The 144179-nt window shown below is 39.9% G+C and overlaps 3 protein-coding genes and 1 pseudogene across 4 annotated transcripts; 1 reads left to right on the top strand and 3 right to left on the bottom strand.

The window, feature by feature from the left end:
* Positions 1-35624: 35624 nt before the first annotated feature.
* LOC126166312 (proteasome subunit alpha type-2) lies at positions 35625-64164 on the bottom strand. Its single transcript, XM_049920392.1, has 6 exons — positions 64015-64164; positions 63763-63839; positions 56488-56601; positions 47033-47174; positions 36348-36503; positions 35625-35892 (listed from the first exon to the last, which is right to left on the bottom strand). Exons 1-6 carry the CDS (start codon positions 64053-64055, stop codon positions 35718-35720), a joined length of 705 nt encoding a protein of 234 aa, XP_049776349.1. The 5' UTR covers positions 64056-64164; the 3' UTR covers positions 35625-35717.
* A 233-nt stretch (positions 64165-64397) lies between these two features.
* On the top strand, positions 64398-66791 carry LOC126166296 (beta-sarcoglycan). Its single transcript, XM_049920391.1, has 2 exons — positions 64398-64648; positions 64731-66791. The coding sequence occupies exons 1-2, from the start codon at positions 64512-64514 to the stop codon at positions 65599-65601; spliced, it is 1008 nt and encodes a 335-aa protein (XP_049776348.1). The 5' UTR covers positions 64398-64511; the 3' UTR covers positions 65602-66791.
* Positions 66792-78392: 11601 nt separating this feature from the next.
* On the bottom strand, positions 78393-100008 carry LOC126166270 (interleukin enhancer-binding factor 2 homolog). Of its 2 annotated transcripts, none has more exons than XM_049920388.1 (8): positions 99856-100008; positions 99458-99640; positions 98477-98774; positions 97977-98139; positions 94190-94310; positions 86559-86670; positions 78798-78950; positions 78393-78721 (listed from the first exon to the last, which is right to left on the bottom strand). In XM_049920388.1, the coding sequence occupies exons 2-8, from the start codon at positions 99623-99625 to the stop codon at positions 78570-78572; spliced, it is 1167 nt and encodes a 388-aa protein (XP_049776345.1). In that variant the 5' UTR covers positions 99626-99640; positions 99856-100008; the 3' UTR covers positions 78393-78569. The 2 variants fall into 2 exon arrangements, with proteins under 2 accessions (XP_049776345.1, XP_049776347.1); XM_049920390.1 differs by having other exon boundaries at positions 99852-99982.
* A 29813-nt stretch (positions 100009-129821) lies between these two features.
* LOC126105308 (5S ribosomal RNA) lies at positions 129822-129939 on the bottom strand (annotated as a pseudogene).
* Positions 129940-144179: the final 14240 nt, after the last annotated feature.

The following is a 144179-nucleotide window of genomic DNA, read 5'->3' as shown; positions in this document are numbered from 1 at the left end:
AAAACACTCAGAATGGAAAGTACACTTACTACTGACACCAATCTATAGCCAGAACAGAACTGAACTGAAATCCTTGATGGAGATTGCAGCTATTTATATACACCTCAAATACTGAAAAATGCTAGCATTTAAATATACATAAAATATTACAGATATACAGCCATAAGGTCTTACAAGAACATTCCAGAAATGCCAAATACAAAATAACAAGTATTTGCTAGTGAGGACCCTAGCAGTCCAGCCAGTGATGCCAACCATTACACCGTGCAGCATGTACTACAGCTTGCAACATTGCTCCATTTCCTGCAGAAACAGCCACCTGCCGTTTCAGAAGTCCTCACAGGAGGCGACTACAGTACTGTAAAGCTAGATCTCATCAATGGTCCTATGTGTTGCTGGCAGATACTTGAATTCCAATCATGTTGTTACATCTTCTGCTTCAGAAACTTTTCCAATAGTCCCACTTTCCACATAGGGGTAAAACTACATACAAGTCTCCCAGGCTGTACTTCATCAGCCAGTGCTTGGTGTTATGGAACTCAGGGTCTTTCTTATGTGTGCCAGCTGTCTTGCTTCTTAAGTTCTGGTGATGAGGAATTTCATGTAGTCATCCTGAATATTGTCTGGTTGAAATGAAAACACTGTATCCATTGTTGTTTTGCTCTTGTGAGTGTGGAGCAGAAATAACAGTGTGGAGCTTGGGGTGTTGTGGTTCACTGTGTTGTATGCCAATATCTCTATAAATGTACATCAAGATAATATCTGTCGACATCTTATGAAAGCATTCTGTGAAGCTATTTGTCTGTGACAGGTAAGCAGTTGTCATCCTGTGGGTGGTGTTGCAATGTGAAATTACTTCTGATACTAGACTAGTAAAATTTTCCACTGTTAGAGGTCATCACACAGGATGCTTTATGCTTCAAAACAATTTCTTAACAAGGAACTTCACAATTTGTGAAGCTTCAGCAGTGAGCACAGCTTTGGAGACAGCATAGTGGATGAGGTAGTCAGTGCAGACTATTATCCATCAATTCCCATTTCTTGACTTCAGTAATATCCCCCAAGAGGCTGATTCCAATTAGCTGGAATGATGTTATTGTAGGCAGGATTGGTACTAGATATCCCACAGGTAACTGCAGCATGGGCTTCCACAATTGGCATTCCTTACAGTCACTCACACGTAGTGTCTAACAGATTGGTAGAGGCATGGCCAGTGGTAACTGTGTCCGATTCTATTTAGTGTCTTCACAAATTGCAGGTTAACCAGATGTTGGAACATTATGGAAATACTTCTGGATAGCCAGTCATATGTGAACTAGGATGACAAGCAACTATTTCTGCCCCACTGCATCTTAGTTACAACTGGTCTGTTTATTAATTGGAATTCAACTATGACCAGTTACTTCTCCTCTCAGGCTTCTATGGTTTTCAGCAGTGCTGGACCTTTCCTCTGCTCAAAGGCAAGTCATTTAATTTAGTGAAGACTGAAATTTTATCCATGCTGCTGTGTTCCACAAAAGTATTCTTTTAAAGAGTCAGTGTCATTGTGTATGTGTCTGCTTATGCATGGTACCGTGATGTACTCCCAGTGTGTCAATGCCCATCTTGTCAGTCAGCCTGACGTATCCTTCAGGCTTGTAAGGTGGCATAGAAAATGGACACAGCCACTGATAGTTATTCTTGCAATACATGTTCCTGCCAGGTGGACTTATTTCCCATTTGTAACTTCTAATACAATCGCTTTAGTATCATGGAACAACACCTACCGTCTCTCTTCTATGATCTAGCATTTGAGAGACATCAGCTCATAATGGTCTTCCACAACTATTATAAGGACCACATTCATCAGTGAGTCATACTTCTTTCATCTGATTCTTTTATGCTGCATTGCCTTACTTCACAGACATCATGTGTTGAATTCCTCTGTTTCTGGGACACACTTTACCATATGTCTTCTGCCAGTCTCTCATCAAGTGTGAGATTTTGTTGGCTTCTGTCATGTTCGGGTTCACGATGTGTCTTGGAACCAAAACACCCTTTATGTTCAACTGAGTGATTTCGCCATGGTGTTGCGCAGCATTTTTCAGTTGTTCTCCAGCTAGAAAGACTTGCTGCTGGTTCTCACCAGATGTTTCCCTCAGTTCAGCCTGGTGTTTGCCTCAGCAATTGCTGGGTTGTGCCAGCAGCCATGTAAAACCAAACATTTGCCAAACACATCATCATTCTACCTGTTATATTTGGTGACTCAGTTGAATCCTTTCAGCCATTTCACCAGATCCTGACCAGTGTGTCTGGAAAATACACAAAGTTCTGAGTAAAATGTTCACGACATACAGAACCACAAAGGTGCAAACGTCGACTCGGATCACTATCTTGTCCACATAAAAGCAAAATTTGCCTCTAAAGAGCACACCTTCAGAAAATTGACAAAAAAGGATTCAATAAACTAATGTCAAAGAGGACAGAGGGGAAAAAATGGTGGTCACCTGGGAACAGTTCCAAACCAAGATTATACAGAAATCCAAAAAGCTCGCCTGCAGAAGAACATGAAACAAAATATGAAGCAGACTTGGTGGGACTAAGTAGGTGAAGACTGGAAGAACAAAAGAGAGCTTTCCACAAATTTAACACAAAAAATGACTAAACAACACTTTTCCAAGATTCTGCTTGGACGAACAAAGGTGTCATTAATATCTCCTGCTTAGCTTTTACAGACCATTTAGCGATATCAGCAGGCTAAGAAATCACAGCATTAAGGCACATTAAGGCACAGAGGATCTCCGCCCCCTCCCCCCCCTCCCCCCCCCCCCCCACGCACACACATATTTTAGAAGCATATTTTCTCAACACAACTGAGAAAAAAGAAGTATGCTACTGCTGCTATTCTAATGAATTCTTGAAATATGGATTCTTCCCCTTGCCTTTGAATGGACAATTACTGCTATGCCTCATTTGTCTACAGGCAGTTTTAGTTGATTAGATTAGATTAGATTAGATTAGATTAGATTAATACTAGTTCCATGGATCATGAATACGATATTTCGTAATGATGTGGAACGAGTCGAATTTTCCAATACATGACATAATTAGGTTAATTTAACAACATACTTAAGTTAATATAACAACTTTATTTTTTTGTGTGTTTTTTTATTTTTATTTATTTTTTTATTTTTTTTATTTTTTTTAATAATTTTTTTTCTTAATTTATATCTAAAAATTCCTCTATGGAGTAGAAGGAGTTGTCATTCAGAAATTATTTTAATTTCTTCTTAAATACTTGTTGGTTATCTGTCAGACTTTTGATACTATTTGGTAAGTGACCAAAGACTTTAGTGCCAGTATAATTCACCCCTTTCTGTGCCAAAGTTAGATTTAATCTTGAATAGTGAAGATCGTCCTTTCTCCTAGTATTGTAGTTATGCACACTGCTATTACTTTTGAATTGGGTTTGGTTGTTGATAACAAATTTCATAAGAGAGTATATATACTGAGAAGCTACTGTGAATATCCCTAGATCCTTAAATAAATGTCTGCAGGATGATCTTGGGTGGACTCCAGCTATTATTCTGATTACACGCTTTTGTGCAATAAATACTTTATTCCTCAGTGATGAATTACCCCAAAATATGATGCCATATGAAAGCAATGAGTGAAAATAGGCGTAGTAAGCTAATTTACTAAGATGTTTATCACCAAAATTTGCAATGACCCTTATTGCATAAGTAGCTGAACTCAAACGTTTCAGCAGATCATCAATGTGTTTCTTCCAATTTAATCTCTCATCAATGGACATACCTAAAAATTTGGAATATTCTACCTTAGCTATATGCTTCTGATTAAGGTCTATATTTATTAATGGCGTCATACCATTCACTGTACGGAACTGTATGTACTGTGTCTTATCAAAATTCAGTGAGAGTCCGTTTACAAGGAACCACTTAGTAATTTTCTGAAAGACAGTATTGACAATTTCATCAGATAATTCTTGTTTCTCAGGTGTGATTACTATACTTGTATCATCAGCAAAGAGAACTAACTTTGCCTCTTCATGAATATAGAACGGCAAGTCATTAATATATAATAAGAACAACAAAGGACCCAAGACTGACCCTTGTGGAACCCCATTCTTGATAGTTCCCCAGTTTGAGGAATGTGCTGATCTTTGCATGTTACGAGAACTACTTATTTCAACTTTCTGCACTCTTCCAGTTAGGTACGAATTAAACCATTTGTGCACTGTCCCACTCATGCCACAATACTTGAGCTTGTCTAGCAGAATTTCATGATTTACACAATCAAAAGCCTTTGAGAGATCACAAAAAATCCCAATGGGTGGTTTTCGGTTATTCAGATCATTCAAAATTTGACTGGTGAAAGCATATATGGCATTTTCTGTTGAAAAACCTTTCTGGAAACCAAACTGACATTTTGTTAGTACTTCATTTTTACAGATATGTGAAGCTACTCTTGAATACATTACTTTCTCAAAAATTTTGGATAAAGCTGTTAGAAGGGAGATTGGGCGGTAATTGTTGACATCAGATCTATCCCCCTTTTTATGCAAAGGTATAACAATAGCATATTTCAGTCTATCAGGGAAAATGCCCTGTTCCAGAGAGCTATTACACAGGTGGCTGAGAATCTTACTTATCTGTTGAGAACAAGCTTTTAGTATTTTGCTGGAAATGCCATCAATTCCATGTGAGTTTTTGCTTTTAAGCAAGTTTATTATTTTCTTAATTTCAGAGGGAGAAGTGGGTGAGATTTCAATTGTATCAAATTGCATAGGTATGGCCTCTTCCATTAACAGCCTAGCATCTTCTAATGAACACCTGGATCCTACTATATCCACAACATTTAGAAAATGATTATTAAAAATATTTTCAACTTCTGACTTTTTGTTCGTAAAGCTTTCATTCAATTTGATGGTAATACTGTCTTCCTCTGCTCTTGGTTGACCTGTTTCTCTTTTAATAATATTCCAAATTGTTTTAATTTTATTATCAGAGTTGCTGATTTCAGACATGATACACATACTCCTGGATTTTTTAATAACTTTTCTTAATATAACACAGTAGTTTTTATAATTTTTGATAGTTTCTGGGTCACTACTCTTTCTTGCTGTCAGATACATTTCCCTTTTCCGGTTACAAGATATTTTTATACCCTTAGTAAGCCATGGTTTGTTACAAGGTTTCTTACGAGTATATTTAACTATTTTCTTGGGGAAGCAGTTTTCAAATGCATTTACAAAAATGTCATGAAATAAATTATATTTTAAATTGGCATCAGGTTCACGGTACACCTCATCCCAGTCTAACTGCTGTAGGCTTTCCCTGAAATTTGCAATTGTTAAATCGTTGACTGAACGTACTACTTTGGAGGACTGTTTAGTATTGCTGAATGGAGCTATGTCATATATTGTAACTAGCTGTGCACCATGATCAGAAAGACCATTCTCAACAGGCTGAGCATTTATCTGGTTAAACTTATCTTGGTCTACAAAGAAGTTATCTATCAGTGAGCTGCTATCCTTTACCACCCGAGTAGGAAAATCAATAACGGGTGTCAAATTGAAAGAACCGAGTAATACTTCAAGGTCATTTTTCCTATTACCCTCTTTCAGAGAATCTACATTGAAGTCCCCACAAATAATAATTTGCTTCCCCCTGTCTGACAGATAGCACAACAAGGAGTCCAAATGTTTCAGAAATAGATGAAAATTTCCTGATGGGGACCTATATACAGTTACAATTATAAATGTGCCTTTATTTAACTTAAGCTCACAGGCACATGCTTCTATATGTTTCTCTACACAAAACTTTTTTGTTTCTATACTTTTTGCACAATGATAACTTTTGACATATATGGCAACTCCTCCTTTCTCCATATTTTCTCTCATTACATGTGCAGAGAGCTTATAACCACTTACATTTACCTTATCCATATCAGTAACAATGTGATGCTCAGACAGGCATAGTATATCTATTTCATTCTCAGCTTCTAAATCTTCTAAACAAACCAGAAGCTCATCTACTTTATTCTTTAAACTCCCAATATTTTGATGAAATATACTTACATTATTTTTAATTATACTTTTATGAGAACCTTTCCTTATTCTAACATTTGCAGTACTCTCCTGTCTGAGTTTCTCATTGTGCTTAGGCCTAGTTCCTATACCAGTGGTCACATGGTGTTCAGAGAGGCAGATTATGTCAACTGGGTTGGGTGACTTTAATTCATCAATGCAATTACCTAGGACTGAGATACAACTTGGTGGAGATAAAATTTCTGGTGATTGGTGAAAATTTATAATTGGTAGCTGTGATTGGTGATCTAATGTGCTAGAATTGTGCTGTTTAATTTCTTTCCTAAACTGAAGATTTGTTTCAATCCTGACCTCTCGTAGAACTTGACATCTTTCTGTCTTACCTATCCTAAAAAAGATGCTGCTCCAACACCTGTAACCACTGGTATTTTACCATTCATGGCAGTGCCTCCCCCCCTTAAATTTCCTGCTATTACCCCAGCCAGTTTCCCCTTCCCTTTCCTGTTGAGATGTAGGCCGTGCCTGGTATAGTCCCACCTACTGAGATAATCAACAGGAACCACACCAATATGAGCCCCCGCACCTGACCCAAGCAGCCGTTCCAACTCCAAATTAACTCTCCCAACAGAAGAGTCCAAATGAGGCCGGTCATGGCGTCTCAGGACAGATACAAACTCAACATTGGTGTGTCTCGATGCCGACGCAATCTTTACCAGGTCACACTCTATACTGTACCCAGGATCTCTGTCGATGCTGTTCCCTGGCCCTCCCACAATAACCACGGTGTCTTCCCTGGTAAATCCTTTACAGAGTGAACCTAAATCCTCTGTCACCTGATCCAGACTAGCACTTGGTTTGAAAAAATTTGTGACCTGGTTATGAAGTCTTCCAGATTAAGTAACCACCTTGCAAAGCTGCATTCTGACAAAGTGGGTAAGCCAATTTGATTTTCCAAGCTTTAAAATCAAAGTTTTACAAACACAATACTGTAATCAAACTATTCGAAAATTCTAATCTCAGCACAGATGAAGACCTCCTTCCTATGAAGTCTCATTATTAACTGTGAATTGTGAGAAATCACATAGCTTCAGCAAACACTTGTAAAAACTGCTGTTAAAAAAAAAAAAAATTGTCTGTAGAACACTGGCCAGATGCGTATGCCAATATTAATTCAATTCCTTAGAGAAATGGATCAGTTTTGAGGAGAATAGAAAGATGGCCATTGATGCAGAAGAATAGTTATTGATTTTCTTGAAGAAAACAGAATTTGTGATGAAAATTAATGAATCAACAGCTGTAAACCATTTCATTAATTGGAATGACAAGCCAACAGAGGAAGAGGCTTTTGATAGAAATTTGACAACAACACAGAAAGGTCCTCCATACACGAAAAGATAGAAGATCTTCTTCAAAGAAAAATATATTCCTTTAGAAAACATACTTTCCTGTGCAGCTGATGGTGCAGCATCCATGGCTGGATATCATGAATTTATAGCCCATTTAAAAAACTCTATGACTGATGTTACTGCAAGCCACTCCATAATTCACGGGCAGCACGTTGTTGTTAAAAATTCAAGTAAGAGACTGCATGATTCTCTGAGCTATGTCATCAATTCTGTTAACAAAGTAAAAGTTCATACTATGTGTACTGCTCAAGTGTTTGGAAGCTGTGTGAGCTCAGACTGAAAGAAGACATCATAGCAACTTAGAGGCAGGCACCTAGATTTGTTACCAGCAGGTTCAAGCAATATGTAAGTGTTACAGAGATGCTTTGGGAACTCATATGGGAATCCCTGAAGGAAAGGCAACATTCTTTTCAAGAAATACTTTTGGGAAAATTTAGAGAACCGGCGTTTGAAGCTGACTGCTGACCAATTCTACTGCAACCAACACCCATTGCACGTAAAGACCACGAAGATAAGATACAAAAAATTACAGAAGCATAAAGATAACTGTTTTTCCCTTGTTCTATTTGCGAGTGGAACAGAAAAGGAAATGCAAATAGTGAGTGGCACAGGGTACCCTCCGCCATGCATCACATGGTGGCTTGCGGAGTATCGATGTAGATGTAGAATACCTGCAAGTTTTGTCAACAAAATAACAATGAATTAAAAACCTCCTCCTACACACCAACAAGAGATTACTATCAACAGGAAGCCAATTGCAACAGTTGTTCAAATTTTCTGATGAAACAGCTGAATTTTGTCAGTCAGTTGAAACTAGTCAGTGTCAGGTAATCACACTATAATATCTTCCCATTGTCTATCTTGAAGATACATCTGACAAATTCATTGAGGTCAACACAAAGGTGCTGGAAGACAAAATGTGTGTATCTCCATTCATTGCTAAACTTCACCTTCACACCTATAACTTGAGTTGACACCAACACTGTCACTTAATAAATCTTCGAGAAATTTCTCACAAAAATTAAGACAAATGTTTAAGTGCCAACTCAGATGCTTTCAGATCACACAAGCCAAAGAACAGGAGTAAAACAGATTTCAATTAACTTTCAATAGATACAAGAGAATGTCAGCGGAGGTTGCAAGAGTATGAAATGTAATTGCCACAGCTGAACAGCACTGAAATATAAAATACTATGAATTAGTGTAGCATCCAATACATGCATGTATTTTATTGATAGTTGTCTTTTCAAGATATTTGCGTTTTCACATGGTTTGGAGTAGACAGTTCATACAACTTGATCGTTAATTAAAGGATTTTGCTTAACATTGTAATGACATTTTGTAACTGGCAAAGTTGATAATGTTAATTAAAAACATGTAAATATGGGGTACTTCATAGTTTTCTTAATATAAACCAATAAATTTCATATGAAGTTTTTTTTGTGATAAAAATTAAAATTTACCATGAATAAAGCAGCTTTTTAAAGTAAAAAATTAATGTCGGCCAACACTGAAGCATACTAATAATAATTACTGATATTCCAGAAAATAAAAACCAATGTACCAACTTTGAATTTTAAGCAGTATTACTGAAGACTGTAACAAAAAAATCTGAACTTTCAAGAAAAAATAATAAATCAGAGCAAGGCACTGAATAATAAACTGTGAAAAATATTTAATTTGGTTATTTAATTACAAATTAACTAAACAACATTATGTTTGAAGCTGATTGTTATACTTTCATGAATATGAAAATGGCAGAGGCCATTTATTATCATTTTATTCTATGAAATATCCAGAACTGTCACATCTCATTAAAAAGATAAGTATTGAAGTTTCAGGTTTAACAGTTGCTGAGTCCAACAATGGCATGTAGTGTTGAAATACATGGTTTTTGTACAGTTATATTCACCTGCTAAATTGATTTAAAAAAGAAGTACATTTGAATATGAGCTGCTCGGGGGAACAAAATGGTAAGCACCAAAATCACAGTTTCGAGATACAGCGCATCTACAGTTTCAATTGATCTGCAGATCTGAATAATTTTTTTTTAACAGTCCTTTTATTCTGTAGTGATTGTAAGATCTATCTTCTACTATACAGACATAAATGAAACTCAGAACTGACTAAAACAAATGAAATATACAAAAATTATTACATTACCATACACCATTAACAACACATAGTGATAGAACATTACATATTAAATTTTACAGTAAGTCTTCAACACATTACTGAAAGTAAAAAATCATTCATCACTCTCATTACTAATGTCTTTTTCATCCAAAACTGTTGGCTCTAGTGACAGGATAAACCAATGGTGAACAGGAGGTACGTAATTTAGGAGCGACAGGACGTCAGCAACTTTCTTCTTTTAATAATCCTTGGCCCATTGTATTTAAATCGAAGCATAAGAGCTGGCCCTTGTCTTCCACTTTTCCTGAAGCTTATTTCATGCCAAATGTCATGACAAAATGTCTTGCTGATGAATAAAGATGATGGATATTCGGAGGTCACCTTCCACCTGCATACTTTCCTTACGTTGACATCTCGACCATCAACTGTCTTCTTTCTGAAGACAAACGCTTCTTTAGAGTGTCGTATCTGATAGAAATCCTCTCTTTTCATATTATATACAAGCAATGGATTCTTCTTAGCCGACTTATTGATGATCTCGCACCACTGATCTGGACTGTACACATCTTGTACTTGTCGGTGAACGTAATTTTCAATTGTCGCGAAATCTCTATCAGACGGCAACATTGTGTGCCTGCTCATGGGGAAGTGGTGTTCAATCACACGAAATCTACTAGTTGAAATTAGATATTTCCAAAACAGTGCCATGTTCCATTTCTCATTTTGGCCGCAGCAGTTATCAGAAAAGTAACGTAAACGGCAGCTCAAAATTTCCTCTGATCCATGGGCAGCAGTAGTCTCATTCCACAAAAAGCAGTGCCCTTTCTTCTTGACACAATCATGAACATTGAGATTATACAACCAAATCTTCCTATTGAAAAAATCTGGACCACAACTTAACTTAGGAACTGAGAGAGTCTGCTGCAAGTCAAAAGTCACAACATGTAGATTACTGTCTGCTTCTGCTCATTTTGTCTGGATGGCAATGTTAGCTTGCCCTGTTTCTGCCCAACGTTGGTGTAATTCTAACTGATGCTCCAGACTTACTTTCAGTTGGTGGCCATCAGTGCTCTCAATTAGCACTTTGAGCATGTCACAAGTCTTACACGTATCATTCTTTGGTGACTTTACTCCTATGTTATAGTCTTCAGTGAAAATTCGACTGTACTTGTCTGCAGTTACAGGCTCATAGGACAACTCCTTGCAGAAAACATTCTTATAGTGCTCGTAACAGGAGGCGATTGTTGCATCTGTGTCCAGGTACAATCTGGCACGACTGTTGGAGCGTCTGTAATGACTCTCGTGTTTCGGTATTTTGTCGATGTGTTCCCTGACATGGTTAACACTAGTTTCAGAGTAAGCATGCAGACGTACGGTATGCTTGCCCCGTTTGTCCTGGGGTGGCGTGGTCGATCCGGATGCCATTTTCTTCTGTATATTTTCGACACGACCGTGATTGTTATGTAGACCATGAAAAGCTTTCTTGCATACTTTTATATCACTGCCACAAACTTTTACGCTGTAGGAAATTGTACAGTTTCCCCGGGAATTTTCTCCAGATGCTTTTCAGCGACGAGCAAGAGTATTAGATTTCATTGCACCAAATAAGTATGTATTTTGAATGTTAAAATCACCTACTCCCCAAAATGTTTTGAATAGTTTCATCACATTCAAATCTCCTACTTTTTTGAAACATTTAGGAGGCCACTGGCAATTAGGTTCCACAGTTATTTTACTTACCATTGCTCCTGTACAAGAAACATACTCTTAGCCCAAATTACGACTCTTCTGTTTAATTTTGCATTGAGAATCGACTCTCAGCCTTTTCTGAAATGACCTCTTTGTCTGCTCAAGGGCCCCTTCCTGTTCGTTGTTTTGGGCAATACGATCTGATTCGCTATTAACCTGAATAACAAGAAAAACTACTATTACCATTACCATTATTATTATTACATATAACAATATAAATGAGAAATGCGCATTCACACACCACTTAGCCAAAAAAATGTAGCCATTCTAAAATAACCTGAAAATTGACGTACATAATGGTACGTACATGCACTTACCATTATGTTCGTGAAAAGTACTTATGACGATATATTTACAAAATAACATACCTCTGAGTCATCTGAATCGTTAGGAATGTGTTCTGGATCCCTCTCGAAGATATTAGTATCATTGGAAGCATATTCCTTGTCTTCTGCCATGTTCACTGTTGCCATAGCCTCGGAGATGTTTTTACTTGCCGCCATTCTCTCTGTCACTTACCATTATGTTTCCGCAACAGATGGACGGTGGCGCTTACCATTGTGTTCCCCTGAGCAGCTCATATATTTTGATAAGGTAGTGATGTTCAAAGCAGCTCATCAACTTACTTATAAAACAACTCTGTGAAGCCTAATAATTTTTTTGGCAATTTGACGACAATATTTGATTAGATTTACTTTTTATTCCATAGTGAGAAGGTCCTCAAAGATGTAGAACATGTCAGAATGATTCAGATTGAAAATGAATCCTATCTTCTTTTTGGCAAGAAGTTAACTTGCTCATTTTGGCTTATACTTGAAATACTCTGTGGAATGTCAGCTCAGCATGGTGCAGCAGCTTCTGATGAAAGGAAGAAATCAAGTGGGGTATATAAATGGGGTGACCTGAGATTCCAGTTGATGAAGGTGGAACCAGATGTCATGAAACTGGCATCTGCTCCTCAGGCACTAGAGAGCTACTACTGATATAGCTACATGTAATTACTGAAACAAACATTATCATGGTTACATTTATATAAAATTTCACTGTAACTGCATTTTATATTAATCTTCCAACCATGAAAGATTATGCATAAATTCTATTTTCTTGGTAAATTCTATATCTCACTCAATAGTAATTAAGTATTAATTATTCCTTACTTCCAAAAAACCTTCCTCATAAGAAATTAATTATTATTCTATCCACAATCTACCTGTTTTATAGTCAGTTAATTAAAATGCCACTGTTGTCATTTTCATACATAATGCTAATGAAATATCAATTTCATGAAATCTATGGTCTTGTTCTAAAAGTAAACTTTGCAAAACCCCAGACATTATTAAAAAGTATTTTTTGGACATGTGTAAATTCTATTTGCACTGAGGTCACAAAAGTTATAGGATATGATATAAATATGCATATACAGATGCCAGTAGTATTGCATACACAAGGTATAAAAGAGTAGTGCATTGGTGGAGCTGTCATTTGTACTAGGGTGATTCATGTGAAAAGGTTTCTGGCACGATTATGGCTGCCCGATGTAAATTAACGAACTTTAAACACGGAATGGTAATTGGAACTACACACATGGGACATTCCATTTTAGAAATCATAAGGGAATTCAACATTCTGAGAAACATAATGTCAAGAGTGTGCTGAGAATACCAGATTTCAGGCATTAACTCTCACCAACAGTAATGCAGTATCCAACGGCCTCCACTTAAAGACCGAGAGCAGCAGCATTTGCACAGAGTTTCCAATGCCAACGGATAAGCAACACTGCATGAAATTACCACAGAGATCAATGTGGGACATATGATGAACGTATCCTTTAGGGTAGCACAGCAAAATTTGGTGTTAGTGGGCTATGGTAGCTGATGACCAATGTGAGTGGCTTTGCTAATAGCCTGACACTGTTTGCAGCACCTTTCATGGTCTCATGACAATATCATTTGGACTGTAGATGACTAGAGAACCACAGGCTGATCACGTAAGTCCTGATTTCAGTTGGTAAGAGTTGATGGTAGTGCTCAAGTGTGGCACAGACCCCAAAGCAATGCCTTGTCCACAAGGCACTGTGCAAGCTGCTAGAGGCACCATAATGGTTTGGGCTGTGTCTACATGGAATGGACTGGGGCCTCTGGTCGAACTGAATTAATCATTGACTGGAAATGGTTATATTTGACTACATGGAGACCATTTGCAGCCATTCATTGACTTCATGTTCCCAAACTGCGATGAGCTTTTTATGGATGACAATGTGCCATGTCAATCGGCCACAACCGTTCATGACTGGTTTGAAGAGCATTCTGGACAATTTGAGAAAATTATTTGGCCACTAGATCACCCAACATGAATCCCATTGAACATTTATGAGACATAATTGAGATGCTAGTTTGCACACAAAATCTTTAACCAGCAACACTGCAATTATAGATGGTTATAGAGGCAGTATGGCTCAACATTTCTGCAAGGGACTTGTTCCACTATGCTGGGCAGGAGGAGGTCCAATATGACATTAAGAGACATTCCATGACTTTTGTCACCTCAGTGTATAATGCGAAGTTATTATGTAATTTCTCCAACTACAAACATATCCTGCAAAATATCTAGATACTGTCAAAGATAGGGCTAATTTAAGAACTCATGAAATTTTGGCTTGCTGATCATTTGTAACATATCCAGATAAACCAGCTACTCTGATAACACACTAAAATTTTTCTCCTCATAATGTAGGAAGCAGATCAGATAGTTCACAAAATCTGAAATATTGAACCACTTTACCTGATCATCAATTAAAATAGAGTGCAGATCATCTCGCAAACAAAACTTTGTCATTTGGTCTGAATACGAAAGTCAGACTGTAGCATACTGAGTTCAGTATGCCGAAGTAGGCTACTGCATGTGGTGTTCTCTCAGTGGAGAAAGATATTTTGTGTCACTGAACTGTGTGCTGTGCAGACTGGTGAGAAGTGCTTTAGCTTACCTAAGTGGGTGTATGGATGCTTATCATAACCAATTAATTGTATTTAACAGCCACAGCTAATTGTCCATCACTTCCAGGTAAACTGCCTATTGGCTTCTGTCTCGGGTTCTTCGGCCGATGTTCATCTAATGATTTTACTTACGTTTCGCCAGTGCAAGTGGCTCGCATTGTCAAAGCTTCACCCTCCATTGCCGATGGCGAACTGGTCCAATAGGCAATTTGTCAACAAGTGGTCACAAAAGCCTTAACAATTTTGTACTTCCAGGCACTTTTCTTCCCTTTAATAATGAAGTCATAGCATCTAGTGTGACAACACATCGAGTCAGAAATTTTGACTCGAGTTTCCTTGGCTGGCTCATCTAACAGTCTGGTACCCAGAAGAATAACACCTCCTTTCCTTGCCTTTTTACCCATATAAGAGATTTCTGTATATTTGAGATTTTTTATCCCTGTCAGTGCACTGTATACACTTAAAGGTGTTCAGATAGTAACAACAGACAAGCAATTTGTAGCAAAAATATATCTCATCTGTACTCTTGTCCTCAAGTTGACATGTAACCATTCATTCGATGACGTGCTCAAGTAAACCCACAAGAACAGTAAGAAACAATGCCCTTGTTCACAACCTTCCAAGAAAACTGATACACAGAGTGATCAGAAACAGTCTGAAAAGCTTATAAGGGTGTTGCAAGGCTTGTTATGCTGAGAAAATAATTGTTAAGAAAGAATTCAATACACTGCACAATTGCCAAGTTAATTAACACTGAATTTACCCAATCAGGCCACTGCACACACAAATTCAAACACTTCAACCAGAGAAGGTGTTGCCAACATGTTCTTGATTTGGTTTCCTAAAACTGAACAAGAGAGCAATGATAAAATCAGACATGGGATGGTAGTAAGGATCGAACCCAAACCAAAGGCTGGGCCATCTCGTGCACCTATACTATGAGAAAAACTGACACTAATTTTATCTGGCAGGCCACTTCAGTTTGTGTGCACATTGGTCTGACTGGCGAACTTCAAAGCTAATTAACTTGAGAACAGCTCACGTAATTTTTTTTTTTCTTCTCTTAAGAATTATTTCTCAGCACAACCTACCCAGCAACACACTTCAAGCTTTCCAGACCCTATCTGACCACCCTGTATATTGTCATTATTGTCATTTAAAAATTTGATAAGATAATAAGTGAAAAATATATTCAGGTGTGTAGTTCTTCCTGCACCTCTGACATAATTAGGGCCTTTTCAGTATCCAAATTGTTAGTAGATTGAACCTCGACACAGTTTGGTATATGTGCTACACCAATTGCTGCTAGTTGTGCTTTGTTCAACTCCAAATTTCTTTGTTCATTGCCAATGGTTAATGAATACTGATCACATACCAAGGCAAACATTGGTTGGATGTGCTCAGTGATCTGGCATGGTGAAGAACTTTGATGCTTTGTCTTTCAATCTTCTTACAGTTAGCCACAAGACTAAAGACACAGAGCCAAGAGCAGCCTAGTATGCTGCAGCGTGATGGTACTATGTATCCAAGTCAGCATGACACATGCTGGTTGGTGGCAAAGACTTATACCTTGCACATTCTTACTGCCTCTGGCAGCTGGAGAAAGTGCTCCAATATTCAAGTAGAGTCAGAGTGAAGCACATTTTCCCTGTCCGATTCCTGAGATCTTTGACTTCAAAAGATGACAACACACTGAAACAAAGAACCTCAGTTTTTGCTCCCTTGGCTGGCTCATCTCCTAAATCAGTTTCATGAATTCCTCCATACTCTAGTACCAAGAAGAGTAACACCTCCTTTCCTACCCTTTTTCGCCACAAAATGTACTTGAAAAGGTGACCTAGTTCCTAACAATGTAGGAGAAGACAGATTGCTACTTATTGTAAAGAAGACACATCATGTGTCACATATTAAAAGACACTCACATATAACTTTTGGCCACAGCCTTCGTCATTAGAAAAGAGGGACACACACAACCAACTCCAGCATCCTGGGCTAGAATGCCCAAGATGCTGCTGTGGCGAGTAAAGAGAGAGAGAGAGAGAGAGAGAGAGAGAGAGAGAGTGTGTGTGTGTGTGTGTGTGTGTGTGTGTGTGTGTGTGTGTTTGTGTGTGTTTGTTTACTGTTGAATACTGTGGCCGAAAGCTATATGTGAGTGTCTTTTAATTGTGGCTGTCTGCAACTTGACATATCTTCTTTATGGTAAATAGCAATCTGTCTTTTCCTACATTGTTAACATTCTTACCTGTAGTTTCCATTGTTTCACCTAGTGATTAAGCTACTTAGATATAACAGTGACAGCTTTGGAATCACATCTGAGTATTTAAATTTAAAAAAGCGTCCACATTTGCAATTAAGGTCAAACATAGTGACCCTCTATACAGTGTGATTCACCTAAAACTTGCACTGGAAATATTGCAGAAATGGAAAGAGCTACTGATGTGTGGTTTTTACAGAACAGATTGATTGGTAGTCAATGGCTTATATTGCTAGCCAATAAATGGAGTGTAATAATACTTAGAAAGTGTATTTTAGTGCAAATATACAATTTTTTAAATGCAACAGTGCTTATTGACATTAACAAAATAAAAGTACAGTAAATTTCAGTGGTGTTTCTTGCAGGATACTAGTACGAGTCATTTATGAGATATCGTTTTTTGAAAAGTTTACACACTGGTACTCACTTGTGCCATTCATCATCCTTGTATGTATGTGGCAAGATATCTCAACAGATATCGACATCTCTGCCATTTTTTACCAGCCCCTTCAACCAGTTATGAGGAAGTGGAAGTATAACACTTGGACAGTGTAACAGAAGGAAAGAAGTGATGACAGGAGATGGGAAAAATGTTCCTGCCGCTGTTGCAGCTGCTCCGCACATGAGCTCCCACGCAATTGCATGATGAAGAGGCATGAGTCAAACAATTGTCCTGTTGTGGTCTTCAGTCCTGAGACTACTCTATCCTGTGCACGCTGCTTCATCTCCCAGTACGTACTGCAGCCCATGTAATTCTGAATCTGCTTAAGGTATTCATCTCTCGGTCTCCCTTTACGATTTTTCCCCTCCACTCTGCCCTCCAATACTAAATTGGTGATCCCTTGATGCCTCAGAACATGTCATACCGACCAATCCTTTCTTGTAGTCAAGTTGTGCCTCAAATTCCTCTTTTCCCCAATCCTATTCAATATCTGCTCATTAGTTATAATTCGGAGTAGGTATTAAAATCCATGGAGAAGAAATAAAGACTTTGAGGTTCACCGATGACATTGCAATTCTGTCAGAGACAGCAAAGGACTTGGAAGAGCAGTTGAACGGAATGGACAGTGTCTTGAAAGGACGATACGAGGTGAACATCAACAAAAGCAAAACGAGGATCATGGAATGTAGTCGAATGAAGTCGGGTGATGCTGAGGAAATTAGATTAGGAAATGAGACACTTAAAGCAGTAAAGGAGTTTTGCTATTTGGGGAGCAAAATAACTGATGATGGTCAAAGTAGAGAGGATATAAAATGAAGACTGGCAATGGCAAGGAAAGCATTTCTGAAGAAGAGAAATTTGTTAACATCAAGTAATGATTTAAGTGTCAGGAGGTCGTTTCTGAAAGTATTTGTATGGAGTGTAGCCATGTATGGAAGTGAAACATGACGATAAATACTTTGGACAAGAAGAGAACAGAAGCTTTCGAAACGTGGTGCTACAGAAGAATGCTGAAGATTAGATGGATAGATCACATAACTAATGAGGAGGTATTGAATAGAATTGGGGAGAAGAGGAGTTTGTGGCACAACTTGACTAGAAGAAGGGATCGGTTGGTAGGACATGTTCCGAGGCATCAAGGGATCACCAATTTAGTATTGGAGGGCAGAGTGGATGGTAAAAATCATAGAGGGAGACCAAGAGATGAATACACTAAGCAGATTCAGAAGGATGTAGGCTGCAGTACGTACTGGGAGATGAAGAAGCTTGCACAGGATAGAGTAGCACGGAGAGCTGCATCAAACCAGTCTCAGGACTGAAGACCAAAACAACAACAGTTAAGTGATCTAACCATCTAATCTTCAGCATTCTTCTGTGGCACCACATTTCAAAAGCTTCTATTCTCTTCTTGTCTAAACTATTTATCGTCCATGTTTCACTTCCATACATGACTACACTCCATACAAATACTTTCAAAAACGACTTCCTGACACTTAAATCAATACTCGATGTTAACTAATTTCTCTTCTTCAGAAACACTTTCCTTGCCATTGCCAGTCTACATTTCGTATCCTCTCTACTTTGACCATCATCAGTTATTTTGCTTCCCAAACAGCAAAACTCCTTTACTACTTTAAGATGGTAGAGTTTTATCAGGACTGGCTCTTCCAAGGCTGTCAGCAGTTCTAATGGAATGTTGTCTACTCCCTGGGCCTTGTTTTGACTTAGGTCTTTCAGTGCTCTGTCAGACTCTTCACGCATTATCATATCTCCCATTTCATCTTCATCTACATCTGCTTCCATTTCCATAATATTGCCCTCAAGTACATCCCCCTTGCATAGATCCTCTATGAATACCTTCCACCTTTCTGCTTTCCCTTCTTTGCTTAGAAATGTTTTTCCATCTGAGCTCTTGATATTCATACTAGTGGTTCTCTTTTCTGTAAAGGTCTCATTAATTTTCCTGTAGGCAGTATCTATCTTACCCATAGCGAGGTAAGCCTCTACATCCTTACATTTGTCCTCTAGCCATGCCTGCTTAGCCATTTTGCACTTCCTGTCGATCTCATTTTTGAGACGTTTGTATTCCTTTTTGCCTGCTTCATTTACTGCATATTTATATTTTCTCCTTTCATCAATTAAATTCAATATTTCTTCTGTCACCCACGGATTTCTACTAGCCCTCGTCTTTTTACCTACTTGATCCTCTGCTGCCGTCACTACTTCATCCCTCAAAGCTACCCATTCTTCTTCTACTGTATTTCTTTCCCCCATTCCTGTCAATCGTTCCTTATGCTCTCCCTGAAACTCTGTACAACCTCTGGTTCTGTCAGTTTATCCAGCTCCCATCTCCTTAAATTCCCACCTTTTTGCAGTTTCTTCAGTTTTAATCTACAGTTCATAACCAATAGATTGTGGTCAGAGCCCACATCTGCCCCTTGAAATGTCTTACAATTAAAAACCTGGTTCCTAAATCTCTGTCTTACCATTATATAATCTATCTGAAACCTGTCAGTGTCTCCAGGCTTCTTCCATTTATACAACCTTCTTTTATGATTCTTGAACCAAGTGTTAGCTATGATTAAGTTATGCTCTGTGAAAAATTCTACCAGGTGGCTTCCTCTTTCATTTCTTCCCCCCCATCCATATTCACCTACTACGTTTCCTTCTCTTCCTTTTCCTACTATCGCATTCCAGTCACCCATGACTTAAATTTTCGTCTCCCTTCACTAGCTGAATAATTTCTTTTATCTCATCATACATTTCTTCAATTTCTTCGTCATCTGCAGAGCTAATTGGTATATAAACTTGTACTGCTGTAGTAGGTGTGGGCTTCATGGGGGCCTTGCGTGCCTCAACAATACAGATAGCCGTACCGTAGGTGCAATCACAACGGAGGGGCATCTGTTGAGAGGCCAGACAAATGTGTGGTTCCTGAAGAGGGGCAGCAGCCTTTTCAGTCTGGATGATTGGCTGATCTGGCCCTGTAACACTAACCAAAACAGCCTTGCTGTTTTGGTACTGCGAACGGCTGAAAGCAAGGGGAAACTACAGCCGTAATTTTTCCCGAGGGCATGCAGCTTCACTGTATGATTAAATGATGATGGCGTCCTCTTGGGTACAATATTCCGGAGGTAAAATAGTCCCCCATTCGGATCTCCGGGCGGGGACTACTCAAGAGGGCGTCCTTATCAGGAGAAAGAAAACTGGCGTTCTATGGATCGAAGCATGGAATGTCAGATCCCTCAATCGGGCAGGTAGGTTAGAAAATTTAAAAAGGGAAATGGATAGGTTGAAGTTAGATATAGTGGGAATTAGTGAAGTTCGGTGGCAGGAGGAACAAGACTTTTGGTCAGGTGAATACAGGGTTATAAATACAAAATCAAATAGGGGTAATGCAGGAGTAGGTTTAATAATGAATAAAAATATAGGAGTGTGGGTAAGCTACTACAAAACAGCAAAGTGAACGCATTATGTGGCCAAGATAGACACAAAGCCCACGCCTACTACAGTAGTACAAGTTTATATGCCAACTAGCTCTGCAGATGATGAAGAAGTTGATTAAATGTATGATGACATAAAAGAAATTATTCAGATAGTGAAGGGAGATGAAAATTTAATAGTCATGGGTGACTGAAACTCAACAGTAGGAAAAGGAAGAGAAGGAAACGTAGTAGGTGAATATGGATTGGGGCTAAGAAATGAAAGAGGAAGCCGCCTGGTAGAATTTTGCACAGAGCATAACTTAATCATAGCTAACACTTGGTTCAAGAATCATGAAAGAAGGTTGTATACATGGAAGAACCCTGGAGATACTAAAAGGTTTCAGATAGATTACATAATGCTAAGAGAGAGATTTAGGAACCAGATTTTAAATTGTATGACATTTCCAGGGGCAGATGTGGGCTCTGACCACAATCTATTGAATATGAACTGTAGATTAAAACTGAATAAATGGAAAAAAGGTGGGAATTTAAGGAGATGGGACCTGGATAAACTGAAAGAACCAGAGGTTGTACAGAGTTTCAGGGAGAGCATAAGGGAACAATTGACAGGAATGGGGGAAAGAAATGCAGTAGAAGAAGAATGGGTAGCTTTGAGGAATGAAATAGTGAAGGCAGCAGTGGATCAAGTAGATAAAAAGACGAGGGCTAGTAGAAATCCTTGGGTAACAGAAGAGATACTGAATTTGATTGATGAAAGGAGAAAATACACAAATGCAGCAAGTGAAGCAGGCAAAAAGGAATACAAACGTCTCAAAAATGAGATCGACAGGAAGTGCAAAATGGCTAAGCAGGCATGGCTAGAGGACAAATGTAAGGATGTAGAGGCTTATCTCACTATGGGTAAGATAGATACTGCTACAGGAAAATTAATGAGACATTTGGAGAAAAGGGAACCACTTGCATGTATATTAAGAGCTCAGATGGAAACCCAGTTATAAGCAAAGAAGGGAAAGCAGAAAGGTGGAAGGAGTATATAAAGGGCCTATACAGGGGCGATGTTCTTGAGGACAATATTATGGAAATGGAAGAGCAGGTAGATGAAGATGAAATGGGAGATATGATACTGCGTGAAGAGTTTGACAGAGCACTGAAAGAACTAAGTCAAAACAAGGTCCCGGGAGTAGACAACATTCCATTAGAACCACTGACAGCCTTGGGAGAGCCAGTCCTGCCAAAACTCTACCATCTGGTGAGCAAGATGTATGAGACAGGCGAAATTCCCTAAGACTGAAAGAAGAATATAATAATTCCAATTCCAAAGAAAGCAGGTGTTGACAGATGTGAAAATTACCAAACTATCAGTTTAATAAGTCACAGCTGCAGAATACTAACGCGAATTCTTTACAGATGAATGGAATAACTGGTAGAAGCCAACCTCGGGGAAGATCAGTTTGGATTCCGTAGAAATGTTGGAACACGTGAGGTAATACTGACTCTACGACTTATCTTAGAAGCTAGATTGAGGAAAGGCAAACCTACATTTCTAGCATTTGTAGACTTAGACAAAGCTTTTGACAATGTGGACTGGAATACTCTCTTTCAAATTCTGAAGGTGGCAGGGGTATAATACAGAGAGCAAAAGGCTATTTACAATTTGTACAGAAACCAGATGGCAGTTATAAGAGTCAAGGGACACGAAAGGGAAGCAGTGGTGCGGAAGGGAGTGAGACAGGGTTGTAGCCTCTCTCCAATGCTATTCAATATGTATTTGAGCAAGCAGTAAAGGAAACAAAAGAAAAGTTTGGAGTAGGTATTAAAATCCATGGAGAAGAAATAAAAACTTTGAGGTTCGCCGATGACATTGTAATTCTATCAGAGACAGCAAAGGACTTGAAAGAGCAGTTGAACGGAATGGACAATGTCTTGAAAGTAGGATATAAGATGAACATCAACAAAAGCAAAACGAGGATAATGGAATGTAGACGGATTAAGTTGGGTGATGTTCCGGGAATTAGATAAGAAAATGAGACACTTAAAGTAGTAAAGGAGTTTTGCTATTTGGGGAGCAAAATAACTGATGAGAGAGGATACAAAATGTACACTGGCAATGGCAAGGAAAGCGTTTCTGAAGAAGAGAAATTTGTTAACATCGAGTATTGATTTAAGTGTCAGGAAGTCGTTACTGAAAGTATTTGTATGGAGTGTAGCCATGTATGGAAGTGAAACATGGATGATAAATAGTTTAGACAAGAAGAGAATAGAAGCTTTTGAAATGTGGTGCTACAGAAGAATGCTGAAGATTAGATGGGTAGATCACATAACTAATGAGGAGATACTGAATAGAATTGGGGAGAAGATGAGTTTGTGGCACAACTTGAGTAGAAGAAGGGATTGGTTGGAAGGACATGTCCTGAGGCATCAAGGGATCAGCAATTTAGTACTGGAGGGCAGTGTGGAGGGTAACAATCGCAGAGGGAGACCAAGAGATGTATACACTAAGCAGATTCAGAATTATGTAGGCTGCAGTAGGTAATGGGAGATGAAGAGGCTTGCACAGGATAGACTAGCATGGAGAGCTGCATCGAACCAGTATCAGGACTGAAGACCTCAACAACAACAACAACAACAACAACAACAACAACAACAAACAACTCACATCAGTATCCTGGAACAAACACCACTGACATTCTAATTTACCCTGTCTTTAGTTTGTTAATGTCAATAGGCATTGCTCCATTTAAAAAAAATGTATGTTTGCACACTTTTGAAGTATTGTTACAATCTGTTTCATGGCTAGCAATATGAGCCACAAATCACCAATCCATCCTGTGAAAACCGCACTTCAATAGCACTTTCCATAACTGCAATAATTGTGGTGCAAGTTTTAGGTGATTCGCAATGTATAAATCTTAAAACTTGACTCTTTGATTCAATCCTTCAATGTCTCAACTACATCCACCATTGTTGCAGGACAGGAGTAATAAATGTAAAATGGTCCATAAATAAGCAGCACTACAATGGTCTCTCTAGCTTGGCTGCTATAGTATTCACTCTGACAGTGAAGAGGGTACTCTGCTGGACAATACAGCATCTAAAAATTTGTATGTTGTGGCTTAAAGAAGTCATATACTTTTCCAGTATGGAAATCATTCACTGTTGGACACCTGCCACTAGTAAGGTTAGGTTTACAGCAGACCAATATCTTCTGAACCAGAAATGTGAGCGGATAAGGAGTTACTTTTTTTCCAGGATAGGCACAGGTATCAGTTGACCATTTGCTCCTCCTACACAGATTGTTAAGGAAATACTTCTGTAACTACTTGCACATGCTTAATTCTTCCCTAGATCACAGAGGGGGTCAAAATTATCTCTCCCTCTAAGTTGGAAAGTCCTCCTGACTGAAACATTTTATTAAATACTGTTTCATTTGTAAGCTGCCGCAACATACTGCACTGATATGTTCATGGCCGAGTGCAGCACCTCATGCCTCAGACAATGTTGGCCCTGAGGTTTGGAAGGTAGGAGACAAAGCACTGGCAGAAGTAAAGCTGTGAGTCGTGCTTGGGTAGCTCAGTTGGTAGAGCACTTGCCCGCAAAATGCAAAGGTGCCGAGTTCGAGTCTCGGTCCGGCACACAGTTTTAATCTGCCAGGAAGTTTCAACGTTGGCCCTATCCCCCACCTGTAAGTGAGGCAGTTGTAGTGCTCATTGTTTGTTGAACTGAAATTCAACCCTACCTTGTCCATGGTCACACAGTAGTGTTTGGAAAATGTTCTACATTGTCTAGATGGTGTCTTCAGCTGTTGTTAATACACGCCCCTAATGTAGAACAGCTGTTACTGGAGGCCTACTATATTTGCTAGAAATCCACACACCAAAACACAGTAAGGTTTTCTTTGGTTGATGTTTAAAATTTCACAGGTGCATGAGTCAGACCTGGATTGCAAGAGCTGTACTCACCACTCCAACAACAGAGTTAACCTCTTAATAGGGTATCACTCTTCGAATACATGAAAAATAGGTGATTTTCAGGATTTTTTTCCAAATAAAATAAGAATTAATGCTACATATGATGACATAGTTTTATTCCTTATACTTTTGTATTTAAGAAATCAGTTTTGGGTCTACATCAGATGCTCCTTGTAATTGCTGCACCAGGTGGAAGGACCCCTTGCACTCGGAACACTGGCCATTTGTTTCTGAAGCCTCATATCGGACCTATAAAAAAAGTTATTCTGCATAATTCATTTTCAATATATTTCCCATCACCAGACAGAGGATAACTGAGAACTATTAAGTTATAAGAAAATGATGATGTTTTGGAATGAATGTCAGTGTCTTCGCCCACAAAATCGAGACAAACGGTGCACTGAAAATAGACTTTTGAATATATCACAAGATGGCTAGGTATGCTGGACAGAATTCAGTGCAGAATGCTGGCATCAAATTCCAATCAAAATCAAATGTACCATTTTCTAGTTAGGTTCCCCGTCAATTTGAAAAATGTGTTTATAGCTTTGGATCAAATTTTATTTGCAGTTTATAGTCAGCAAATGCTGGCCCATGCAGCAATCCTTCCAGATCCAAAAGGAATTTCTCCTCTGACTTCTTTGTGACCGTGGCATTCCTTCTGCGCTCTTTGGTAGCTTCTGTGATCTGCTGCTCTGCTCACTGAATAAGCTTTTCGTCTGCTCTCATGCAGAAGTTTAATAGAGACAGACTGTTTTGATCTCAAGTTCAAACACATTCATACTTTCCGTAATGTCTGTTAGGCTGTCACTGAAATATGTCAACTATTCCCCCCCGTCCCGTGAATGTTTCAGCGACACTTTTCCACAAATCACTTTGTAACTCGAGAACAGTTTCTGGCAAACATGAGATGAACAATGTAATAAGGTGGGTATCGTGGAGAACATTGAAATTGATGTTTTGAAATTTTCAGAGTACTACCTCCTTAAGATGGGCTAATCATTTTGAGATGGAGTAATCAGCTGCATAATACATCATGCTTGAAATGTCATTCCTGCCGGCCGCGGTGGTCTAGCGGTTCTGGCGCTGCAGTCCGGAACCGCGGGACTGCTACGGTCGCAGGTTCGAATCCTGCCTCGGGCATGGGTGTGTGTGATGTCCTTAGGTTAGTTAGGTTTAACTAGTTCTAAGTTCTAGGGGACTTATGATGTTGAGTCCCATAGTGCTCAGAGCCATTTGAACCATTTGAACCAAATGTCATTCCCTTAATCTTGCAGTCTGTCTTACTGGTGAAATAAAACTAACTGGCTGTACAGCTGCCAATCTTTTGTTCTTAGTTTGTTCCATCCAAGCAACTTCCTTTTGAGGACTATGCTGTTTGGTATACAGAGCCGATCTGCGAAGTGGTTACTGGAATAAAGATCACAGGTAACTTCCAAGCAGAATATCCAAAGACTGCCGAGCAGAATGGGATGTCTGTGACTAATAATCACTAAGTAGTAATGAAGTGGATGTTGTTACCAGTGTTAAGGATTCATAGATACTGAGAGAACTTCAAGTTCTCATCAGCTCAATCTCCTGGGCAAGTATATTTTGAGCCCCATGGCACTTGGTGTGTATGTTAAAAAGCCTCCCAGTTAGTTGGGTGAGTAGCACTATGAAATCTGTTAGAATATTTTAGTCCAGTGCTCCCTTGTGGTGTCCAATATAGGGGGCATACTGCTGCCTTATATTACATAAGGTGGAACTCATGTGGCACATAAAATTTCCACAGCTGTTGTTCGGAGACATGCAACCAAGGGGCAGCAGTGAAATTAACTTTTCTCACATCCCTTCTGAGGTTGTCCTTGCCATGGAAGGCATTAACTCTGTGCCACAGGGCTTAGCAAGTTCAAAATGAGTTTCCTTAAACAGATGCACAGTTATCTTGCCTGTGCCACAGGTTTCAGTTCCTCTAGGAGTATCACACTCAGTTAGGTTCCATTTTATCAGTCATATTTTGTTCCATCTTTTGCCCTTTCTCTTTACTAAGAAGGAAAGCTACTGATAGTTACTGGAGGGCAGGGAGACTTTTTGGATATCTTAAACAGATTTTGCTCTTCAAATTTTCCAACAATGTGGCTAGTTGACTGTTTGGATTAAAAAATGAGTTTAATTAGTGGCAGTAAAAAATTATTGTTCAACAAATGAGTCTCGAATTAATTAAATGTTTCACTTGCAATATGTTGAAATGACAGTAGCAATCATGAGATAAAATACATCATCCTGTCATAAAAGAAAACTATTTCTCAGACATATGTTAATGATACAGGAAACAGCCAGCCAATATTACACTCGGAGAAACTTTCATATGCATTTGTCTGCTTGTTGTAAATAGTCAAGTAGGCAAACAGAGGTCACATTACAAATGCAGATTTATGTAGCCAAGTAGCAGATTTACATGGCACGAAGACAAGAGGAGCTGAGTAATTTGTGTTTTGACAATGGACTAATTGGAACTGAAGCTCCGATCGTACAGTCGAGTAACTTTTGTTAGAATACAAAACTTTGTCCTGAACACCAACACTTTGTGAGAAAGCAAACTAACTTTGATCTGTTTACTTTCACAATTGAAGATGAATTCTTTATAAGTACCGTGAGCAACATTGTGTGGTAAAATGAAATAACAAGGCTGTGGCTTTGTCCTCCACCAGAGATATTACTAGGCATTTTCGAAAATTAAGTATACTGTTATGGCAGGCCAAGTACATTACTGAATGCTGCACTACACCTCAAAGTGACACACATGCATGACACTATTTTTCAACATATCCATCAAGTCTCTGTAAACAACTGTCAAAACCTTCTACCAATTACTCGGCTCCTTGATGACAGAAATAGGCTCCTTGAGCACAGTGCCATCCCAGAAACATTCTGAAGGAAGGAAAGAAGGATGGATGACACTGAGGTCATTGGAGACAGAACAAAAGTTCAGAATGATTCAAGAATGGGGAATGAAATCGGCTGTGCCATTTCAAAGGAACCATTATGGCATTTGCCCAGAGTGATTTAGGAAGTTCACAGAAAACCTAAATCTAGATGGTAGGACACATATTTGAACCATCATTCTTCTGAATGTGAGTCCAGAACTGCTGTGAGAACATCCGAATTCTTGGAAAAAATCTGCTTTCGCATGAAATCAGTTCCTCAACTGACTAGCGACTATTGTCTGTGGTCGATGTTGATGGTCTTCCTTTCCGATCTGCATCACCCATGTCTGTATGGCTTTGATCAAATTACTGGCACCATTTCAGTGTAGCTGGACAGGACATCGCATTTGGTTTATATACTGCCACAACTTTGCACTGAATCTGTGGGCAATTTAGCTGTTTTGCCCACACGAACCATACTGAGCCACATACTTCGACAATGGAGTACGTTTCCAATTGTTGCACCGTTTCACTTACGCACTATAATGCAGGCATTATCCATACCGCAACATGACTCTGTCTGCAAGAAACCCATAACATTGTGGCACAGCATTGCTTATTGCAGAATGGTCTTAGTATGGGACTACACTACTAAGTTACTTTTTGAAACCCCTTCATACGTTTTGAATGGCACACAATACCTATCAGAATGTACTGTACCTCCATCAAATACAAATACAATATGCAACACTGTTTATGAAATCGAATAAAGATAAGCCACTGTGAGACAAAGACTCAATATTGTGCAACCAACGATTACGTTAATAACATTAATCCGTTTGTCTTTTAAATACCCATTTTTTTTTTCTTCCAGTAACTGTTGTTCTGCACTTTCTCCAACCTGAATGTTCAGATCATTGTAAAAACTTTTTCTGAATAATAATTAGCATTCTTGCTAAACTATGTTTCATGAAGCTTATTTATAAAAATGTCTGTTGTTCCCATAAAATGTCAATTCAATATATTTGCAATTAACCGCCAAATAGAAAGTTAGAACTGCATCATTTTGTGGTTGAAATGACTGTGCTCCATTTGTGCACTATTGAAAACATCCCCCAGGCTGTGGCTAAGCCATGTCTCCGCAATATACTTTCTTCCAGGAGTGCTGTTCTGCAAGGCTCGCAGAAGAGCTTCTGTGAAGTTTGGAAGGTAGGAGACGAGGTACTGGCAGAACTGAAGCTGTGAGGACAGGTCGTGAGCCATGCTTGGGTAGCTCAGTTGGTAGAGCACTTGCCGCAAAAGGCAAAGGTCCCGAGTTTGAGTCTCGGTCCGACACACAGTTTTAATCTGCCAAGAAGTTTTATTTTCTGTTATTTTACAAGGAACCTTCCTTCATTCATAATAAATCAAATTATAATTCAGTTGATATCATATTATTTGAGAATCCTAATAATTTATGCATTCAAATGCCACAAAGCAATAACGGGGGCCAACATTGCATATTGGCCTGATTAAAATCCATAAATGCAATGACAAAACGTTTCTAAAAGTCAGCTTGATGTAATGAACTCAGTTTGACACTTGTTTTCTGTTCCATTTCCTCTTTATGTACCTACTTGATGTGACAATTTCATGGATGAAAGCTTTATGTAAATATTCATTCTTTTCAGTTGCAAACTTTATATTTGTACAGGTTTCTGATGGAGGTTTCCTTGAAACAGATTTATCAGGGAGTGTTCTATATACTCTCTTGGCTAAGGTGAATATGCAGAGGTGTACACTTTAAAACAAGATTATAAATTTCAAAACCAATCACGCTGAAAGATTAGAGTGAATAAAGTACCTGTTGTATAGATATAAATGTCTTAAATGTTATACCAGATTTTTCAGCTACAGCTACATCTTCATTAACATAGAGAAAACCAAGCATTATTAGATGGTTGCTTACTGAATTCTATGAAATTTCTGCTAAAAGCTAGAGATGTACAAGTCAACTCGGGCAGAACCTCCATGTAACTGAGCATGCTTGATACAACTTGCTTAATCAATACTATTGTATCTGTATACCTTGCCTTGAGAGAGAGAGAAAAAAAAAAAAAAAAGAAAGCACCTGGGAGGCGAGCAGGGAATTAAATGAAACTTCTCACACAGAGGGTGTTGATGTTATTTCAGTGATTACAATATCACGTAAGTTTATGAACTTGGCATATTAGCCCACTTACCAGTATGACATTGTGCCCTTTCTGACCTGGCTGCACACACTGTTGAGTTCAGAAGTTATCAAAGTTGCAGCATTCTGGGCAGCATCAATTTCGGCCACAACTGTCAATATCCTGGATACAGGCCATGGGACGGAGCTGACATCCAAGCTGGACCTATAAGTTGTATGAGGAACAGATCTGGTTATCTCGCTGGCTGAGCGAGTACCTCAGCATCACACAGACAGATCATAGATGCATGTGCTATGTGCTGATGAGCACTGTCCTGTTGAAAAATGGCACCAAGATTGACCCTTGAGAAGTAACACACAACAACAAAAGAAGCCCCTAACATATAGTTGTGCTGTCAGAGTTCCATCGCTAGTGCCACCCGTGATCTGAAATCATATCTGATGACTCTCCACACCATGATGCCATATGTAATACTGCTATGCCTCTGCACAATTTTGGAAGAATGTGACCTCTCCACAGCTTGCTGGCACTCTCACTAATGGTGGTCATCCTTGGAACTGCAGAACCACAATTCATCGCTAAACACAATGTGACGGCATTCATCAGCTGTCCACACTTCCTGTCCATGACACCAATCCAAATGCAGCCATTTGTGTTCCAAAAATAAAAAGCACCCTACATATGGAATGTTAAGTCTCTGGTTTGGCTGCTGCTAGTCTCTGACCAATGGCGCGGGATGATACAGAATGTTGCAGGATGTCCATTACTTCTTCCCAGATGGCAGTCACAGATGTGAAGGGTTTATGGAAGTGCTTGGTACACAATACAGCAATTCTCCATTGCAGTGGTCAGACGTAGTCGACTGAAGCCTTGGAAAGAATGCCTGCCCTTAGTGTTAAACAGTGGGCCACTGTTCCATCCCAGTTCACCACAAATATGGATATGGTACAATTCAACCAGCCGGACAAATAAAACGTTTTTCAAACTGTCTGGTGTTGATAACACTGTCTCACACAAGCACACAGTTTTCATTCAACATCTGATTCTGTTCATACCCCTTACATACTAAATACGAACAAGACAGCTGCACCTGATAGCCGTTCTCCTTGTCAAGGAGAATTGCTACTCAATTTACAAACTCTCCAATGGTGTGTATGTGTAATTATGTCATCGGACTATGTCTTCTGAGTGTGTAATTTTTTTTAAAAATCGTGCAGTGTATTTTAGTCACGATAATTTCAAATAGTTTTATTTTCAGTAAATATTGACAAAAGAACCAATCATCAGTGCCACATTTGTAAAATAAATAACATGCAAGTGTGAGAACCAGAGATGAATGACACGAATGCAATGCTGTACCAGTAGGCTCAAAGTTATACTTTGGTATCATTTGTTGGGTGGGTGTTAAGTCTCTACGAGGTGCATTCAAGTTCTAAGGCCTCCGATTTTTTTTCGAATTAACTACTCACCCGAAATCGATGAAACTGGCGTTACTTCTCGACGTAATCGCCCTGCAGACGTACACATTTTTCACAATGCTGACGCCATGATTCCATGGCAGCGGCGAAGGCTTCTTTAGGAGTCTGTTTTGACCACTGGAAAATCGCTGAGGCAATAGCAGCACGGCTGTGAATGTGTGGCCACGGAGAGTGTCTTTCATTGTTGGAAAAAGCCAAAAGTCACTAGGAGCCAGGTCAGGTGAGTAGGGAGCATGAGGAATCACTTCAAAGTTGTTATCACGAAGAAACTGTTGCGTAACATTAGCTCGATGTGCGGGTGCATTGTCTTGGTGAGACAGCACATGCGCAGCCCTTCCCGGACGTTTTTGTTGCAGTGGAGGAAGGAATTTGTTCTTCAAAACATTTTCGTAGGATGCACCTGTTACCCAGCACTGGCGGTTACCCGAAATTTTTTTGGTGGCGGTGAATCTGTGTGCTTCCATTGAGCTGACTGGCGCTTTGTTTCTGGATTGAAAAATGGCATCCACATCTCATCCATTGTCACAACCGACGAAAAGAAAGTCCCATTCGTGCTCTCGTCGCGTGTCAACATTGCTTGGCAACATGCCACACGGGCAGCCATGTGGTCGTCCGTCAGCATTCGTGGCACCCACCTGGATGACACTTTTTGCATTTTCAGGTCATCGTGCAGGATTGTGTGCACAGAACCCACAGAAATGCCAACTCTGAAGGCGATCTGTTCAACAGTCAATCGGTGATCCCCCGAAACAATTCTCTCCACTTTCTCGATCATGTCATCAGACCGGCTTGTGCGAGCCCGAGGTTGTTTCGGTTTGTTGTCACACAATGTTCTGCCTTCATTAAACTGTCGCACCCACGAACACACTATCGACACATCCATAACTCCATCACTACATGTCTCCTTCAACTGTCGATGAATTTCAATTGGTTTCACACCATGCAAATTCAGAAAACGAATGATTGCACGCTGTTCAAGTAAGCAAAACGTCGTCATTTTAAGTATTTAAAACAGTTCTCATTCTCGCCGCTGGCGGTAAAATTCCATCTGCCGTACGGTGCTGCCATCTCTGGGACGTATTGACAATGAACGTGGCCTCATTTTAAAACAATGCGCATGTTTCTATCTCTTTCCAGTCCGGAGAAAAAAAAATCTGAGGCCTTAGAACTTGAATGCACCTCGTACAAGACACATGCAAGGTAGGACTTGGTGGTGGTACCTAGCAATGTAGAGCAAATGAAAGTGCATAATTCAGTTTGTATCTTATCTAGGGTGCCTATACTAATAGTATGAGATGCATGGCTATGAATGTTCACTAAAGGGCTTAACAATGTTAGTCGAGATTTATATGCTGCTGTTTCAAAAAACCAGTTCTGTAGATTTTCTACCAGTTGAAATTGGTGGGAAAAGAAATATGTTAAGAAACTTTTAAAGTGAAGACTCACTATGCTTACTGGAGAGAAAATGCTACTACTTCTTGAAAGAAGCAATAATGACTCCAAAAGCTTAAATGGTGCTAAAAGAAGAAAACAATATAAAACTTATTTCAGAGAAAGAAGAGCTGAAATTTCTGTAAAAGCAAATATCATACTCTAAGAGCTGGGAAATCTCATTAGGGATATGGGCTCTTCAATTCCTGAATGAAGATCTACCTTGTGCAAGAAAGGTGCTTCTTGTACACAACAAATACCACACAATATTTGCAGTTCATAAGTAGAAAACTGAATGGCAGACTTTTCTTTTACCTGCTGTAAAGTAATTAAGTCTTGAATCTTGAAAGAAGAATTATCTAAATGACTGACATACATCAAAAATACGAATTTTTTGCGCACACTACCTTACTTTTCAGACATGTACTATACAGCAGTAATTGTCTTATATTGTCCCAGTTGTTCTTTAAATCAGTTTCCATAAATACGAGAAAGTCAGTAAAGAGTTATTCTTTAGTCTGCATTTCCTACCAATATGTGGTTTTTCACGATCTGCACTGCAGATCACCATGTAAGATCTGTAGAGTAATATGTTCTTGAAGTTCACAAAAAACATGTATTCCAGGTGTACGATTACTAATTGGTGCTCCCAATGTGTAGTCTATAAAATAAGTGGTTCACATTTCTATGTGTAAAAACATTTGCTCCTGCCAGTCACAGTTTTTATTTACATTATATACGATTTCGTGAAATACTTCTCACTGTTAAGTACGCTTTCTTTTCCCAGGTATGCTTAAAGCTACTGGGTTGTTGTAGTCACTTTACAGTACTATAAACACACAAAAAATTTGTTGTTATTGTTTTATCTTGATCTAGAGACTCTCACAAATGTAACTGTAACTACACAAACAAGATTTTGAAAGGCTTCTTACACAGGAAGTCTCAAATGCTACTCGCTACTTACCCAGTTTACTTCAAAATTCTCCAAGTACAGAACAATAATTTCTTTTATCAGCAACAATGCATTTAGTAAAAAATTAGTTGTAAAACGATGATTTTATTTTGGTTCTAAGACAGAGTGATTAAACAGTAATAGTTAATGGAACAACTGACAACTACAGGCTTCATCAAAATTACTTTCATACACTAGTAACGGGGGGAAATCAGATTATTTTACATTATCTAACTGATTAAAAGAATCCTAATAAAATTTATGCCAGTTTGACCATAAAGAGATTAATCACTCCCAAAATAGGTGCCAAGCTTTTGAAAATTCATAGGCTCCATTCTCATATTAAGTGAATACAAATTCATTGTTTTCTAAAGCTCATTTATTCTCTTAACTTTTTTAGTCAATGACATATTTATTCTCTCATTCCATCTTACATTTGGATTTACCAATATCCATGACATCTTTGTGAGATATGATACAAAATTTGATGTAATTAAAAATGTCTTACAACACAACTAGCATCAGCTGTTCTGCATGATGTTTATGGTTCTGCAACATAGCAGAACTGCGGTGGAGATCTACTAAGGCCTTTCAATAGTCCCTCCTATCTCTTTACAATTGAAATCACTTAGAAATGGATTGGATTCAGCTCCTTAGTAACTGTTCTAATTACTCATGTAGGTTACAGAAACGTTAGTTGTGATTATTACAACAACCCACCTGAACCACACTGCTGGTGTAAGAATTAGTAAAATCTATAGATGTATTTTAACAGCTGGGGTGACATGCATAAGTATAATTTAACTGATGGCTAGCATGTGCCCTTAGGTTCCTAATGACAGTTTTGTCTCAATTGTATTCTAACCCACTCACACATAGTATACCTTGCCAATGAACAGAAATTTGCCCCATCCATAGGATCAGGACAATATAGTGACAATCCCACCCAAGTGACCCACATCATCGCACTGTGGTCACTGAAGCTCGTCCACAGGTTACCGTTACAAAGCACTGGTGACATTTCCAGTCTCCACCTCTGAACCAGGGATTCATCAAAACCACGTGTACCCAATAATGAGAAATTTGAGGTGCTCACTATTTAGCTGAATCCAGGGGGCACACATCACTTACTGAACACCCCACACGGAGTGATAAATGTCCTCTTTGACATTCCAACACTGTAGTTTCTTAGTAAGATTCACCATGCTGTTTCCCTGCTCCAGCAAACGAGATATAGTTCTGGCCAAGTCTCTTCCAAAACGTTTTGAGCATCTACCATTATTGTTCACACATTTAACAACAGTTGCTTTCAGCTCTGACTTCCTTGATGATCACCTTGTCCCAGTGTTCAAATGGGATTTCTCTTGACCTCTTCTCTTGAACATTTTTATCAAAGCACTCTTGAGGTCCTGTGGGGAACCACTACCTTCTTATGGACACACACACACACACACACACACACACACACACACACACACAGTGGGAAAGGTGGAAATGGTACATGAAGTATTTTTGTCTACCTTCAACTTAACTGCATTTTCCAATAATTTGCAGAATGCACTGGTAATCAATACACTGGAAAGATAGTTTTTAAGTGATCCTATCAAGTAATTACAAAATTTCAATATTTTGCAATACCCTCTTTCATACCCAGTAATATAACAGGTTCTGTAATCTCTTTGCTCACTGATGCTAAAAGAAAAGGTAGAGTACTACCATCTAACATTTTATCAATGGCAAGGTCATTACGAACAGAATCCCAACTAACACTGGACAAATACATGACACAAAATCAGTCACTGGTTTTCCAAAGGAACATAATAGAATTTACATTGAGATTTGCAGACACAATGGAAAACAGACAAATTTCCACATGTGCATTATAAAACTACTACAACTGAACTGGAGTTCATTGTGTCACCGAAGATTATGTCCCTCACTAACATTCTAATACAACCAGTGCATCTGTATTTGTTCTAGTTTACACATTTTTTTCAAGTAATGGTATGTTCCCAGCAAAACAATTCTTAACACTTAATGCTGTTATGAAGCGAATGGCAGTAATATAAACTAACTAGAGGGTCTGTTCTGCAAGGCTTAACAATTCCTGAAAATTATTATTTTTAATATATAATTTGTATTTATAAATACTTACCATAAACACACTTTGCATTCATATCAAATTGTAATAGCTGCACGTACTACAAACAACAAGGAGTTCATATCCAAAGACCACAAAATCACTTGTATAAAAGTGTTTTATTATGACAACAGGGCACATCCCACCGTAACATTTTCACACAACACATTCAACAACTTATTGTTCCATAAAATTATGGGATATTTGCAAGATAATCCTTAATAGTTGATGGATCAAGCCGCCTAAATCCCTCAGCGTCACAAATTCCAACTTCAATGTTATCAGCTGTCATCTGTCCTTCAAATCCTTCCTTCAGTGTTAATATAGCGGTGTGGACTGCATCATCAAGTTCGAGGTCTTCACTGTATCTAAAATACAAAATATGTTTTCATGTTTACTTCTTTCTAGAAAATTTTAGTAGTAAATACTATTGTGGAAAACCAATTGAGCAAAAGATTATAGAACCTACAACATAAAACTAAATGAATAGAAAATAACATGACAGAGGAGGTGACCTTAATCTTCCAAATAACTGCTCCAATGAGAAAACACTGATGAATGAATGAATTGCTGAATACAATGTGTAGCCCTGCAGAACTTTCATAACTGTACTGATAAAAGTAAAATAGGAACTATCTCTTAATACAGCGATAATGAAAATTACAGACTGTGAAATACATGTCTGTCATATGTGCTACAAAGAGTTGTGACTCGTAGTGCAAAGTTCTAGCTTTTAAGAGCAAACTTGCCAAATTGTGTTCCCATTTAGATAATGACAGTCATTATGAATTGCATTTCTTTGTTACATTAGTAAAACGCTTACCTTTTTTCAAGGAATGTTTTCCCATTAATAAAATTCTTCCCCATTGCTGTTGCTTTCCAAGCAAAATATGCTCCTGAGGGGTCACACTGGAAGAGGTACGGACGGTTTTCATCCCAGCCACAAATCAGAAGGGACACACCAAAAGGACGAACACCACTGAAAAATATGAATAGAATGAAGAATACAAAATATAACAGACATCAAAGACAAGACGAGTGAACTGGAGATAAATAGCTCTAACATCCTCCCTGCAGACAAAGGCTCCATTACTGTGGTACATGCTTGTGAGAATTATGTGGCAGAAAGGCATCATCAGCTCTTTGGCATCTTGTCACACAGAACCATTCTTAATCGTTTCAGACTCATTGGCTGCAATTGTGTACATTAATTTTTACTGTGTCTCAGCTGCAACAGAAGTATTTTGCCTACACACACACACACACACACACACACACACACACACACACACAACTGCATGTAGCACTGTGCAGAAGCTTGTGACCATCAGAATACAGAAATGGTTATTCAGTTATATTCCTCTATATAGTTGAATTTTGTTACTGTTATTTTCTTGGGACTTACTGATTTAAAAGTTTATTTACTGCAACAACAAACATTTCAAAATTAATTACTTAAGCACGTAAAAAGACATCACATTTTTCAGTGTTCACAATTGTAACCATGAGGTCTCACGCACAGTATATGATACAACCTAGAAATTTGTTCTTACTTTACTTGAAGTACCCTTTTTTTTTAAATTTGTTATCTAAACAATTTTCATGAGTTTTGATTGGGATTTTTTCAAAACAGACTTGTCAGTTTTTATTACTAATAATTTTTATAATTAGTTGCAATTAGAAAAATTAGTATAGTATTCAAGATGCAGTTATCGACAACGTGGTTAAGTCTACTGTATAATATTATATACAGAAAAGTATTGCTACTAAGAAAATTATTTGTGACCTTTTGATTTTTAATTTCTGTTCCTCAAGTCAAAGTAACAGTGTTTCAAATAAGCAAGATGCAGACGCCATTTTAGACATACTGATCAATGGGAAGATGTCAGATTCTGACTTATCGTAAGAGGGAGAATCAGTTTTGTATAGAATCCTCCTGTATTTCGAGAGAAAAAGGTGAGAGTGGGGGCTGATAAAGTAAACAGAGATGAAAGTTATGTGTGTAATGTCACTGGTGACAGCGACAGCAATATTCAAGAAAGTAATATAGTTGTCAACAATGAAATTAATGATACAAAATACATTTTATTAGAAACAAAGGACATCAAGTGGCGCCATCATCCAATATCTATACTGGATTCATATTCTGAATGGAATCAACATACTGAAGAGCAGGAGTTACTTTCTCTTTCAGCTTATTGAAGTAAGTACACTCCCAATGACCTCTCCAGCACTATGGTTGATATGGCAAACATATATGCATTGCAAAGTGGTAAGATTAGCAATTTCAATCAAATGGCACTAGCTGAGCACACAACACTGTTTCGGCTTCTTATAATTATGGTAACTCGAAAATTTCTCAGAGTTTAAATGTACTGGGACATGACAATGAAACTGGAATTATTCTTAGATAGCACATCAAGAGGCAGTTTATTCCAACTCAGACCAAATTTGAACATTGATAACAACTTGGCTATACCAGCTGACAATAAAGACAAGTTACACAGAGTTCGGCCCTACTACTCTTCATAATAGATGTCTGCAGTTACTTGTGGAGAAAGAATTAGCAGTTGATGAGGCAATGATCCTCTTTACAAGGCATCTCTCTCTGTGAAATAGAGCAAGGGGCCGGGGCAAGCAACTCCACGATGTATCAAATGTACATGTTATGTGGTAACAGTGGACAAGCTTATGATTTTGTTCTTTTTCATGGAACAACTGAATTTCAGGAATCTTCACTGAAGGCACTTGGACAAGGGCCAACAGCAGATTTTCAGTTGGACCAGAGAGTAAAAAGAGAAATACAGAATTTTGATACTTTTTCTTCATACAAGCTTCTCCGAGCACAGAAACAAGAAAACATTTGTGCTGCTGGAACTGCCAGGGACAACTGTTTTGCTAACCCTCCTGTAATGCCAGACAAGGAGGCACTGAAAAAGGGAAGAGGATTTTCAGAAGAAATTTGCAGCATGGATGACATAACACTGACAAAATAGATTGATTGACAGTTGTTCATGGTTTAAATTTTATTAGCAAAGGAGAAACTGAGAACGTAAATATTGGGATGGGACAAGAAACAAAATAAATATATAACTACTGTTAACCAGAGATTGTAGAAATTTATGAATATAATTTGTGGAATCATTTTGTTATTTACTAAAAACAGATAATTTTACATCTATTGTGTGTATAGTAGTTCACATCTAGCTGCACTATGTAAATAAAGTCTTTTGGTCTGAAGTGATTTCTGTGTTCATTGAGATCCAGTGCACGTATCTGAGTACAAAGCAGCATATTTAGAAAACTGGTGCATATTCACTATGTGATCAAAGGTATCCCGACACCTGGCTTGGCTGAAAATGACTTGCATGTTTGTGGCACCCTCCACTGGTAATGCTGGAATTCAATATGGTGTTAGCCCATGCTTGGCCTTGATGACAGCTTCCGCCCTCGCAGGCATACATTCAGTCAGGTGCTGGAAGATTTCTTGGGGAATGACAGTCCATTCTTCACGGAGTGCTGCACTGAGGAAAGGTATCGATGTCAGTCGGTGAGGCCTGGCACGAAGTCAGCGTTGCAAAACGTCCCAGAGGATTCAGGTCAGGACTCTGTGCAGGTCAGTCCATTACAGGGATGTTATTGTCATGTAACCACTCCGTGGCATTAAAACATGCTCTTTCATGTTGAAAGATGCAATCACCATCCCCAAGTTGCTCTTCAATAGTGGGAAGCAAGAAGGTGCTTAAAACATCAATGTAGGCATGTGGTGTGATAGTGCCACACAAAACAACAAAGGGTGCAAGCCCCCTCCATGAAAAGAATGAGCACACCAAAACAACACTGCCCCCAAATTTTAGTGTTGGCACTACACACGCTGACAGACGACATTTACTGGACATTTGCCATACCCACACCCTACCATCGGATCGCCACATTATGTACCTTGATTCATTACTCCACGCAACATTTTTCCACTGTTCAATCGTCCAATGTTTACGCTCCTTACACCAAGCATGGCATCATTTGGCATTTACTGGCGTAATGTGTGGTTTATGAGCAGCCGCTCGACCATGAAATCTCAGTTTTATCACCCCCCCCGCCTAACTGTCATAGTACGTGAAGTGGATCTTGATGCAGTTTGGAATTCCTGTGTGATGGCCTGGGTAGATGTCTGCCTGTTACACATTACGATCCTCTTCAACTGTCGGCAGTCTTTGTCAATCAACAGATGAGGTCGGCCTGTACGTTTTTGTGCCATATGTGTCCCTTTTCGTTTCCACTTCACTATCACATCGCAAACAGTGGACCTATGAATGTTCAGGAGTGTGAAAATCTCGTGTATAGACGTCTGGCACAAGTGACATCCTATCACAAGACCCCATTCGAAGTCCGTGAGTTCCGCGGAGTGCCCTATTCCACTCTCTCGCGATGTCAAATAATTACTGAGGTCGCTGATATGGAGTACCTGGCAAAAAAAGTTTCCTTACTATGGAAACAATTAAAGTCTGAAAGAATTAATGACCACATTCCTTCCATCCAAAGTGATATGCATAAAATATTTAAAACCTTAAGGCCACACATAATACTCCCATAAAGCTCCTTACCCATTCTGATCCACAGACACTTACCTTATACCTCATTCCCCTAATACCCAAAAACAATGAAAGTCATTCATTCACCCAAAATCTTATTGAATGCTGTCTCTGGAAATTATTTTGAACAATTAGCTTAGGGACCAACAAATTTGAACAGTTGCGAGAACATATTTGGCGTGTAAGTAACAAATAATTGCAATCAAACAGAAACCATCATGACGGATAAAGAGGTTAGCGACCACAAGGTCATTGTAGCAAGACTGAATACTGTAACATTCAAACCCAGCAAAATTAAATGCAAAATATAGCTGTTTAAAAAAGCAGATAAAAATTCACTTGACCTCTTCCTGAGAGACAGTCTCCACCCTTTTCAATCTGGCTATGTAAGCATAGACCGTATATGGCTTAAATTCAAAGAAACAATATTGACAGCCATTGAGAGACACAAACCAAATTTATTAATAAGAGATGGTACTGATTGCCAATGGTACATAAAACAGGTCAGAACACTGTCACAGAAACTACGACAAAAAAATGATAAATTTAAAGGAACACAAAATCCCCAAGTTCGGCAAAGTTTTGCAGGAGCTCTAAATTCAGTGCAAACTTCCACACGACATGCTCTTAACAGTTTCTACAATGAAACTTTGTCTCAAAATATTGCAGAAAATCCAAAGACAATCTGTAATGTACACCAGTGGAAGGATACTCAATACCTTCACTGCACATTAGCAATGGTGATGTTACTGATGATAGTGCCGCTAAAGTAGGATTACTAAACAGTTTTCTGGAATTCCTCCACCAACGAACACAAAGTAAATATTCCAGAATTCAGATCAAGAACAATTGCAAACCCATGGACTTGGTGTAGTGAAGCACCTTAAATCACTTAATAAAGGCAAGGACTGATCCACACTGTACACCAGTTAGGTTCCTTTCAGAGTATGCTGATAAAATAGCTCCATAGTTTGTCATCCTATACAACCACTCACTCATCAAAATATCCATATCTCAAGACTGGAAAGCCCCACAGGTCAAGACCAATACTCAAGGAAGAAAACAGGATTAATCCAGATAATTACAGACCCATAACACTAATATCAATTTGCGGTAAGATTTTGGGAATAATACTGTAGTCTAACATCATGAATTACCTTGGAGAAAATTATTTATTGACTAATAGTCGATAAGGCTTCAGAAAATATTGTTCTGTAAAATAGCTATTTACTTTCAAAAAGTAATGAGTGCTATCGGCAGGAGATGTCAAATCCATGCTTATCAGATTTTAGATTTCCACTTTTGACATTTCCTCACAATCATTTTCTAATCAAACTGCACGCCTACCAAGTATCATCTTAGTTGTGCATCTGGATTCATAATTTCCTGACAGAAAGATCACAGTTCATAATAAATGATTTAATATCACTGAGTAAAACAGAAGTGATATCTGGCATTCCCCAAGGAAGTGTTATAGGCCCTCTGCTTTTCCTGATATACATAAATGATTTATGAGCCAATCTGAGCAACCTCTTTGATTGTTTGTAGCTGATGCTGTCATTCACTGTGTAGTAAAGTCAACAGATGATCAAAACAAATTAGTGCCAAATGATTCACTCAAGGTATCTGTACGACACGGAAAGTGGCAATTGACTCTAAATAATGAAAGGTGTGAAGTCATCCACTGAGTATTAAAAAGAATCCGCTAAATTTCAGTAAGACGATACATGGCATCAATCTAAAGGCTCAGAATTCAGCTAATACTGAGGGATTATGATTATGACTAACTTAACTTGGAATGATAATATAGATAATGTTATGGAGGAAGCCAGAAGACTTTGAAATATGGAAATTGGGGTGGCAGTCATTACAACAAAGGCATTTTTCATTGCAACAGGACCTTCTCATGAAATTCCAACCACCAGCTTTCTTACCCAAATGTGAAAATATTTTTTTGGCACCACTTACATAGGGAGACTTGATCATCATAGGAAAGTAAGAGAAATCAGAGGTTGGACAGAAAGACTGAAATGTTCATTTTTCCTACATGCTGGTCCAGAGTGGTACAGTAGAGAAATAACTTGAAGGTGGTTCAATGAACCCTATGCCAGGCACTTAATTGTGAACTGCAGAGTAATCATGTACATATAAATTCCTGTAACCACCAGCTGCTGTATAAACTCTACTGAATGGTGCTTCTGGTTTTTGTCTATATTGACTACCTCCTGGCACTGGTCAAAAATTCATTATAGAACCTTGCTTTCTGATGTAGTACACATAGTTGCCTTACTGGCCCGATTAGGCAAACATCACTATTTATATTACATGTCACAAGGACAACCATCCCAGCAACCTCCACCAATGAATACAGCCACTGTTCATCAGTATTCATTGCATCCACAGGAAACAACAAATACTACTTCCCTGTACATCTCATTATCAATTCCAACCATCCCATTTACATTTGCCTCTCACACTAGAATGATACCTCTTCCAAAAGCCACCTGAAGGCCTTCCTTACACTTAATTTACTGTCACTCTAGCCCATTTCAACCCTAACTATAACTAACCCCTTCACCTCTGAATGAAAAATGTGAATCAAGGAGACTACTAAGTGAACCAGAATGACTTCATTATACATCAACCTTTTCAAGGGCTGAATGGAAGAGGCACTCCTGGAGACCCAGAAGTGTGGCAACTTGGCTTGGTACAGATTTATTGTAAACATGTTTGAGGTCAGGACTCATGGCGAAGAAGACCTCCCCTATACTTTCTGCAACTTCGTAATAACTTTTAGCAATGCAAAGTCACCTCACGCTTTCAAAATGCAAAGCTATCTTCCCTATTGTTGACCTCCACCTTACTGAAACAAACATCGAAGTCTCTACCCATACAAAACGACAGTAGCTATCGTTGAAGGGCAATTAAATTTTCCAGCTTGGCTGTTATGCAATCACTGTCACTTTCATCATGATCATTTGATTTCATCTGTTACCCATTTTCAAGTGAATACTCCTATATTCTTAAAAACATGGGCAAGAAAAATATTCTACACTTGTCAACATTTTAGAATAACTAGTGACACAGAGGCAGCATACAAAATAAATAAATACATAAATTTCACCACACCCCTCGCACATACCATCCTTCCAGATTTAATTTGGCACTTGAAACATCTTCCTTGTCAACCACACTTTACATGCCTCAAAAACCACACAGCCAAGGCTACGATTTCCTCATATCAATCCCCAGAGTGGGACTGTCTCTTTTCACATTATGAACAGTTGCCTACTTTCACCCTTCTAGATTATTTAACATCCGTGTCACAACATATGACAGGAATGATAGGAACACAGGAATCAGTTGCAATCCCACTTGTTTTTTATTACTCTTGCATATCCAGATTTCAGCTACAGCTGTCTTCAGTGAATAAAAGTGAGTTATAATCCAACAAACTCGCAACATTACATGTCACCATATGACTTTAATGGTGTACAGGGATTAGTAATTTCCGTCTACCTATACACCAGCTAAGTCCAACACACCAGTAGAAACCTAGACTACTATTCCTCTGTGAAGGTACTTACCTCTGTAATTGTGCAAACTGTATACCCTGCCCCATGCACCCACAAACTACCCACTAACATAGCCCCATCGAAGGTAGAGCCTACAGTATCACAGGCAGACCAACTAAAGAAACAGAAATGTTTTCCAACTAACATAGAAATGACCACTACTACACTGGCAGAGCACACAAACGGGTACAGAAGAACTACTAGCCCCTACTATTATTCTTTTTCTGCCCTTCTGTGAACTTTTTCGATGTAATCTGTCAATCCCACCTGGTAAGGATCCCACACCATGCAGCAATATTCTAAATGAGAATGGACAAGCATAGTGTACGCAGTCTCCTTAATAGACATGTTACATTTTTTAAGTGTCTTGCCAATGAAACGCAGTCCTTGGTTACCCTTCCCCACAACATTTTCTGTGTGTTCCTTCCAATTTAAGTTGTTCATAATTGTAATTCCTAGGTATTTAGTTGAATTTATGGCCTTTAGATTTGACCAAAGTTTAACAGGTTCCTTTTAGCACTCATATGGACGACCTCACACTTTTCGTTATTTAGGGCAAATGCCAATTTTTGCTCCACACAGATATCTTTTCTAAATCATTTTGCAATTTTTTTGATCTGCTGATAACTTTATTAGTCTATAAATGACATTGTCATCTGTAAACAATCTAAGACAGCTGCTCATATTGTCTCCCCAAATCGTTTATATAGATAAGGTACAGCAAAGGGCCTATAACACTATCTTGGGGAACGCCAGAAATCACTTCCGTTTTACTCAATGACTTTCCGCCAATTACCACGACTGTGACCTTCCTGACAGGAAATCACAAATCCAGTCACATAACTGAGATGATATTCCACAAGCACGCAATTTTACTACTAGCCGCTTGTGTGGTACAATGTCAAAAGCCTTCCGGAAATCCAGAAGTACGGAATCAATCTGAAATCCCCTGTCAATAGCACTCAGCACTTCATGCGAGTAGTTGTGTTTCACAAGGGCAGTGTTTTCTAAATGACAGTGTGTCAATAGACTTTTCTTCAAGATAATTCATGTTTGAACACAATATATGTTCCAAAACTCTGCAGCATATCGACATTAACGATATGGGACTGTAATTTGATGGATTACTCCGATTACCTTTCTTGAATATTGGTGTGATCTGTGTAACTTTCCAGTCTTTGGGTAAGGATCTTTTGTTGAGTGAATGGTTGTATATGGTTGTTAAGTATGAAGCTATTGCATCAGCATACTCTGAAAGGAAGATAATTAGTGTACAGTCTGGATCAGAAGACTTGCTTTTATTAAGTGATTAAAGTTACTTCACTACTCAGAGGATATTTACTTCTATGTCACTTATATCGGCAGCTGTTCTCGATTCAAATTCTGTAATATTTACTTTGTCTTCTTTAGTGAAGGAATTTCAGAAAGTTGTGTTTAGTAACTCTTCTTTGGCAGCACTGTCTTTGATAGTATCTCCATTGCTATTGCACGGAGAAGGCATTGACTGTATCTTGCCGCTAGCATTTTTCACATATGACCAGATCTCTTTCGATTTTCTGCCAGGTTTCAAGACAGTTTCATTGTGGAAACTATTATAAGCATCTCACATTGAAGTACGTTAAATTTTGAGCTTCTGTAAAAGTTTGCCAATCTTAGGGATTTTTTGTCTGTTTAAATTTGGCATGTTTGTTTCGTTGTTTCTGCAACAATGTTCTGACATGTTTTGTGTACCAAGGAGGGTCAACTCTGTCATTTGTTAATTTATTTGGTATAAATCTCTCAATTGCTGCCGATACCATTTCTTTGAATTCAAGTCACATCTGGTCTACACATACATTGTTAATTTGGAAGGAGTGGAGATTGTCTCTCAGGAAGGTGTCAAATGAATTTTTATCTGCTTTTTTTGCATAGGAATATTTTTCGTTTATTTTGGAAGATTTGAGGTTACAATATTCAATCTCACTACGACAACTCTGTGTTCACTAATCCCTGTACCCATTTTGATGCTCATTATTAACTCAGGATTCAGGCTGGCTATCATACTGACCATCATCATTAATCCGCTCGGCAGATTTGATCCGGGACCAGCGCACCTCCCCGAACAATATGCACAACTATCTGGGTGGATAACTGTCCTTTGCCATTATATATTTTTTAATTGTGTAATTTTATATTTCTTACAATATCTTTCTCTTTTTTTTTTTTTTTTTTTTTTTTTTTTTCAAAGCCAATTTCATCTCTCCTCCCCCACTCCAAGCTGGTCTTTCACCCTAACCTACCCCTGGCACCATTCATATCATTTCTCATACTCTTAGTTTGTTTTTACTTTTCACTGTCACCATCTCAGGACTGAATCTGACACAGTAGTTACTGACCTCCCACTATCTCTTACCTTCCTCTTGATCTTTGTTTCCCCTCATCCTCACAAGTGGGCCCCTCTGATCCTGGTGTTTGCATGGCCTGCATTTCTTTTTTAACTTTCCCCAAATAGTCCCTCTTTATGCCATGAAGAAAGGATGAGTAGTTGCGGAAGCTAAGATAGTTTCTTGTACTTTTATCCCTATCATCGGTACTGTAAATTTTGCTCGTGAAGGGAGTACTGGCCAGCAATGAAGTTTCCTTCTGAAGCAAAGATGCAGGCTGTCCTCCTGATATCTCTCAATAATTTTAACTAATGTATATTATAAAGATGAACTAACATCCTACTGCCATTCTCAGGAGAGGACAAAAATTACATCAACTTCGTAAGATTGCCGTCATTTCAAGAATGTACTTTAGAAGTAATTGTCAGTATATCTTAATTTCATAAAACAGGTGGAACAAAAACATTACTCAATATAACAGTAGAACAATTCTTTCTACATATACTTTAAATTCCAATGTCTAAAGTTACAAAGGACAACACACAAGGAATAAAGTGTTATTTATTAATGGTACAGAAAGCAATAAGAATCAAAGGACACTACAGGGCAACAGTAACTGAGAGGAAAATGTGTGAGAGAGAGTAGTAGATTATCTTCCATGTTATTCTAACGGTCTGTTCCTGTTAACTACCTCTGAGGAATAAAATCTGGAAAGCTTAGCAATGATTTCAGTTTTGTTTATGGAATGCCTCAGCTATAGTGCGTGTTATGACCTTCACTCCTTGCATTATTTGTTGTCCATTTAAAATTTCTAGAATTGAAATACTTTTTTGGCACAGATTACTTTGTATCACAGTTTATTATCTCTTAATGTTACATCTTTTTTTGTTTCTGTATACATTTAACAGGTAGCAATACATGTTATTTTAGAACATGCTCAGATGTTTTACATGACTGAAAGAAAATTATGCAACTTACCCAGATTGTGTATACTCCTGCATGACCATAGCAACTCTCTGGACCAACTGTGCAGTTGGAATAGGTTCTTGATATATAAGCTGATACTGCTGAGCCATCTTTCTTGCACGTTTCACTAACAGTCGATAATCTGGACCCATACCTGACCAAGGGCATTCACAATTAAGAACAATCCATCAACAAAATATAGAAATAAAAGGCAAACACTTCATAGTACTCAATGTAATGTTATAGCTTCACACAATACAAAACCCTGGCATCTGCTTAGTGTAGTACATCACTTTAAGGAACATAAAATACATGTGGCCATTCCAATATATTTCGAACAGAATAATTATATGACTATAAATAATTTAATAGCATATTGTTCCAAGATTTCTACATCATTGCAAAACAAGGCCAATGCAAGTAACTGCAAGATTATCAAATTACAACCACTCATAAGTTTCCAAGATAATAGCATCATATCTAATACAGCACTGGTGTGTCTAACAGGTTTCGGAATGTTGTCAACTTTATTTACTAATGTTCACAGAGTGAATAAGTGATGCGTATAAAGTAATCATCTTGACTACTCATTTAGCTGCTAGTACTACAAAATCATGACCTGAATAGTGAAATGACTTTAGTCCAGCTGCTGATAACTGCTGGATATAAACAGAACACTAAAATTTATTTTGATACTACAAATTCAAAGCTCCGTTATTCATTACCCATTTGGTTGTAGGAATCTTTCAGCTAATTGGCAATTCTTTCACCTTTTGCAATAACTTGCTAACACAAAAAATGCCAAGTTATGCCATGATTCAGAATCCACATTAAACTGTATTTCCCCCTACAACTGGTTGAATAATTCACCTTTACTGTTTTTATTTACAGTGACACTCATACTCAAACTATCGCCAGATTTTGCAGTCTGCTGCAATAGTTAGCCTTTCAGGAAATTCAAATATAATGTTTTTAAATCATCAAAGCAAACAATGGTGACTTCACAACATCATGATCCTCTACATTTAATGAACAGTTTACTTAGTTTTCAGGAAACATTCAGTAGTCACAGGTTAGCTACATCTCATGTTACTTCACATCCTCATTTCTGTTGCTTATCAAGTGGCACAAATATATTTTTACTGTTATGGTGACTATTTTGTGAACTTTCAAACTGAGGTCAGGATTTGGTGCAATTATTCAAGTTATTGCTATGGGCACATCTGCTCACTGCTCCCTTGTTGGCAAACTTATGACGAGCAGATGATGTGCCCTCCCCACTCCCCAAATCTTCATCACACCTCTATACAACCTGAGCATACTAGTTTATTATCTGTGTATGATTACTGACCATGACACATATACGCTGCACTCTATCTGAATTTCCATCAACCTAAGACTTAACTACCCACCGCTGCAGCCGAGGTCGCTAACACAAGTCTGTGTGGTGGTACTCAACTTGGAGGTAGACCGGTTCGAATCTGGGTGATGGATGAAATTTTCACTGACAGTATTTGGCCAGAAAGAGGAGGAGATGTGGTGGCATGATGTTTATTATCACTTGTTTTGTGCCAATGTCTTGGATTGAATGACAACCCTCTTTACAGTGTCTCATGAAGCAAGGACATTTGAAACTTGATGGTGATCCATCCGTCGGAAGGAAATGTTGAGTTCAATGGCCCCCTTGGTGCCTTTTGTGAGGGGTAGGGCATCTGCAGGCACCATGTGTCACCCTCTCCCTTCTCTTCATTCATGACAACACAAACTCAACATTACTACACTGTATATGCACTCATCATAGTCATCTGCAAGTCACAGATACCCACTGGATGATACACAGGATGCTTCATAATGAGTGCATGAAGGCAACAGCAAATGGCATCCTCTAGGATCTTTCATTGGGTAGCAGTGCAAGATTCCTGCACCTGTTCCCCATCACTGATTCCCTGAGTATGGGCTATTTACTTAGTGCCTTATGTTGTTGGCCATTTAACATCACAATTAAAAGTTTGGGTGTATGTGATTCAGTATGTTCTTTCATGGTTAAATCTTGATACAGCTACTTCAAAGCCAATAAACTATCAGTGCTTCTAGGAAATAAAATACCTGATATGTAATGAAAAGACACACTTTATTTTGCTATTACTACCTGGCAAAAAAATAATCAAAAAATTATTATACACTGGCAAATACAACTATAAATATGTATCAATAGCCATTGTCATCTCCTTTAAATTATCTTTGACAATATCTTGGTAACACCATGTTTACACAATTAAGATGGAACAATTGCTCTGAGGTTTACAGGGAATTATGAGTCAGGACTGGACTGTTAGTCACCCCAAACAGAGAATATACTCTGCTCAAGCTTTACACTTTGTGATATGGACTGTGATAAGCTCACACAACAGTGTTCATCTTCAGCAATAATAGCACAGAAAATGCCATAAATTCAGCTAAGTAGAAAATGCACGCATCTCCCATATTTATGTACTTGTGTAAGCTGACTTCCAAATTTTTCTTTGATACAATGAATGAACCAGATAGGTCCGATTCAATATTCTAGATTCGAACAGTCTCTTCTTCATGTCAAGTTTGTGTAATTTTTCAGAGAGAGAATCAAGCCTTGGATGTATTGTGATACATAAATCGTCAAATATGAGTGCTTGTGCTTTATACATTCTTAACGGAACTATCCTCATTAACCCATAATTCAAGAAGTGTGGTCTCTCAGACTGCACGAAAATTTTTGAACTCACTCTCCAAGACCAGTTGTGGTGGAATACTTTTAAACTCCCCCACCTACCTTAAATTGCCAACCCTACGATGTTTTGTTGTCAGTTACATTACTGCCTTCTGTGTTTATTGTTGACATCTACTACTGATAGGTGCTGGAGTCTTCTAGACCGCACCTTGTCAACTACACACCTGTTTTCTCCAGTACGGTACCATATAGCTTAAACTTTGTTGGCATGAATGTGTCATTTTTAACTTTCTTGAGTTTAATGAAATTGTTAGTCAGTCTACAGAGGAATGTTTCAGTGATATAGATCAACAAATAAATGGAAAAGACGACGATCTTACATTAGCCAGTGATCACAATTCTGCTACCAAAAACGAGTGTCATTCAGCGGAAGAACTTTAGGAAAGTTGTGATGGGGCTCCGTCTGTTTCTTCAATGTGTCTGTTAAAATCAAATGTGTTCTGAGTAGTTCCCAGCAATGAACATGAATTGGATAGACTTTGTTTTTGCACCTATCGGGTGGAATTTTTATGTGCAAATTTAAACACTGGAATTTAATTTATTTGGAAATTTATTTGCTACAGAGGTTGTATAATTTTTCAGAATGTAAAATTCAGTACTCTCACAGTCTATTTGTGCGTACTATTTAAAAGAACCACATGAAATAATGTGCTTTTGTGTGATAAATAGTAAAATGCTGCCAGCTTTGTTTAGTGCAATAAAATAAACTAGAAGCATTTAAACAACACTTAAATGATTGTAAAAATAAATGTTATATAACAAATTAAAAATTTCAAATGATTTTTGGCCTTAATCTCTGTTTAAACATAGAGGTCTCAGAGACCCCACCTTGTGGTGTACATTACAAAAAAAGTCACCTCGTGAGTTAAGTGTTAATAAAGGTTGGGGAGGAGAGCGGGGGGCGGGGTAGGAGAGCGGGGGGCGGGGGAGGAGAGCGGGGGGCGGGGGAGGAGAGCGGGGGGCGGGGGAGGAGAGCGGGGGGCGGGGGAGGAGAGCGGGGGGTGGGGGAGGAGAGCGGGGGGCGGGGGAGGAGAGCAATTCATTCCAAATTTCAGTGTGTTTCTAAGTGAATGGAAGTATATTTTTGAGGATTTTCAGGAGTTTTGCATGTTGTACATAACATATTTTGCAGTAAACTGGTGTCTGTGATCTACAGTTAATGCAGCATTTGCTTCACCATATTGTGTTACATTTACTAATCTCTTCTAACAAGAATGTATATTGTCAGTATCACAAATTAACTCCATTTTTTAATTTTTTCATGACTGCAACCCTAAAAATGTGTCAAGGAATTGGTAAATTTTATCCAAAGTTGTAATATACTGAGAAGAATAGGGAAGGTTAAAAAGACCTTCCTTGCTAACAGTGTTTCAACATATGAGGGTTGACTGAAAAGTAATGCCTCCACCTTCATAACTCTTCAACAGTTAGCAGCATTGGTATGTGCAGGTACTGGCTTGTTCCGTAGCCTCTTCTCTACAGCTCCAGTTGGCAGGAAGCATTAGCACTGAACAGATGTGCTGTTACAGTGTACAGTATGGAACCCTGTGCAGACAGTCGGTCAATGCGATTTAAGCAATGTGCAGTCATAGAAATCTTGACAGCAGAAGGTGTCACCCCAAAGCAGATTCATCAGAGAATGAAAGCAGTTTATGGTTATTGTGTTGATGTGAATACTGGGCGTCATTGGGTGAGTAAGTTTAAAGCTGTTAAAGTGGAAACATCTAACCTGCGTGACACAGAGTTGGGCATCCTGTGACGGCCACCACAGAGTTTCAAAATGTTGACAGATTGATTATGGACAATCGTTGTATCACTCAAAGAGAAACTGCAAGCACAATCAGCATTTCACAAGAATGTGTGGGTCACACTATTGCTTTGCTTGGCTATCGGAAGATTTGTGCACGAAGGGTACCCCAGATGCTGATTCCTGAAATGAAAGTGCACAGACTTGAAATTTGTCAGGAACTCTTCTCATGTTACGAGAATGAAGATGATGCCTTTCTCCAGTCAGTTGTGACAGGAGACAAAACATGGGTACACATTATGACCCGGAGACGAAATGTCAGTCTATGGAATATCGACACAAAAGACTCACCCCAGAAAAAGAAATTCAAGACGCAGCCCTCAGCTGGAAAAATCACAGCTGCAGTATTCTGGGATGCAGATGGTGTTATGCATGTTGATTTCCTTGATCATGGAGCAACACTAAATTCGGTGTGTTACATCACGAAGCTGCGAACTCTGAAACGATGGCTAACAAGAGTCCAAAAGGAAAAAGGGAAATGTTTTGCTGCAGCATGACAACGCCAAACCACACACTTTACACGCCACCAAAGCTGAACTTTCAGAGACTGAATCTGACCACCGAGTAGCATCCTCCATACAGTCCATATTTAGCAACGTCTGACTTCCATCTGTTCCCGACAATGAAAGACAATCTGCGGGGACATCATTATGCTTCTGACGAAGACACCGAGAGGACTGTGAGACTGTGGTTACGGAAACAGTGTCAACTTCTGTGAGGGCTTCAGAAAACTTGTTCATCATTGGCTGAAATGTATCCAATTGGCTGGTGATTATGAGGAAAAGTGAATATTGGGAATTAAAGATCACATTCTGAGGATTATTTCTGCATTTGATTTATTAAAATATTCCCATCCAAACCCAATTAATGAAGGTGGAGGCATTACTTTTCATTCAACCCCCGTAGCTAACTGTCTACAGCACTGCCCCCAGGAGTGATCATGTCCAGGTTAAATGTTCTAAGACACACTAGGCTACAGCATCTAAGATTTGCTCTATAGGATTGAGAATTCTCCCCCTAAATATATCATGCACTGCTGCCCGTGTAGCTGACTGTGTGTGAAATACATACAAGATGTCTTTGTCTCTTTTTTTATGTGGTACTCCATCCAGTACCTGTTTGACAGCCAGAAGTAGTGGCACAAAATGCAAAGAAATGCATCCTCTTCTCCCACACAAAAGAGAGTATTAATTCCTAATGGCTAGTTACAAAGCATTAGCTATATTGAAGTGCTAAAAAGGAATGGAGCTCTCAAATACTAGGTGCAGAAAGGTTGCTAAACCACAAATTGAGAGCAGTTAGATTCTTGAGGAAAATTTAAGCCTGTATCAAAAGAATTAGCTAATGTGAAATGGAGGCAGTGTACTTCTCCCAGTAGACAAGAAATCCTAATCAACCAATATAGAAATTGAAGCTGTATGCTAGAGTTGCAGTATCTTGTGTGGGCATAAAATTAGAACTGGAACCGTCTATCAACAAACATACTCACCCCCAGATGTAACCAAAAACTTTAGAGAAAAAAATCTCTGTTTGCTCATACATAACATCCCCAATCATACCATATTCAACAGACGAGATGATCATCCATCAGGATGGAATTAGCACAGTTTTGTTAGTGGTGGATGTAACAAGACAACCTAAAGAACATTACCATATGCTTTCTTCAAAAACTACCAAGAAAACACAGTTCAGATACCGCTAATAATGGAAATATAGTGGATCTAATGATAACAAATAACCCTGACCTCTCTGTGAATGTCCACATTGAAACTGGTATCAGTCGCCACCTGACAGCTGTGGCAGCAGTGAGTACCAAAGTCCAAAGTGCAACTAAAATGAGTAGAAAGATTTATACATTCAATAAACCAAATGAAGATGCAATAGTGTCATATCTCAATGAGGAACTTCCAGCATTTTGCTCTGGATAAGAGCACATTAAAGAACTATGTCTCACATTTAAAACAGCACTGCACTGAACAAGTATGTACCTCACAGAACAGTTATGACAGGAGGGACAGTCACTGTAATGAAACTTCCAAAGAAACAAAGTACTGCATAATAGGAACAAAAAAGTTTACAGCTGTACAGAGATGAAAGAGACACATTAGGCTGTCAAGAGGGCAATGTGTGAAGCCTTCAATGATGACCATAGAATAACATTATCCATAGACCTCAAAAAAAAAGGAAGATCTAGTCATATGTAAAGTCTGTTAACATTAACAAAATTTCTGCCCAGAGATGAACTGGAATCAAGTGTAGCGAAGTAGCAACATAAATGCTCAATTCCATTTCTGTATGATCTTTTACTAGGAAGAACATGGGAGTACTGTCCCAGTTTATTTCTCATATGACAGCAAAATTTTCATAAAAGATAAAAGCTGGCCCTCAGTTTTAAAGATTATAACAAAGTTCTACTGTTGACTTATAAACAAATATAAATACTGTAATAATTATAAACATTTGGAAGAACAACTATAGCAATCTTGAAGTATCTATTTATCTCTATGTTAGCAAAGTCCTTCCTTCATTAATTCCAAAGTAATTACCAGGTTTGTCATAAGTATTGTTTGAGTAACTCTGTTAATTTCATGATTTTAACAAATAATATGGCTTAACCCTTATAGTAGAAGAAACTGTTAAAAAGAAGGAATTCTTCTATGTTTTCAGTTAATTGAATGAGGTATGTTTTAATTGTAATTTCTGTAAATTAAACATCGAACAATGTGTAGGGTGCCTATTATTGTGATAATATATAAAGGCCCAATTTTTGGTCACGAGACATTCAGTCCACGTCCGAGTTTCAGACGAGAAACCTGTGTTGGTTGGAACAACAATGCATCAACTTAACAGTGAAATAAGTGTTACACCAATAGGCCATGTGTTAAAGCAATGACAGTGTCTGTTCAATTTATTTGAAAAACTGTGAATGTGTCGTTAGGTTTTTACTGCTCATAGGTGTTCAACAGTAAACTATTATACCAGTATGTTGATATTTGCTTGCAACCTATTAATGAGACTTATAGAAAGTTAAACAATAGTGCACTGGTCCTGTAACTGTGAATTATTGGTGGGTTATGAACAGTTAAAGTAAAGAACTGTGAAGCACAAATGCACACCTGTTGGCTAAATCATTTAAAGTAGTTAGTGTTCAGCTTCCACCCCCATTTTTTCAGCCAGTGAAGCAATGCAGTATGTTGACACCGAGGACAATCAACGATGAAATAAAGCAGGCGAATATCACAAACACTGTAGATACCACTAACCAAACTGTGTACTCAGCTGTTGGAGGAAAGCACAGGTCACTTCCATCTACCAAGAATGGCAGCACAAGTGATTCACAAAACTACCATCCAATATCCCTGACATCTATTTGGAGTAAAATGTTAGAACATATTTTGAGCTTGAATGTGATGAGGTATCTCGAATGTAATGACCTCCTCCATGCAGACCAGCACAGATTTGGTCAACACTGATGTGTAACCCAACTCTCACTTTTCTTATGCAGTAGTACTTGATATCTGAAAAGCATTTGACTCATTAACACACAAATACTTATTATTGGAAATACGATTGTATAGAATATCAAGCAAAATTTGTGACTGGATACAGGTTTTCTTGGTAGGAAGGACAGCACGGTAACATGGATGGATAGTCATTGACAGATGTACAAATAACTGGGTGCACTCCAGTGAAGTGTATTGAGACCCTTTCTGTTCATGTTATATATTGGTGACCTTGTAGACAATGTTAATAGTAACCTCAATCTTTTTGTAAATGATGTAGTTTCCTATAATGGAATACTGTCTGAAGCAAAGTTGCACAAATGTTTAGTCTGATTTGATAAGATTTCAAAATGATGCATGGTTTGGCGACTTGTTTTAAATGTTCAGAAGTATAGTTTTACTTTTCACAAAATGAAGAAACATAGTGTCCTATGACTACATGAATGAGTCACACTGAGTCAGTTATGGGTAAAACAGAATACTAGAGAAATGTGACCAGTTTACAAAAGAGCTTGCTTAAGAAAGATTCATGTAACCTACCTTAGGAAATTACTCTTTGCAGAGGATACTGGACGAAGGGCAACACAAATGGTCACAGGTTTGAGCCATAGGAGAGCATCATGAAGATGCTGAAGAAACTGGACTGTCATATACTTGAATACAGACACATGTGATTGGACAGAGTTTCAATAGCTAACTGTAAACAATGAACATGGGAATATACTTTAACCCCCAATGTATCCCTTCCATAGGGCAGACAAGATTAATTAATTGCAGTTAGCACATTAATTAATAAATCATTCTTCATATGCTCCAAATGTGAAAGGCAGATAAGAAAGAAGCCCTAATAACTACTATTACAGTACTTGTTTATTTATTGTAGGACCTGTAGCATATATTATGTCTCAATAGGACATTCTACAGAGAACTGGAATTTCAAGAGTAATGTCATCTATACTGCCGTGTGTGTGTGTGTGTGTGTGTGTGTGTGTGTGTGTGTGTGTGTGTGTACACTAGCCAGCAATTCTGTCCAGTATTTTATACTTTTCTTAAATAAAATTTCCCAAGCCTAAAGTTTGATTCCAACAGCATTTACGTACATCCTGCAGGGCCAATGGAATAATTGTCTTCTTTCATTTTCACTATTAAAAACTAACATTAATATTCAACATTCAGGATCACAAAACACACCCAACTTCTGAGAATTTTTCATAGACATATTCTGAGAACAAACGGGATACCTCCAACCTGTAAATTGCTAGCACACTTGAAAATTTACATATACCAGTACCTTAAGAGGACTAAAACTGGAATAAAACTAAGTAGTCACGACAACACAATATGAGTAACACCAGTTTCAATACATAGTGAATCAACAAAATATTACACTTACCACTGTACACCATACCAATGTGCTTTGTTATGAGTTCAACCTTATTGACACTATGTTCCTCATAGAGAATTGACTTGTGTTTGTTCTCAGTAGCAAGAACAACTCCATTTGATGCTGTAATAAGGAAAATAAGTTACAGTTAATGATCACAAATATACAGCTAAAAAGAAGACATACTCAAATGTCGACAATGATACAACAGCAAAATCTGTTTACAATTCACTTGAGTCAGCAACTCCTTGAAGAGTAGTAGTTTTATGGGAAGTGTTGAAGATGCACTGTATTTCTACAACCAATAATAATTTTGCCATGAACTGTGCCCCAAGCAGCTAGGTGTAGCTGTTACTGTAGCTGGCTGGCATGCTATGGGTCACCCAATCACCGGTAATTGTTTGTTCTCGTTATCTTTGTATAGATATCAGTACTCTCCATACAGGAGTTCAGTTCTGTTCCAGCTGTATGCTGGTGTTCAAAATACATGTGCTTTCATTACCAAGTGTTGTATTTTATTAACAACATTGCTTTTGGATGAGTACTTGATTGTGGGTATGAAGCGAAACTGGTGGAGATGCAGGGTATTTCAAAACATCTACATCTCAGTAGTTCCAATTGTGCTGTTGTTGTGGTCTTCCGACTGATATCTTGTTCGATGCAACTCTCCATACTAGTCTATCCTATGCAAGTCTCTTTGTCTCTGCATAACTATTGCAACCTACACCCCATGAAGCTGCCTACTGTATTCAAGCCTCTCTCTTCCTCTAGAACTCCTACTCCCCTACCTCCGAACTTCCTTCTATTACCAATTTGATGCCCAAGGACGTGTCCCACTTACTGATCCTTCTTTCAGCTGCGTTGTGCCACTAGTTTCTTTTTTTCCCCAACTCGATTCCGCACCTCCACATTTATTATTCAATCTACTCAGCTAATCTTTACTGTTATTCTATAGCACCACATTTCAAATGCTTCTTTCTTCTTGTCTGAATTTTCTGTTGTCCATATTTCACTTCCACACAAGTGTACATTCTCAATACATATATTCAGTAAAAACTTCCTGGCACTTAAATCTCCATTAATGTTAACAAATTCCTGTTTTCAGAAAGCATTTTCTTGCTTTAGTCAGTCCGCATTTTATATCCTCTATATTTGGATCATCATCTCTAATTATGCTGCCCAAATAGCAATACTCATCTGCTACTTTCAGCGTCTCAGTTCCTGATCTAGTTTTTCCTCAGTATAGCATGATTTGCTTTGACTAATTCCATTACCTGTTTCTTACCTTCACTGTTTTTTTTCTTTTTATCTCTTTTCACAATGCTATCCTCTTAGTCAACTGCTCTTCCCAGTCCTTAGCTGTCTGACCATCACAATGTCATCAGCAAACCTCAAAGTTTTTATTTCTCCTCCCAGAACTTTTAATTCCCTTTCCAATTTTCTAGTTGGTTTCTTTCACACCTTGCTCAAGTACACAATGAAAAACAACAGGGATACGCTACAATCCTCTCTCACTCCCTTCTCAACTAAGACTCCCGTTACACGTCCTTTGCCTCTTATAATTGCAGTATGGCTTCTGTACAAGTTGTAAATAGCCTTTCCACCCTGTATTTTATCTCTGCTACCTTCAATGTTTTGAAGTGTAGTCCAGTCAATATAATCAAAAGCTTTCTCAAAATTCACCAATTCTGTAAATGTAGGTTTGCCTTTCTTCAACCTACCTTCTATAATACGTGGTAGGGACAGTACTGTTTAGTTCTGCTTTGCTTTAGGGTGCAAAAAACAACTGGGGTCATACGTGACCAAGTCAAAACTATAGAAAACTAACGCAGAGAGGAGTTAAACGACTATGTCAGTCCCAATGGACAGAATAGCAGACACCTAAAAACAGGCACATGGAAAATGGGCTAAAAACACCATGCACAAACAGAGGTCCAAACTTAAAAATTAAATGACCTTCACCATATTGCTTTGGTGGATAAAAAGTAAAATGCAGTCGACAGCCCTTGCGTCACTCACTAAAACAGCTGATAAATCAGACTTGTATTGCTAGTGCATCTTATCAAAATGCCTTGCCTTGTCACCACCAGCCAGACATACACAAATCCTCATGCTTTATGGTAGTCAGGCCACTAAAAAGAGGTCCCTGATAGTTTACGCATGTGAAGCATAAAACTGGCAAACTTCTGGGACTGAAAGTGGAGGGGAAAAAGGTCCTATGAACTTGTGCCTGGAAATGCATGCAACGGTAGATGGCGCTGACGAATGACAGTTCCTCTGACCACATGCAGTGTGTTACAGGATACGTGACTGACGCAACAACTGTAAACAGCAGAATGGTCCGGTATCCATGTCAGGAACAAGCCGGGATGGTGTTTGTGTATGAGCAAGCAGATGAAAACAGTTGAGAGGCAGCACAGCTATACCAAAACAAGTACCCTCACAGACACCAACTACATCACACAACATTTCAGGTGCTTTTTGGGCATTTGTCAAATCAAGAGTTCTTTCAAACAGATGAACATGCAGTGAGGCAGCAGATTGTGTGTACACCATATTTGGAGGACCAGGTTCTACAGGATACCGAAACGAACCCTAGTACAAGCTCCAAACAAGTGGCTCGCAAACATGATGTAAGCCAAAGTATGATTACATTTACTCTGCGCGGCAACCACTACTTTCTAAATCACCTGCAATGAGTGCAAGGATTGTCAGCAGCGGACTTCCCTATACAGGAAGGATTTTGTCGATAGTTTTTGTGCCAGAACATCACAATTATGGGATTTCTGTCATCAAACCTCTTTACCAACAAAGTAACCTTTACCAGAAATGGCATTATCAATCCGCATAATCGTCATCTGTGGGCTACAGACAGTCTTCATGGAATCGTTGAGGCATCTCATCAGCATTGATTTAGCATCAGTGTGTGGGCAGGGGCTCTTGGCAGTCACATACTTGAACTGACCATTATTCCACACTGCCTAAATGGAGGAACATACCTGGACTTCCAGCAGATTACTTTGCCTGGGCTGCTTGAGAATGTGCCTTTGGCAATATTACAGGTTACATGGTTTCTGCATGATGGAGCAACACCCCACTTCAGCATTACAGTTAGTCGACACTCGACGCCTTCTTCGCTGGACATTGGATAGAACATGGAGGCCCTGTAGCATGGCCTGCTAGATCATTAAACTTAAATCCCATGGATTTTTACCTCTGAGGTGTCTGAGAAGTTTTGTGTATGCTGAACCAGTTCCTAATGTCCTGACCCCTCCAATAGTATGTTCCACAACACATGTGACGCTATTGAGAGAGGGGCCAGAACATGCAAAAGTGTGACGACCCATGATGTGACATGTGAACTGCATCCCATGGAGGCCACTTTCAACATCTGCTGTGACGTAGATTCGATGCAGCTCTGTGCTGTGTTCTGGGACAATTTGTTGTTGAGGCACGCACACCATCCATTACCGGACAAGAGTATATGTATATGTATATGTATATATTCCATGCTTTTTAATTTAAAATTTTTATTTTTATTTGCAACATATGATTTGACACCTGAACCTACACAAGTTCAATTGCATTGAAAGGAATACACTGCAAGACAACTCTCCATTTTTCATACAATTTTGTCAGTGTTGTAAATGGTGTTACGTGATTCTGTTTCACGACTTCCAGTAGTTTTACAAGCTGCGACATCGTCGCGAAAAAGCACAGTGACCCGTATATGTAATAAGTTTCCTTTAATTTACGTCTATGGTCACATTCTTTTTTGTTTAACAGATTACCAGTTTCAGTCTTTAATGACCATCATCAGATCTGCAGCAAAAATGGGAAAAATATAAATACACTTGCAAACTGTATACAGCTTAAGAACAATACATAGAGCATATTGAAAAGTAGTACTGACAAAATTTACATTTGTGCACTTTAAATATGAAGAGGCATACCTGTTTCATAAAAACAAAGTCCTAATGTACTGCCGCCATAGTGGCACCGTCAAATGTTCAATGCGTAATCAGCACCAGTATCATCAAATACATATAAATCACATCACATGCACGAGTCATGTTGTCAGTAAAATTACTGTTTAAAACAAGCTGCCGTACAGTAGCCACAAGATGTTTGTGTTGTAAGTTGATCAGATTTAGTGAGTAACAACACACAGTAGATACATAAAATCAGTAAGAACTGAAGTAAAGCGAATCTTATGTACTACAATCTTACTTGCAATTGACTATTATAGTAGCAGTTGTCATAATTCTTGTCAACATTTAATTTATAAATATAAATTTATTCCACTTGCTAGACTATCTGTATGTTCAGGATAATTTCAAGGATTACTATAAGCCTAATGATATTGACATGATTTTCTTTAATACAGAGACTGATTTATGACAAAGGTTTGTGTAGATAATATATAAATATTTTATGCCAATCAGCTGAACTATGGTGAATTAAAGCCAGTGGAACTGATGCTATCCATTCAGTGATGAATGTCAGGGCTCCTTAAAAGCACAGCTCTGCATTGCACAACACAGCCCCAATCAAACTAAGCATGTTTGAACATTAGTACAAAAAGAACTTGTAGGTAAACATGTCAAGATTATGTCATGTGATGTTGGTAATCTGACAGAATTCAAAACTGAATTTTGAAGCACATCATCTTACTATACATAAGAGTATCTTCAAAGACACGCTTTAAACATAGTCATCTTTTACTTTTGTGCTCAGGTCATCAAACTCTTTGGTTTCATTCACTGAAGTGACAGGTACAGTTGTGATGAAAACAGCAATGAGCAGATAGGATTATTTGGGTCGACTGAAGCATCCGATCCCACGCGTCAGCTTTGACCCGTGACGTAAGGGTGTTGTGGTGTAACGTCATGATGGCATGGAGTTTGGTTTGTGAGTGTGGTGTGTTTGTAGATGTCGTCGTGTTGTGGTTTGTTGTCCCCTCTGGTGGTATGTACAGGGTTTTTGTTTGTGTGGTGTAATGGGCTCAGTTTGCTCTTGCTCATTATCCAGAATTGTCCGAGTGTCAGCTGTGTTTGTAGTGGAATTCGTTTCAGTGAGTTAATAATTTTGTGGTTTTGTGTGAAGGTTAATTTAGTGTTGTTCGCTGTATGTTGTGTGGTAATTTTAGTAAAATTAATCTGTTGTTTTTGTTCAGGAATGGATATGATGGATAAAATTAACAATGCACAGGTCAAGGGAAGTGTTCGATCCCAATGTGTGGCTGTGTATGTTGGTACTGGTATCGAGAGATGTTTTTGAGCTATGTAGGCCAAGGGAAATGTTGTTTGATCCTAATTTATGGGATCGAGAGCTGCTGTTTAGCTATACAAGTCAAGTGAAGTGTCCGATTCCAGATGATATTGTGTTTAGTGGTGTTTGGGTAGTTTTGTGATGTCGGGTTTTTTTTTGTCGTTTTATGTGGTATTTGTTTATATTTAGTTTGTCCCCACCCAACCCCCCCCCCCCCAATTTCCCGTGCTTGTCCCATTAGTGTCATCAGGCTTTTTGTGGAAAGTGTGTGTGTGTGTTTTTCGATGTATTTCCGTCCTCATGTGTATGTACTGACTTTATATGCGCCATATTGGAATCGTGGTTTATGGTCGTTTCTGCCATATTTGTGACATCATGGGTCAAAGCAGATGGGCGGGATCTGACGCTTCTGTATTTCCGATTATTTTGTATGGCAAATGCACTGATAGTGATGAAGCAAGCAATGCTGATCAGGGAACGAAAAATATGTGTGTGAATTTTTATGCAAGCATCAAATACAACTTTGGTCAGTATGATTTCCCTCTTCTGAGCACTCAATCATTCTTATTTATCATGACAAATTATAAAGAAAGATCATTCTGTAAAATAAAAATAAATCCATAAACTGAAAAACCAAATGCTTTCTGTGTGGTCCACATCAAGGCAGGCACTAGAGTGGAGAATATGTGAACTTACTTTGAAGATTTGGTAAAGAACAACCACCAGGCAAATACGAGCAAACACCTGGAAATGTGAACCAAACATGACAAAGCTGTTTTCTCATGTTCACTTGGAATTTACGTGAAAGAATATGCTCTGTTCACAGCTGTTCATTTGTTTGTACTTCCTCCAGTGAATATCTGGCTGTTATTTGACAGATGATTAGCTCGTTCACATAAATGTATCGGACACTAAGGATGACTTGCAGAAAAATACAGGCTGGTGAAATGATTTCAATAAAAACTACTTTATTCATCACTGAGATGTACTTTTCAGATATGTAGCTGTTCAAATATTGCTCCACCACCTTAATGGTCTTGTATGTAATTCTACAAGCCACAAACTAAATGACCTCTTATAGGAACTTGTAACGGAAAGTGGCCATGCCTTGCAATGTAATGATGTGGTGTGTGACATCTCAAATGAGCAAACAGGAAGAGAACTAAACAATGACAATACTTTTTATGTCCATTTTATTATTTTGGATTAAGTTGTTGAGACAGACTGATCTATCACATAGTCTGTGGTATATGTTAGGATGAAGGTGAACAACTGGTTGTGAACTGATGACATCCAATTAATGTGAATAAAAAATTATAACGGTGATGACATGCTGATCTGTGGCTTAGATCAAGACCAAGGTTGGGTTGTACAGTGACACTTTGATTGTGGTTTGGCAATGTGATATTGAAACCTTCAGTTAACCCTGACATCTGTCCCATTCAAAATTCCTGATGGAAACAAGCATGGGAGAGCAAGCGAACAATGCTATGACGTGTCCTGTATTACATTAAATTTGGTTTACGTAGTAAGAAGAAGCTACAGCCCTAAGAATGAAACATCATGGATCAATTAAACATCAAGGACTGAAGCAAACACATCAAGAACAATAGCCTAAGACATTATTTGTCAAGTAAGTGAAACTTCTCTCTGCTTGGGTCAGAACTTGTGAAGTTGTACATGACAGAATTATCTTCCCACCTTGCAGCATACGAAAAAGCAGAAATAAGATCGTGGTCGTGAAAGATACGTGTGGGTCGTTATAAAACCATACACTGCTTTTAATACGAGCAAGATTTAGTTCATAGAATAAACTCACAATCAAGCCTGAAATCTCGGGACCAACACAAACACCATTCTGTAAACATAAATACATTTACTATTACTCATGTGCTGTATGGTTTCAACAGGAGATTCGTTCCTTGGCGTCAATGTATGAAAATGCACGTGGATCTCACTATTCCTGACAGGGTCACAATTTATTTCCAAAGCATTTCTTAAAATACGCCTTACCTTTAATTCCTACAGACGGAGCACCGGCTGCCACTGCCGCTAGGGCGTATTCGATCTGCACCAATTTGCCCGAAGGGCTGCAAAAACATAAATCACAATAGTAACAAATGCAGTGTTTCCAAATTACAACCGAGGGCAGAGAACGTACATAGATTTGAAAACCATGAAACACAAATAATTGATCTATATCGTAATTTATGCACAGTATTTAGACAGTTTAGCCTCTCCAAACCAATTTTTTCTTTTTATTACCTGAAAGTTGTTAATGAGAAGCTGTACCGCTCTGATGCCATGATTACACTGCAACAAAGTTTCAAACATCGAATTACTTGAATATCGATAAGAATATCGACCTCGAGTAGCTACGAACGATTAACTCGTCAAATAACGAAGACATGGATGCCAGTTTAAAAAATACACCAAGGCTTTGACTTTGTGATACATCCTACAAAAAAATAAAGCTGTATTGGCAACAAGACTATTTATAAACACTTATTTAAATTTCTTATACTGCCCTATCACAATCTAGTGCAAGGTATACGCCCAATACCTTTGGATATGCCATCAACACATATGGCTTTGGTGTGGCTTCCGTCACTGGCTTTCATCTTCATTTGAACAGCTTTGGTATTCAGGAACGCTAGGCAATTGTCTAACAGATGTAAACAAGTCATTGCGGTGTTGAGTGACATTTCAAGATTACTGTCGCAAGTAATATTTGATAAGAGTGACACGACTAGGAGCAAAGTATGTCGACGCTGACAGATTCAAGAAATTCGCCTCTGTCTGATGCAGGCTCCGAAAGTGGTTTTGGTACTCTAACAATGGGAGAAAAAGCACTGATCCAAAAAAGTAGCAGCAGTAAACACCATGAAAACAACTTGAGGTGTGATGATAAAACAGTTATTAAATCAGTTGTTTATGTCATCAGTGAAGTGTCTAACGTACTGTCAATTTCTTTTTTCAAGGGGCGGTTATAAGCCAGTACACGAGCAAGCCGTCCCGAAAACCGGATTGCGAGGCCGGAAAACATATGCGTTTTGGACACTTGTTATACTCTTGTTCTTTTTGGCAATGGGGAACCTTTTGCTAACATTTGTCATTTTAGGTGTATTAAGGCTAGGCCAAGGTATGGAGAGTCTCGAACTAGTACCGGAACAAGGTTTAATAACTTTCTATGGCACTACCGACCTGGACAGAGTGTACAAGCCGGACGGCAAATTAGAGGGATTTGACGAATGGCCTGTTGAAATTGCCGGTGACAACAATTCAGTTTCATTAAGGATCGATGGAAAAGATGCAACTAAAATGTCAGAATTAAAAATGAGCCTAGACAATGCGACAGTTAATAATGTAAAATCCTTTGATGTACATGATCCAGGATCAGGAAAGCCTATATTTTCCACAGGATTTCCCAATTTTGGCCTACCACATGGAGTTGATAAACTTCAAATTAAAATAGCACAGACACGCAGGATAACAAGTTCTGTCAATAATAGCCTCTATCTACAGTCACGGACTTTTATACGTCTTAAAGGAAATGAAGGGACACGAATGGAAGGTAGGGAAATTGTATGGTCTGCAGATCAAGATATTTTTCTAAAAAGTGTTAATGGTAGTGTTACTCTGGATGGGCATGAAGGGATTTCAATTAATATGAAGGATATACCATCAGTGAATCATGATAGAGATTCATCAGTGCAATTGATAACACAGTACAAATTGTGTGTCTGCTGGCCAGGTGGTAAATTATACAGAGTGCCAGTTACTTTGGGAGAAAATGCACGTATAGCGTGTCACAATGTTGATTTCTCGCCCTTGATGAATCCATGTATATGAAACATATACAGTAGCTGTTCACTAGTGAGCATGTACCATTGCAGGTAAGCCAGTGTAAATAAGCAATGAGAATGGAAATGAACTGTGTATAACATCCTGATTTTTCATTTCTGTTATTAATAGCACAGCAGAGAAACACTAGTTCTCAACTGGCAATAATGCATATTTCTTATTAAGTGTGCAGATGAGTTAAGAACAGTTGCTTAGTTGTGTGTTTTATGGATCATAGGTAGGATGTACTGAAATAGCACAGTTTAGAAATGTTGCAGGTACTTCACCATTTTAATATGACTGCGCACTTCAAATTTACTTGCCTGTATTAGTGACAATTAAAGAACTTAGTTTAATGTCAAAAATAAGTATGTCTTGTAATACTTTTTTCACATACAGTAATGAAGTAAATGAGAAAGTCATCTATCGAAAAACTGGTAACATTCAGGTGTCAAGATTGTGTGTTATCATGGTCTGAACACTTCAGTAGCTGAATACAAGTGGGGCAAAAGGTAACTTCTTCACTTCCTTGTACTTCGTATAAATTCGATGGTCCTGTTTTTCTTCCCGAAGTGAAATAACATGACTCATTGTGTTTACTGAACAACCACTCGTCAGTGTAAAATGTTACTTACACTGTTTCTTTCCAATCCAAATAACTCACCAACAAGCTTCTCTGTATTTTTAAGTAACCCTCACCTAATGTGCTTCAAGAGTAAGTGCTTTGATGGAAGAAATATACTGACAAAAAATTACAGAGTGCCATTTTTTTATATTTATCTAGTCATTAAACGTTTTCCAAGCCAGTCGTGGAGTCATATTTTGTGCTGAGTCTAGTCATTGGTAGTATTAGCACAATAGAAATAGTGCATAATTAATAGTTAAGCCTAATGTAAAACAGTTACTAGTTTTTGTAAAAAGGCAAATAGTGTTTTAAAATATGTAACAAAATTTTAATTAAGAAACTCGTGCTACTAGTTGCCTTGCCTTAAAAGTCTGACTCATTGTAAGTTATGGATCTATTTATTGTTGTTTTAATCCAGCAAATACTCAGTATTACACAATATTTTTCTGCAAAACTGTTGTGTAAGGTAATACGCTCAATATGTTTACATTAAAAAATTCTAATGGATGAAAAACCTAAGTGCAATATCCCTGTCTTTACATTAAATGTGCAAATAAAATAGCTTTTTTGAGAATTGATGTTGTTTTGGGATTCTTGGCACTACTATTGCTGTGATTGCTACCTACTGCATTTCATGAGAAACTCAATGGAATATAGATTAATATCCCTTTATACACAGTTTTTAAATTACTGATATATTAATATGATCTCAGCAGTGGAACAAGTAGGCCTTAAAGGCAAGGTAAGTACATGCCACAAATGAATGGTAATTCATTTACACAAAGAAAACAAAATATGATGGAGGAATGATCCAGCCAATGGACAGGTACAAAGAGAAGATCAGTTAGTAAATTTTTTTCTCCAACCCACTAAAATATGATTGGTTGTCTTCATTCACTCTATGTATTTTAGATTATATTGTTGGAGTGACTACTCCTACCCATGTTGTTCGAAGGAACTACTGCTAGGGGTTGGGGGGGGGGGGATCTAAGTAACACAAGTACTGAAGTCATTACTGTTGTGTAAAACATCCTACGCACCCACCCACTTGCCTTACCACAGTGGAATCACAGGCATTTCATATACTATAAGAGGTAGAGCCTCTTGTGAAATCAGTGACGTTTTATGATCCTTTGCTACTAGCTCTCCTCTGTTACATATGTGGAAAAAGAGTTCCTGAGGACCCACATCGCTCTGTTATAGTTTGGACTACCCATTTTCGGATATGGCTCTATGGAAGGACGACGACATGGAGTTACACATTGTGGCCGACAGGCCATCTGGCGCTGACCAGCCATCATTTCATCACCTACTGGGATGAGTTGTAGAGGGGTAAGGGATTGGCACACTGATCTCCCAAAAACTGGTGTTATTTTTCTGATCATTTAAGTGTGTGTACACACAAGCCATATTCATCTGCAGGTGTATGGTTACCTGTCTTCATTACTTCTTTCATTGCAAATCGGCTAAGGAGCACACTTAAAATGCTAAGTTAGTTTAGTGTGTTTTAAAAACTCTGTCTGTTCGCTTTTATTTCATCTTCTACCGTTTATTTTTTCCTCCACTTTCTTGCTACAGTTTTCTCTCAAACTATTTCACTTGTAAATTCTGTTTTTCTATTTGGCTCTTACTTAAATTTCTTAGGTACATATACCAGTTTCTTCTAAACTGTTACACATTTTCACAAGCCTGTTGTGTTTACCTCTTAATTTTTCAAAATGTTCAACTTCCCTTGCCATTGCGATAGAACTTATTCTTTGGATGTACCCATAAGCCATTTTTCCTCCCTGTTTGTGTACTTCTTAATTTAAAAATTTCTACTTATTCTTTATTTCTTAATAAATTTTCCGCTACCTTTCCTTTTTTTCTTTAATTCTTTTATTTTGAATTTAGTATTTTCACTGTAGCTATAAATTCGAGCTTAATTTTTGGCTTACATTATAGGTTTGCATCTGTAGGGAAAATGATTTATAATGTTTGTTGCCCCTCTTTTGTAATCTTGCTCTAATAGCTTCCTGCTCCCCTCCGTTAAGCTGGATAATTTCTCCTAAATATTAAATCAGTACGTTCCAGTTTTCCATACATAATTCTGATGATTTGGTCTTGTTTGTCACTAATTCTCCAATTTTCGAATAATATTTGTTGTCTCACAAAATATTACATCTATACTATCAGCAGTAATAAATTGTTTGCAAATGCTTAGCAATAAACTTTGAGAATACCCCTTTTGCAGCAAAGTTGTATGCCACTTTTCGTGTTAAATTGTACCAATGTCCTCAGTTTTCTTGATGGTTTTTCAAGTGAGCACTTAATCAAAATTAATCTCATATTGGTCTTGCATGACTTTCACTTCAGATTTTATCTTTGTTGGTGTTGCTCATCAAAGCTGTATTTTTTATTTTTTCCAAATTTTTCCAGTGCTGGGGGAAGGGGGGCGGGGGAGATTCGGCTGTGGTAATACGGTTTGCGTTCAGGACCTTACCATAGGTGGAACCATTTCGAAGGGTTGTCTGTCAAGATGCCAGATTTACATTAGGCAGTAAAAAGCAAAGGGGTGCAAGTGACAAAATCCCAATTCTGAGAAAAATAAGCAAAGTTTGTAACTAACTTAGTCCTATGTTCATTTGTTATATTGTTTACAGTAACCATCATATGCAGTGGTTATTACTGAAGTACACATACAATACGAGTGAATTGAATTCTGAATGTTGTGCTCAGTGATGTTTTATCAATAATTTAGTTATCACTTACCCCACTGCCTCCAAGTACGTCACTTACATCCATTTGACACTCAAAATATCAGGTCTGGAATGATCCACAACGAAATAATACAATAGTTTGCCCCATTGTCACTCATTACATTAATATTATTGATTACACATATAATAGCGGATGAGGCAAATGAATAAACAATGTTACATATAGAAACATGTTCTTAGCACATACACACAGAAATACTCCCATTTCTTTATATTGCAGGATATGTCAGTTCAGAACTCTTTCACCAGAATGCACCACATCATTAGCCTGTTATGTTCTTGGCTCTCCACTTGCTAGTGATCACCTATATGGTTGGAAACATGTTTTTGACAAAGACATGTATGTGCACTTGCATCTCTTTGCATCCAAAGAGGAAACACTATTACGAAGCAGTTCAAATAGATCTGATACACCAATATACCTTTGACACCAAATAGATTGGTTCTTCCATTGCAGTATGGTGCACGTCACCAGATATTCAGTTTTGTTACAACCCTTTGTTTTTAACTGTCTCATATGGTTCCTGAAGAAGGGCAATAGGGCAGCAGCCTCTTCTGTAACTGCAGTATAACAATCTGAATGATAGGTGTCACATTAGCCAACACAGCCATACTTTGTTAGTTAATACAGGAAAATATCGATTTAATTTATGGGCAAATCTAGTGTGTGTGTGTGTGTGTGTGTGTGTGTGTGTGTGTGTGTGTGTGTTTTTTTTGCTAAATTCAGTGTCTTCTCAAATTTATTATTCTTCTTTGCCAAATTTGGAGTTACTCTTTTTGCCAAATTCAGTTTCATTTCTTGCCAGTCAGTCACATCAAAGTTGTGAAATGAACTACTCTCATTTTAAGATTATAAACAAGCCTCTTGGAGATTAGAAGTCAAAACACAGTTTGAACATTCAGTAACTATCAGTTATGAATATTAATAAATTGCTGTTGTCTGATTTACAACATGTGTATACAACAAAATTACAAATTTTGTGATATCTCATAACTGCCATTTCAGAGTTATTTAGCAAAACACTAATTTTGAAAAAAAAATTCCTGTCCTTGTATGTTAGTACTGTAGCATAGAGAAACTACAGCCATCATATTTCCTAACAACATGCAGCTCTTCTGTACAACTTAATGATTGCACCCCTCCTAGGTGAAATACTGTCATTTTCATCTCAGGACGTCAAACAATAAAGCCTTTAATCACGTAGGTATGTTAGAGAACTTAAAAGAGAAAGGATGCAGATAAAGTTAGCTACTGTGGGAATCAGTGAAACATGGTGTGAAGTCAGGTGAGTACACTTTGCATCAATAATGCCGGAGACTATGAACAGAAGAGCGAATACATTGTTATAACTAAGATAGACACAAAGCCATAACTCATCACAGTACAACTGAATATCCCTACCAGCTTGTCAGATGATGATACATTAAATTATTCAATATAATGTATTTGGATAGGTAAATAGTCTACTAACCAAGTGGCAGCAGACCACACACATAAAAGATGTTATAATTAGGCACGCTTTGGTTTGAAGGGGAAGGAGGAGGGGTGAAAGTAAAGGAGTGAAGAGTCTAGGAAAAGGGGTAGATTTTGGAAAAGTCACCCAAAATCGCTGGTCAGGGGAGACTTGCCGCTTTCCCTCTCATCGTGTCTGGTGAGTCTCCCCTGAGCAGCAGTTCTGGGTAACTTATCTGAAATCTATGCCTTTTCCTTCCCCTTCTGCCTGAAGGAGGAGCCACTGGCTCCGAAAGCTTGGCTGATAACATATTTTATGTGTGTGTTCTGCCTCTTCTTGGTGAGTAGATTTTGTATCTATCCAAATATATTGTATTGTCAAAAATTTATTTTGTTGTTAGATTAAATTATACAGTTATTTAAGAAAGAAAAACCTGTGATGGGGAAAAAGGAGATATAGCAGGAAAACATTGACTGGAGGAAAGGAATTTCATTTCAAGTAATTATCATCAAATCTTAATTTTACCCATCAGGAAAAATAAAAGTAATGCTTTCATTATTCACTGTTACAAAATTTTAGCAGTTAAATTTTGACAACTACTTTCAATTCTGAAACTATGGGAAATTTGAAAAAAAAGTAGGAATAAAAGGTTATCCAAAATTTTAAGAGAAACCAAACTTCAGTTATCACAGTCAAAGTATATAAAGGCAGGGGCTGAGACAGTTTACAGCCTACTCCCAATTTTATTCAGTCCGTACATTCAGCAGGCATTAAATAAAGCCAAGGAGAAATTTTTAAAATGATTTTAACCCCTGAGAGTAGGCACAAAAACTTGTTTGGCAATGGCACTGTAGTTTTGTCAGAGTGCAAAGACTTAGAAGATCAGTTGAACTGAAGAAATAGTCTCTCAAACAGGTTGTAAGATTAATATCAACAAAAGTATAATCTACACCTACATAAATACTCCGCAAACCAATGTATGGTGTATTGATTACTTGATGTATTGCAAAGTGTACTCACCTGACCTCACACCATGGTGTGAACAGGTCACCTTCCCCTCCAGGAATTCCCATTAGAGTTCCCAAAGCACCTCCATAATACTTGGGTGCTGTCCAAACCTACTGGTAACAAATCTAGCACCTCACTTCCGAATTTCCTCCATGTCTTCCTTTAATCTGACCTGGCAGGGATCCAAAATGTTACAACAGCACCCCAGAATAGGTCACTCCAGCAACCAGTGTAGGGTCTTCTTTACAGATGAACCACACTTTCCCAAAATTCTCCCAATAAACCAAAGTTGACCATTCGCCTTCCCTATCACAATCCTCATATGCTCATTCCATTTCATATCACTTTGCATCATTACACCCACATACTTAAAACGATGTCACTGTGTCACACAGGACACTACTAATGCCATATTCAGACATTACAGGCTTGTATTTTTTTTCTACATTTAGAATTAGCTGCCATTTCATCATATCAACCAGAAATTTTTTCTGAGTGACCTTGTATCCTCTTACAGTCACTCAACTTTGACACCTTCCTATACCCCTCAGCATCATCACACTACAGACTGCTGTCCACCAGATAATTTATATATATAAAAAATAATACTGGTCCTAGTACACTTTGCTGGGCGCTCCTAGCGATACCCTTATGGCTGATGAACACTTGCAGCTCAGGACAGAGTATTATGATCCATTACTTAAGTCCACTCATATCTAAGAATGCATTCTGTATTCTCGTATCTTCATTAGCAGTCTGCAGTGGGGCACCATGCCAAATGCTTTTCAAAATGTTGAATCTACGTGTTGCCCATCATCCATAGTTTGCACTGTATCATGTGAGAAAAGGGCAAGCTGAGTTTCGCGTGAGTGATGTTTTCTAAAACTGTGCAAATTCAGACAGAAGCTTTTCACTCTCAAGGAAATTTATTATATTTGAACTCAGAATATATTCAAGAATTCTGCAGCAAACTGATGTTAGCAATATTGGTCTAATTTTGCACGTATGTTCTCACACACAGGATTTACGTACATTTTTTTTTTCCGGTCACTTACAGCTTTGCACTAGATGGATATTTACAATAAATGCAAGCTAAGTACGGGGCCAATGCCATAGAGTATTCTTTCTAAAACCGAATTGGGATTCCATCCATATCTTGCGAGTTACTTGTTTTCAACTCTTTCAATTGCTTGTGTGCGCCAGGGTTGGGTGTTACTACACTCCTGGAAACGGAAAAAAGAACACATTGACACCGGTGTGTCAGACCCACCATACTTGCTCCGGACACTGCGAGAGGGCTGTACAAGCAATGATCACACGCACGGCACAGTGGACACACCAGGAACCGCGGTGTTGGCCGTCGAATGGCGCTAGCTGCGCAGCATTTGTGCACCGTCGCCGTCAGTGTCAGCCAGTTTGCCGTGGCATACGGAGCTCCATCGCAGTCTTTAACACTGGTAGCATGCCGCGACAGCGTGGACGTGAACCGTATGTGCAGTTGACGGACTTTGAGCGAGGGCGTATAGTGGGCATGCGGGAGGCCGGGTGGACGTACCGCCGAATTGCTCAACACGTGGGGCGTGAGGTCTCCACAGTACATCGATGTTGTCGCCAGTGGTCGGCGGAAGGTGCACGTGCCCGTCGACCTGGGACCGGACCGCAGCGACGCACGGATGCACGCCAAGACCGTAGGATCCTACGCAGTGCCGTAGGGGACCGCACCGCCACTTCCCAGCAAATTAGGGACACTGTTGCTCCTGGGGTATCGGCGAGGACCATTCGCAACCGTCTCCATGAAGCTGGGCTACAGTCCCTCACACCGTTAGGCCATCTTCCGCTCACGCCCCAACATCGTGCAGCCCGTCTCCAGTGGTGTCGCGACAGGCGTGAATGGAGGGACGAATGGAGACGTGTCGTCTTCAGCGATGAGAGTCGCTTCTGCCTTGGTGCCAATGATGGTCGTATGCGTGTTTGGCGCCGTGCAGGTGAGCGCCACAATCAGGACTGCATACGACCGAGGCACACAGGGCCAACACCCCCCGCATCATGGTGTGGGGAGCGATCTCCTACACTGGCCGTACACCACTGCTGATCGTCGAGGGGACACTGAATATTGCACGGTACATCCAAACCGTCATCGAACCCATCGTTCTACCATTCCTAGACCGGCAAGGGAACTTGCTGTTCCAACAGGACAATGCACGTCCGCATGTATCCCGTGCCACCCAACGTGCTCTAGAAGGTGTAAGTCAACTACCCTGGCCAGCAAGATCTCCGGATCTGTCCCCCATTGAGCATGTTTGGGACTGGATGAAGCGTCGTCTTACGCGGTCTGCACGTCCAGCACTAACGCTGGTCCAACTGAGGCGCCAGGTGGAAATGGCATGGCAAGCCGTTCCACAGGACTACATCCAGCATCTCTATGATCGTCTCCATGGGAGAATAGCAGCCTGCATTGCTGCGAAAGGTGGATATACACTGTACTAATGCCGACATTGTGCATGCTCTGTTGCCTGTGTCTATGTGCCTGTGGTTCTGTCAGTGTGATCATGTGATGTATCTGACCCCAGGAACGTGTCAATAAAGTTACCCCTTCCTGGGACAATGAATTCACGGTGTTCTTATTTCAATTTCCAGGAGTGTATGTCCTCCATACAAAAGTCTGTGCAACTGTCAAATGATGGTATGTTTGTACGATTCTCCTGCGTGAACAATTCCTTAAAAGTGAAAAGCCTCATCAACAAGCGACTGGATGGAAACATTAGACCTGCTTTTACATAGGATCAGAATTTTTGTGGGTTCTCGAGCAGATTTTTTGCTCAGACATGACAGTGATAGTAGTTGTAGGATTTGCACATAACCCTTTTTGGCACGCAAATCTCTACTAACCTTAGGCTGTCATTTGCACGTTGTCTTCTGAATCTTGAATGCAACAGTCTTTGCTTCCTGAGAATTTTTTTAATTTATTTGTTAAACCACAGTTTGTCTTCATCGTCACTAATCCACTTACTTCTCCACAGCATGATTCACTATCTGTTTAAACTTTTCCCATTATTTCTTTATGTGAATCATACTGAACATTAAATAATGCCGATTCATTGTCCAAGGGAGATGTTAACTAATGCTTATCTGCTCTTTCTAGGAAAACACTTTCCTGGCCTTCTAGACTGATTTACTTGTATTAACTTTGGTAAACAGTCACTAAGATGACATGATCACTAATATCTGACACTATCAGTTAAGATCAGGTTTCCATAGTGTGTGGGCTGCTGAATTAGCTGCTTGTGACTGTTTTCAGAAAAGTGTTCAAAAGTACTTCACAAGCCTGTCTATATCCACAGCAATGGAATGGGATGGAGTCAAATCAAGTGATGCTGAGGGAATTGAGACGTGGAACATAGAAATTGGAGAGTTCTGCTATTTGGGCAGTAAAGTGACTGATTTTGGCAGAAATAAAGAGGGTATATAATGCTGATGGGTGACACCAAGAGAAACGTTAAGAGGAAGATGCATACTTTATGTGGTCTCAAATGGCCTGAAACAAGAGATCACACCGTTCTGATGGTGAAAGATGACAGTGATGTCCAATACAGAAAATATTTTCACACCTTTAGACAACTGACAACAGAAAACAACAGTTGTACCAAGACAGCAATGTTCTGTAAGTTGCTATCAAACAAACTGAAATTGCTGACTCCACTCTTCTAAAAACTATATGGTGGCTACTGATGTGTCTTATACTTTGAGCAACCATGTTGTCTTGACTACATAAAACAAAAATTGCACTAAAAACCAAATCATTGTTCATACTGAAACAGATACATTAACACGACAGATACATTAACACGACTGCCACGATGCCATCAGTGATCACAGCCAAGCCTCACACCTGATGCTGAGGCCTTGCCTGGCAATAACACAGTGATACTTTGCGCAAGACAGTCATCGTGTTAAGTTATAACACGTGCTGCTGAAAACTGGAGACAGGATATGTACTGCATCAGTACTATTTTCTACACTTTTCGATTTCACTCCCAGATGATGTTTGGGAAGAACTGCCCACTGGCCACAATGGAAGTCTGTGTGTTAGCTTCATGGCGATTATGTGGTCACTTTAAACATCTTTGAATTCTATACATAAGCATATTCATCATCTCTTGAGTTGTGCTGCCCAGTGGAGGTTAAGTTTTTCCTGACACACATTGATTAAAAGACCTGTGAAACTGCACAATTCTTCTAACATACATCTGTCTTCCAGTAATGGAACTAACAGAATTGTCAAGAACCATGCCAATTCATACAGAAACCACTGTTTTAGTTTGTCTTAATTTAACACAATGCACTTCAAATTATAGTGTTAGAGCACATAATTCACTATTATGTAACAGCGAGAGCATTGTTTTGCAGACATGTTCTCTGTCATTAAAATTACATGCCCTTAGAGGTTGATGTATCTCTTATAATTCATTTATTTTTTCAGAAGACAGGAAATACACATTAATGTTTCAGGGAATTTCAGTACCATTTAATCTGTGTGCCCCAGAGGACATGCTAGCCTCAACACATCAACAGTTTGGTTTGAGGAAGCAGGTTCAAATGGATGTAGATTGCACTAGTTATGCAGAGGTAATGAGACTCCTATGGGATAGAGTAATACAGTGAATGGATGGATCAAACCAGATTGAAGATGACCACCATCTGAGACATAGTCGTAAATTTTTCATACAGGATGGGGTAGATAAGTAAACCTAACTTTTAATAAAGGTTAATAAAATCTTAGAACAAATTATTTTGGCATCAATGGGGTACAACTGGAAGTTAATTTCACAAGGTAATCAACATGTCTCGAAAGTGATGTCCCTCATTGTTAATGCATTGAACAGCCAGTTTCTGAAGTTATGCAGAACTTTGTGAAGCATCTGTTGTGGAATACAGTCCACTTCCATTTGTACTGCACGCTGTACAAAGGGTTGTATTTATCCACCTCTCTTGATGTAAAAATAGCTGTACAGAGTTAAATTCAGTGAGCATACAGGCTATGAAATGTCACCATACCGGGAGATAAGTGCCGACGTGAAGAGTTCCCTTCAAACAACAATCCATTTCCAGCATTATGAGCGACGAATCTATCCTGCCAGAACCACAGTAGTCCCAATCCATTTGTTGAAGTTGTGGTTTCAAAAACTGTTGGACCATGCTGATGTACCATTCAGAACTGACTGAACAGATTTCTGGAATTTGACCAGGCCACTGTACTCCAATTACCTTTTGTACAACACTACCACATGCACAGAACTTCTCCACCCATAAAACACTATTTCCAGTTAGTAATAGCATTTTGAGTAGGGGATCTGATAATAAGTACACCTGCTCTGCAGCAATAGACTTTTTGGGTAAAAAATGTTTCAATGGCAATAGCACAGTTTGTTCAACCAAACCATATTTAAAATGGACAGTGGCACTAATGGAAACGCCCACTGCTTATACATCATTAGAGTCGATCTCCACCCTTCCAACACCTCCACTCCATTCACGTCATTTTGGAAGTAGGAATACTTCCCTTACCCAGCTGGAGAGTGCTTGGTGACAGGTGTAGTATTGTTCACGTAAGGTTCCGAGAGAAAGGAGTTACACTAACTGCGCTTTTATGGTCCTGGAATTAACGTCTTCCTGCTGTCAAATTTCCTATGTCGACAATGTTAATTCACACCCAATTTTGTGTCAACGTATTTGTAATTTTCCCGCAATTTACGCTTTGTGAAAAAATGTTTGTGGTGAAAAAACTGATTTAAAATGACGCTGCCATGCTGTTGGCTGATAAATAGTGTTGACAAACATTACGTTGTTGGTGCTCTGCTCAGCGAATTTCAACTGGTGAATGTGTGAAAAATGGAACAGGAACAATTTGTGCCGTGCCTCCTACCCCCCCCCCCCCAAGCTCTACTCAGTGTGGTGGCTGATGGCAGTAACTAGGTTTGTTTGAATAAAGATATTGTGTGACCAATCGCAACTGATTCCGAACTGTGTCCATTCCATGTGCGCAGTTTTATGATGTGATTGTGGCGACATCTTTGTCAAACCATATGAAGTGTGTTTCAGCATTTGGTCACTTGTGGCACTAGCTGATACTATCACTCACTCTGCATTGCTCAAATATTTTTGGTTTAAATGCAACATCAATTACGTATTTTTTATGTTGAGCAAAATGTGTTTCAAGAATTTATTCTCATTGTCACGTGCAGTATTTATGTATGTATTTTTTGTGGTATTACACAAATGAACAGAATGTGTGTGTGTGTGTGTGTGTGTGTGTGTGTGTGTGTGTGTGTGTGTGCGCATGTTTCTATATGACTGAAGAGGCACAGTACCTGATAATTTCAAGAAGACAACTACAATGCAAGAGATGCATAAAAAACATGCAATTGCTGCAGTGTTTCATTATTTAAATAATCAATGACAGCTGCAGGCTTTCCAGAAACATCAATTATGACATACGAAATTTGAATCAAATGTTTCTACTTCCCCCGACATTATCAATTCCAGTTACACCAGCAGTTTTAGTTAGATGATTAATCTTTACTAGGCAATAAACAAGTCACTGACAAGTATTTTATGGCTTTTATATACACATACCTAAAACGCAAAAATCCAAGGGGTATTCTATATGTAACATTTACAGCTTAAAATGTTTTTGGGAAGTGTAATTTGATGTTGCACTGTATTTGTATTCTGGAAATAAATGTAAAATAGAACACTAACCTTTAGTAGTTCATATTATTCCATCCAGAGAGCTAATAAAGGAAAAGACTGTCCTGGATACCTAATATAATTATTAGGAGCACTGTTGTCCATTACCCATATTACAGTACACTGTCGTCAGTTAACAGCTCAGTCCAATATCATACATTGAGAGTTACTTAATAGAGGAAAGGGTGTAAGTACAGAATACGCATGTTTAGGTTTCATTGTTTATGAGTATAATGTACACACATCACAGTGAAAAGTCATGAAACATCACACAAACATCAACTGTAACAGCTTGATGGAATGGTCCTGTAAGTTAATATTAAAACAAATATAATAAAAATCTTTAAACAATGCACACACACAGGGATTTAAATAAGGCCTGCATTAATTTTCTGCAGTTTCCATAGCTTCATCACCACCACCATCAGCTTCCATATCATCTTCTTCACCTTCTTTCTTTTCCAGTGGTTTTTCATATGCCTTGTCCAATGGAGACACCACCACACCATCCCAGACAGACATGTCAGTTGCAATACCTGGATAAAATGAATTTTTATTTAGCAATTTGTGACATCATGAATGCTAATACTTTGGTTTAATATGGAGTCATACCTGCACTGCCCTCTAGACCCAATATGCGCTTGTAACCTCCGTGTGCTAACACACGCAGTAATGTTTGTGCAGTAAGACACACCATATCTTGCTGCTCTAAAGTCATTGCTGTGTGAACCCGTATGTTACCTCCTTCACATGGATCTGAAATGCCTAAAAACAGTATTTTAATAATTAGATCTCTTCAGGAACATCTGCATGTTTTGTGCATCTTATTTGTTGGCATAGTAATATTAAAAGCAAAAATCTAACAAGCAATGCAAAAAATTGTCATTTGAGTATGACATGGTAATACCATCTGCATTTTTATTTTAGTACATGTGATTGTATTGTATTATTTGCAAGTCAGGAAGTGTAAATCCTAATAGTTACTGCCATTTTTCCTGTTTGTCACAGCTGCTACCTTAGACTGTAGACTTGTTTGTTGCAGCCTCCCGCATGTCCAGCTTGTGCTTTTTTTCACATTTACATAACCACTGCACCCTACATCTGTTTGTAACTGCTTACTATATACAAGTCTTTGTCTACCTCCACAGTACTTATTCCCACATTTACTCCCTTACTGAATTACCTGTTCCTTGACAGCTTGCACAAAATAAGATATCCATCCACAGGAACACATTTTTGCCCTGACAGCTGGGTGAGTCCACCCTGTTCTGAAGGGGGCAGTGGCCTGGGGGTGCCTGTTACGTGGCGATCTGTGCACTGTGTGTGCTCTTGTGGCAATCTCTGCACTACATTACACAGCATAGCAGCAGTTTTTACATTCCATAGGTACAAGGAAAGTTCTTAATCACACATGTCTGATTACACACAATGTCATTCGATTTGGGTTTGAAGAGGCAAACAAGGGAACAAAATTTCATTAAAGTCAGCATTTGAGTGGATTGCAGGAACCACTAGCTATTCCAACTGCACAATGAAGATAATAAAGGGGACGGAGGGGGGGGGGGCATAGCTGGAAGTACTTTCAAAGGCTCCAGTTCAGGAAAGATGTGGAAGAAGGAGAATAAAACTATTTGTAGGAACTGCCAGGTGGGTTGGTAGGGAGCTGACAATTTTTCACAAGATGCCTTTATTTTACATTGTCAATTTAGTGGGTGGCAATCTACACTACATATTTTGTGTGTTTTGTTTCATGTGATGATGTTCTGGAAGTGTTTGATCATATTTTCTGCTTTGATACTCTGACTTTTCCAGTGAACCAGTAAGAAACTATATTAGACTATGTACCTCTTCATCTATCACTCTATGTATTACACTAACCTTAAGCATTCTTCTGCAGAACAACATTTCATTTTATGTAGAGGCTACACTGCAAAAACGTACTTTCAGAAAAGATTTCTTAACACTAGCATCCGACTGTATAAAGCAACTGACCTTCGATTAGCACAGAAAATAACTTAGATAAAACCAAACGCAAAAGTCTGCATTGTATAACCCTTGTCGGAAGGTGGGATCATTTATGACTGGCAAAATTTTGTTGAGAAAGGTAGGTTCAATTGCTATTATTAGTTCACAACCTAGAGGCATTACCAAATGATGGTTTTGTTTACTGCAAACACACATTAAGATATAAATAATAAATTATTGGTATTAGAAATTTTTTTGAATAATTAATACTCCCTCTCTCACTCTGCTTAAGCTCAATTTTTTTTTTTTTTTTTTAGATCTGTACAGGTAGATTATGAATTACTCAGCTATGTAAGCAGTGAGTGTAGCTAACTGACGTAACAATCTTAGAAGACTACAATGTGATTAGTTAACAGCATTGTATAGATACTTAGTGACGGTGTAAGAATTATAGATTCAAAATATTTGCAGTGAGAAGTGAAGTACACAGAGTTCAACTGTAGCCAATAAAAACTGAACAACTCTTACAACAATGCTCTATGCACCTGGTGAGTCCCAGAGTGCAGTCCAGAAAACTCCAGGTTCAATATTTCATCAGTTCTGTGTGTTTTTTTCCTCGCCTTGCCATTTTTTCCACCTTGAACAATGTTTCTTAATGTGTAAAATGCTGAGCTATTGACTATAGGGCTCAGAGTAAAACTAAATCACTTAAAGTAAAATGCTGCAGTAACTGTTAACATAAAAGACATCAGTGCACCAGGTAAGAAGTCTAAAATGGATGACAATATTTGTTATGAGAAGGAATTCCAGTTCTAACAGAGAAAACAACGCTAACAGTCATAATGCAATGTGGACAGCATTTAGTAACAATGTTATTTACATAAAATATTTACAAAATTAGAATAGATTTACAAAATGTCAGTTTGTAATCTGGATTTTTTCATTTATTTTAGTTCCAGTTCCTTAATTTCTTTTCCTTCTTTCTGTGTTACTTTCTTCTTTCATGTTCCAAAGCAATAATTTACCTTTATTCTACACTATTATTCAAGGCATTGTTATCTCCTGTTGTAAAACTGGTACTTCTCATTGAGAACATTTTCTATTCTTTTTGTTTTTTGGACAAAACTCTGAAACTAGATTCTGTAACAGAATCCTTACCTGTGTGTCAGAGGTTGTTTTTAGTTACAATTATCCTAAGCTTTGCTGTCAGTTAATTGACACTATCATTCTTACCAACTTTAGGTAAACACTATGTTCGTAACTTCCTGGCAGATTAAAACTGTGTGCCGGACCGAGACTCGAACTCGGGACCTTTGCCTTTCACAGCCAAGTGCTCTATCGACTGAGCTACCCATGCATGACTCTTGAGGCATCCAGCTTTGCTTCACCAGTACCTCGTCTCCTACCTTCCGAACTTCACGCAAGCCCTCCTATGAAACATGCAGAATTAGCATTCCTGGAAGAAAGGACATGGCTTAGCTGCAGTCTGGGGAATGTTTTCAGAATGAAATTTTCACTCTGCCAGGAAGTTTCATATCAGTGCACACTCCACTGCAGAATCTTTTCGAAGGGTGGGGAGACTTTTCACTGTAGGACCTTTGTCGACTTACTTTCCTCGATCTCTTTACTGCGGCACCTTTGGTAATACATACTGTGTATCTACTAAGTAAAATTAATATCTGCTATCAAAGCACAATAATTATGTCAATCACCAATTTTAGCGACATTGCCAAGCGTGTTTCCTGCTAGTGTAGTGAGTACCGAACCTGTTCAGTGGATCCAAGTCTAGTGTTATACAATGGAGCTGAGTCCCGCAAAGTTCAATTTCTGAACTACCGTCAACAGTGACCTCCCACAGTTTCAAACCTCGCATTTAAGAAATCATTCATGCAGGAATGATCATACAAACATACCACAGTTTCACATCCCCTAGTATGGAGGAAACAGTAATAGGCATCCCTGGTGTAGAGAAACAACTGTGAGTTAAAAACGAAGCCATTAGCTCCAGATCGAAACCCAGTCCAGTTTCACAGTGAGTACTCTACAACACTGGCTCCTTGCTTAGCTTTCATTTATCACGGATCTCTCACCCAGCACAAAGTTGTGAGCAACTGGGAAAAAGTGCAGGTGAGTCATACACTTGGAAAATGGAAAACTTGTTCCGTACAATCATCAACCAATACCTTTAACATTAGTCTACTGCCAAGTTCTTGAACATATTCTCAGTTCAAATATAAACAATTTTTCTGGGACTTGAGAGCTTCTGTCCACAAATCAGCACAGATTTAGAAAGCATTGCTTGTGCAGAACTCAATTTGCCATTTTCTTACACAGTATCCGGTAAACCATGGATCAAGGGCAACAAACAGACTACTCCTTCCTGGATTTTCACAAAGCATTTGACATGGTTGACTTATGGTCTAAGCATACAGAACAGGTTCCAGATACCCAAGTGGTTCGAAAACTAACAAAGGGAAGGCCTCAGACACGGCCGACTGATTCGGCTCAAATTTCTCAGGTGGCTTGTGTACAACCTAAAACAAAGGACCCTAAGATATTTTGGGTCAACACCCTCGCAATTTTGAGAAAATCACCCCTTAAAGTTATGACGAGCAATCGACTCAAAATTGGCGGTATCGATAGGTAATTGTAAATAGAGCATTTTTCATCATCAGATATGGGGTCTGAAAATGCATACTTTTGGAGATATCGAGGTAAGAAACTTTTATATCTGCCGTTCTGTAACCACATGGTAAACGCTTCTCGCCGACAGCACCGATATTGCTGGCATGGTAGCTCAGCGTGTTCGGTCAGAGGGTTACCTGCCCTCAGTAATAAAAAAAACTGAGTTAATCCATCAACAACGAACTTAAACGGATGTCTTATGACGTCCGCCCCGAGCAGATGCAACGAACGAAAGCAAACAAAATGAGATTTAAAAAAAGAGATAGCGCAACGGCCTAGGTAAGAGACTGGGAATCGGAGAACGCGCACTCTAATCTCGAAGAAACCTAGCCGATGTTGTTCTTTTCGTTTGTATTTCTCATATTTCAATTGTTAGGGATAGGAGGGTTAATAAGGTAAGTAAATTAATAAGGAATGTTAACAATAAGGTAGGCCAATAAATTTCTCAATCCTCTTGGGATAGTCAACAACTAAAATGTTACTCCAGGTCACTTTACAATGGCTCCTCCAGTCACTGTTACGTGTCCTCGCATTTCTTCGAACAACTAGATGGATGGTACTTGTCATATAAATATTTGAAACAAATATACTCACAGCACCAAGAACATCTAATGAATGCAATCTTTCGACAGCTATACTCTTCCTTCCGAAGAGTCGGCGAAAAGAGTTTACCAGGTGGGTACAGAAGCGGCAGTTGTAAAAGTTTCTTTCCTCGATTTCTGGAAAAGTTTGTGTTTGCGGACCCCATACCTGATGATGAAAAATGCTCTATTTACAGTTATCTATCGATCCCTCCAATTTTGAGGAGATTTCTCATCATAACCTTTAGGGGTGATTTTCTCAAAAACGTGGGGGTGTTAACCCAAAATATTTTAGAGTCCTTCGTTTTAGGTTGTACACAAGCCACCTGCCAAATTTGAGCCGAATCGGTTGGCCGTGTCTGAGGCCTTCCCCTTGTAAGCAATATAACACAATATGTTGTCCTCGACACTGGGTGATCATTGGAAACAAGGGTATTATCAGGAGTACCCCAGTGAAGTGTGATAGGAACACACTTATTGTCAACATACATAAAATGATCTGACAGACTGAGCAGCAATCTGCACCTACTGATAACACTGTGGTATATGGGAAGGTGTCAACTGACTGTAAGATGACAAGATGACTGATGCAATTTTTTGTGACTATTGACAGCTTGTTTTAAATGTAGAAACACTTAAGTTACTACAAATGAGTAGACAAACCAACTCTGCAATTTTTGAATACAGCATTAGCAGTGTATCTGCTCACAGTCACATTGTTTCAATATCTAGGTGTAACTACTCAAGGAATTTTACGAAAGCATGGATTGTCTGTAAAGGACATCATGTTTAGAACATGAGTTCAACCCTTCTTTGAATCCTGAAGTGTTCTGGATCCCACCAGGTTGAATTCAAGCAAGATATTGAAGCAATTCAAAAATGGGTTGCTAGATTTGTTACAGTTAGGTTTGATCAACAAGAGATTATTACAGAGATGCTTTGTGAGCTCAAGTGCCAATACCTGGAGTGAAGACCTTTTTTGTGGGACACAGAACAATTCTATTGCCACCAACATATATTTCATTTACGCACCATGAAACAATGACCAGAGAAATTAGGGCTCATACTGAGGCCTATAATAAGTCATTTTTCCTTTTTCTATTTGGGAATGGAACAAGAAATGAAATGACTAATAATGATACAGGGTACCCTCTACCAAACATCATACCAATACTTGTGGAGTACCTCTGACTGTATTTCTCTCGTAGGTGCTTCTATTTACATCTCTGGAAGCAAGTCAAATTAGGACTCAGGAGAGCCAATGAATTGTCATTGCAGTCTCTATAAAATGTGGAAAGAGAAGCCTAACAGAGATTGTCACTTGAGTATAACATGGTCATCTCACTGCAAACTACCCTGGATCAATAATTTAAAAAATAAATGTAACAACTCTACTGCAGGCAGTGAATTGTTGGAAGGCACAAAAACTAGACTGAGAACTTTGCCAGCTTTCCAACAAATCATTTTGTCAGAGTTATAGCATACACACAAAATAACACTTGCACAGCTACATTGTCCTGACTTACAAGATTGTGCCGGGACAACAGCTCAACTGAGGCAAGCAGCTGTGCTGGATGGAATGGGGAAAGTAGCAGCAATTAGATGGGAGGGTTGTAGAAGGCTGGAAGACAGCTGAGTAGGAGATGCTGCGGGTGCACATGCATGTGCCAGTAATGAGTTCATTCTAGCCACAGGCAGTTGTGCACAGTTAGGTGCAGTACTGAATAGAAGAGAATATGAACGAAAATGGGTACTATGTCAACAGGATGAGTTACTATTGGTCCTGGAGCAGCACTGGAGATGGATGTGGGGGAGTGGTTGGTGGAGAAAGAGGGCGAAAGAATGATGAGACTGAATGTTTAATTTCAAAGACAACTTCCATCTATATTCAGGGGAGAGAAAGAACTGTGTGTGTGTGTGTGTGTGTGTGTGTGTGTGTGTGTGTGTGTGTGTGTGTGTGTGTGTGTGTGTGTGTGTGTGGAGATCTAGCATCCTGTGCCCAGCAGCATGTTAGGTCTGTGGGTGGTCAACTCTGCTCTAAGCCACAGTTTGGCTGTGGCCATTCATTTTGGTTGGCAGCTGGTTGCATAAAATGCTGAGAAGAAATTACAGAATGTATGGTTATGATATGACTGTTTTAACAGATAGTCTTGCCTCTGACAGGGTAAGCCTGTGAGAAGCCTTGAGGAGGCTATGCTGCGTTGGTGTACTGCACAGGGTCTTACAACTGGGAATTCCACAGCACGACAATCAATGCAGTCCTTTGATACAGTTATTCCTACCAGTGATACCATGTTCAAGTAGGTAGTGATTAAAAAACTTCAAGAAAAACCACAACAATTTGCTACCACCACCACTTGCCTAGTGCCTCGGTTCCGAGCAGCAGCCTCCACATAGCACTCACAAATTCAGACCACCACCTTCTTCTTCCCCACCTCCACCTGTACGTTGTGCAATTCTGCCGATAGTATTGCCATTTGGCTAAGAGCACTGTCAACTGTGGACTACTTTAGTGCCTGCAGCAAGCTCTGTACAGCTCCTGCCACTGCAGTAGAGAGTAAAGTTATACTACTTATGTTGTGAGGACAGTATTCTGACATTGCAATATATTTATGGAGGACTAAGATGATATCAAACGTCTACTAAATTAAATTCCATCATAGCGAAAGTATCAGATTGCCAAAACACACCATTTTTAAAATATTGCTGTATCATATTCAGTTATATCTTATTGTGCCACTACATTTTGTTCTAGTGCCATCCTGTCAAGTTCAAGTTGATAGTTTATAGTGTGCAATCTGGCATATTTACAGAACTAGTGTAGTAAAACCACTTTTCTGCTACCATGGATGTTTGGGCTGAACTAATAGCAGCCTTACATTATAACATCCCAACAGATAATACCCAACTTTAGCACCAGACAGTTATTTATCTAATCTGTTGCTCACTGTCAATATTTAAATTATGTTGTACATGTCACAAAGAAGTTCAACACAACACGCAGCTCATGATCAGGGGCATAGATCCTCATAACAATCTACATGGAAACAATCAAAATAAGAGACGGTGCTGAAGTATTACGTAGGCATATTACCTAACATTTATACACAAAATAAAGCTTTAAATTTATGTAGAGCAATACCTGCTGATCCTGGGAGAAACAAACCAGCTGCAAGCAACTGCAGAACCCTGCGATATGCCTGATTGATTGGCAATGCCTGGCGACTGGGATTATTCATAATTGAACTATGTGCCTGTGAAAGAAAAATATTTTTAATCTGAATTGCATTTCATTTTATACAAACCACACAAAGAAAATGGTACGACATACTGGTTGATCAGCGGACATAAATTTAGTAAATTTATGAAGAACATTAGTTATGGTTCAGTTGTCATAACCTAAAGTTGTATGTAAAATTTCATTTACCGATCTTGTTTCTTTTTCTTGAGATGCTGAAGACCACAGGCAGCATGGTTATGAACATTTGTTATGCATCAACAAAGAAACTAGTCATTTGCACAATCTGCTAATTGAATTAGCCTTACTTAGCATTAAACTTGTTAAAAAATTTCAACAAAATTAAGATCTATCTGAAAATAAATAAGCACTAAGTGTTAAATTAGAATGTGCCATCCATTGTGGCATAATGGACTGATGCAGCAAGCTCAATCGGAATATTGGAACTGTGTATGTTGTCTAGGTACAGTATATAACTTCCCAAGTTTGCTGCATGTGATGCATGGCTTACAACATAGTAAGTCAACAAAGAACTGCAGAACTAGCAATCAGGCTAGAGACTTCTCATTTAATGTTGTCTTGAGAAATCACTATAGTTGAAATATACTATGCAAATGAAAGTACCTGGACACACCCAAAAACATAATTTCCCATATGAGGTGCATTGTGTTGCCGCCTACTGCCAGGTACTCCATATCAGTAACCTCAGCTAGAGAGCAGAATGAGGCACACCACAGAAATCATGGACTTCAAACATGGTCAGGTGATTGGGTGTCACTTGCGTCATATGTCTGTACGTGAGATTTCCACACTCCTAAATACCCCTAGGTCAACTGTTTCCAATGTGTTAGTGAAATGGAAATGTAAAGGGACACATACAGCACAAAAGCATACAGGCTGCCCTCGTCTGTTGGCTGACAGACCACCGACTGTCTAAGAGGGTCGTAATGTGTAACAGGCAGACATCTCTCCAGACCATCACACAGGAATTCCAAACTGCATCAGGATCCACTGCAAGTACTATGACAGTTAGGCAGGAGATAGGAAAACTGATTTCATGCTGTCTGCTCATATGCCACACATCACCACGGTGAATGTCGAACGATGCCTTGCTTGATGTAAGGAGCATAAACATTGGATGTTGAACAGTGGAAAAACGTTGTGTGGAGTGACGAATCACGGTACACAATGAGGTGATCTGATGGCATGGTGTGGGTATGACGAATGTCCGGTGAACGTAATCTGCCATCATGTGTAGAGCCAACAGTAAAATTTGGAGGCGGCTATGTTATGGTGTGGTTGTGTTTTTCATGGAGGAGGCTTGCACCCATTGCTGTTTTGTGTGGCACTACCACAGCAAAGGCTTAAAATGTTTTAAGCACGTTCTTGCTTCCCACTGTTTAAGAGCAATTCAGGGATGGCGACTGCAACTTTCAATACAGTCAAGCACCTGTTGATAATGCATGGCCCGTGACAGAGTCATTACACGACAATAACATCCCTGTAATGGACTGGCCTGCACAGAAACTTTACCTGTATCCTATGGAACACCTTTGGTATGTTTTGAAACACTGACTTCGCGCTAGGCCTCACCAACCAACATTGATACTCTCTTCAGTGCAGCAGTCAGTGAAGAATGGGCTACCATTCCCCACAAAACCTCCCAGCACCTGATTGAACGTATGGCTGTGAGAGTGGAAGTTAAGGGTTGTTTAACACCATACTGAATTCCAGCATTACCGATGAAGGGCACCACGAACTTTTGAATCAAAATCAGTGAGCTGTCCACGTACTTTTGATCCCATAGTGTATATTATTCTGTAATATCAGGTAAACCATGAAATATGTGGCAATTACTTTTTGCGTTACCACACCTCTCAATCATTTTGCCTAATCAAGTGTCACTTCTAATTCGTTATATCTAATTCTTATTTATCGCCCTACATGCTACTCATTTTGTCTATATCTCACCTTTCCCTTCCCAGAGGCAACTAATCATGCATCTGACAAATATTTCTCTGATTAATGAAGGTTAGAAATTTTTATATTCATTAATTTCTAGAATATTCATGAAAATAGTCATGACATCATTAACAATTACACTTATCACATCAGCATGGGAGCCTAAAGCTTTTATTATGTGCATGGACTCTTATCAGTGTAACTTCAAGCTTAACACTCTGCCGTCTGCACGTCTTGTAAAAATTTATTTGCTTGGAGATGGCAGTGCTAATTCAGATTACTTGGCTTGTTGCCGGCTTTTCTTGACATGATTGGGAGATTATAAATCTTTTAAGTTTAGCTACTCTCATCATTAGTTCTCTTAAGTTCTCAGCCCTGTTCCCTTACTTTCATGAAATTTCAAAGGTGTACACATGCAAGTAAATATGTCGCTTTATGTGACCAGAAAGTCTCAACCAGATCACGACGAGACGTACGCGATGTAGAGGCAACCTCGAAGTTTTGCTCAGAAGAAGGTACAATGTCTTATCCACAAATCAGATGCTTTCAATAAATTGTGAAATCGGGCCTTTGTGTTCTGTTTTGAAATACTGACACGTACGGAATGCATTAAATAATGTGCAATTAAAGAGTTACAAGCAAACCTTTTTATAATTTTTCTGTATACACGGTAATAAATATTGGTCTGCCTGATCAACTCCTTTCATGTATTTATTGTAGTCTAATGCACTTTCAGGTTTTTTTATTGTGTAACTCATTTTGTTATTATTTGTATTATCAACTTTTCGTTTCTCCACATAACTATTTTAATCTATAATTGTTTTCTCATGTAATTTTGTTAATTATTACATAAGGTAGTCTCACTTCCATCTTTAATTAGCAACCCACCATCATACTTTGGCTGTTATCCTCATAAGTGCAATTAATATCACACTCTACCGTTTCGTGCAGATTACTCCCGTTGTGTTTAGCGAAATTCCTTCCCCTGCCGGCCCACGGCTGCTTCCAGAACCGTTGCAGACCTCGCTGACCTTGGCCGCAGTTCAAGTTGCCTCCCCGGGGACCCACCCCCTCCCCCCCCCCTCGGCCGCTCACCTTACTCAGAACTGGGAGGACACTCCCTCACCCCCTCTCCTTCACACGCCTTCCGCATTCCTCATGCCAGACCCTCTTGTCACCGCTAACCACGACCCGCAAACATCTGTCGGCAGTCTCCTCGGGAAATCAACATCCGAACGCACCAAGCTGCATATTGCACATGCAAATGTCCAATCTCTGCCAGCTCACTTCGACGAGTTCAAATATATATTTCAGACTACTGATATACACGTAATACTTTTGTCAGAGACTTGGCTGAAACCAAGTATTCCTACAAATTCCGTAAACCTAGATGGCTATATCTTCCTCAGGCACGACAGATTCAACAGACGAGGGGGCGGAGTAGGGGCGTACATACGCTCTGATTTGTCACCTACTGTACTACACACATCCGACAGCAATGTAGATAAACAAGAGGAATATATGTTCATAGAGATCAAATCTCTTAACAGAAAGTGCTTAATGTGTGTCCTTTACAAACCTCCTAAAGTAGGCGGGTTCGCCTCCTTCAAAACTGCCCTCTCTAGTCTCGAATCGTCATATGAACATGTAATTATAGCAGGTGACACTAACATTAATTTTCTGTGCAATAGTCCTTCCACTGGGAAATTTAAGAGGATGCTTTCTTCCTCAAATATGACGCTACTTCAGCTGGCACCTACTCATCACACGACTACCAGTCACACTTTCATAGATATATTCGCAACGAAATCTCCAAACAGAATAATCCGCACCTCTCAAATATCTGCACCTGGCATGTCGGCCCATGACATCATTTTCATGACGTATTCACTAGAATGTCCTAGAAAAAAACAAAAACTGTCTACATACCGAGACTTCAAACGCATAAATTTGCCTGAACTCGAAACTGTGGCGCAAGAAATAGTTTGGGGGATGACATCTACTCCCCTCATGGACATAAACGACAAACTCCAAGATTTCACTACCAAAATTACTAAACTATATGACAAATATGCTCCAATAAAGACCAGAAAAGTAAAAAGGAAACCTGCACCTTGGCTGACTGATGAACTAAAACAGCTCATGAATCTCAGAGACGCTGCTCATCGAGCATACAAGATACACCCTACCCCTGAAAATCACATTGTATACAAGCAGAAGCGAAACAAAGTCAGTCAAGCGGTGAGAAACGCTAAGCTCAGGCATGCCCGTACATTAGCTGACAACAGATGTAGACCAGCTATCCTATGGAAAAATCTCCGTAGTCTCGGCTTAGGCAAAATAAAAGTTGCAGAAAATCCCATGGTCCCAGCTGAAGAACTAAACCGATTCTTCACATTACCTGCAACCACAACTGAACCGCAAAAAAAACAGAGAATCATTGATTACTTCATGGGGATGAACGACTGTAGCAAAGAAAAATTCTATCTACGGCACGTCACTTGCAATACTGTCAAGAAAGCAATAATGCGGATTAGATCAGCATCTACTGGACATGATGGCATCACTATCCAGATGGTAAAACTTATTATTGATCAACTACTGCCCTCTATAACAGACATTTTCAACGACTCATTAATCACAAGTGTTTTCCCTGAGGCCTGGAAACTGGGACAAATTAAGCCACTGCCTAAAAAGGACATCGCCACAGCACCCTCTGACTACCGCCCCATCTGCCTTCTTCCTGCACTATCAAAGGCCTTAGAATATATAGTCCATGACCAGCTCACCAACTACCTAACTACTAACAACCTACTAGACGAATACCAATCAGGTTTCCGTAAATATCGAAGCTCAACATCCGCACTGATAAAGGTGACAGATGACCTGAAACTTGCCATGGACAGACAAGAAGCGACTATCATTTGCTTCTTAGATTTCAGCAAAGCATTTGATACTGTCGACTTCGACATCTTACTAGCCAAACTTAGCGGTCTAAATTTCTCACCAAGTGCAGTGCAATGGTTTCGCTCATACATGACGTCTCGTCAGCAACGCGTCCTGTCCGGGAATATAAAATCACAATGGCGGCAGGTAGTGTCAGGCGTTCCCCAAGGCTCAGTACTAGGTCCCATACTCTTCTCTCTGTATGTCAATGATGTGTCATCGGTTCTGACTTATTGCAAATATCATATGTATGCTGATGACCTTCAGTTGTATCTAAGTGCGGAACCAAACAATCTGAAGAAAGCTATTGAAAACTTCAATACTGATCTCGAGGCATTATCAAAATGGGCACAGGACATAGGACTAAAACTAAACCCATCTAAAACCCAAGCGGTACTTGTTGGTCACTCTAAGCTCATTAGCCCAAAACATCGGGAATCCGTACCATCTCTTATAATAAATGGAACAAATATTAACTTCTCTCCCTCAGCAAAGAGTTTGGGAGTAATAATAGATGAAAATCTAAATTGGACAGAGCACGTAACTGCAGTGTGCAAAAAAGCATCAGCATCCCTTCATGTCCTACAAAAATATAAAAAACTCTTCCCTTTCGATCTGAAAAAGAAATTAGTACAAACGCTTATATTCCCAATCATTGATTACAGCGATATTATCCTACAAGGCCTCTCTCAGGAAAACTCACGACATCTGGAACTGGTCATGAACGCCTGTGTCCGATATATCTGTGACATTCGACTTTTTGATCACATTTCACCAGCATATGCAAAATTGTCCTGGCTGCGTGCAGACAAACGCAGAGATTTCCATACTCTCTGTCTCATCTACTGCCTTATAAATGTACACTGTCCCTCATATCTCTCCTCGTCCTTAACGCTTATGTCTGAACAACATGACAGAAACACACGTTCCCATCATAATAAAATCCTCTCTGTTCCACTGCATCGCTCAGTCGCCTTCTCCAAGTCCTTTACAGTAGCGGGAACCCGACTCTGGAATAACCTCCCTCGGTATGTTAGAGAACTTAAAAACATGTCCAGCTTCAAAAAACAGTTAATGACGCATCTACTTAAGCAACAGTAATGCTTTCCTTTGTACACAAATGCACTTCATCTCATTACTTCCCTCTTTCCCCCTCCTTAAGTCTCCCTCCCCAAAAACTCGCTATACTAGTAAACATCTACCTTACACACCAAGATATTAATGTACATCTGCACAAATCTTCATTACTATTGCCAATTTTTCTCATGTTTATCATTATTATTTAATTTTTTTTTACTGTTACTATTATTACTTTTATCATAATTTGTATGTATAGCACCTGTCGTAAAAATACTGCCAGTACTTACTTTATTAGGTCTTAGTCATTATTCTTTATTCATATTGTGACTAGAGTAATCAAATTTTCTTATTTAAACTATTGTCATGTTTTAACTCTGATGTGTGAAATGCTGCATGTGCTAAACACTGGTCCGATGTAAGAGAGGGCCTGATGGCCCTAATCTGATCAGGTTAAATAAATAAATAAATAAATAAAATAAATAAATTTTGCTACATTTTCTTTGAGCGTCAGTCAAAGTGGCATTATGTATTGTAGAGATCATTTTTATCGTTTTAGTTTTTCAAAGCTCTTCATACCTGTGCGAGTACTTCACCTTCCCATTGATCACAAGCTTCAAACATTGATTTTCGCATACTTTAATTTTTCCAGAAATTCTCTATTTTTCCGTATTGTTCCATGAACTCTAATTTTCTTTTGAAGTAACTTCTCTGCAAGTTCTACACTGTAATAATAATTATACATGTAGATGTGATGCCACTTTCCATAGGAAGGTATCAATAATTCCATCACTGTTGCTGCTACAGGCTGTCCAGCACCAGAATTTACCTTAAATGAGGAACTGTATCTTGTACTCTAATCACACAGCATCCATATGAGTATGCCGTACTTCTTAATTTTCAACAGATTGCAAACTCTAAAATTTAACCGACCTTAAACTTTTAGGAAAAATCAATTATGAATTCCACTTCGAAAAGCCGTGATCATGTGTAGTAAATAACGGCAGAGCAACTTGCTATCTTGTCCAAATTTTACACTACCACAGACTACACCATTAACAATCAGATTCAATCCTTGTAGATGTGACACGTGTTTATATTTGAACCCTTTTACACATCCTTTATGATTTTCTTGTAACAGCCAATGCTAATAGTTTTCCTTAAACACTTAACTTGCCTATTTACACTGCACTATGACTTCCGCTGCCACCACGACAACCACCATCACCAATGAAGACACTCAAAGCTGCACATTACAGTTCTGCTTTCTGGGTGCTCATTACTAATAGGCCTAAATGCAATGATTATGGAACATACTGCATGTCGGCTGACATGTAAGACCTTACACTGTCATGCATGAAGTCTTACCATCTTCACACGTACATACTTGATTTATGAATCTAATTTCAAAACTGAGAAATGCTGATTTTGATATTTTTGTACAGAACAGATGACAACCCGACAAATATTTTGTGCTCTTTTATCAACTGTTTTTTAAAATTCTAATTATCCATTAAAATCAAGTACAATAAAAATGCCTGTCAACTTACCAGCAAGTCGAGCATCCATGGAGAAAGAGGTTCAAAACCTTCAAATCTGTTTCTTAGATCTCTCAATAGGCGTATAAGAACTTTTATTGATGAATGGTGGGCATTTTCTTCAAACCAACGGCTGAAAAGTTGATAAGTTATCAAAATCATGTGGCAGATACTTCCCCATCAAATGTATTATGAATACGCAACCTACCACTACAATCGTAATTCAAATTTTTTTTTTTTACAGTTATCATGTGTTCCACAGAGAACTGTTCAAAGCAGAGAAGTTTCACAACCGAGCACAAGAAATCTGTGGTGCACATATTGTGAAACTATAAATTAATCCCTAGAAATACCAACAAGTAATTAAGACGAAATAAATCTCGGGTGAACAGCCTGGTATGAGCGTGCCTGTCCTATGCACACTCATATCAGGCTGTTCACCAGAGATTTATTTAGTCAAAATATGCCTGGAGAAATTGAAGAATCACAACGAGTAATTAGTATACCATTTATTTTGAAAACTATCTCCAATTCAAAATCAATTTTAATGTGTCCACAGCACCACACTCCAATATAAATGCCCAACCATGTGCCAGCTGAAGTGTACAGCCTAAACAGTGCCTATTTACCGTGATAATTCACCAGACTGTCAAACTAAACAGCAGGACATTATGTTACCAACTGATCATTTCCTTTGAAACAAGGATAATAACTGGTTACAGCTATCTCTTAGCCAATAAGCCAGAAACAGTTAACTTCTTATTTGATGACAATGGGTACCAAAATTGTTTCCCTGTATGTAGTAACAAATACAGATTTTGTAGCAGTAGAACTAGTGTGCCAATCAAGCTCTCAATCACGCATGTGTGTGGGTATATTACCCATTGTACCATGCATGTCATATTTCTTTCACAATTTATTCACAGGTCAATTTGAGTGCTGAATACCTCTTATTTGCTTTGAACAGTGACAAGCCTCATTTCTTTGTTTTGAAGGGTGACACTGTACAGATACTAAACTTTCTTGGGTCGACCGAAGCGTCCGATCCCACCCGTCTGCAGTGACCTTTGACGTAAGGCTGTTGTGGTATGTGACGTCACGATGGCGCAGAATATAGTTTGTGAGAGTGGCGTGTTTGTAGGTGTCGTCTTGATGCGATCAGTGGTGCTCTCTGGTGGTGTGTTAGGTGATGTTTTTGGTTTAGTTTGCGAGTGTGACGTCGTGTGTGAATTTTGGTAAATTGCCTTTATGTCTTTGGTAGGTATGGATATGACTGACAGGGTCAACAGTTTGCGGTTGTTGGCTACGACAGGGGACAGTGCGTTGTCTCTAATAAAATTTCTTCAACTATTCGGATTTTTGGATGAAGTCATGAAGTGTTCAGTAGGTCGTGAAGAAATGAAGCTTACTTAAAGTTCCAGCGTCTTGGACCATGGACGGCTGTATGTGGAGATGTCTTGAGGATAAGTCATGGGAAGTGTTCGATCCCAATGTGTGGCTGTGAATGTTGGTATCGGTAGATGTTTTTGAGCTATATAGGTCAGGGGAAGTGTTCGATTCCAATTTATGAGATCAGGAGCTACTGTTGAACTACATACGTCAAGGGAAGTGTCCGATTCCAGATGACATTGTGTTTAATGGTATTTGGGGAGTTTTGTGATGTCTGTTTTGCATGGAGGTGGGTGTCTAAATTTGTTTATATTTAGTTTGTCCCCACCCAAAAACCCCCTATTTCCCGCACTTGTCCCGTTAGTGTCATTAGGCTTTTTGTGGAACGTGTGTGTGTTTTTCGATGTATTTTCGCCCTCATAATGTGTACGTAACGACTTTATATGCACCATATTGGACTCATGGTTTATGGTCGTTTCCGCCATATTTGTGACATCATGGGTCAAAGCAGACGGGCAGGATCGGACGCTTCCGTATTTCCACATTCTTTGGTTGTCCTAATTACGAGAAAAAATTGTGAATTATATTCGCAATTTACACGAATTTTGAATTTTAGGTCAATAATTTTCTTATTGAAATTTTTTACCCTGCGCACTATTTCCTTTTAGCGCTCAAATATCATCTAGTGCCTTATAGTTGTGTAACATATTTATCCTTTTATTGCTTTGCTATACTCCCATTCTTAGATCATAGATCTATGGTCTAAGCCTTGTTTCATTAGTTGGTTACATTGGTTCACACTCTTGCTATGTGATTTTTGCAAGAGGGATCCATAATTAAGATTTAATGGTCTTACGCTGTGGTGTGAAATTAAAGGTGGTAATAACATTAATGAAGGTCTTCTCACAACATTCTTCCAATAGGTGTATGTGGAGATGCCCCCACGATAATGTGTGGCACAGATCACTGGAAAGGTCAACATTAATACTAGTCCTGTATCAGACATGACAAGCATCAAGCTGGTGGTACTGAACAGACAGTAACTGATTAATTTTCTTTCTGTAGAGAAGTTGTGCTGTATTCACTAAATAAAGGGGACCATTAGAGGGGTAGGGATGCTGTTTGGGTTACAGTGAAAGCTGACAAGCTCTTTTGATAAGAGTGAAGAAGTACATGTTGGTCTATGGGGCTATTATTTCAGGTGGAGACTGATGCTAACAATCTCAGTAGGTACATGTGTTTTAGATTCACTAAGAGGAATATGTATCTAAATGATTTACTGTCACATGACTTGAGTTCATACAAGGGGTTGTGCAATAGGGGCCATAATCACCTCATTGTGAACCTCAATACTGGATTTGAAGATTGGGGCCTGCAATGAATACTATTGAGGGAAACTGGAGGGGAGTGGGGGTTCCTGTCAGACCCGTTGTTGAAAAGGACAAAAGGCATTCTTCTGTCTTGCATGCTCGTGTTGAGCCCTGTTAGGAGAACTGTTTTACAGCATTACTGTAATTTTTCATTATTGGCAACAAATATAGGCCCCTGCTCCTAAGTTAAGTGGGAGTGGCTGGCAGTGTATTCTCTTCCTTTATGGGCGGGGAGGGTGAGGTTGGCATTCAAGTTGTTTCACGTCATTTGTTTTTTAACTGAGGTATGTGTTATTGTCTCAGTTTTCTAAATTGTTTCTTGAATTGTGTTAAGAATATTTTATTACTGTACACTATTTTTTCTTCATAAGTTTATTTCCTTTCATGAGTCTCCATCTCTAATATTAAATTTGGTGCCTGAATATTTTGTGTGGTTAATGTTTTTGTTGTGTAAGCTATCACCCATCGGTATCTGCATCTACAGTTGAGACATATAGGTTAACCAATGTTGCTGAAACCTCTTTCTATAGTTTGTGGTTTTTCACTGTGTGTATTGCCACCATATTTTGTCATTTTGTACTGCTGTCTGATGTCAAATTTGCACATAACTGTGTCTTAAGTTCAACTATTATTATGAATTTGTGTTTTTTATTTGGTGTTTATATTTCCACACCAGTGTAATATTAGGTGGTGTTGGCTGTCATTTCATTTCTTGTGAAGAACAGCAACCACTGAGCCATTAGAGATAAACTTCGAGGTTTTGAGAGGCAGTCAGTTTATGAAATGAGTGAACACCATGAATACTACAAAGTTTAGAACATCAAATCTTCAGATTTCAATGACAGCACACTCAATCCCTTATAACGTAAAGTGAACTATCCCTGACAATAAGTAACAAGCTTCAACTTTAATTCATGCCTTCTACAGCAAACAAGCAATGTCAGAGCAGACTGAAGCTTTTAGAAACAAATAACTCATATTATTAGTACATTTACACGTTTTCGAAGAGTGAATGCTATGAACATGGGAAACATTCTCACCTGTGTCTGATTGCTGCTAAATGACTCTGCAAAATTTTCTGGTCTAAATGCAGTTCAGGGTCTAGTTTCCGAAGATTGTGATGGACAGTGGTCATTAAAACCCTCACAGTTGCTTCAGAACTACTGATCTCGAAGCCACGGTCATTTGTTAACATAGAGAGAACTGAAACATTTTTTACAAACTTTAACATTATTTCTCTCTCTCTCTCTCTCTCTCTCTCTCTCTCTCTCTCTCTCTCTCTCTCTCTCACACACACACACACACACACACACACACACACACACACACACACACAAACGTTTTATATCTTATATAAAACCTCTTTCCCCACTGTTTCTGCCAAAACATATTTTCTGAGTATGTTTACTACATAAGTATTCCCACAGAATACGCCATTTCACATATTGCAATATTCCAATAACTAAAAAATTGCCAATTTAATACTACTACTGTAAAGACAATGTTTGACATTTTCTCAAGGAATGATTGAGTTACTCACTCTCTTGTGGATCTTGAGCTTTCAAATCTTCTTGCACCTTAACACCAAGTGCATCAACAGCTTCTCTTGTTGGCAAGGTTTTCAGTATGACAACAATGTCTGCCACGTTATGTCCGGTCATCATAGTTCCCTTTTTAAAAGATCCAACTTGTCTAACTTCTTCCAACTGACAGGCATCAAAGCCACCTGGAGCAACAACCAAGTTGTCCATTACTGTCTGTATCTTTGTCACAAGATTTAGAACAGAAGTCTGCTCTTGCGGTGATGGTGACAGATCTGTATTTCTCTTCAGAAGTGCCTACAAAGAAATCAAAGTTTTTTTTTTTTTTTTTCTCTTCACAAGAATGCAGCACCACAGTAAAATATGACGAGAAAAACAAGCAATAATGATCTTAATTTTGTCAGCCTAATACAACTGCTACAAACAATAGTAGTCCTAAAGCATGAACTACCTACAAATTTATCCTTTTTAAAAAGATCAAGGAACTGTCAGCACTAGAAGGCAAATTCCAGGTAGACTAAGTACTAATGGTTCTTGTATAGAGGAACATGAGCAAACACCAAAACAATAATTACCCATGTGATCTATATAACCTATCAATAAAAACGATCTGCAGATGTGAAATGCATAGAAAAGTATAGTGAAATAATGTTATAGAACTTCACAGTTATTCTTTTGTAAACAATTATGCACTCGTCTGCTACCAGCAGCCGAATATGCAATGCCACAAAACCGTGAAATTGTCAGACTAAAAATAATTGTACGGAAATATTTCTAGTAAACAAGAGGCTCATAATAAATACATAAAAAACACGTAGTTAAAAAAAAAACTGCTTTACAAGACCGCTAAGGTAAAACGTACAGATGGCCAGATTTACAGACATAAGCACCAGGACGACATACTATTTCTATGTACTCAAACTATAGATATTAGCCTACTTCATTATTAATTACGGTTAAATGTAACACGAAAGTTTTACCTGCGTGAATGCAGTCTCATCAGGCAATGGCTTTACACGAGGAAACGCAGATTCACACAAAGTAAGATCGAAAGGGTGACGAGGGACAAAAGGCTTAACTTTGAATGGCCCTGGTCTGCCCATTCCTCTTCCCATTCCACCTCGACCTCTTCCTCTTACCATCTTCATCTTGTTACTGTTGTGCTGCAATTAAACACATAAACTTTTAAACTTCACCCTGGCTGTAGCTTAAACAAAGCTTTCTCTTAATCAGCTATTCAACCACGAACGAGACAACACGCCGCGGGATTTCTTTAACATAGTAGAAGCAACTTCTCCTAAATGCAAACTTCTATTGAAATAAAGTGAGAAACTTATTTCACAAGCATTCAGATGCCCTTATTAAAAAACGTACTTACGTTACAACTCGTTCAATACAATCACTACCCCGCGTCTTCTACAACAACAGCACAAAACCAGACGCCGGATCCAAAGACCGCAAATTATGCATCAACCTCAGATGACATTTGTGAGACATTACCAACGATATCACTATCATTAGCTAAAAATTAGTGAATCAACGGAGAAAGAGAAAAATGATGCCTCCTGCATTGGTAATGTTATACACGGTTGAATTCCCAAAGGCGTTTGTAGGACATAAAAATATTACATTAGCATCTTCGCAAGCGATATGTACTTTAAGTTTGGTCAAACATATTCCACCAGCGTAAAGGCTGATTCAGCTTGACGGAACTGGACGTAGCGAAACGTAATAAACAAAACATTCCACAGGATTTCAAATGGTCTGATTTACACAGGCGGTCAATGGGTGGAATGGAACGGGACGGACTGGAACGTTAAGGTAAGGTCAAGGTACTCGGAATGAGCACTGTGACGTTGACGCTGGTGGCGAGAGGATGGCGTCAATTCTAGTATCCGATTCCACCCGTCGACTTTGACCAATTATGTAATGTATGACGTTGTTTTGTTTGTACCGCAAATTACCCTCGTTAAGCGTATATTAAAAATTCTACATATATTGTTTTGTTTTCATATTGTAATTCGTTTTGGGCATGATTTATACGATCTTGATTTCTCACACAACTGCTTTTAATTATGGATGAGTCATTTGGATTTACAGTGAAAATTTGGGTCAATTCTAGTGTCCGATACCACCCGTCAGCTTTGACCAATGACGTAATGTGTGATGTTATTTTGTTTCTGCCGCAGATTGCTGTCGATGAACGTTAAATTATTTCTCTGGATTTCCTAGTTACGATAGTATATTAAAAATTCGATGTAGATTGTTTTGTTTTCATCTCGTGATTTGTTTTCAGCATCTGTTGTTAATGAATGTAGTCGTGATTTATAAGTATTCGTGATTTATAAGGTCTTGTGTTCTCACGGTGTTCGTTATGGATAAGTCAGTTGTTTTTGCTGCGAAAATTCTGCTTCAGAAAATGAGTGACCGTAAATCAACTACAAAATTTTTGCAATCATTGGGCGTCCTTGTGGGGAAAGAGAAGGATTTCAGTGTTGCAAGGCCATTTAGATGAATATTGTTGGAGGAAGAGTATTCCTAAAGGTTATTGTTTATTTCTTGCATTTATGAAAGTAGTCAGCAAAATGTACAGGCCTCGTTTCGTTAAGTTAGGTGTTGGTGGGTCCTACACTTTTTTCTTGTTTTACGTTGCGTTTTTTTATGTTACTGTATTGTGCGAGTGCTACTTTTTTGGTTTCTCTGGACGGAAGTTTTTCTGTCGTTTTAATATTTTCTGGTTACAATGGTGGGCCGAGGGGTATTGCTGTGTCTTTGTTGGAGGGTTTATGTGATTGACTCGTGGTTTAATTTTTTTTTTATTATTTTCAAATTTTGCGTCTGATTGAGGGCGGGAAGAACTGATTTGAGTGGTACCTCATTCGTGCCTGGAGTTTGTGTTTCTTATTATTTTTTCATTAGTTATTCTGGATTTTGCTTCTTTCGTAACAGTTTCACCTTCTGACATTATTATTTCTTGTTATGTTCTTATTTCGTTCTCGTCAGCCTCGACATTTGACTCCTTTGGAATTTCATATGCGGTATGTTTCTTATTATATAGCCACTATTATGTTTTCCTTTTTTATTTTTTTGCTACACTTGTCTTAATTTTACTGTCACTCCTGGTGTATCGATTTTACGGAGTGTTATTTGGAACTACTGCAGCTGGTGTGACTTTCGTGTAGTATAGTTATTGGTTGCAAGGTTTGGTCTTTTTCGCATTTTATTTCTTTGCATGTGCAGTAATCTGTGTAAAGATTTTCATTTTTTGAAAGTCAGGTAGTATTCTGTAGTTCAGTAACAAGATAATTTTTTTACGCACGTTTCTGATATGTGATTTTTGCGCAACAAACAGTAATATTGGAATCGGTAATTAGAAATGACCTCCTACATAGGTTGCTTCTAGTTACTGATTCCAACTATTCGACAATTCCTTTAGATCGTTTTTGCAGTACGTGTAGAAAATATAATAGAACAGGCTCTGCTAACTGTATACTACACCTTCCACATCGCTGTCAACAGGTTCTACACAACGCTGTTCTATTATATTACATAATATATGCACTCGTAATTCCTCTCATGTTCTTATTTATTTCAGTCACCTTCAACTCGTTTAAATGAATTTCGCGTGTACATAATAGTCATATTAAATGTATTATTTTATGGCATAATACATTCATTTGTTTACGAGTATAATCCGTTCCATTCATAGATTGTCCATTGCAGCATCTTTGCCTTGCGTATGACGTCATTGGTCAAAGCCGACGGGTGGTATCGTACACTAGAATTCTCCATGAGAAAATGATTGAGAGTAAGTCAGCTATAAGATTTTTGAAATCATTTGGCGTTACTGCAGAATTTTGCAAGTGCAGTGTTTGTGGAAATTATATGAGTTTGACAAAGGTGGAGGTGCAGAAAAAACAATGTATGGAGATCTATACACAGGGGGAGCTGGTTCGAAAGCTCGAGGCTGAATTTAGAATTAACTGTCATGTTAACCTACTATTTTTGCTATCAATATTCTTGTAGATCTGTCATGCATGAAGCAGGGGTTTCGTGTGGCACTTTAGTTAACTGGTTTCATTTTGTAGAGAAATTTATAGAGTATAGGGGATCATTGGGAGGGGGGGGGGGGTTAGAGTTGAAGTAGACAAATCACATTTTGGAGAGAGAAAGTATAAAGGGGGCATGAGGTTGTTGGGCTTTGGATTTTTGGAGTATAGTTTCTGGAGGGGATCGTGATGTTGTATTTATGGTTGTACAACATCGTACAAAGGAAGCAGTGACATCTTTAATAGAAGAATATGAGGAAGAAGGTTCCATAGTCATGTCGGATGGATTTGCTTCATACAAGCGCCTGGGTGAAAGGTGTTATCATCATTTGATCATGAATCACAATATTCAGTTTAAAGATTACAAGTACTTTCCTGCGCTTCTCCCATTTGAATGAATAATCAATAATAAAATTAACATAATTTTGCAATAGGACGATTTCACCATGTGCTATACTGTATTACAGTTTATGATTCTCTGTGCCCATCCATTTGCATAAATTATGATAATAATTCTAGTTAGACACAAATTTTTTACACTCCTGTTCTTACTTATTTCGGTTATCTTTAACTCGTTTCCATGTAATTCGTGTGTAAATAATAATCACATTAAATTTATTATTTTATCACATGCTATATTCGTTTGTTTATGAGTATAATCCATTCCCTTCATAGATTGCTGATATGCAGCATCTTTGCCTTACGTATGACACCATTAGTCAAATCCGATGAGTGGAATCGGACACTAGAATTTATCCAGAGGGTATCGTCATCTGTTAACATTAGAAGTTAACCTATTTTCACCACACTCACTAATGGTGTTCATATGTTTGTATCTCTTTAGCCTTAAGTTTTTTATTTTGCTTTGCGTATTTGACTCATTTCAAATATTACACAGTGACTTAGATATTTTTTCCATTGAATGTTTTCCAATAAGACAGGACAGATATCCAACAGAGAAAAATGCTTTAACTAATACAATAATGGAACAGCTGACACTTACACTATATATACATAAGAATTTAAATTGATTAAGAAATATTCACGAAATAGCTTTTCTAAGTGGAAATGTCAACTATACTGAAAGGGATACATACAATAATTTGACATTATTCGAAGAAAAAACACAATAGATATGGTAAATTGATTTCCTTTATAAATATTGTCAATGCTTTTCCAGATGTTCCATTTTTCGGTAGTGTGCTATACAAAATTAATCAAATTGTGGGAACAGGCTAAACTGTGACTTTCCAATATTAGTGATTTCTCTGGATTCTACTCTCAGGTAACTGCTATTTTTAGTTGCAAATTGTCACAGTTTAAAATCCCTTTTTATTAATTCAAAACTTATATCCCTTCTCACTCCATGACTCCACAAATATTAAAATGTTCCTTCTGTGAAGTATCACTGTAGATGTTACACTTCGGTTAGCACTAGCAAATATATCTGCTAATTGCTGTATCTGTCCTGGTGAAATGGGTCAGTCGAGCCAACTGATATTTTTGCTCTTGTCTGTAAAGCAGCTACTTGTCAGGACATAAGGTTAACAGTAACCCAACTGCCAAAAAGTTACATGTGAATGGTGTTTTCAATATTTGCAGCCATTCTTCCTCATTTTTTACATGATACACAATGTTTTGTTTGCTAAACATCTTCTTAATTACACCCAGTGCTGGTTGCCAGTCCTTGCTGAGATAATAACCACAACCCTGGTTGATGAGATCGTCCCACAAATTTCAATGGACTCTCTAACAACACTGATCCAGTGTATGGATGTATGTGCTAAAATCTTGGTATGCTCATGTTCCATTGCACGATCCTTGAACAAACGATGATCTGCAATTGCTGGGATACATTAGTTGAGTGTACTGCTGGCGTACTCAGCAACAATCTTTGATGGTGTATGCTGTTCGTCCATTGTATCTCGCACACATTTGTGCCGAATTTGGTATATACTGTCTTCCATAAATGTAAACTAAGGTCGTCTTCGATGCTCCCCAGCAACGCTCATGTTTTATTGCGTGAGAAAAGGACTGTTCTCACGAAGTGCTTTCTCAGTATGTGCCCAATTTTTCCTGATAGTGCACCTGTGTACAGTAAAAAGACTGTGGCTGCCTCTGTCTCCATGACTTCGTCCGTCTTCACACAATGTAATCTAATATTCTAAATAACCGTTTTCTGTAACACAGCTGTGAGGCGTTCTAGCTCCTGGGGAAGACACTCTGCATCTCAGATGGTGCATACCCTGTATACTAGAGGTTTCTCTTTGGCATCTATGGTGGGCGCTGTGTCACCTCCTTAGGCACCGACAAGCGCCCTCAGATGGGAACTGCATACAGAAATGTACTATGTGATCAAAAGTATCTGGACACCCCCAAAAACATACGTTCTTCATATTATGTGCAGTGTGCTGCCACCTACTGGCAGGTACTCCATATCAGCGATCTCAGTAGTCATTAGTATCGTGAGAGAGCAGACTGGCGCACTCTGCGGAACTCATGGACTTCGAACATGGTCATGTGATTGAGTGTTTCTTGTGTCATACGTCTGTACTCGAGATTTTCACACTCCTAAACATCCCTAGGTCCACTGTTTACGATGTGTTAGTGAAGTGGAAACGTGAAGGGACACATGCAGCACAAAAGAGTACAGGCCGACCTCGTCTGTTGGCTGACAGAGGCCACCAACAGTTGAAGAGGGTTGTAATGTGTAACATGCAGATATCTCTCCAGATCATCACACAGGAATTCCAAACTGAATCAGGATCCACTGCAAGTACTATGACAGCTAGGTGAGAGATGATAAAGCTTTGATTTCATGGTCGAGGGGCTGCTCATACGCCACTCATCACCCCGGTAAATGGCAAACGACACCTTGTTTGTGTAAGGAGCATAAACATTGGATCAGTGAACAGTGGAAAAACTGTTATGTGGAGTGACGAATCAAGGTACACAATATGGCGATCTGATGGCATGGTGTGGGTATTGCGAATGCCCAGTAAACGTCATCTGCCAGCTTGTGTAGTGCCAAAAGTAAAATTCAGAGGCTGTTGTGTTATGGTGTGGTGGTGTTTTTCATGGAGGGGGCTGGCACCCCTTGTTGTTTTGCATGGCACTATCACAGCATAGGCCTACATTGATATTTAAAGCACTTTCTTGTTTCCCACCGTTGATGAGCAATTCGGGGATGGCGATTGCATCTTTCAGCATGGTCGAGCACCGTTCATAATGCACGGCTGTGGCGGAGTGGTTACACGACAATAACATCCCTGTAATGGATTGGCCTGAACAGAGTCTTGACCTGAATCCTATAGAACACCTTTCGGAAGTTTTGGAACACTGACTTCGTGCCAGGCCTCACTGAGCAACATCAATTGATACCTCTCGTTGGTGCAGAACTCCATGAAGACTGGGCTGTAATTCCCCAAGAAACCTCCCAGCACCTGACTGAAAGTATGCCTGTGAGAGTGGAAGCTGTCATCAAGGCTAAGTGTGGGTCAACACCATATTGAATTCCAGCATAACCGATGGGGGCGCCACAAACCTGTAAGTCATTTTCATCCAGGTGACCAGATACTTTTGATCACACAGTATAAGTCAGCTGCGTCCCCCAGGAGCTCAGTTCATCAGCACACCTGTCTACGGCGAGATGTCTGATGGCCGAAATATTGTGACTGTTGCACAGTATGAACCTGCATTACACAGATGGACTGTTCCAGGAATAAATGCTTTGGGAGATACTGGAGAATCATAGCCAGGGAGGGGCTGTATCACAGCATGAAGAAATTCTACAAGTTGCGCCACCAAAGATCACATTTACTGTGTGCACTCACATTTCTGAAGAGGTATCGTGCTGAGTATGTTGTGCAAAACTGTGCTAAGGTGATGCATGAAATCGATTCAGTGGCAGCCAGGAGAATCAAGAAGCAAGCCAGCTTAGTCTTGGTGCACGAGATGATACTTTTTGCCCACTGGAGCCTGGAGAGCAACTGCCAGGAACTATTTAAACTTTATTTACAACTGGCCAGACATTTTAATTCCTGGACCTGGGACTGAACTGATGGTTTTGCCTGGGTAGCAGCCAATTCTGCATTTAGGAAAAGTACAGGATATTAAGCATCAAAATTGGTCCATCTCACTGACAAATCATCACTGGAAGCCCCCTTCAAGACTGTCATCAGTTAGACAGACATGAAGCTGAATGGAGACGCTGTTTCAGTTCTGAAGATGGTACATAAATTTTCTCCAAACTCATAAGTTCACACCAGTTTGGACATTGTCAGAACAGTTGAACAAATCGTGGTGTGACTACGGCCTGATGCAGCAAAGAAATATGTAGTGGAACTTGACGTGCTCTGATGAGAACTAAGCCTACCAAGTCAAACATTACCGGCAAAGAAAGGGCAGCCATTTGAGACGTCAGAGAGTGTCCAGAGATTGTTATATTACCTGCTGACAAAGGCAACGTCACTGTTGTTCTCTCCCAAAAGGATTACATTGAGAAGATGCAGATCCTGCTAGATGAAGACTCCTACAGGAAGATCAATGTTGAGTGCATCGAAAAGGTGGAGAAAAAGACCAGCGCACTTCTCAAGGACTCAAAAGTTTCACAGTGGGTCAACAACACATAGCTAACACGAGGATCTGTACTGCCAAGACGATATGTACTTCCTAAGTTCCACAAATATGTTTTCCAGTTACACTTAATTGTCAGCAACATCAGGGCTCCTACAGATTTGTTGGCAAAATATTGATGATCATAATGAAATACAAACCACTTATGTGGGGAAATGCCTGCATCATGTCCACAATTCAGTGGATTTTGTGAAATGCCTCAACTTCAGTCTGAAGGCCTCAGATTGGGCCTCAAATTGGGTGGTCCGTTTTTCCCTTGTGGAGTAGGGGTGGGTTAGAGCAATCTCCCTATCAATCTACCATACGTTAGTAGCTGCCTCTGTCATGTTTGTCGGATCTGGTCTGTTAACGAATTTATTGCTTGGAGTGTAATGGCCTAATTCCTGAAATATGTTTTGATCTTGCCTATCATCTTGAGAGGTGGTATCTGTGTACTGCAGAGCATCGAAACTTGTTTGGACAACCTTGTAAAATTTTATATAAGATTGCATTTCATGGGCTTTTATTTAAACGATCATTTTAGTATATAAAGTTGCCATCCTTTCACTGTAAGACTTTTCTTAGAAGTTAAAATCAAGTTGCACCTCCGGTGGCAAAGTTAATTTTTTAATTTTTAGCGTTTTGTACCATTTCCATCCCTCCTATGGGGGGTCATAGTTTGTGTGCTTCTGTAGCTGGCCGCAGTGGCCGTGCAGTTAAAGGCGCTGCAGTCTGGAACCGCAGGACCGCTACGGTCGCAGGTTCGAATCCTGCCTCGGGCATGGATGTTTGTGATGTCCTTAGGTTAGTTAGGTTTAACTAGTTCTAAGTTCTAGGGGACTAATGACCTCAGCAGTTGAGTCCCATAGTGCTCAGAGCCATTTGAACCATTTTTTTGTGCTTCTATAAATTGTTAAAACTGTTAGTTTTAAGTAATTTGGTGTGTTGCAGATTTGCACCAGTGTAGTCTTTCAGAGGCTGTTGTGAGCGGTCGTAACTACGGCCGTGTCAAAAGGGAGCGGCAAGTTCTCTGCCCAAAAGCTCATACAATCGAAACTTGTTTCTTTCTGCCTCTGAATAAACTGTAACTCTGATATTTAGAGGGTGCTTTCCGATTATAATTTTAAATCTGTTTCTTTAAAAAATGCTTTTAGGCACTATTAAAGTGAATAAAATTGCCATTTGCTAAAAGGAATTTGCTTATGATTTCATCAGTTACTCCCTGGCAACTACTTCCATGCTTACATAGTGTGATTAAATGTGTTAATGTTCTTGATGAATCGCTAGTAAATAAAATAAATTCTTAAGAATATTCTTTGAAAATAAAACCACGGTTCAATCCTAACATCAAATTCCCTACAGAACCCAAGGCAGAAGGAAGATTACTTTTCCTCGACCTAAGATCGGAAGAAGAGCTGTGCATCAGAAAGTACTTTGTCCTGTACTTACACACATTCAGCTGCCACTGTCCTCTCACAGAAATGAGATACTGAAAACTTTAGTACATAAGGCATGTACCATGTCAGATGCAGTGAATGTTCTGTGGAAATGGGAGCACCACAGAACTATGCTTCCAAAAAAAATTGCTGTAATGGCAGACTAGGCACGCTCTACCCCCCCCCCCTCCATTCTGTACAATCAGTGACGATGGCTGAGGCATAAGGAAACAGGCAGCTACCATAGTTTTACAGTACAACTGTGCTCTGTTTAGAGAGATCAGGAACATACTATACAGAAAAAGTACAGAGTAGTAACTGTCTTTTGCCCACCCAATAAAACATGGCCATCGTTGTCAAGCACTAAAGATGACCTCAGCTTACAGAAAGCTGGGGTATATCTGATTCCATACCAATGTGGCAAGACATATACCGGATAAACAGTGTACACTGTCAGACATTAGAGCAAAGCATGCCAGTGGCACACTCGATTAATGTATCCTAACAATATGGCGGTCGCAGAGCAATGTTTGTCAGAGATTCTTACAATGGAATACCAATGTACCAGGATTTTAGCGCAAACTTCCAATATCTTGGGACAGCGTCATTGGAGAGGTCTCCAAAACGTTCACTAGGGATAATCTAACAAACCGGGGCCATGGTTATAATCTCAGCAAGGCTTGGAACCATCACTAGATTGCATTAAGAAGTCATGGAGCAAACACAATGTTCTGGCAGCCAGGGCAGACAGAGTAACTACACCCATGTTACCACAACTGGATTACCCTGCCAGGTGTCACCAGCCACAGAAGTAGACGTGATCACCAATTTGGCCAATGACATGCACCCTTGGGAGCAGATAGTGTAGAGAATGGCTTGGGGACAGAGGAGATAGATATCGGCTGTGTGTCCACAGGAGGTCAGTTTGTCTATGGACCTGAGAGTAGTGACATGTCTGATCAATGAGATATTATGCCTGTTGACCATTATGATCTGGCAGCATACCAGTGGCCTGTTCGATCAATAAATATGCTGGGACAAACAGAAGAATTACAACGATTACAATATTTATGACTAGGCAAAGGAAAATTGGCAAGGGATATTTTTGATAAAATTTGTGTTGTAATTGCTAAAAGTGGAACTAAAGGAAAAGTGTCATCCAGGCATTTGCTAGAAAAAATAAATTAAACGATATTTGTAAGGTAATATAATGAATCTGTTTGCCTTAGTCACTGCATATTTTTCTTTCTAAAAACCAAATAAAGTCAAAGCAGCTGTATTTTTTCTACTTCAATAGATCTGCTTTTACACTGTTAAAAAGATTATTTGATGAAAATTGTTTAATCAGTTTATGTTATTATTTATGTACAATATAGATGTGATGGGAAAAAAGATTTGACATATTTTAGTTGTTGTCACAATAGTTCCGTCATCTTAACTTGTAGGCACAACAGCTCGATTTATGCTAACATGTCTTAGATATTGATCATATGTCAATATAAGTACTTACTAATATATGATTGTTTGAAGTATGCTGTAGAGTACCAATGCAGAATCGATGGACTACAGCAATAGCCAATTGAGAAGTGAAGATGGTACCCAAACCGGTAACCAACAGCAATAGTGATCAAATTTTTGAAGGTGATGCTAGTGCTGTACATATGTTTGCTTAAGTGGTTCCAAAATGGTTTAATTTATTCATGTAAAGTCTACCTTTTCTCAGAAACTATCAGGAATAAAAATCTGAAAAAATATGACTTGCAGGTTATATATTTCTAACCACCCCAGCAGAGGTATTTCTAAAAATATTGATTAGTTTTAACACAATAATTATTATTTTAAAAGTGGAAATAAAAATAAAAAATTTGTCTTCACTTTTGTATGTATGCAATGCTCTAACTTGTTTGAGATTTACAAAGTAAGGAAACCCTGTGTTAAAATATCTACAATACTCTAATGAATATACCAAGTAGTTTTGAAGAAATTCTGGCAAGTAGAAGCTGAGAAAAAGTACACTTTGTACTTAATAAGTAAAACTTATGGTAAAAAGCGATAAAAGTTGTCAATGCATTCCAGCACAGTATGATGGGTTGTCTGCATCCTCTTTCATCTCGTCTTGCAATTTCCTTTTTCCTGCTCATAATAGTGTCCCTTTTGAAATATTGAAGCTGATATATTTGAGGTAAATATTAAAAGAACTCTGAACAATATTATATGGACGTAAACGACAAATTAAGTATGAACATTTATTAAATTAGCTTCAAAGAAATACTATATTGATTGCAATGTTAGACATTATTTATATTAGATGGGATCGTGCTGCATAATGTTCTCGAAACGAACATTATTAACTTTGTCATTACATACAAGAGGAAAAAGATATTTAAAATCACTTCGAGTCAGATAATTTCTTCTGCTCTATGTAAGGTACACTTGCGGTAGCTTTTGTTCTTTTTGTTCTCATATGAAGCGAATAATTCAAGTGTGTATTCTGTGCTTTGTGGAAATATATTTACAAAAAGTGGGGGCACTGTGTCACTTAAAGAACCCATGAAAATAATTCTTCCTGAATTAATAATTGCAAAAAGTTATGTAGCATTTTTTCAGTCTCTGCGAAGTGAGCAGTGGTGATCTTTGACTGGCAACAATTGGACACCATTACATGGCATATTTAAATTTATTTTTCGGTGTCACATATCATCACAGCCGGAGCAGAAAGGGTCATTTTGAGTTATTCAACTAACTAAAGTGCAAAGCTTCTCTAATTTTATTTAATGAAAAATGCATACTTTCAAAGATACTATTTATTCTAGGTCAGTGAACTCAGCCTGCATCACATTTCGCCAAAAGCATTTGAAAGAATTTGTAGGGAGCCTAGCACTCATTTGAAACATAATTTAATAATTATCTTTGGCCACCTACAAATATATATATATATATATATATCATACCTTTCTTGTGTTTCACTTAATAATAACAACAATTAATAACCACAGAAAGGAAGGGATAATATATCATCTGTGTTGTCTTGCCTTGTCTTTCTTTAACTAAATTGGAAGTGCTTTTCATTGTGGAACAAACAAGAGTTGGCAGCAATATTTTCAGGACTTCACACTTTGCAACATTTCTTTGACTGAATGTTGCCACTCTATCAAAGACACCAAGATACAATTTACTGACTGATACAATCACTGTTGTGGGAATTTTGGCCCATCTTATGCTGCTGATACTATATCAATATATTGCCTAATGGTCATGTGATAATAATTTTGAATTTTATCTATAACAGATTCTGTGAGTCTATCTTATCATGTAATCGTCTGTCATCTTCCAATTTCTTTCCATTGTATGTAGTTCTCCGTTGCCACAGCCTCATACCCATCTGTGTTTGTACATCACCTGTGCACTCTGGTCATATTTTTCCATATAGCTTCTCTTCCCCAGCTGCTAAGAAAGTTTTTGAACCCCATCTCCTAAGTAATTGTCCTTGTAGGCAATTGATTCAAGAAATCAAATTTCAGTCTGAGAGCATACAAATGTACATGGTCACACATGCACAATGTTTTGTTTGAAAGAATGAATAAACTAATTAAGACAATACTATATGTGTGTTACATGTAACTAAAAAAAGGGAAAATTCTGTACATTAAGATCAGCGAAAAAACAAAATTAAAAACTTCGAGATTTCAACCTGACTACCATTTGATTTGTTAAGCTATACAAGTTTTCTGCCATTAAATATGGTCTAGTTGGTTTCGATTGTCAGTAATTTAATTGCTAGCATGGGAGGTCTTGCAAAATAATGGTGTAAAGAGCAGGTGTATATAATGTGTTGGATGATTGCAACATTTCATTGGGAGAGCTATACTTGGGTCAAGCATTTATTGCTTGTGTGTGAATTGAGTTGTAGTCAGATACTGATCCAAACTGTTCTGCGTATTTTGATTTGTGCTCCTGTTTGGCGTACTCCAAGGCAGTTGAGTGCTCGCTGTTTTTTTATAGGAAATTAGCAAACTCTGAGGTAACTGAGTGTTTGGTGTGTTTATTTGGAGGACTGGAACACACCACATGATAGTGTGGTTGCTCTGTTTCCATATCGGATTGATGTGTAGCTGATTGATCTGTGGTTTGCTTTGAGCAGTAGTGACTCAATATGCAAAATATTTGATTAAACAGGCATTAGAAAATTTTGGGGCCGAACTCTACTTTCATTGTACAGTGAGTGTTGCCCATAAATTGTCAAAATCTTTCTCACAACAGTTAAATAGTACCCCATTGGAGCCATTTATGCAAACATGTCGAAGTACTGTCATTACTTTCAGTACTAAGATGGTGAGTGACACTTCCATTAGGGAATGAAAGTGGGATGCGATTTGCCAACATTTTAAGAAACTTTATTTTGCTTGGATTGCTTAACTTCAGCACCGAAAAACAGAGTGGCTCTCTGGTTTTTTGTTTATAGATTTTTTAACTTTTAGTCATTGTGCTTGGGGACAAACTGTTACTAGTACCCATCCACTATCATTGCTATTCTGTTGTACACATAGATACGGAATAAAGTTTTGGTACAAAAAAGGAAGTAAAATACTTCCTGAGTGTTTGGTTGAAGTAAATGAAATAATCTTCAAAATAAGCTTGAGTCCCAGGAAGAAAAAGAATAATAAATAAATAAGTGAAAGAAAATAAAGTAATGGGGAGAGAGGCTAGAAAATCTGAGATACTGGTAGCATTATAGAGAAAAGCTCAGAATATAATTTATTATTTATGTGTCTAATTTTACGATATTATTTCAGCAGATTTTTGTGGATGAAAATAAACCATGAAGCTAATATAGTGTCACTATAAGTGCTATAGTTAGTAGAGGTAGTTCATGGTAAATATTTTGGGAAAGAAAAGGAAAGAAAGCGAGATCTATATTTTACACTGGAAAGAAAACAGAGATAATACAGTGTTGACTAAGATTATATCGCTGACTGGGTGTTAAATAAGCTTTTTGTGTTAAGTGAGCGATAGTAATTGACAAACTAAACAAAAGCTGTCGCTATTATGTATTGTAGAAGAATGTAAGTAGCAGATATTCGCAAAATGGTAGGTCTGTCCTGAATTACTTTACTTTTCTCGATTTAAAGATGGTATTTATATTGTATATAGGGAGAGTAATCATTACTTGATTGTGACACTCACAACTGTCAGGCAGTAATCATGGTTGAACTGCACCTCATGATATGCTGTATCATTCCTATGTGGACCTAAATACCAACTGATACATAACATGCATCTGATCATCATTAAATATAAATAAAATAGTGCTGCATTTATATAAAGTCAACAGGAATAATTAACAAGTAATCAATTGAGGTCAGTGCTAATTATTAATATGGAGTATGTAGATCGCTTAGTCAAGGATTTGTGGCTAAACAAGGGTAATCTTAAGCTTGTAAGCTTCCATGATTTGTGTCACTTTAGATAAAATTATTTTCGGTACTGGGCCACATCACTGTAAACAACTAAATTGCCGACATTTCGACCGACTTGCTGTGGTCCTCTTCAGGGCAGTTCACTGCTGTATACTGGTGAATGTCTTCCTTTATATACTGTCATTTTCGATTATCTCGTGGCTCGCTACGTCACATATCTGAGATTTCATTGGACAATTTGAAGAGTTTGTTATGGAGGGAGTGGCTGCATGGTACACTATTGCCTGTACTACACTAGTGGTTTGTTGGAAGGCAGCTCTAGTAAGTGACTGGTAGAAGATAACGTATTGACGGTTTGTTGCCTGTGCCACTCTGGTAAGTGATTAGTAGGCGTGGTGAACACATGTGGCCACTGAAAAATATAGGTCTGATATCTGCTCAGTGGATATTTTGCTAACGCAGTCGCTGAGGGCTCTTGCATAAGGTATACAAGCAACAGGAAGAGTAACTTCTGTACCTTTGTCTGTTTTGTCTTTGCCATATCTCATGTCTGTATTGCTGTATACATTCACACAGCATGCTGCCTTGAGCATGTTTAGCTCCACATTAACAGAGAAATAGAAACTATGAAATACATCAAAGACAAAATAGATAAAGGTTCGGAAGCTATTCTTCCTGCTGCTCACATTCATAATGTGAGAGGTATCAGCAACCATCTAGGCAAGCTTCTACATTACATAGGTATCAGATCTATATATCGGAGTTGCCATAAGATCTGAGATTTGTTGAGGTGCACTAAGGATCCTGTGAATGCTCTCCACACTGCAGGTGTCTACAAACTTCAGTTTGAATGCGGCGAAGGCTATGTTGGTGAAACCGGGGTACTCAACAGCACTCGCATTTTGGAGAATGAACATTACTGACAACTTTGACATAAGAACAATACCGTAAATTATTTAATCCGAAACGACACTGGCTGTGGAGGTCTATGAACTTATATTAGTGACCTGTACGGGCAGAAAGTTTATGGTCCTATTCGAAAGTTGGAACAACTGAAGAAGACAAGGAAGAAGCTGCTCAATGGTCTCGCCATCATGAAGAGATGCCGAGATCACGACATTATACTAAGTTTCCTATGGGTGCAACCACATTTCAGAACGAGAAAAGCAAGTAATATTTTCAAACGTGTTAGCCATTCGCTATTTAGGGAAAGAATCCATCATCTTTGTTCCATGCTGGATTTTAACAACAGGTAGTTATTCGAGAACTATTTATGATTGACAGCCAAGTTAACGGAAACTGACTGAGAAAAGGACGACAAAATAACGTACAGGCAAGCCTACACGTTGAGTGAAGGAGTAAAGGGTCGCCAGCAGAGGAAATTTATGGAGCTCGCACAGGTGAAACAGAGTGTTCAACCGAAGCTGCACATGTCTCGCACTGTGGTGAACCTATCAACACATACTTTCAGCAAGGCAGCTACAGATGTGCTGTCTAGGGGTTTAAACTTTTTTGTGATGCCCCAGTGCATATTGACATAGGACATTACACAAGCCGTTGAAGCCTCTTTCTGGAAACCGCCTCAGGTAGAAGCAGAGAAGATACTCAAGAAATAACTAGAATCCTGCAGCATGCAAAATCTCCACAGCAGAATATCTCACTTGGACAAAGAGTAGCTCTAAGTGGACTATGGAACAACAAATAAATTGTAATTTTACGCTCAGGCAAAGCCAATAAAACAGTAATATTGGACACTACATTATACGAAGCCAAAAGGAGCGAACTGTTGGATGACCTCATGTGCAAAGAACTGACAGTTCATACCACATAGAAGATAGTGAGGCAGATGCAAGTCATGCTTGAGGGTTCTAGAATCGACCGACACACCTGAGGGGACTTATGTCGAACGTTTCAGTGCCAGCAAGAATATATCGAGTACCTAAGGTCCAGAAGGAAAGCTATCCTTTAAGACTGGTTGTCAGTGCGATCAAGTGTCCACATATTATATAGCAAAATATGTCGTCCACAAATTATGCAGCCTGTTTGACCATATGTACTCTCATGTTAAGGAATCTATGCATTTCATCCAGCTTATATGGGAACAGCAACTAGTAGCTATGGATCTTACAGTCAGCTTCGACATAAAGTATGTGGTATGCAGATAGAATAGCTAAGTCTTAGGATAAAATTAAAACCATATGGTCAGTTGTAAAGGAAGTGGCTGGTCTGCAGAGACAGGTCGAGGATATAGAATCAGTGCGTAGTGGGAATGTTCGTGTTACTGATAAGTTGCATATATGTACAGTACTTAATAATCACTTTCTGAATATAGCAGGTGAACTAAATAGAAGCCTTGTCCCAACAGGGAATCATATAGCGCTCGTAGAAAAAAGTGTTCCGAGACTGCTACCTGAAATGCTCCTCCATGATACTGACAAGAGGGAGATTGAGTTAATAATTAAGTCACTAAAGACCAAGAACTCTCATGGATATGACGGGGTATCTAGCAGAATACTGAAGTATTGTTCTATGTATGTTAGACCAGTACTTAGCCATATCTGTAACTTTTCCTTTAGGAGTGGTCGGTTTCCTGACTGATTAAAGTACTCGGTAGTGAAGCCACTTTATAAAAGGGAGACAGGGAAAATTTTAACAATTATAGACCTATTTCTATGCCATCGGTGTTTACTAAAGTTATCGAGAGGGTTGTATATACAAGGTTACTGGAGCATTTAAATTCACATAATTTGCTGTCAGAGGTACAGTTTGGTTTTAGAAATGGTTTAACAACTGAAAATGCTATATTCTCTTTTCTCTGTGAGGTTTTGGATGGATTAAATAAAAGGTTGCGAACGCTAGGTGTTTTCTTTCATTTAACGAAGGCTTTTGACTGTGTTGACCACAAAATACTCCTGCAGAAGCTGGACCATTGTGGAGTAAGGGGAGTAGCTTACAATTGGTTCGCCTCTTACTTCAAGAACAGAAAGCAGAAGGTAATTCTCCGCAATATTGAGAGTGGTAGTGATGTTCAGTCCCAATGGGGTACTGTTAAGTGGGGCGATCCCCAAGTGTCTAAGCTGGGGCCACTGCTGTTTCTTATTTATATAAATGATATGCCTTCTATTATTACAAGTGATTCAAAAATATTTCAGTCTGCTGATGACACCAGCTTGGTAGTGAAGGATCTTGTGTGTAATATTGAAACAGTATCAAATAATTTAGTTCATGAAATAAGTTCATGGCTTGTGGAAAATAATTTGATGATAAATCACAGTAAGACTCAGTTTTTACAGTTTCTAAGTCACAATTCAACAAGAACCGATATTTTAATCAGACAGAATGGGCATATTATAAGCGAGACAGAACAGTTCAAGTTCCTAGGCGTTCAGATAGATAGTAAGCTGTTGTGGAAAGCCCATGTTCAGGATCTTGTTCAGAAACTAAATGCTGCTTTATTTACCATTAGAACAGTATCTGAAATAAGTAACAGTTCAACACAAAAAGTAGTCTTCTTCACATATTTTCATACGCTTATGTCATATGTATTATTTTTTGGGATAATTCTTCTGATTCAAAAAGGGTATTTTTGGCTCAAAAACGGGCTGTTCGAGCTATGTGTGGTGTAAGTTCGAGAACCTCTTGTCGACCCCTATTCAATAATCTGGGAATTCTGACATTGCCCTCACAGTATATATTTTCTTTAATTTCGTTTGTCGTTAGCAATATTAGCTTATTCCGAAGAGTTAGCAGCTTTCACTCAGTTAATACTAGGCATAAATCAAATCTGCATGTGGAATGCACTTCCTTGACTCTTGTGCAGAAAGGAGTGCAGTATTCTGCTGTATCCATTTTCGATAAGTTACCACAAGAACTCAAAAATCTTAGCAGTAGCCCAAACACTTTTAAGCCTAAACTGAAGAGTTCCCTCATGGCTCACTCCTTCTGTTCTGTCGAGGAGCTCTTGGAAGAGCTGAAAAATTAACCAAATTCCAGTGTTACATTGCTGATTTTCTTTATTTAAACTTACGAATTGTCGCCTGAATATGTTTCTTATATTTCATTTTATCTACTATCGTGTTATAATTTGATGTATTGACTCATTCCATGACCATGGAGACTTCTCCTTAATTTGGTCCCACAGAACAATAAATAAATAAAAATAAATAAATCCTACAGCCGAAACCATCAACATCCTACAGGAGCAAATGCCAATAGACATCTGTGACCTAGTACAGCTGTGCTTGTTATCAACATATATTAGTTGGCAGGGCAAATTTTACGAGCAAACAGATGGAATGGCTATGGGCTCCACCCTCTCACCTGAACCAGCTGACATATCATGGAAGCCTTCGAACAAACCGCTCTAAATTCCAGGCCATTGTGCCCACATTGCCGGCTCAGAGATGGGGACGACACGCTCGTCATACGGCCGCTTGAGGAAGCAGAACTATGTAGATTTTATGAGAGCCTCAACAGCTAACACAAGAACATACAATTCAAGCTAGAAGTGGAAAACAATTGAACGATTGCTTTCTTGGATATGTAGGCCATATAGAACATCTACTGGCAGACTAGGCCATAAAGTCTACAGGAAACTGAAGCACACCAGCAGATTTATACACGCGACACGCAGATTTGCATCATCATCCAGCACAAAAGAAAGCTGCGTTACATATACTGACTGCTTGAGCTCAACGGAGTACTGAAGCCAACTGTGTACAACAGGAACTGAACGAGCTCAAGACAACATCCCACACGAACAGACATACAACGAGCGGTGAGATGCAGTGAAGAAAAAACAGATCAAAGACAACGAGCATACTCTTCCTGTTACTCGCATGTTATGTGAGAGGCGACAGCGAACGTGTAGGCAATGTTCTATGCTGCAGAGTTATCATACCTACATTTCAGAGTGGCAGCAAGATCGAAGATTTGGTGAGGCCTGCTAAGGATCCCATGAATGCACTCCACATAGCAGGTGTCTACAAACTTCAGCGTTAATGTGGCGTAGTCTGTGTTGAGGGAACTGGGAGACCCATTAGCTCTCACGTCTCGGTGCATGAACGTTATGTTCGACTGGAACAGAACATGCCAGTTGTAGCTAAACACCATTAGGAATGTGCCTGTCCTATCAATTTTCAAGAACCTCATGTCCCTGTTTGGCAGCTGTGGATGCAGCAATGGAAAGTAAGAGGGGCTATTGAAATAATCAAAGGCCCTAACAATATGAAGAGGGAGGATGGGTACAAGTTGAGTAAGGCCTGGCTGTTAGCCAATCCAGCCCAGTAGTCCACGTGTGTTTGCCAGTCATCAGCACAATTTCACCTGGGTTTAGCAGTATAAACAGTGGCTGCAAGAGAATTGCCATGTGGCCTCACTGCAGGAAAACACCATCCCCTGGATACAAGATGTCAATTTGTTATTTATTGCCTTCCAATCACCAACGAAGGACTGCCTAAATGGCACAGGCAACAGCAGCCCATATGCTACATTCTATCAGTCATCTACTACAGTTGCCTTCCAGTAAACCACTGGGGTGGCACAGGTAACAGCATTCCATACAGCCACCCATTCCATAACAGACTCTTCAAATTGTTCGATGACATCTCATATAAGTGGCGTCAGGAGCTACCAAATAACTCAAAATGACAGTATACGAGTACATAGGAAGACATGCGCCAGTATACAACAGTGAACCACCTTGAAAAGAACTACAGCAAGTGAGTTGAAACATCACCAATTTTGTCGTTTTAGCAGTTTACAGTGATGCAGCCCATACCCTAAATTATTTTATCCAAAAACAACAAACTCAATTTCAGTTACATGAAGCTGTGTTGAATGATAGTTACCAGTTATTTAAAATTCCAGCAACATACTAGCAACTACTTAATGACACCTGGTTATATTGATGTATATAATTAGTGTTGTGTCTAGACAAGAGTCTAGACACAGGGTGAGGTTACTGATAGGCACGCGTACACACACGCCGGCTGGCGTGAGTTCTGGAACAGGATGCTCAATGAATGCTAATAAGAAAAGTTCGTTGCTTTGGGAATACTTAACTTTAATCCATCCTTTTGGTATACATCGTTTATGGTGAATACAAGTAAGACTCTCTCCAGATATGGTTAACTGCGCCTTGCTAGGTCGTAGCCATTAACTTAGCAGAAGGCTATTCTAACTGTCTCTCGGCAAATGAGAGGAAGGCTTCGTACGTCTAGTCGCTAGCAATGTCGTCCATACTACTGGGGCGAGTGCTAGTCCGCCTTTCTAGACCTGCCATGTGGCGGCGCTAGGTCTGCAAGTACTGACAGTGGCGACACGCGGGTCCGACATGTACTAATGGACCGCGGCCGATTTAAGCTACCACCTAGCAAGTGTGGTGTCTGGCGGTGACACCACAATTAGTTCATCTGCAGTCTTGTCCACAGTTACTAGTACATATTAGCATAAATAAACTGGAACTGGGTAATATTGGTTCTATGAGCAGCACTATATGCCTCATTCACATACACATGTCTTAAAAGGAGCCAGAACGATATAAATGGCAAAATGAAAGTTTTGTGGGTTTTTTCATTATATAATTATTTGGAGTTTTCTGATTAAAACAAATCACGTTTCAATCTTCTAAACGAATTCTACGTGTGTTTTTAATCGTTTTAAAGTTGATGCGCCGCGCCGCGTAAATGGCCATAGACAACTGGTGTGTTATTGCTGATGGCATCACTCGTTGTCTTTAGGCAGCGTTTCTTTGCAGCATTCGCCAGTATTTTGTTTTTTACGTTGTGGGCCTTGATCTCTGTGACAAATGAATGTTCTTATCCATAAACATAAATGGCACATGGTTTATGTTGACTTGTGAAGTTTTCTATGTGTCTGTTGTTTGGCTCAACAATTTTGCGCATTTAACGAATTTTTCTCGTATTTGTTTTATGTATTTGGTTTGTGGATATAAATATGCCCCGTTTCAGCAATAGAGTGTATAAGAAAAGACGAAATGAGTAGAAGAAGAAATCCTTTGCTGTTTCAAAAGGAAATGCTGTTCCAACTGGTTCACCAACCACTCCAAGTCTGTTTGAGAAAACTTCATCCAGCAAGAAACTTTTTGACAGCAAAGGAAAATTTGAAAACTGTGAAAGTGACAGTGATGATGTGAATGAAATAATTAACATTTCCTTGCTGTCTAATATCTAAAAACATAATGCATTACGCCAAGTTTGCAAAGAAAGAGGACTCAAATTGAAAATAAATTCACACATTGGTTTTGCATGTAAAATGTTATTGAAATGTGACAAATGTGGTGGAGAGGTTTCGTTGTATAATTCTTGTAGTGGTAATAGTGGAAAGAAGGTGTATGACATAAATGTTAGGCTAGTGCAGAGTTTGTGTGGCATAGGAAAGGGCAGTGCTGCAGGAAAAATGTTATGTGGAATTATGAACTTGCCAAAACCACCAACCAAGTTCGGATTTTATAATGAATAGGTGGAATCTTCTGCTGAGATATTGCACAAGCAACAACAAAAAAAAAAGCATTTGAAAAGGCTGTGCCTGATAATGGAGACTGTAGAGATTTAAGTGTTGCTTAAGATGGATCATGGCAACGTAGAGGTCATAAATCTCTAAATGGAGTCATGACGCCTACCAGTGGAGACAGTTGCTAAGTTATTGATGTTGCTGTTCTCTCCATACATTGTAGGTGTAAGGGAAATACCAAGGAGGAACATAATGAAGGTTGTGTAGCAAATTTTCGTGACACTAGTGAAGTCATGGATATAGGGGAATGAAAAGAATTTTGTTCCAGATCAGAGGGGTGGTATCATGTACGATATGCTAACTACATATGGGATGGTGATTCTAAGTGATATAAAACTGTAGAGGAACTCAAATCTTATGGCAACGAAATTCACATTAAAAAACAGGATTCCACTGGAAATGTGCGAATGCGCATGGGGGGTCGCTTGTGCACACTGAAGCAGAGATCCCAGAAGCTTAGGGATGGTAAGACCATTGCAGGAAGAGGGAGACTGACGGATTGCAGAGGTATTATGGTTGTGCAATTAGGCAAAACACAGGAAGCGCTGAGCATATGATAAAAGCAGTATGGGCATTATTTTTTCATACTGCATCAACAAATGAGCACCCACAACAAGCACTATGTCTCACAGGTGATGACCCATGGTGTGTGTATCAGTCAGGAAAGGAATGTTGTTGTCGTGGTCTTCAGTCCAGAGACTGGTTTGATGCAGTTCACCATGCTACTCTATCCTGTGCAATCTTCTTCATCTCCAAGTAACTACTGCAACCTACATCCTTCTGAATCTCTTGGTTTCCCTCTACGATTTTTACCCTCCACACTGCCCTCCAATACTAAATCGGCGATTCCTTGATGCCTCCGAAAGTGTCCTACCAACAGATCCCTTCTTCTAGGCAAGTTGTGCCAGAAATTCCTCTTCTCCCCAATTTTGTTCATTACCACCTCATTACTTACATGATCTACCCATCTAACCGTCAACATTCGCTTGTAGCACCACATTTCGAAAGCTTCTAATCCCTTCTTGTCTAAACTATTTATTGTCCATATTTCACTTCCATACGTGGCTACACTCCATGCAAATACTTTCAGAAAAGACTTCCTGACACTTAAGCTTAAGTATATTAACAAATTTCTCTTCTTCAGAAATGCTTTCCTTGCCCTTGCCAGTTTTATATCCTCTCTACTTCGACCATCATCAGTTATTTTACTTCCCAAACAGCAAAATTTATTTACTACTTTACGTGTCCCATTTCCTGACCTAATTCCCTCACCATCACCTGATTTAATTTGACTACATTCCATTATCCTCGTCTTGCTTTTGTTGATATTCATTTTATATACTCCCTTCAAGACACTGTCCTTTCCGTTCAACTGCTCTTCCAGGTCCTTTGCTATCTCTGACAGAATTAAAATGTCATCGGCAAACCTCAAAGTTTTTATTTCTTATACATGGAGTTTAATTCCTACTCCAATTTTTTTTTGTTTCGTTTACTGCTTGCTCAACATACAGAATGGGTAACACAGGGATAGGCTACAACCTTGTCTCACTCCCTTCCCAACTACTGCTTCCCTTTCATGCCACTCAACTCTTATAACTGCCATATGGTTTCTGTAAAAAGCCTTTCACTCCCTGTATTTTACCCCTGCCACCCACAGAATTTGAAAGAGAGTATTCCAGTCAGCGTTGCCAAAAGCTTTCTCTACGTCTACACATGCTACAAACGCATGTTTGCCTTTCTTTAATCTATCTTCTATGATAATTCGAAGGGTCAGTATTGCCTCACATCTTCCAACATTCCTACATAATCAAAAACTGATCTTCCCCGACGTCGGCTTCTGTCAGTTTTCATTCTGCTGTAAGGAATTTGTGTTAGTATTTTGCAGCCATGATCTATTAAACTGATAGTTCGGTAATTTTCACACCTGTCAACACCTGCTATCCTTGAGTTTGGAATTTGATATTCTTCTTGAAGTCTGAGTATATTTCACCTGTCTCATATATATTGCTCACCAGGTGGTAGAGTTTTGTCATGGCTGGCTCTCCCAAAGCTATTAGTAGTTCTAATGGAATGTTGTCTACTCCTTGGACCTTTTCTCGACTTAGGTCTTTCAGTGCTCTGTCAAATTCTTCATGCAGTATCATATCTCCCATTTCACCTTTATCTACATCCTCTTCCATTTCCATAACATTGCCCTCAAGAACATCGCCCTTATATCCTTCCACCTGTCTGCTTTCCCTTCTTTGCTTGTAACTAGTTTCCCATCCAAGCATCTCTTTTATCCAAAGGTCTCTTTAATTTTCCTGTAGGCAGTATCTCTCTTACCCCTAGTGATAAATGCCTCTATATCCTTACATTTGTCCTCTAGCCATCCCTGCTTAGCCATTTTGTGCTTCCTATCGATCTCATTTTTGAGACGTTTGTATTCATTTTTTTCCTGCTTCATTTACTGCATTTTTATATTTTCCCCTTTCAGCATTAAATTCAATAGCTCTTCTGTTATCCAAGGATTTCTACTAGCCCTCATCTTTTTACCTACTTGGTCCTCTGCTGCCTTCCGTATTTCATCTCTCAAAGCTACCCATTCCTCTTCTACTGTATTGCTTTCCCCGTTCTTGTCAATCATTCCCTAACGCTCTCCCTGAAACTCTCTACAACATCTGGTTCTTTCAGTTTATCCAGGTCCCATCTCTTTAAATTCCCACCTTCTTGCAGTTTCTTCAGTTTTAATCTACAGCTCATAACCAATAGATTGGGCCAGAGTCCACACCTGCCCCTGGAAATGTCTTACAATTTAAAAATCTTTGTCTTACTTTTATATAATCTATCTGAAATCTTCCAGTGACCTGAGGCATCTTCCACGTATACAACCTTCTTTCATGATTCTTAAAATAAGTTGGTTAAGTTATTCGCTGTGCAAAATTCTACCAGGTGGCTTCCTCATTCATTCCTTACCACTATTCCATATTCACCTACTAACTTTCCTTCTCTTCCTTTACCTACTATAGAATTCCAGTCGTCTTCCTTCACTATCTGAATAATTTTGTTATCTCATCGTACATTTCTTCAATCTCTTTGTCGTCTGCAGAGCTAGTTGGCATATAAACTTGTACTACTGTGGTAGGCGTGGGCTTCATGGCTGTCTTGGCTACAATAATGTGGTCACTATGCTGTTTGTAGTAGCTTACGTGCATTCCTATTTTTTATTCATTTTTAAATCTAGTTTGCAGAAGTTATCCCTATTTGATTTTGTATTTATAACCCTGTATTCACCTGACCAGAAGTCTTGTTCCTTCTGTCACCGAACTTCACTAATTCTCACTATATCTAACTTTAACCTATCCGTTTCCCTTTTTTAATTTTCTAACTTACCTAACCGATAAGGGATCTGACATTCCACACTCCAATCCCTAGAACACCAGGTTTGTTTCTCCTGATAACGACGTCCTCCTGAGTAGTCCACGACTGGTGTGTTTTACCACTGGAATATTTGACCCAAGAGAACACCTCCATAATTTAACCACACAGTAAAGCTGCATGCCCTAGGAAATAATTTAAGCTGTAGTTTCCCCTTGCTTTCTGCCATTCACAGTACCAGCAGAGCAATGCTGCTTCGGTTAATGTCACAAGGCCAGATCAGTCAATCATCCAGACCATTGCCCCTGCAACTGCTGAAAAGACTGTTGCCTCTCTTCAGGAAATACACCTTTGTCTGGCCTGTCAACAGATACCCCTCTGTTGCGGTTGTACCTATGGTACAGCTATCTGCATCGCTGAGGCAAGAAAGCCTCCCCACCAATGGCAAGGTCCATGGTTTGTAGGGGGGCAGGAAAGAATTATGACAATAAAAACATTTTGCCAAATGCTGTAATTGATATAATTAAGACCATATTCAGAGATTTATCAGTGCCAAATTTATTGCAAAAGTGCCTACATGGGAAAACACAAAATCCCAATGGAAGTGTGAACGATTTAATTTGGGTTGTGATTCCAAAAATTGTGTTTGTGCAGATAAAAACATTGCACTTTGTAGTGTATGATGCAATTGCAACATACGATGCTGGAGACATTATAAAATGTGATATGTCGAAAGGTTTCGGTTTCCAACCAGGGCACAACACCATTTTCACACTGCGCATAATTGATGAAGAAAGACTAAGAGGTACAGCAAGAAGAGACAAAATTCTACAACATGCAGCAAAAGCGAAGAAGAGACCTGTGAAAAGAAAACTAACACCAGGAAAAGAAGAGGATGCTGATGATCCATCACATGGAGTGGGAATGTATTAAAAAAACTTTGGAAGCCACTTCCCACAAGATTCAAATTTTCGTATTTAAGGAAGATTTTCTCGAAAACTACCAACAGTAGATGAATCAAAATTATAGACTGTATTGTTTATTTCATTTCCTTCATTGTCATAACAAATGTAAAAAAATATTGTATATTTAAGGAGTTAAAGAAGAAAAATTGCAATATTTTAGAGAAAAAATTGGCAATATTTAAAAAAATTGTAAAACAAAAATCAATAAATATTTCGTAACATGGCATTACAACTTTGTACAGAAATACTCATTGAAAATATTGTCCAAATTTCAGAGCCATATGTTTAAAGTTTAAGGAAAAAATGTTTATATTTGCTGAAATTAACGTGGAGGAGATAGAACATTCTGGCTCCCCTTAAGCATTTTTTTCTTGTTCACCTCATGAAGTGTTGGCGGATGCTAGGATTAGCGTGTTAGCAATGCATGGCGTGACTGATGACCGCTGTTAGGATGTTACCTAAGGTACTCAATGCATGAAGTAGCGTCTGCAGTCAGGAATAGATTTTAAACATAAATACTTGGTTATTATTCTGACACAGCACGTATGATTTTTCTCTGTCCAGGTGCTGTGAAACCTAAACTTTTTCCCCTTTTTCCCCTTTTGCACAAGAACATTTGCATTTTATCATGATAATAAAGCAAAATAATAAAATAAAGACTATAAAGACACAAAAACATGAACTCTACTATAGTGAGATGTATGAACAAGGCACCATCCCTCCCAGCAATATCAGGTCAAAACTTAGTTTCCAAGAAACATAGACCTTGACATCCCATCTATCCCATTCTATTCTAGTGACATCACATGTGAAAGCCTCCATTTTTAAGCATTGTGGAATGTTTTAGTATTCTGCTCCCTTTCTTTCGTCAAGAGTGAATTGATATTATGACCTATGTTACTTTAGGGTCGATTGACTATGGACATCAATGGAATTGAACAAAATGACAGACAACATAGTCATCAAATTGCGGTGTATTCACACTACGTCAGGGTGGTCAAGAATTTGGCTCATGAGTTGTGCTACAGCATAAGTGCCATAGCACACAGCCTGACTGGCACGTTTGCCCCACTGCCGCTCCATGCTTGCTTGAGGGGGGGGGGGGAGGGAGGAGAGGGAAACTGTGAATAGGCTGTATATAAAAGGCAACACAGTCACATTGTGTATGACTTGGTTTTATATTTCACACTTCTCAACAACATAGATCAAGAACCAAACAGATTTTCAGTATTATTTAATTATTTTTGCGCACTGGAGATGTAATATATTTTTTTCTGGTACAAACTGTCGACATACAGAGAGATGTGTACAATTTCATATTTTTGCACTCAGATTGTCTCATAATCATGACTTATTTAGTTTCATAATCGAAAACAAGTCTTACACACACACACACACACACACACACACACACACACACACACACACACACACACACACACATATATATATATATATATATATATATATATATATATATATATATATATATATATATATATATATCGGTTGAAATATTGCAGCTCTTTTGCAACTTCATTGTGCAGACATGAAAACTGTACCTGCGGAAAGCAGTGTAGATATGCTACACAGTTTTAGCGATAAAGGGATTTGCCTTTAAAATGGAAATTACTTTGCAGTCAGTTGCATCTGCACATGCACAGGGGTGTTTATGACTGGAACAGCAAATGGTCTCGGAAACAACTGTAAAACAGATGTAAGATTGCCAGTATTCTCAAAACATTTAGGGAACTATCCTTGTAATTCTTTCCAGCCACAATCAATTCTTCAAACCTCGCATTTTCTTTAAGTCGGCTTAGGGAATTGGACTGTGTTTGTCAGAAAGTGTTCCTTGTAAAATGCGATTTTCTTTTAAACGCATCCCCATAAAATCAGAAAGAAGCCATTTCTCACACTGTATTGTGGGCAGTGTGCAGTCAAATGCATATAAAATGCGAGGTCTCCAATCCATTCCAGATGTTACTGCACTCCTTGTTCCTTCGTAAATTCAACAGTAGAGAAATTTAAATCGAAAAATCGTTCCAACCACGCTCCTTGAATTAACCAATGCCCTTTGAAGTATGCAGCCCCTTCTTTCAGTTCCATCGACGACTGTTGCAGGTGGTAGTGGGATAATGCTTGCGACTTCAGAAATTTTACAATTCATATCACCAATTTCTTCACGTGCGTCAAGCCTGCAAATTTAGAAAATTAGCAAATTGCTTCTTGATGTACAGAGCAATGAATCTCATCTGTTGATCAATGTAATTTTTTGCTCTTTCATTGTCAACTAAATTTTTATTTTCTTTTTGCATGGTATTGTAATGCTGTTTCATAGCAGATTTCCTCATGTGACTGCATATTATATACTGAGAATCGCCATCTCTCCCTTCTGTCATTCCCATTCATTTTATAAAGGCTTGCTACTATAGATCACTAGACTTTCTCTTTTTGTGGAAACAGCCACTAGACGAACAAATAGCGAAAGGTAAACAGTACTGACACCACAGATTTGCTGAATTGAAGAAAGTTCTGCCGATCAAAAACTGCTACAGCGCAATACTTGTTGAAAATCGCGCTGTTCTGGATACTTCCAAGAAAGATCGAGCAAAGCCAAGACAGCACGTGGTCCACACAACCAGCACACTATGTACAATATGTTCACACACATCCAGCTTAATCAGAGAATAGTGCTGTGACATGTGGCCATCAGCGACACATCTTGGCTGTGACAATCAATAATGCACTGTGTGGGTCACACAGTTTCACAACACTTGAATGATGCAAATAAATGCACGAGTATTCAGATGCTAATTCCAGCGTTGTTTGTCTGTACATATCAATATGGACACCTTCCTGCCAAATGTATGGACGTCAATAGGTGTATGAGACGGGTCATACACAGCTGTCATTTTATTCAGAGTGTACTTTTGTTCTTATATTGGTACACAAACACTGGTTGATTGTCTAATAAACGGTCACTGTATTTACATATCTTGTTTGCCTGTATTACTATATGTAAATGGTGTGTATACTACAAAGGAGTCCATATCTGTGGAACGGCCTTTCTAGAAAAAACCAGATGGATAAACAGAAATTTAAAGTCAAATAGTATGAGATAGGACAGGGGGAAAAACTGGGAGGCTATGTTACCAACGTGGTGGCGATTTTGGTAGCCACCATTCTGGATACAACTCGTAATTTTTGAAACTGAAAGGAGATCATGTAACATACAAAACGTATAGAGAGTTACGTGGGAAGAAGAACTGTGGCTTTCATTTAAGCATCGCTTTATTAATTCACAAGCTTTGTAGCATTTTGTACAGAACAAGGCGAATACTATTGGTAGTACATAAATGCTAAAGGATGTGTTCGGCGTGTTGTCTGGCGCATTGCAAGGCTATGATTATCCGCTTCACCCACAAACTAACACACATATTGGAATGCAAGTGCACTCCCTGACGTGTGCAAGTTTTCTGACCTTTTCCTGAATCAATAGTTGCCTTCGCATGTCCCCATAGATAGCAATCTAATGTACTTAAATCTAGGGAACCTGGTGGTCACGCCACCAGACTTCTACCAGCTTTCCGTCTCTGGGAAAACTGGATGTCCAGGTGTGTCCAGTCAGCTAGCCTGTAATGAAGTAGGGCACCATCACGCTGAAAGACAGTTGGGAATGTTCATCTCCAAACAGCAGTGAAGGCAGCACATATTCGTCCAACACTGGCAGATAACAGGCTGCTGTTAGTGTACACTGAAAAGGAGAAAAAAAGCACCCCGTCTTCAGGCCACGAGTGGCCTACCGGTACCATCCGACCGCCGTGTCATCCTCATCTGAGGATGCGGTTAGGAGGGGCGTGGGGTCAGCACATTGCTCGCCCAGTCGTTATGATGGTATTCTTAACCGAAGCCGCTACTATTCGGTCGAGTAACTCCTAAACTGGCATCACGAGGCTGGGTGCACCCCAAAAAGTGTCAACAGCGCATGGCGGCCTGGATGGTCACCCATCCAAGTGCCGACCACGCCCGACAGCGCTTAACTTCGGTGATCTCACGGGAACCGGTGTATCCACTGTGGCAAGGCCGTTGCCTACTGAAAAGGAGAAGGCTCAACAATTCTTCAGCCCCACATTCCACTCCAAACCATCACTTTTGGTGTGTCTTCTAGCTCCCATGGATCCAACCAGTGACGGTTGACATCTAACCAGGATCTGTGATTCTGTTTATTTATCTCTTCCTTCACACAGAAATTAGCTTCATCCATAAACTGTATGTCATAGAGCAAAAGACGGATGTCATCTACATTGCGTGTCACCCACTCTGTTAACTGAACCCGACGATATGGATCATCCCCGGTGAGATGTTGTAACATTTGCATTTTTTAAGGGTGCTATTTGTCCGCCTCTGTAGCTGAGTGGTCAGTGAAGATGGCTGCCATGCAGCAGACATCTACACTGATCACTCAGCTACAGAGGTGGACAAATAGCACCCTGCCATGCGGCAGACCCGGGTTCGATTCCCAGTACTACCGAGGATTTTTCCTTGGTTGGAGGACTGGCATGGCGTGCCCTAAGCTTCGTGGTGCCAATTATTGAGCACCTAATTGACCGAGCAGTAACGGTTCCACTGTCGGGAAAGCCTGCAAAACGGCCGGGAGAGCAGTGTGCTGACCACATGCCCCTCCACACCGCATCCGCATGATGCCGAAAGGCAGAGGATGACAGGACGGCTGGCAGACATCCCTTGGCCCTTCACAGCGTGTAGTAGAGGAGCTCGTTATGGGTGCTATTTATATGTGGTCAAAATTCTCATTGTCCGTTATCGATGTGCGGATAACCCAGTTTCCCGTGTCACTTGTAAATCTGTGAGGCAGAAACGTTTGGCATAACCCAAGAACGAAGTAAGTTATACTGAAATGAAAAGCACCATTATTTATCTCGTGTTGTTTTCTGTCAGTCTGATATCGCATGACCCACTTCCTATTCGAAAATTACTAACTGCATGCGAAACGTTGAATTCTACAATGGCCGCCGTGTTGGTAACATAGCCTCACAGATGCTGCCGCCCCTACTACCTCTTATCAATTGACTTAATACTTCTGTTTATCTACCTATGTTTTAGAAGGGTAGATCCACACTTATGGACCACCCTGCACATCAAGCTGAGTTGAAATGAAAAGATAAAATGTAGTATGTTAGTTCGTATCATTTGCCTGGCGCTTTCTTTCTACTCAGTCGACGTTTCGAACCCTTTGCTGTTGTCTTCGTCAGAATTTTCTGGTGTTCAGTTAACCGTGAAAACAACAACATCCTGAAGATTAACTTCCGTAGTCGGTGTTCACAGTCATGTAGAATTTTTTGAAGGACATCATATTCGTCGTTGACTGTATAAATTATTTATTTCACAATTACAGTTTCGGCCTTTGACCCATCTTCAAGTTGTGCTGCAAAATATTTTGCTGCAGCACATGTTACATTTTAATGTATACATATCAGAGAACTTTTAAAGTTTGACATTTTTGCTGTACCACTTGAAAATGGCACAATTGTGAGATAAATAATTACTGCAATCAACGGCGTGTATGATGAACTTAGAAACCAAAAAATCCTGAAGAGGTTGCCAGCACAGAGTGCGAAACGTCGATCAAGAAGAAGAAACTGAAGAGGAAAATTACGCTCCCTTACATTTTAGAAGATTTACCTTCTAGGCCAGCAGACTTACATAACGGTCAAGATGCGGTTAAATCGAATTTGGGTGTGATATGGGTACCAGAGACATGATCATACTACCTATGTTTACCTGTAAGTGAGTTCCTCCACTTCCTTTTGTTTAAATTTGTGATCGATAATGTCCACTGAAATACCAAAAATAATAAAAAAGTTTAATAACCTGATAAATTTTATGAGGACAGCAGCGCTGCCCTTTGGCCCTGTATTCTGAATAAAAAAGCAAAAATTCTTACCTCAATAAAAACTGCAATTATATCTGCTCTTAATTAGATATTTTTCGACACAGCTTCGCGCAATGCTGGCGTATATTTTTTTTATTCTTGGAAGGAATGATCATGCATTGGAAATATTCCTTAAATTGAAATGAATGCTTTTCTTTAAAAGAGTTACTTTATATTATAAAAATTATTATTGGGGCATTTTTTTGGAACAAATTAAATGATAATTAACATACATTATTAAATATGAGCAAGGCTGCTTCTTTACCTTCTACAACAATATTCATCCTCCAGAGTCCTGACCAGAGTCGCGAGCAGAGCACACAGCCGACACATGCCGACTCCCGCTGACTCACGCAGACTACACCAGACTAGTACTGTCGACTCGCGCAGACAAGCGCAGACTAGCGACAAGCAACAACTAACGACAAACTATTCTCTGGTCAGAGATTCTGTCATGTCTCGCCCATCGCCGGCAAAGCATACGTCTTACATTGTGGACGGGGCCGTAATCAGTTATTCTTGGTTGCCTTTTAGAATTACTCATAATTTATTTTAAACTAGTAATTCCAGACTCAACAATAAATAAAATACCAAACGTTATTAATGAAGGAATAAACAACTGTGCAAATAATAGTGTTTTCAGTGACCTACAATTTAGCAAATCGGCATTTAATACAGATACAACAAATAATGTTTTGAAAACAAGCCACTGTGATCTGGGCAGAAGGCCTTACATGCCAGGAACGGCAATAAATTAATAATTGTTTAAAACTCGCTGCAACTTACAAATTACAGGTATTGAAATATTAAAGGCAAGTCACCACAAACACAGCAGACGGCATCAGACGCCAGGAATGGCAGTAAATAAGATTTTAGGGCTTACTGCGTAAATGCAAATAGAAATTTAGAATTTTAAGGCAAGTGACCACAATCATGGCTGAAGGCCTTACACGCCAAGATTGCCAATAAATTAAGAATTGTTGAAGAACTCGCTGAAATTTACAGGTATTGAAATATTAAAGGTAAGTCACCACAAACACAGCAGAAGGCATCAGGCGCCAGGAATGGCAGTAAATAAGATTTTAGTGTTTACTGCTAAAATACAAAGAGCAAATTAAATTTTTAATGGAAATGACCACAATCATGACTGAAGGCCTTACATGCCAGGAATGCAATAATATAAAAAATTTAGAAACCTCCTGTAAAACAGCAAATACAATCGGAAAGGTTAATAAAACAACAAGCAACTGATCACCAAACGGGTGAAATAAGATGATGGTAAACTTTGTAACGCAAGGGGCCACAGACAGTGCTCCAGGAATCGACCTCTGAGAAGGTCTGGCAACAAACTTTTTCGCGAGCGATAAGATAGGCAGCCAAGAGTTGCATTCACTTCACAAAACGGTAACCCAGACTAGTGGCAGTCTAACGAATGACCAATGATCATCTTGCTGAAGATACCTGACGTCCGATAAACCAAATGCAACGACGGAACAATACGCCAAAGCCGGAACCGGTGGTCTGCACTACGTCCCCAGAATACTGTGTTTAGAGCGCCAGAACTAGAAAGGAATCACTACCACCGCCTTCCACAAGCACTCCACTCGCTGCTCTTCGCCTCGGCGACACTAGGAGCAGCATCATGAAAGGGGGGGGGGGTGTTTATGGGCGCTCAACATCGAGGTCATCAGCGCAGCATCATGAACCCAAGTCACTGCAGAATCGCGAGATATCGCAATGGTGGAGGTTTCTCTACTTGGATTGAAATGCAGTCATCTTAAAGCTTGCTGGATCCGGTTTACGACGAGGTCGTGCACCCTAGTGAACAAAGCCCTTCCATCCGGCAGTCCATGTGTGCCACCAGCGATCCCGGCATGTTCTTCGCACTGCGCGGACCTGGCTCCTCTTGAGTCCCCAACCGAACTCGTTCACTCACACGACCTGGAAAAACAACGACATCGCCCCCAAAGATAGGGCAAAAGTTACTACATATAGATAACCGCCGCTGGTGCCACTAGCGGACAGGTAACGCTTGCGAAACCGAGTGGCGCCCGTCAACACGAGAAGAAGACAAACAACCACAACCATGCCAACTAAACGTCTGGCCTCCAACAGAGGAAACCTACAAACGGCACCAATACGAGCCACAGCACGGCTCACACCCTGGAATACTGTTCGTGAATGGCAACACAAGTCGAATCACCAGACAGACGTACATTTTATAATCACGAAAATGCTGCTTCTGTCATACGAAATCGCAATCGAGATCATAATTCCAGGTGTAGGTCCAGTGTGTCCAGCACACGTAGGTTGGTTGCAGGCCCACAACCGGCCTCCCTCTTACCAATACATGGCCATCACTGGCACCGAGGCAGAAACAGCCTTCATCGGAAAACACAACAGACCTCCACACTATTCTCCAATGAGCTCTCGCTTGCTATCACAGAAGCCGCAAAAGGAGGTGACCTGGAGTCAGTGGAATGGACACTACAGGACATCTGGCTCGGAGCTGTCACTGAAGTAGCCAATTTGTAACAGTTCGTTGTGTGACTTTGGTGCCAACTGCGGATCAAATTGCTGCTGCAGATGCAGTATGATTTGCTAGGGCCATACGCCAAACACGATGGTCTTCCCTCTCGGTAGCGCAACGTGGCCGTCCTGAGTCCGGTGTTCTTGCGACTGTACGTTCTCGTGATCACCGCTGTTAGCAGTCGTTTATAGCGGCTACATTCCTGCCAAGTGTTTCCGCTATTACACCATCCCGTTCAAACTAAGTGAGGTACTGATAATAGCGTCTTTGTTGCCTTAAAGGCACTCTTGACTTACATCAGCTCACCATGTTCACTCTCAAAGGTAACTAACGCACACGACCATTATAAATTGTATTTAAAGCAAACCCGATTTGCTCCAGTATAGTGGCGCTACCAGTAGCACTCTTGTGTAAACTTGTTGTAGCTGGGATTCAGTCATAAAATTTTTTTTGATGGACATCATCTTTACGCCAGTGACTGTTACAAGTTTTTATTACACTATTGCAATTTCGGCCTTAGGCCGTTATCAAGTACTGATATCATGGCTTTAAGCCATGTCAACGTAATGTAAGCTCACACATTTGTATGTCTTTTTCTTTTCCTTTATTGAATTTCGATTCCGCCCCTCCCCAAGGGGGTGGGCTGGCAGCAGCTTAGTAAGCTGCTCTTCAGCCTACAGAATTTTTAAAACATAAGAAGAAGATAACAAACCATAAAAGCAAGCGATAAAACGGTGATTTAAATTGTAAAAAGTGGGAAAATTGTGGAATGTTAAAACATAAAACAAAGTGTGGGCGATGCTAATAAAATATGCAGGAAGCAGACAGGTAAAATAGTAGACAGACAATTAAAAAACACGGCGACAGTCTGGTTTCAGTTCGCAAGAGATATAAAAATCACACCCAGTGACAATATGATGTCCGTTCGGACCACTTCGGAAAAGACGCACAACACTTAACAATCTGTACTAAAATGTCGGCATGAACATGACACACCACAGCCAAGGGCAGATGGGGGGGGGGATCTGGAAAGATGAGGGAAAGAAAAGGGGGGATGACAGGAAAAACGAATGGGGGGGAGGGACCGACAGAGGACTCATAAAGGGGGCAGGGCAGACGCAAGAGGGAATGGGGAAAGGCTGAGGAGGGAAATGCAAAAGGACTTGGGGGAGAGAAGGGAGGCAGAGAGAGGGTAGGCAGGGAAAGAACAGGATGGATTGGGGGGCGGAGAAGGAGCCCAGGAAAAGGACAGAGGGAGGTAGGGGGGGAGGTGAGGATCAGGGTTGATGGGAGGGATAAATGGAGGGAGAGAGGACATCATCTGGCAGGGGGAGTTGACGGAAGCCAACATGGGAAAGGAGATGAAGAGTGTAGAGATGGAGGGTAAGGGGGACACAACTGTAAAGGCGTGGCAGAGGGCCAGGATTGAAGAGGAGCAACCAGGGGATGAGAGGGATCAAGGCAGCTGGAAGTGTAGAGTATGCGGATATGTTTGAGGAATAGGAGCAGATGGGGAAAAGGAATCAGGTCATAGAGGATCCGCGTGGGGGACAAGAGGTGTATACAGAGGGTGAGGCGGAGTGCATTGCCCTCAAGGATCAGGAGGGACTTATAGAATTTGGGGGGGCGGGGGGCCGATATCCAGGAGGGACTGGCATAACAGAGGATGGGATGAATTAAGGATTTGTAGGTGTGGAGGGTGGTAGAGGGGTTCAACCCCCATGTCCAGCCAGAGAGGAGTTTGAGGAGTTGGAGGGGGTTCTGGGCTTTGGATTGGATGGAGCGGAGCGATCCAGGTTAGGTGATGGTCAATGGTGAGGCCAAGGCAGGTGAGGGTGGGGGAGAGGCGGACAGGACGGGTGCAGATGGTAGTTTGTATGTTTTTTTTTCTTATTGTAATTTTAATCACCTCATACAGGCGGGCTGTCAGCAGCATATTACGCTGCTCTTCAGCCTTAAGTGGTACAATAATATGACATATAGGTGACACAGACAATACAATAAAAACGGCGGGCAAAAAATGTAGATACAAAATACAATAAACATGAAGCTGTTCACGCTGGACGAGAAAAAACACTAACACTTGTTGACACGGCGCACATAACATGGATGACAGCGACGGCACACGTGAACAGTGGAGGCGTGACGGCGAAAGAACACTAAACACAAAACGAAGGCACACACACGAGAAACTGATGGCGATGATCTCCGGCGCGCAAAAGTCCACTGAACGTGTACAAGTCCGGGGACCTGCCAAGAGAGGAGGATGGGGGGTGGGAGAGGGAGAGGGGAGAGCAGAGATGCCATGGGCAGGGGAGATAGGGGGAAGGAAGGAAGGGGAAGGGGAAGCCCGGGGGAAGAGGGGTGGAGGAAGGGGGATGGGGGAAAAGGAAAGAGAAGGGAGGGGAAGGGAGGGAGGGTGCCTAAAGGAAAGGACACAGGAAGTGAGGGGGAAGGATCAAAGTTGATAGGAGGGGTAGATGGAGGGGAGGAGGACATCATCAGGGAGGGGGAGCTGGCGGAAGCCACCTTGGCAGAGGGTAAGGAGGGTGGAGAAATGGAGACCGAGTGGGATGTGGGAATACAGGCACAGCAGCGGGTGGGGGGCGGGAGAGGATGGGCAAGACAAGCGGGTTAGGAGGATCGAGTTTGTGGGAGATGTACAGGATCCGTATCCTTTCAAGGAAAAGGAGGAGGTGGGGGAATGGAATGAGATCGTACAGGATACGCGTGGGGGAGGGGAGACGGATGCGAAAGGCGAGGCGGAGAGCATGGCGTTCAAGGATTTGAAGGGATTTATAAAAGGTAGGGGGGGGGCAAGATCCAGGCCGGATGGGCGTAACAAAGGATAGGGCGGATGAGGGATTTATAGGTGTGGAGCATGGTGGAGGGGTCCAGACCCCACGTACGGCCAGAAAGGAGCTTGAGGAGACGGAGTTGGGAGTGTGCCTTGGCTTGGATTGTCTGGAGATGGGGGGTCCAGGAGACTCGACGGTCGAGGGTGACGCTAAGGTACTTAAGGGTGGGAGTGAGGGCGATAGGACGGCCATTGATGGTGGGATAGAAATCAAGGAGGTGGAAGGAAGGGGGGGGTTTGCCTACAATGATCGCCTGGGTTTTGGAGGGATTGACCTTGAGCAACCACTGGTTGCACCAAGTGGTGAACCGGTCAAGATGGGATTGGAGAAGGTGTTGGGAGTGCTGCAGGGTGGGGGCAAGGGCAAGGAAGGCGGTGTCATCGGCAAACTGGAGAAGGTGGACGGGGGGTGACGGCGGCGGCAGGTCCGGCGTATATAAAAGGCACAGAAGGGAAGAGAGGATGGAGCCTTGGGGCACACCAGTGGAGGGAAAAAAGGTGTAGGAATCTGTGTTATGGATGGTGACGTAGGAAGGATGGTGGGAGAGAAAGGAGCCGATCAGATGGACGTAGTTAATGGGAAGGGCGAAGGTTTGGAGCTTGAAGAGGAGACCGGAATCCCATACGCGGTCATAAGCACGTTCGAGGTCCAGGGAGAGGAAGATTGCGGAGTGATGGGAATTAAGCTGTTCGGAAAGGAGATGAGTGAGGAGAAGGAGAAGGTCGTCAGAAGAGAAGGATGGCCGAAAGCCACACTGGGTAATGGGAAGGAGGCGGTGCTGGTGGAGATGCTGGTGGATGCAGCGGGTGAGGATAGATTCCAGGACCTTGCTGAAGACTGAGGTAAGGCTGATGGGAGGGTAGGAGGAGATGGCAGATGGCAGTTTACCAGGTTTACGGAACATCAGGATACGGAAGGTTTTCCATAGGTCGGGGTAGTAACCGGTGGACAGGACTACATTGTAGAGCCTGGCCAGGGTGGAGAGGAAAGAGCCAGGAGCTTCACGAAGGTGACGGTAGGTGACACGATCATGACCAGGAACGGTGTTGCGTTTCGTGCGGTGTGTAGCAATGAGATCCTGTGTAGTGATAGGGGCATTGAGTTCCGTATGTGCAATGTTGTCCAAGTACTGGAAACCAGGAGCAAGGGGAGGGACAGAGGTGTCAGTTCGATCGCGGACATCCGGGAAGAGGGAGTAATCGAACTGGGGATCATCGGGGATGGAAAAGGCATGGGAGAGGTAAGAGGCAAAGTGATTGGCCTTACTAAGGGTGTCAGGGAAGGGGTGATCATCATGGAGAAGAGGACAGTAGGGGGTGGGTTTAGTTCCGGTAAGGCGACGGAAGGCTGACCAGAAGTTGGACGAGTTTATGGGTAGGGTAGCATTTAAACGGGTGCATGTCTGTCGCCAGTTTCTTAGCCCCGAGCAAATTTCGGATGTGTCCCTGGAGTTGCCGGTGGCGTCGGAGTGTGTCCGGGACACGCATGTGGAGGAAGGCACGGTAGAGACGGCGGGATTCACAGAGGAGGAGGATGGCCTGTGGGGGTAAGGTAGGACGGTGGGGGTGGATGGCGACAGTAGGGATGTGGACCTCCACGGCCTCAGACAAGGTCTGCTGGAGAAAGGAGGCAGCATGGGTTACATCGTCAGGGTGGTGGTAGGTGAAGGTGTGGCTATCGCCCTGGGTGGAGAGGGTACCCCGGTAGGCATTCCAGGTGGCATGGGAATAGTCATGGACGTACTTAGGTGGAGGGTCATTACGAGGGTCGGGGCAGGGGCGACGACCGTCTAAAACGGTGAAGAGGACAGGGAGATGGTCCCTACCAATAGGCTCCAGGACATGCCGCCAAGGAGGTTAGGGGAGGAAAGGATAACATCGGGAGTGGAGTTGGATTTGGAACGGGTGTGCTGGGGGATGGGGATGAGGTCGCCTTGAAGGGAGGAGAGGAACCGATGCCACCACCGTAACTGGGTGGCGGAACGACTATGGATGTTGAGGTCGGCGGCGATCACGTAGGAGGAGAAGGTACGGTCAACGTAGGAGAGGAAGTCGAAAGGAATAGGGACGTTAGGGCGGACATAGATGGTGGTGCAGGTGACGGTAAGGCCGGGGAAGAAGAGACTAAGGATCAGGTGTTCGGTGGGGTCAGGAAGGAGAGGTTGGCGCTGAACTGGGATCTGGCGGTGGTGACCAATGGCAACTCTGCCACGCGCAATCAGGAGGGGATTATCGGAGCGGTGAAGGAGGTAGGGCGAGGTGTGGACGGTGTGTTGGGGTTGGCGGAAAGTGTCATTGAGGAGGAAGGCATCCACGCGGTGGGTGGCAAGGGTGTGCAGGAAGAGGTTCTTGTTGGCGGGAAGGGAGCGGATGTTGTTGAAAAGGATACGGTGCTGTCGCACCATGACAGGGATGTAGACAAGGGTGTCAGGACGGGAGAAGGTGAAATGGGCCTGGTTGTTGGAGTAGGTGGCATACATTTTTAACTGGAAAATGGAACGAGCGGCGAGGGAGACCTGTTGGAGGGTGTGAGGGCGCTGGAAATGGGTGGACGTTTTGTAGGACAATGGTGAGGAACCTGATGATGTCCTCAGCGGGGGGGGGGGGACAAAGGGAATTGCCAGGAGAGGTGGGGGCGTTCAGAGGATGGACAGGGACGGTGAGTTCAGGAGTGGTCAGAGGGGGTCAGGCTTTACACTTTTGGGAGTAAGTGGGATGGGGGAGACTGCAGGTATTACAGGAGGGAGGGGATTGAAGGTTAGGGCACTGACAGAGCAAGTGCGCTTGCCTACAATGCGGGCAGGTGTGGGCCTCATGGCACTCGGCTGTTGGGTGTGCGTTATAGTGCAGACACCTCTGGCAGCGCAGGGATTGAGGAGGGGAATGGGAGGGGTCGACGATATAGCACTGGTTGAAGAGGAGGGCACCCTCCTTCAGGAGACAGTCAATGGAGGGGGTGTCCTCGGAGAAAACCCGCATCAGGCGGGTGGGGCCGGCCGAGTTGAAAATGCGGCGGACCGCCCGCACCTCCAGCGTGGGATGCGCCTTCAGCTCCACCAACAGCTCCTCCTCGGTGATCGACAGACTGAGCCGAGTGATCACAGCGGTGAGGGTCAGCGGGCGATGCGGGGGTTGGGGTTGGCGGGTAGGAGATGGAGAAGGAGCAGGGGTGAGGGAGGCGTTGGGGCCAAAACGGGTGATGGGGAGGCGGGAGAGGATGTCAGTATGGAGGGTTGGGCTGGCGGAGGAGATGAGAACTCCCATCTGGGAGTGAGGAGAGAGATGGGGGCACCAGGGAAGTGTTGGTGGAGGAGGAGGGAGAGATTCCGGGCCTCGAGAAGGGAAGGATCAGGACGGGAGAGGAGGTATTTGTATAAGAGGGGGGAGGAGGAGGAGGAGGAGGAGGAGGCGGAGGGAGCAGGGCCAGGTGGGGAGACATCCATGGCATCCTGCGGGGGGGGGGGAAGGGCCACCACCCTAATTGGAGCCGCAGTGACAGGCTGGGGGAGTGGGGGGAAAGGATCAGGAGGAGAGGAGCGGGAGGAAGAAGCTGGAGAGGGGGCGATAAAGAGCGAGGGCGAAGGGAGAGTGAGAAGAGGAGGGATGGAAAGAGGAGGGTGTGACTGGGCACACCATGTAATCGTGGTGGTGGCGGCGGAGGAGGAAGTATAAACTATGGCTGTGGTTGTAGTGGTGGTGGGGGCTGACATGACGACTGGAATAAACAAAAATGCACAGGACGAAAAGGAAAGGAAAAAACTGAGGACAGACAAAGACGAAGACGAAGACCAGAGGGCCACGCTGCTGGCGCTGGCGCTAGCGACGGCTGGCAGGAATGCCGCAGCTGCTGCTGCTGCTGCTGCTGCTGCTGCCGCCGCGGACGGCGCCGGGGCCGCTGCTGCTGCCGCTGCCGCTGCCGCTGGAGGGCTGGCTGGCTGGCTGGCTGGACTGCTGCTGCTGCTGCTGCTGCTGCTGGAGGACTGGCTGGCTGGCTGGACTGCTGCTGCTGCTAGAGGACTGGCTGGCTGGACTGCTGCTGCTGGAGGGCTGGCTGGCTGGCTGGACTGCTGCTGCTGCTGCTGCTGCTGCTGCTGCTGGAGGGCTGGCTGGCTGGCTGGCTGGCTGGCTGACTGGCTGGACCGCTGCTGCCGGCTGGACCGCTGCTGCTGGCCGGGACCGCTGCTGCTCGGCTGGCTGGCTGGCACCTGAAATCCTAGCGCTTCGATTAGTGCTGGAATGGCACAATCGATGGGCGATATCCTTTCGGAGTATGTTGTTGTCAATAGTGTTAAATACACTCGTGACGTTGTTGCACAGTGCGAGCACACGTATTCAAACATCGTAAAACAACATAATCTGTAAGTGCACATGTTCGTTAACTCATCACTGGTCACGAATGCATTAGACCACAGCCGCAGACTAGTTTTTGCAGGCTACTAATACGTGTGCTCGCACTGTGTAAAAACGTCACGAATGTATTTAACAGTACTGACAACGACATAGAATGTGTAAGCTTACATTACTTTGACATGGCTTGAAGCCATAATATCAGTACTTGATAATGGCCTAAGACCGAAATTGCAATAGTGTAATAAAAACTTGTAACAGTCACTGGCGTAAAGATGATGCCCTTCAAAAAACCACTCTTGTGTGTGACTGGCTCGCAATTTGAGTAGACTTCATTTTTCAGATGTAGAAACACGCCTATCAATTTTCGTTTATCTCAAACAAATCTTTTTTGGCGCTGGGAGTTTTTGTTTTGGCTTCCGTTTAGAACGATTGGGGAGTGGAAGCTTACTCGGTGCGTAGTTGAGCGATCTGTGAAGGAAAGCGCCCGCTTTTTCTGGAGTACCCAGAATCCTACGAGACTCCCACGGCGACGGGGCACTAAATCACGCCGGCACCAAAACAGTGATTTGCGGGTCAGATGTAGATAGCGCTCGCGTGACCGGCCGCCGTGGAGCGCACAGTGGCGGGGGCAGCGCCATCCACGGCTGCGCGCTGGACTCGCTCTCTCGTTCTCCTCTGCGAAACGTCGCCCGTAATTAGCCGCTGGCAGCCGTGTTGGCCCTCCGCGCGCCCCTCTTATCTGCGATGTCCCCCCTGGGTGGGACGTGCTCCTGGCGGCCGATATATTTTATCCCTCCGCTTCTGAGCGCCCAGCGCACGTAGGACCGCAGCGAACAGGCGATCGGCACAGATAGCGGCTCCAAATGACTGCACGCCTCTCTGTGAGATACCGCTTAGACCGGGCACGATGTAGAGTAATGAATTTTGGTGTCGACATTCCCAATAGGAGCCGTTTCGTAAATGGAAGATTTGCATAGTACATGAACGTTCTTATTTACTGCTTGCAGCGGTGGGTGCGAGGAGTAGAGATTCGAACCGCATTCCGCAGTAACGTCCGAATGAGACCGTTGCGGAAAAGGCGGCGGGTATTGCCAACAAAATAAATCGATGGCGCTTCTTTCGTAGTGTGGGACAACTGTACCGGTTGAAGCCCACACTGTATACATCAGTGCTGTGACGGACATGCGTAGTCTGAACCCGATGTCGTAGCAGCAGTACTAGTTCGGTTATAGCATGAAACAGATGCACACGAATATTATACACAGAGTCCTGGTCTAAACGACTCCGAATCTACCTTCTCACCCCTGAAATTGAAGTTAAAATATCATAACTGAATAATATCTAATAATTCGAATGGAGGGGGAGGGGGGGGGAGGAGATGTCGCTTCACCAGTATTTTTACGCAATTATCTCTCACACTTCCAGGCATAAAATTAATTATTAGTTGAATGCTCAAATGTATAAAACAAAATCATACTCTGTCTGATGCTCGTTGTTGATGTTAGTTCCTGGAATAAAACGCTGTGGTCGAGCGGTTCTAGGCGCTTCAGTTTAGAACCGCGCGACCGCTACGGTCGCAGGTTCGAATCCTGCCTCGGGCATGGATGTTTGTGATGTCTTTAGGTTAGTTAGGTTTAAGTAGTTCTAAGTTCTAGGGGACCGATGACTTCAGATGTTAGGTCTCATAGTGCTCAGTGCCATTTGAACCATTTTGAACCTACTCTCCACAATTCTCAATCCGAAATAGTCAGTCCACTGTACACCTAATGTTCCGCATTATCAGGTTACCTTCCATTCGGAAAGTGGATGCACTCAGCGACTGTATGTGACTTATAAATTATAGAGCATTCAAAGAACTGTGATGGACGCCAGAACTACAGGGACTTATATGCATTGAGAATAAAAAATAGCGCATCGAGAACGGCGAGCTACAGTCAGGTTGGTATCTTATTACTGGAGTAGGATTGTCTTCAGCAATGAGTCCCGCTTCGAAATGCGCCCCTATGACCAGTGAAGAAAAGTCTAGGGACGACCCTGAGAGCGGTCGAAAAGGAACTCATCACTAAAGACAATTCTACTCCAGTAAGTCAAGGCCGATTAAGTGTCTGGAGAAGCACTGGGCAGCAGTTAGACACTAGTCTGTCGCCTGCCACATAGCCTGACAAGCAGGACTGATGGTCTGCGGTGCTATTTCCTTTCTTAACAGGACCTTGACAGAGCACTGAAAGACCTAAGTCGAAACAAGGCCCAGGAAGTAGACAACTTTCATTAGAACTACTGACAGCCTTGGGAGAGCCAGTCCTGACAAAACTCTACCATCTGGTGAGCAAGGTGTATGAGATAGGTGAAATATCCTCAGACTTCAAGAAGAATGTAACAATTCCAATCCCAAAGAAAGCCGGTGTTGACAGATGTGAAAATTACCGAACTATCACTTTAGTAAGTCATGGCTGCAAAATACTAACACGACTTCTTTACATACGAATGGAAAAACTGGTAGAAGCCGACCTCGGGGAAGATCAGTTTGGATTCCGTAGAAATATGGGAACACGTGAGGCAATACTGACCCTACGACTTATCTTAGAAGGTGGATTAAGAAAAGGCAAACCTACGTTTCTAGCATTTGTAGACTTACAGAAAGCTA

The sequence above is a fragment of the Schistocerca cancellata genome, chromosome 1, assembly GCF_023864275.1.
Source record: "Schistocerca cancellata isolate TAMUIC-IGC-003103 chromosome 1, iqSchCanc2.1, whole genome shotgun sequence".
NCBI lineage: Eukaryota > Metazoa > Arthropoda > Insecta > Orthoptera > Acrididae > Schistocerca > Schistocerca cancellata.
The sequence above is the reverse complement of the archived record's forward strand: the minus strand, read 5'-3'. Positions and strand labels throughout refer to the sequence as shown.

Bases quoted from the DNA above. Each gene is read 5' to 3' on its own strand.
- LOC126166312 (XM_049920392.1), bottom strand. From the start codon at position 64,055: ATGGCATCAGAGCGGTACAGCTTCTCATTAACAACTTTCAG. The intron at 63,840-64,014 runs GTAATAAAAAGA...ATGTTTTTGCAG, and splicing joins TTCTCATTAACAACTTTCAG to CCCTTCGGGCAAATTGGTGC. The intron at 47,175-56,487 runs GTAAGTGTAATA...GCCCTTGGTCAG, and splicing joins CATTGGTATGGTGTACAGTG to GTATGGGTCCAGATTATCGA.
- LOC126166296 (XM_049920391.1), top strand. From the start codon at position 64,512: ATGTCGACGCTGACAGATTCAAGAAATTCGCCTCTGTCTGATGCAGGC. The intron at 64,649-64,730 runs GTGTGATGATAA...TCTTTTTTCAAG, and splicing joins CACCATGAAAACAACTTGAG to GGGCGGTTATAAGCCAGTAC.
- LOC126166270 (XM_049920388.1), bottom strand. From the start codon at position 99,625: ATGAAGATGGTAAGAGGAAGAGGTCGAGGTGGAATGGGAAGAGGAATG. The intron at 86,671-94,189 runs GTAAGTTGACAG...TTTCTTTCACAG, and splicing joins CATGGATGCTCGACTTGCTG to GCACATAGTTCAATTATGAA. The intron at 78,722-78,797 runs GTATGACTCCAT...CATTTTATCCAG, and splicing joins GGGTCTAGAGGGCAGTGCAG to GTATTGCAACTGACATGTCT.